Below are 134,231 nucleotides of genomic sequence, written 5' to 3' on the forward strand. Positions count from 1 at the left end.
AGAACCTTGGTGATTTCAAAATCTACATGATGGTGGATTCAAAATACACATTCCAAACCTCTGGCTTCTCTGTTCCATGAGCTCTTCTTCTCCATTAATATTGTGCCCACCCTCCTTCAGCCACCCACTCCCATCATTATACCCTAACCTGTATGGATAACATTAAGTGCAGCCTCTCTACAATATCAATTTCAAGGTTCTCACTCTTTGGGACTTCCCTGGCGGTCCAGTGGTAAAGAATCCGCCTTACAGCGCAGGAGACGTGGGTTCGATCCCTGGCCGGGGAACTAAGATCCCACATGCCACGGGGCAATTAAGCCCGCACGCCACAACTACTGAGCTTGCACGCCTCAACTAGAGAAGAGAAAACCTGCACGGCACAACTAGAGAGAAGCCTGCGCACCACAATGAAGAGCCAGTGCGCCGCAACGAAAGATCCCACATGCCTCAACGAAGATCCTGCATGCCGCAACTAAGACCTGACGCAGCCATAAGTAAATAAATAAACAAACAAACAATAAATCTTTAAAAAAAAAAAGGCTCTCACTCTTTGACCACCACCTCTTCTTCCAACTCACTTTCCTTTTGTATTAGTCAGGGTTCTCCAGAGAAACAGAACCAATAGGATTTATATAGAGGGATTTATGATAAGGAATTGGCCTATGCAATTATGGAGGCTGACAAGTCCCAAGATCTTCACGGTGGTGACTCAGCCATCTGGAGAGCCAGGGGAGCCAATAGTGTAGTTCCAGTACAAACCTGAAGTCCTGAGAACCAGGAGAACTGTTGGTGTAGTTTCAGTTCAAAGGCCAGCAAGCTCAAGACCCAGGAAGAGTAGATATTTCAGTTCACAGCCAAAGGCAGGGAAAGGTGATGTCCCACTTCAAAGGCAGTCAGGCAGGAGGATTTCTTTTTTACCTGTGGGGAGAGTCAGCCTTTTTGTTCTATTCAGGCCTTCAATGGATTAGATGAGGCCCACTCACATCAGAGAGGGTAATCTGCTTTACTCAGTCTACTGATTTAAATGTTAATCTCATCCAAAAACACCCTCAAAGAAACACCTAGAATAATGTGTCACTAAATATCTGGGTACCCCATGGCCCAGCCAATTTGACATATAAAATTAACCATCACAAGTCCACCCCTTGTCAACTTGACACACATACACATCTCCTTAAGTCATACTTAATCTCCAAATGAAGGTAATAACAAGGTCATCCTTCTACCTAACATGATTCAGCTATCCTGCGTACACCAAAAATGCACTAACTCCTTCCCCAAAAGAGGAGGTAAAGTCCTTGGGTGATGTTTAATCTTCTCCTTGATATCCCATAACTTAAATACTATGATGTAAAGTTAACGATACTTAAATACTATGATATAAAGTGAATACATCTTATGTTCCATGATAAGAGAATACAAGCGGGAAGAAAAGGATATTTCACACACACACACACACACACACACGTTCATAACAAAATGTCTTATTCCATTTGGGCTGCTATAACAAAAATACCATAGCCTGGGTGGTTTACAAACAATATTTACTTCTTACAGTTCTGGAGGCTGGAAGGTCCAAGATGAAGGTGCTGGTAGATTTAGTGTCCAGTGAGGACCTGCTTCCTGGTTTATAGATGTTCATCTTCTCACTGTGTCCTCACATGGTGGAAGGGGCAAGGGAGCTCTCTGGAGTTTCATTTATAAGGCCACTGATCCCATCCCTTTCATAAGGGCTCCACCCTCATGACCTAACTACCTCCCAAAGGCCCCACATCCAAAGTCCAACACACTGGGGAGAACGAACTTATGGTTACCAGTGGGGAAGGGTGGGGGGGAGGGATAGATTGGGGGTTTGGGACTGACATGTATACCCTGCTGTATTTAAAATAGATAACCAACAAGGACCTACTATATAGCACAGGAAACTCTACTCAGTACTCTGTAATAACCTAAATGGGAAAAGAATTTGAAAAAGAATAGATACATTTATATGTATAAGTGAATCACTTTGCTGTACACCTGAAACTAACACAACATTGTTAATCAGCTATATTCCAATATAAAATTTAAAAATTATTTTAAAAATAAATAAAATTTCAAAAAAAAGTCCAACACATTGGGGATTATGGTTGCAACATATGAATTTTGAGGGGCACAAAAATTCAGTATAGCACAAAATAAGGAGGAAGTACTCACAATTACAGTCGTCATTTCTGTAACTGGTCATGCGCTTGTAGCTGGTATTCATAACCACCTTCTTCCACAACCCATCCCATATTCCTTTTGCTTTTAGCAAGAACCTCAGCTTGTTGTGGTTCTTTACCTTCATTCTTGAAGGATCTGGGCCATTAGTGGCCCTGCCTGAATTGGGTTGTTATAGTTTTCCATTGTCCTCAATCGCAGGGCATGGTAATACTAAGGGATCACCTGTATTTCAGACATACTCTTTCTTACCTCCATTGTGAAGTAGTTGTCCAATGTCCCCTTGGTAGTGAGGATTCACGCCAGCCAGCACAGTAATTCACTTCTTTGACTGTTGATTCAGAGACACAAAAGGACCAAAGAGGTGGGCAGCAGTCTTAACTTTCATTTCAATGGAATTACTGTTGCATCTCCTTGTGGAAGCATTCCTCCCTTTTGAGCTAAGGCCTCTGGGCCAGCAGAGCACACGGTGTGGGAACAGGAAGCACCCCATGGTCCAGTCAAGTTGACACATAAAATTAACCATCACACCCTTCAACCCCATTAGGACCCAGAATTTATTGATGCCACTACCTTTTTCCTGTTCCAGACCTCTCTCATGTCCTCACTTTCCTCCTTACCCAGCTTAAATTCTATGGTCCATAATTATGTTTGATTGTACCTCTCTTACTTCATTGGATTCACTACAGCCTATCTCCTAATGAAAATATAGATCCAGGCAGTGATCACTAATGATTGCCACATCCCAAAAAGAGACATACTGGATATCACCAGATGTGAAAACTATATTCCATTCTGTGTACCTGTGTCTGACAGTGTGTTTTAGGAAAATTTCTATGGCTACTTCTGGGTGTGTGTGACCCCAGTCTGCATGCCCCTTTGTTTCTCAGCACCTTCGCTTGTGTATGTACCTGTGTGACTGTGTCTGTATAGATTTGGTTTGGCATTGCTGTGTGTTAGCCTGCATGGGCTCTGCTCATACCTGTGCTCACGGGCTGTGTGTCCACATGGCATGTGGGTCTCTATGGGATTTGTGTCTCTTTGTGAGTGACTAATGGTCACTATACTGAGTGTCTCTGGGTGACTGTATCTGCAGGTGTCTGTGTTTGCTGTTGCCATGTGCCAGAGTGTGTATGCCTATGTCTGGGTTTGTGTGCCATGGGTGTGTGAGCAACGCATGGTCACTGTACGTGGGTGTGTCTGGGTCACTCAGGGGGCTGTGTCTGTACCTCTGACTGAAAGAGAGAGATAGCAAGAAGATTGTGATCTAGAATCTTCTCCCCTCCCACTCCTATAGGCCAAGACATGCACTGCAAGAGTCAGGTGATCCACTGGGTGGGAAGCACCTGCCACCTGTGATAAACCATAATGGAAAAGAATATGAAAAAGAATGTATAGGGAGTTCCCTGGTTGCCTAGTGGTTAGGATTCTGGGCTTTCACTGCCATGGCCCGGGTTCAATCCCTGGTCGGGGAAGATCCTGCAAGCTGCGTGGTGCAGCCAAAAAAACCCAAAAAACAGAAAGTATATATATATATCTGAATCATTTTGCTGTACAGCAGAAATTAACATGTAAATCAACTATACTTCAATAAAAATTCTTTTAAAAAAAAGAAAATGGATTCTTAGGTATAACACCAAAATTACAGACAACAAAAGAAAAAATAGATGAATTGGGTTTCATAAACATTAAAAACTTTTGTGGATCAAAGACCATTATCAAGAAAGTGAAAAGACAACCTACGGAATAGGAGAACGTGTTTGCAAATCATATGTCTGATAAGGGTCTAGTATCCAGAATATATTTTTTAAAAGTCTTACAAGTCAACAACAACAACAACAAAATCTGATTTTTAAAATGGGCAAAGGACTTGAATAGACATTTCTCCAAAGAAGATATTCAAATGGCTAGAAAGCACACGAAAAGATGCTCAACATCTTTCATCATTAGGAAAATGCAAATCAAACCCACAATGAGGTACCATTCCCAATATGACTGCTATAATTTTAAAAAAACAAAAAAAAAAAACAAAACAGAAAATAAATGTTGGTGAGGATGTGGAGAAATTGGAACCCCTGTACACTGCTAGTGGAAATGTAAAATGGTTCAGCCACGGTGGAAACAGTTTGGCAGTTCCTCAAAAAGCTAAACAAACAAACAAAAAAGCTAAATATAGAATTACCACCTGATCCAGCAATTCCACTTCTAGGTAGACACACAAAAGAACTGAAAACTCGTACTCAACAAATAGATATGCATACATGTTAATAGCATAATTATTCACAGTACCCAAAATATGGAAACAGCCCATATATTCACCAACAGATGAATGGATAAACAAAATGTGGTATATACATACAAAGGAATATTATTCAGTCATAAAAAGTTATGAAGTACATATTATATATGTTACAACGTGGATGAATCTTGAAAACAGTATGCTATGTGAAAGAAGCCAGACATAAAATGTCACATATTGTATGATTCTACAATGGGTAAATACACAGAGATAGAACACAGATTGGTGGTTGTCAGGGGTTGGGAGGGTAGCAGGGATGGAATGGGGAGCAACTGCTTAATGGGTACAAAGTTTACTTATGAGGGTGATGAAAATGTTTTGGAACTAGATAGAGGTGGTGGCTGCATAATATTGTGAATATACTAGTTGTCACTGAATTGCTTACTTTATAATAGTTAATTTTATGTTATGTGAACTTCACCTCAATTTAAAAAAGAAAGCAAAAAAAGAGGGAAAGAGGAGGAGGAGGAAAGAAGGGGAAGGAGGAAGGAATCTAACTCTCTGGTGGGGCCTGGGGGAGTGGGTTTTCCTTCAGACATTTTTTCCAGCTTTACTGAGATGTAACTGACATACAATATTGTGTAAGTTTAAGTACAATGTGATGGTTTGATACACTTATATATTGTGAAATGCTTATCACAATAAGGTTAGTTAATGCATCCTTTACCTCACATGATGACCATTTTGTTGTTGTTATGGTGAGAACATAAAAACTACTCTCATAGCAACTTTCGAGTATACAGTACAGTATTGTTAACTATAGTCATTTCGCTGTACATTATATCCCCAGAATTTACTCATAAGTGAAATTTTGTACCCTTCGACCTTCAGACATTTTCATCACAGTAATTCATGAACATGGGAATAAGTCCCACAGTCCTGAGGGACTTTTGGTGAAAAACAAGGTTTCTGCATGACCCTGCTCACCCCATATTTCAGGCCCAGAGACAACCATTTATACCTCTTCAACCTCTTTCTGGTTTTAGTTCTTCCAGTGCTTTCTCCCATAACTCTAGAGCAGCACTGTCCAATAAAACATTCTGAATGATGGAAGTGTTCTATTTTTACACTGTCCAATATAGTAGCCACTAGCCATATATGGCTATTGAGGACTTAAATGTGGCAAGTGTGACTGAGGAACTGAATTCTTACTTTAATTTTTTTACTGTGGTAAAATATACAAAATAACATAAAATTTACCATCTTAACCATTTTTAAGTGTACATTTGAGTAGTATTAAGTACATTCGCATTGCTGTGCAACCGTCACTACCATCCGTCTCCTGAACTCTTTTCCTCTTGCAAAACTGAAACTTTGTACCTATTAAACAATCACTCCCCATTACCCTCTCCCCCAGCACCTGGCAACCATCATTCTACTTTCTGTCTCTATGAATTTGACCACTGTAGGTACTTCATATAAGTGGAATCATACAGTATTTGTCCTTTTGTGACTGACTTATTGCACTTAGCATAATTTCCTCAAGATTCATCCATGTTGTAGCATGTGTCAAATACTTTTAATTAATTTTAATTAATTTATTTGCAAATAGACACATGTAGTTAGTGGCTACCATATTAGACAGTGCAGCTCTAGATAATATTCTTCCATCACTTTGTCTCAAACTCGATATAAACTGTTCTAGAGTAGAGAAAAAGGAAATTCCCCAATGGACTTGTTATGGCTCAAGTAACTCTATGTACTAGGAATTCACCTAAAGAATGTTGATAGAATTTTTTTTATTTAATCCAAATCATTTATTTAATCCAAAATTAAAATAAATTGGTGGTAAGGAAATAGATGGTTACATGACACAAGATAAAAAGCCTAATTCTATATTTAAAAAAAAATCAAACCTTGGGAAGTCCCTGGCGGTCCAGTGGTTAGGACCGGGTTCAATCCCTGGCTGGGGAACTAAGATCCCACACGCCACTGGGTGCAACCAAAAAAAAAACAAAAAAAAATCAAACCTTTTGATAGTATTGAAAAATACCATCACCTCGTGTTGTGTGCATGAGCACCATAGGGTCAGGGATGCAGCAGCTGTCAGGTGGGTGGGGAGGAGGACGAGGCCTCAGCTTGAGGGACCCCGCAGCCCCTCTGTGCCTATGTCTGGCAGAGCTGGTGTGAGATGAAGAGGCAACCCTTCCCAGCAGCCCGGATAATCAAGAGTTTGGGCCGGACCTTTGAGCACACACCAAGATAGTGAGGAGTCAGACGAAAAGCACAGACTATGGCGCTGAAACGAATTAATAAGGAACTTAGTGATTTGGCCCACGACCCTCCAGCACAATGTTCTGTAGGTCCAGTTGGGGATGATGCTTCATTGACAAGTCACAATTATGGGACCTAATGACAACCCATATCAATGTGGTGTATTCTTCTTGACAATTCATCTTCCTACAGACTACCCCTTCAAACCAGGTTGCATTTACCATAAGAATTTATCATCCAAATATCAACAGGAATGGCTACATTTGTCTCGATATTCTAAGATCAGGGGTCACCTGCTTTAACTACTTTTAAAGTTGTTGATAGAATTTTATTCCACACCTACCCCCACTCCAGGAAAAGAGAAGCAGAAGTTATATTTATTGTGTTAGGATTGAGGAAGTATGTCTTATGACAAAAGGTACAATAGCCTTTGAAGATGAGCTGTGAGCCCACATCTGCCTTAGCATCCTTGGGGTGGGGAGAAGGGCCTTTTGATGAACAGAAAGCAGGTGGGAGAATTATCATGAGCGCTGAGCTGGGCTAGAACTACTGCTCTGATGCTCTGCCAGATCCATTCATTCATGCATGCATGTACATCACAAATGCTTATGCATTGCTTAACTCTGTACCCGGCCATGTTCTGGCTGCTGGGGACACACAACACAGTAACCAGACAAAGCCCCTGCCTTCATGAATGTCACTTTCTCACAAGACAGAGACAAATAATAAATGAGCAATAAAAATAAGAAACTCAGATGATGATACTGAGTGCAAATCAGAGCAAAGGGAGAGGGAGTGCCAGGTTGTTGAGATAGGGAGGCCTTGTTATTTTATATGACATGGTCAGGGCAGATCTCACTGAGGAGGTGACATTCAAGCGGAGACCTGAAGGAAGTCTGGATTATTAGGCTGACTGCTTCCTATGGTCTAGTTTAACATGTTCTTCTGACGCCTGGAGACCTATAAACTGGTAGTTGGATCTAGAAATTGACCTTCTACACGTTCAGTTTTGGGGCAAGAATCCTTCATAGGTGGTGCTGTGAGGTCTTCCATCAGGAAGCATGTACGTCCGGTTCTCTCTTGTGATGCTGTGGCCCTAGATAGTCATTGCCTGGATCCACTGCTTCATTAGTGGTGTGCAAAGTGATGAGAGTCCATCATTCCTTCTTCAGTATAAGAGTTATTTTTAAAATCCTTGTTACACAGAGATTACTTTCAAACAATTCTGCCTCCCTTTGTCCTAAAGCCCCTCAGTTCAAAAAAAAATTTTTTTTATTGAATGAAAGACTCTTTAAATTCTATAGTGCTTTATAATTTTCAAAAGTTTCACACAGGGACTTCCCTGGTGGCACAGTGGTTAAGAATCCACCTGCCAATACAGGGGACACGGGTTCGATCCCTGGTCCGGGAAGATCCCACATGCCACAGAGCAACAAAGTCCGTGCGCCACAATTACTGAGCCTGCACTCTAGAGCCTGCAAGCCACAACTACTGAAGCCCGCGCACCTAGAGCCCACGCACTGCAACAAAGAGTAGCCCCCGCTCGCCGCAACTAGAGAAAGCCTGCATGCAGCAACAAAGACCCAATGCAGCCAAAAATAAAAATAAATAAATAAATTTGTATAAAAAGAAGTTTCACAGCCATAATTTCATACAATCCCATAATACCCCTTTTTTCCCCTACCCCTATATTATCCCTCCCCCCAAAGCTCCTCAGTTTCAATGCTCATGTTACAAGAGTCCCAGTTTGGTCAAAGTCATCTACCAACTCTCATTTCTGTGGAATTTTAGCTCCTAGATTGCTATGCCTCTCTCCAATATCACCCCTCCCTTGAACCTTACTGATTTCATTTCCATTTAAATGACCCTTCCATTTCCACACAGAGACTTGGCCTCTCTTCCTTGACTTTCTCTCCTCCAGTGATCTTCTCAGTCACTCACTCCCACAGAAATAACCTTGACATCATCACCCAAACTGGAAAATGTACAATATTAAGTTCATGCATCCCACTCTCAGACAACTTCTTCCCATTGCTTCAGCTCATTCCCTATAGTACCCCAACCAATCACGCTAAAAAACAGACGCCAAAACATCTTAAAGACTTTGCACCCATGGATACAGACACCTAGGCATATCAGAGACAAGTCACCATGAAAACATTCCCCCAAATCTTTATGACTTCAAATCCTGACAAAGATCCGTGAAAATCTCAGAAACCTCCCACATGGACTGAACCCCCAAAATTCATAACCCCCTAATCCCCCAGGTGCCTCACACCCTGGGACAAAGACCCACCCAAAAGTACAGGAATTTCAGACCACCTGGGGTACAGACCACCAATAGCACAGACCTCATCCTCCAAAACACACCAGCAAACAACTTAGATACCTCATACATTAGACACATAGTCCCCAAGAGTTCTGAGACCTCCAACCCTGACACAAGCCTGCCTGTTTAAACCTCAGAGGCCCCAATCACCTCTGACACCTCACACATAAGACACAAATCCTCGGAGAGCTCAGAGGTATCTCACACCAGTGATCTTCTCAGTTGGTGATCTATCCCAAACAACTTAGAAACTACACACCCTGAAACACAGATCCACCAAAAGCTCATAGGCCACATATGGTGGCCACAGACCCCAAGCCTACACATCTCATACCATGGACATAGAATCCCAAACAGATTTGAGACCTTACGCCTTGGGACACAGAAACCCTGAAAGAACACAAACATCAGATCCTAAGACAGAAAACTTAAATCAGTTCAAAGATCCTCATTACGTGGCCCATCTCCACAAAAGCATCATAGAGAACTTAACACCCAGAGACACAGCCCTAGAAAGAGTACAGAGACAGCACATCCTGGAAACAGATCCCAAACAGAGGAGAGACATCTCATTCTATGAGAAAATCCCCCAAACACCTGTAGATGCCACACATCCAAGGATACAGACCCACAAACTGCTTGGGCACTATCATCTTGAACAGAAACCCAGACAGCTGAGTGACCTCACATTCTGGACATAGGTACTAAATCAGCACAGCTCAGAGGCCTGAAACATACCTCTGAACAGGAACCAGGAAAGAAAACCTTAAAATCAGAGCCTCCATACTCAGGGACACAGACCCACAGAATATCGAAACCTCACCATCAGGGAGAGTCTCACAAAAGTTTAGAGTCCCTACACCCTGGATAGCAAAAGCACAAAGGGCTCAGAGGCCTCAAACCCAGGTAGAAAATGGACAATCAGCTTGAAGAATTCACAACCTAGAAAACAGGACACCAGGGATTCCCTGGCGGTCCAGTGGTTAAGACTCCGCGCTTCCAGTGCAGGGGGCAAGGGTTCTAACCCTGGTCGGGGAACTAAGATCTCACACGCTGCTCAGCGTGGCCAAGAAAAGAGAAAAAGAAAAAAAAGAAAACAGGACACCAAACAACTTAGAGACCTCGTACCTTAGGACACAGATCCCCAAAAAGCCCAGAGACCTCACACCTGACACAGAAGAGCTCAGAGATTTCACTCTGTGGAACAAAGACGCAAGTAACTCAGATACCACACACCATGGTATTGAGACTCTACATATCAAACTATAGATTAGGGATTTCCCTGGTGGTCCAGTGGCTAAGACTTCGCGCTCCCAATGCAGGGAGTCCGGGTTTGATCCCTGGTCAGGGAACTAGATCCCACATGCCACAACTAAGAGTTCGCATGCCACACTAAGAGTTCGCATGCTGCAACTAAAGATCCCGTATGCCAAGACTGAAGATCCCGCACACGGCAACGAAGATCCTGCGTGCCAAAACTAAGACCCAGCACAGCCAAATAAATAAATAAGTATTAAAAAAATAAAATAAACTACAGATTAAAGATATCATGACGTAGACGAAGGCCCTCAAGCAGCTCACACCCTGGGACACAGAGCCCCTAAACACCTAGTATCACCGTATGATAAAATGCCCCCATCAGCATTTGAGATTTCACAACTTGGAAGACAGACTCCCAAAATTACTTGTACACTTAACATCCTGCAAAGAGACTAAAAAGCTTATTGACCTCACATTTTGGACATAATTGCTAAATCGGCTCAGAAACCTGACACATGGCTAAACACCACCTTGGAACAGCAACGTGGCCTCAAATTCAAGGAGAGAACCTCAAAAATACAGAGATGTTTATAGTCAGGAACGCCAAGCCTCAAAATATCAAACACCTCACAACCATGGAAATGGACCCACAAAGACTTCAGAGAACTCATGCCATGGTCAAAAACAGATCAGCTCAGAGATTGCACAAGCTAGGAAGTGTGAGATGTCACATGTTGAGAAGTAGAACCCCAAAGGGTTCAGAGGCCTCACAGCCTGAGATACAGCCTAGAGACCTCACACTCTCAGACACAGACCCCCAGGCATCCCAAGGAATTCACAGCCTGAGACAAAGAAACACAAATATCTCAGTGACCTCACATCCTGTGGCAATGACTCCCAAACATCTCAGAACCTCAGACTGTGGGTCAGCAACCTCCAAATACTTCAGAGGGCTCATACCCTGGACATATAGACCAAAGTACTCAAAGTCTTCACGTACTGAGAAGCAGAGCCCCAAACAGTTCATGGACCCTGCGCCCTAGGACACAGATCCCCAAAGAACTAAGAGATCTCACACCTGGGACACTGCCCCTTAGCCAGTCTAGAAGCCTTACTCTGTCCCCTGCAGGTAAGGGGACAGTGTAGGTGGTCTGGTGTTGTGGCTGCTGTCTCCCTCCTCCCACCATGGGGCCAGGGAGGGAACTTTCTCCAGATTCTCCCTTATCCTTCCGATGAGAGTTTGGTGGGGTTCCTGAGGTAAAAACCTGCACTTCAGCCCCCAGAAGCTTCACACTCTCTCCCTAGCCTGCACTCAGCCTCCGGCAAACTGTCAAAATTTCTGGTTTAATGTTCCTTTCATCTCATATAGCTTCCAGTGGCTTCTGCCCCAGGTGAGCAAATGCTCTGGTCCTGTGTCTCCCTGCAGGCACTAGTTTCTCTCCAGATTTCAGGATGACCATCTGTCCTGTGATCTCAGTTCTCTGATGAGTTCACACTGTTGTTAATTTGCTCTCTGTCCAACTTATTTCTTGTTGTAAGGATGGGAGCTTCTTTTCTTCAGTTCCTTACATGTCCAAGTTGAAACCAGAAGTCTTTTCATTTATTTATTTATTTATTTTACTTTTGGCTGCGTTAGGTCTTCGTTGCTACACGCAGGCTTTCTCTAGTTGTGGCAAAGGGGGGCTACTCTTCGTTGCAGTGGGTGGGCTTCTCATTGCGGTGGCCTCTCCTGTTGGTGGAGCACGGGTTCCAGGCACACGGGCTTCAGTAGTTGTGGCACACGGGCTTAGTTGCTCTGTGGCATGTGGGATCTTCCCGGACCAGGGCTCGAACCCATGTCCCCTGCATTGGCAGGCAGATTCTTACCCACTGTGCCACCAGGGAAGTCCCTTTTTCATTTATTTTTTATCTTAACAGCTTTCCTCTTTTTCATCTATTTCTCTTAAGCCATTATCTGTTGTGTTTATTTGTTCTTACATTCCTTCTAGTTTAGTCTTTGTTTCTGAAACGAGTTTTTGTTTTGTTTCTAATTCTTTAATTCTATCACTTCATTTCTGAATTTTTCTCTTTTTTTTAATATTTATTTATTTATTTACTTTTGGCTGCGTTGGGTCTTCATTGCTGCACACGGGCTCTCTCTAGTTGCGGCGAGCAGGGGCTACTCTTCATTGCGGTGGCTTCTCTTGTTGCGGAGCATGGGCTCTAGGTGCGCAGGCTTCAGTAGCTGTGGCACGGAGGCTCAGTAGTTGTGGCGCACGGGCTTAGTTGCTCCGCGGCATGTGGGATCTTCCCGGACCAGGGCTCAAGCCCATGTCCCCTGCATTGGCAGGCAGATTCTTAACCACTGCACCACCAGGGAAGTCCGATTGCTGGATTTTTCACGTTCTGATTTATGCTGTTTTTTCATATCTTGTATCACTTGTTAATCTCTTAGCTCATTTGGAAATACCAGTATGGAATTTTCATTGGTTTCATAGGCATGTCTTTCTGGCATTCTCTCATTATCCATAGGGATGTTATTCTGCTCCTTATCCTCTTTTTTCTTATAATAACGTTATATGGGATTTGACCTCCTCTCTTTTATATGAAATCAATTTTCTTGAATGTTTAGAAGGGAAGCATGGTTCAGGATGGCTTTTTTAACTTCATGGCTCTATAGCTCCCTCTTCTATTTTTTGTGAAGAGCTCAAAACTATGGGTACTTGCTCTCTGAGATATTGGGGTTTCTGTTCTCCTCCCTCACTTTTATCTGGACCTTCTTTTTCCTTTAACACTATGTTCCTCCTACTCACATTGGATTCTATTCCCAGTGTTTCCAGTGTGGTTGTTTTGACAGTTCATAGGACTCAGACTGTTCCTCCTTTTCAGAATTATTCTTTATCTTTGTGTATGTATGAAAGTTCTATTAATAAATTTTTTTAAATCCCTATGAGAGAGAGAGAGTTGGGGCGGGGTGTGTGTGGTGAGAGAATGAAAACACTAGAATATTATTAATAAAGAATAATGTTAGGGAATACCCTGGTGGTCCAGTGGTTAGGACTCTGCACTCTCAGTGGCAAGGGCCCAGGTTCAATCCCTGGTCAGGGAATTAAGATCCCACAAGCCTTGTGGCAAAAAAAAAAGAATAATGTTAATGTTGGGGAAGGTGGACATCAGGTAGATGGACAGTGATGGCAGGAAGTTTTCCACTGCACACCATTTTTTTTTTTTTTTGCCACACCGTGTGGCATACAGGATCTTAGTTCCCTGACCAGGGATCAAACCTGTGCCCCTGCATTGGGAGCACAGAGTCTTAACCACTGGACCACCACGGAAGTCCGTCTACTGCACACCTTTTAATCTTCATTTTTGAAGTAAATGCATATCACCTATTCCAAATTTAAGTAATTCTTTAAATTGTGCCTACAAAAAAAAAAAAAGACCTCAACCCATAAGGACAAAAAGAACTATAGAAGAAAATTCTGGAATGTAATTTGGTATGTGGGAGGCATATGGATGAGTGGTAATAGATATACCAGACCAGAGAAAGCAAAATTATATACTAGCAGTTGGGAGGATAAAAATCAGCATAATATTGAAAGTGGAATCACCAAAAGACTCCAAAATTAACAGTATCAGGTACCTCTGGAAGTAGGAGTGCATCAAAAACACGAAAAAGTGCTCGACATTGTTAATCATTAGAGACATGCAAATCAAAACCACAGTGAGATTTCACCTCACACCTGTCAGAATGGCTATCATCAAAAACAGACCACAAATAACAAATGTTGGTTAGGATGTAGAGAAAAGGGAAACCTTGTACACTGTTGTTGGGAATATAAATTGGTGCAGCCATTATGGAAAACAGCATGGAGCTTTCTCAAAAAAACAAAAATAGAACTATCACATGACTCAGCAATTCTACTCCTGGGTATGTAACTGAAAAAAAAGCAAAAACACTAATTAGAAAAGATACATGCACCCCAATGTTCATAGCAGCATTATTTGCAATAGCCAAGATATGGAAGCAATCTAAGTGTCCATCAACAGATGAATGGATAAAGAAGATGTGGTACATATACACGATGGAATACTACTCAGCCATAAAAAAGAATGAAATTCTGCCATTTGCAACAACATGGAGAGACTTGGAGGGTATTATGAAGTGAAATGTCAGACAAAGAAAGACAAATACTGTATGATATCACTTACATGTGGAATCTAAAAAATAAAACAACTAGTGAATATAAGAAAAAAGAAACAGACTCACAGATACAGAGAACAAACTAGTGGTTACCAGTGGATAGAGGGAAGGGGCGGCAAGAGAGGGGTAGGGGATTAAGAGGTAGAAACTACTATGTATAAAATAAATAAGCTACAAGGATATATTGTACAGCACAGGGAATATAGCCAATATTTTACAGTAACTATAAATGGGGTATAACCTTTAAAATTTTTGAATCACTATGTTGTACACCTGAAACTTACATGGTACATCAACTATACTTCAATATAAAAAATAAGAACTTAGACCCAAACATCTCCAGTTCCACTCCATGAATCTGGAAGGATATAAAATACCTGAACAACTATTAATAATTGACATAGGGACTTCCCTGATGGTGCAGTGGTTAAGAATCTGCCTGCCAATGCAGGGGACATGGGTTCAAGCCCTGGTCCAGGAAGATCCCACATGCCACGGAGCAGCTAAGCCCGTGTACCACAACTACTGAGCCTGCGCTCTAGAGCCCGCGAGCCACAACTACTGAGCCCACATGCCACAACTACTGAAGCCCGTGTGCCCTAGAGCCCTCGTGCCACAACTACTGAGCCCACAAACCACAACTACTGAAGCCCGTGAGCCTAGGGCCCATGCTCCACAGCAAGAGAAGCCACCGCTCGCCTCAACTAGAGAAAGCCCACACACAGCAATGAAGACCCAACACAGCCAAAAAATAAATAAAATTAAAAGAAGAAAAACACCCACCTTTAAAAGAAACATTTGACATATACAGGACACCAGAGCCAATGAAAACAGAATAAACTTTTTGAAATGCATATAGAACATTTACCAAAATTAGCCATATCCAGAGCTATAGAGTAAGCTTAATAAATTTCAAAGTATTGAAATAATTCAGAGCACATTCTCTGATCATAGTAGAAATATGTGATATCATAAATAACAATATGATAACTAGAAAATCCAGAACTGCTGGGAAATTAAGTAGTACATCACTAAATAACAGAAGGGTCAATGTAGAAATCAAATTAGAAATTAGAAAACTAGGGGGTACAGCCAAAGCGGTCCTTAAAGAAATTTTTATAATCTTGAGTGCATATGTTGGGAAAAGAAAAGCCTGAAATTCCAAGGCAGTAGCAAAAAAAAAAAAAAACAGGAAGTACAGAAAACAAAATGGACTAATGGAGTGTCTGGCTCATAGTTAACATTCAAAAAAAAAAAAGGAAGTACAGAAAACAAACACAAACAAAGTATAGAAAACAAATGTACAAAAAATATATATTAATAACCAAGAGTTGGTTGTTAGAAAACTTATTTTAAAAATTGATAAGGGCTTCCCTGGTGGTGCAGTGGTTAAGAATCTGCCTACCAGTGCAGGCGACACAGGTTCAAGCCCTGATCTGGGAAGATTCCACATGCCACAGAGCAACTAAGCCCGTGTGCCACAACTACTGAGCCTGTGCTCTAGAGCCCGCAAGCCACAACTACTGAGCCCACGTGCCACAACTACTGAAGCCCAGGTGCCTAGAGCCCATGCTCCGCAACAAGAGAAGCCACTGCAATGAGAAGCCCACGCACCTCAACGAAGAGTAGCCCCTGCTCGCCGCAACTAGAGAAAGCCCACGCAAAGCAACAAAGACCCAACACAGCCAAAAATAAAATAAATTAAAAAATAAAAAAAATTGATAAAGACCTAGAAAAACTAATCAAGAATAAAGAGAGAAGATATTAATAACAAATATCGGGAATAAAAAGGACATCCCTACAGGGGACCGCCCTGGCAGTCCAGTGGTTAAAACTCCATGCTTCCAGTGCAGGGGGCACAGGTTCGATCCCTGGTCAGAGAGCTAAGATCCTGCATGCCGTGCAGTGTGGCCAAAAAAATAATAATAGATAAATAAATTTTTTTTTTAAAAAGGACCTCACTACAGATCTTATAGACATTGCAAGTATTAAAACATGGTTATGAACAATTTTATGCAAATAAATTTCACAATTTAGATTAAAATAGGTAAATTCCTTGAAAAACACAGCTCTCCAAATGAACATGAGAAGGTATAGACAATCAAGTTTTGGTCACAGTAAGCTGAAATAAAATGAGGTAAGATATATCCCCTTATTCTCCATTTTCTGTAAATAACCATGGAGGCTTGATATTTCCTCCTTAAATGTTAGATAGCATCCACTGGTGAAGCCATCTGGGCCTAGAGTTTTTTGTGGGGGAATGTTGTTGAATCCAACTTCTTTAACAGTTATAGAACAATTAAGAGTTTCTATTTCTTCTAATGTCAATCTTAGTCATTTTATTTTCAGGGAACTTGCCCATTTTATGTAAGATATCAAATTGTTCAAGTTGTTTATTGTATTTACTTATTATCCTTCATATATCTGTAGGATATGTAGTGATATCCTACTTTTTATAGCTGGTGTTAGTAATTTGAATTCTCACTTCTTTCTCTTGATCAGTCCTGCTAGAAAATTTTCAATTTTTTTGACCTTTGAAATGATTAGTAAAACTTATTTCATGAAAAAAAATGTGCCTACATACTGTCATACACTGCAGGTAGGAATGCAAAATAATACAGGACCTATGGAGAAAAATTTGGCAGTATTCATTGAAATTACAAATGCACATATACCCCTTGACCCAGCAATTTCATTTCTGGAAATGTACAAAACAATGTATATGTGATTATTCATGACAGCATTTTGATAGTTAGAAACAGAGGACAACTCAAGAATAAGTAAATTATGGTACATACACACAAAGAAATGCTCAGGAACTGTAAAAAGAGAATGAGAAAGTTCTCTATGTATTGATTTGTAAAGATTTCCAGGATATATGGTTAATAAAGCAAGATGCAAAACAGTGTATCTAGTATGCTACCTTTTGTGTAAGAAAGGGGGAATATGTATTCATACTTGTTTGTACATGCATAAAGGTATTCTGGACAGATACTCACTAAACTAATAAAGATGATTACAGAAGAAAACCCCAGCTCTTTGGCCTGGAATACAAATCCTTCAAGGATATGCTTTGAAGCCAGATTGCCTGCCACTTACTTTGGTCAAATTATTCTTTCTTCACCTGCAACACAGGATAATAGTACCTATCCTCATAGGGTTATGAGGATAAAAGGGACTAATGGAGTGTCTGGCGCATAGTTAACATTCAATAAACGTTAGCTCATTTATCATCACAAGTATCTGGCTCTAGCCTACCTTCCCACCCATGTCCTCAACAACTTCCCTACAGCTGTGGCTTTCAAGCCCAACTGTGTATTAGGATCACAGGGATTTTTAAAAAAATACTGAGGCCTGGGCCCCACCCCCACCCCAGACCATACAAATCAGAATCTCTAGGGAAGTGGGTTAGTGGAGCCCAGGCATTGACATTTTTAAACGACACCCCAGATGATTGTGATCATGCCTACCAGATTATGGATTCCCTCAATGCACCTGACACACGTCAGGCTCATTCCTGCCTCCACGCCTTTGCTCACATTATTCCCCGTCCCACTCCCACCCCGACTTGGGAAAACTTCTTCTCCATCCCACATCCCTGCCTGTTGAATTTCTGCTCATATTCCAAGACCTAATTTAGATGCCCTCGCCTCCATAAGGACCTTGCTTTTCTCCGCACACTCCTCCATTTGATGATTTCCTGCTGCCTACAGGATAAAGTTCTCCCCCACCACATATTTATTCCCTGTGCTTGTACCATACCAAACTATTTGCCCTCCTGCAGCCGCACTTATGCCTCAGCCTTTGCAATGCTCTTCCAAACCCCCAGCCTCAACCACACACTTAACCAACTCCTACTCATCCTTCAAGACCCAGCTCATGCAGCACTCCTGTGAAGCCTACTCTGAGCCCCTCTGCTAGTCTCCCTGAGGTAGAGTTAGGTATTCTCTGCCCTCTGTTCCCTCACACTTTGGACTTATTTCTAACACTCAGCACATTGTGTTAATTGTCGTATATTTGTCTGGGTTGCCAGTTAGTCTGAGCTTCTGGAGGGCAAGGATTGTGATTTTTCCATCTCTCTTACTTCCCTATAGCACAGACCCTGAACAAAGGAAGTACTTAGAGAATGTTTGACGAATTCTATTACTCTGTGGGGGTATTCATTCTGAAAATTGCTGGTCTTCCCTTCCTTCAAGTTAAAGCCCTGATAACTGAACAAAATAATCTAAGACTAGTATGAACATCACTGAGGAAACCGGTTTATATCACCTATTTCATTTTAGCCCATTTCTGTCCATAGACTCTAGGGCTAAGATCTCAGTACCTTATTTACATTGTATTATCAAGCCAGGCTTTGAGGTCTAAGATCTCATTAAGATTAACAAGCCAGCCTTTCAGTACCACCCCCTCAACCAATTCACTGCCTGACAAATTGTTTTGCTTAGTCAATTGTCCTCACCTAGGCTATACATTAAAAAATCAGCTGGAGAGCTTTTCAACATCCTGCTGCTCAGGACGCCTGGCAGGCCGGTTACATCTGGGGGAGGGTTCCAAGCATCAGTGTTTCTTGAAGCTCCCCAGGCGATCCCAAAGAGTGGTCAAGGTTGAGAGCCACTGGTAGATTTAAAGCCATACAGCTCTCACCACCGGCTCTGCCCTTTTATTTTTTCCTCCTTCCTACCCTTGTCTCCACGCTCCTCTCCTCTCCCTCTCACTGGCTTGTTCTCCAGTCGTTCATACTTATTGCGTTGATACGACCCGCATGGCAACTGAGTAGTGGAAACCGCACTGAGCTGGGAAAGCCTGCAGCGAGCCTGGACCTCTGCCCCTTTGTGGTCTTGGCCCTTCACTCTGGATCTTTGTTTCCTCTTGAGTCGAATGGGGGATCATAACACTTGTTCTGCCTTCTTAAGAGGCTTGTGTGACGAGCACAGGAAATATTGGACCCTAAAGTTCTTTGGGTGCTAGAGAGCTCTGTGGAGATGTAGGGAATATCTAGAGCTGCACGACCAGCATAGGGGCCACACAGTGTTAATACCACTCATGCGAAACAAGACTATATCAGGAATTCCCTGGTGATCTAGTGGTTAGGACTCTGAGCTTCCACTACAGGGGGCACAGGTTCGATCCCTGTTCAGGGAACTAAAATCCTGCAAGCTGCGCAGTACAGCCAAAAAAAAAAAAGACTATATCATGTTTGCCAAATAATGAGACATGCATGGACATGAAAAATTCCTAATTCAGGACAGTGGTCACTGGGGGAAGAACGGGATGCGCCTGGGGAATTGCTGAGGGGGATTCAACTGTACTGTTAATGCTCTCTTTAAAAAACCAAATCTGGGGAGTTCCCTGGTGGTCCAGTGGTTAGGATTCGGTGCTTTCAGTGCCGTTCAATCCCTAGTCAGGGAACTGAGATCACGCAAGCCGAGGGGCGTGGCCAAAAGGAAAAATAATAAAATTAAATAGATAAAAAATTAAAAGCCAAATCTGAAGTAACTATGACAAAATGTGAAGGTTTGATAAAACTGGGGGTGTTTTCTACCAAATGTAAAATAGCTAGTGGGAAGCAGCCACATAGCACAGGGAGATCAGCTCAGTGCTTTGTGACCACCTAGAGGGGTGGGATAGGGAGGGTGGGAGGGAGATGCAAGAGGGAGGGGATATGGGGATATATGTATACGTATAGCTGATTCACTTTGTTATACAGCAGAAATTAACACACCATTGTAAAGCAATTATACCGCAATAAAGATGTTAAAAAAAAACTGGGGGTGTTTTATACTATTCTTTACTTTTCTGCACATTTGAAAAGAAGATAATAAAATAAATATACAACAGAAAGATATAAACATTTTTAAAGCAAAATAAAATACATTTTCTCAACTAGAGAAAGCCCGTGCACAGCAATGAAGACTGAATGCAGCCAAAATAAATAAATAAACAAATAATTAATAAAAATAAAAAACTATTAAAAAAAAGAAGCCGTTTTATCACACCAGTCAGAATGGCCATCGTTAAAAGGTCTACAAATAACAAATGCTGAAGAGGGTGGAGAAAAGGGAACCCTCTTACACTGTTGGTGGGAATGTAAATTTGTGCAGCCACTATGGAAAATATGGAGGTTCCTTAAAAAACTAAAAAGAGCTCTCACCTTCTGAGATGGCCTACTCTGTCTATGGAGTATGTATTTCCCTGAATAAATCTGCTTTCACTCAAAAAACAAAAAACTAAAAAGAGATGCCATATGATCCAGTAATCCCACTCCTGGGCATATATTCAGAGAAATAGCAGCACTATTTACTATTGCCAAGACATGGAAGCAACGTAAATGTCAATCTACAGATGAATGGACAAAAAAGATGTGGTATATGTATACAATGGAATATTACTCAGCCATAAAAAAGAATGAAATAATGCCATTTGCAGCAACATGGCTGGACCTAGAGATTATCATACTAAGTGAAGTAAATCAAGAAAGAGAAAGACAGGGAATTCCCTGGCAGTCCAGTGGTTAGGACTCGGCACTTTCACTGCCGAGGGCCCAGGTTCAATCCCTGGTCGGGGAATTAAGATCCCTCGAGCCATGCGGCATGCCAAAAAAAGAGAGAGAGAGAGAGAAAGACAAATACCATATGATATCACTTATATGTGGAATCTAAAATATGACACAAATGAACTTATCTATGAAACAGAAACAGACTCACAGATGTAAAGAACAGACTTGTGGTTGCCAAGGGGGAGGAGAGGTGGGGGAAGGAAGAACTAGGAGTTTGGGATTAGCAGATGCAAACTATTATATCTAGGATGGATAAACAACAGGTCCTACTGTATAGCACAGGGAGCTATAGTCAATATTCTGTAATAAACCATAATGGAAAAGAATATGAAAAAATATATATGTATGTATAACTGAATCACTTTGCTGTACACCGGAAACTAACACAACATTGTAAATCAACTATACTTCAATAAAAAAAAGAGAGAGAGAAGCCATTTTAGGCCTAAACCATTTTGTGATCTAAGCCTGGCCACAATGCTTGCCCTTGAACAGGTCTCAGTAATAATGATCTTAAGGGAACAAAAGAACAAACTGTTGTAAGGCAAGAGAAGTAATAATAGCAAAGATAATAAATCACTTGTAAAGACTCCCAGTTCTGTTTCAAGGGTAAAGATTAGCCAGAAGCACTTTCTTGAGCTGTTTTGCAGAATTCAAACCCCCTCGGGTGCTCAACCACCAGATCAAGTGGAACCTAAAGGATGATGATGCTGACCTTTGCTGATGTCATGACTTCAACTATAGCTTGGACTCTGATGACCTTTGCCCCAATTCTATGCTGAAATCTCCTCTGCTCAAGCCCCTCCATGTGTATGCATACACCACCCAATCCCCTTCATGAATATGCATGCACCCTTAGCTTAAAACTTCCCCAATTTTGCTGTTCGGGGAGATACCGCTTTGGAAAAAATCCCCAGCGTTCTCCTTATTTGCTGCAAGTAATAAATCCTTCCTTCTCCTGCTCTTTGACTTGGTTGTATCTTTTGGCTTGACACCCACCAAGAGGCGAACCTAGTTTTTGAGCAACATAATTGCTCTTACACTGACCAACCCTCTTACCTGCTTTTTGTAATTTTTCACTTCCCTCACTCTACTTGAGCCCCTGCTTCCTTCTCCTCCCTCCTCTCTCATTCTCCCTTTAAAACACGCTGCACAAATTGGAACGGAGCTCAGCTCTTTCCCCTACTGTCAGTAGTTACTGAACAAAATCTGTTTTCACTGCTTTAACTAAAGTCCAACTTTGTTGATCTTTGACACTCTCCACCGTCACCCTCCCTCAGAGACTCAGGGACAGAGACCACGTCTGTTTTGTTCACTGCTGAATCCTAAGTGTCTCCAAGAATGACAGGCACAACAAACATTTGCTGAATGAACAAATAAATGTTTGTTAAAATGCATATAGTAAAAAGACCCTGTTGGGCTGCACCCCGCAGACCTATAAGCCCTGTGCTTGCCCAGCTTCAAGACTGAAGAAAGAGCCCAGAGTCTGAGACAGGGACATCAGTGGTTTAATGGATGGGGGGATCTTACATGTCTGAAGCAAGGTCCTGGAGCGACATCCCACCGTGTGCTGCGGATGGCGGGCAGGACATAGCTGCAATCTTTGCTCCGGGGGAAGAGGAGATTGCCAGTTATAGGGGGAATTGACGTCAGGTTGGCTCATCGGTTACCAGGGAAACTAGCAGAGGAGCATGCCCCTCATTGCCCCACTGATAAGAACATTCGTCAGTAGCTGGGGCCTGGGGCAAGTATGTAGGAAGATCAGTCATGTGAGTAGGGGATAGGTGAAGCAGGCACTGGCAGAGCAGGGGATGTACAGAGAGCAAGAGAACAGCCATCTTCAGTGGTCTGACCATACAGACCCCAAGATTGTGAGACAGGAGACCTAGATTTTAGTCTCATCATTTGTCTTGGTTAACTTGTTACCTGAATCAAGTTTCTTCATCAGGACTTCCCTGGTGGCGCAGTGGTTAAGAATCCGCCTGCCAATGCAGGGGACACACGTTTGAGCCCTGGTCCGGGAAGATCCCACGTGCCATGGAGCAACTACGCCCGCAAGCCACAACTACTGAGCCTGCGCTCTAGAGCCCGCGAGCCACAACTACTGAGCCCACATGCCACAACTACTGAAGCCCGCGCAGCCCGTGCTCCGCAACAAGAGAAGCCACCACGAGAAGCCCATGCACTGCAACATAGAGTAGCCTCTGCTCGCTGCAACTAGAAGAAAGCCCGCGCGCAGCAACGAAGACCCAATGCAGCCATAAATAAATTAATTAATTAAAGAAAGAAAGAAAGAATCTGCCTGCCATTGCAGGGGACATGGGTTTGATCCCTGGTCCAGGAAGATCCCACATGCCACGGAGCAACTAAGCCTGTGCACCACAACTACTGAGCCCACATGCCACAGCTACTGAAGCCTGCGTGCCTAGAGCCCGCGCTCCACAAGAGAAGCCACCGCAATGAGAAGCCCGCGCACCACAACAAAGAGTAGCCCCCTCTTGACGCAACTAGAGAAAGCCCACACACAGCAACAAAGACCCAACGCAACCAAAAATATGTAAATAAATAAATGAAAAGGTGTTTCATTAAAAAAAAAAGTTGCTTCATCAACCTGGTCCAACTACTATCTGTGTAATCTGGGGCAGGATATGGAACCTCTCTTTTTCTCCGTTACCAAGCAATTCCTTCTTCACAGGATTGTTGCGAAGACTGAAATGGGGTGAGAGAAACACAATAGTGTGAGAGAAGATGCTCAGGAAACGAGTTCCAAGCTTGACCTTTTACTGGGTCTCTATTATCTGGCCTCTTACCCAGAGCCTATAGCTTGTGCTCTTAGGAGTGCAGACTCTGGAGCCAGACTGCCTTGAGTTTCAAGTCCTGCTTTGCTCCTTACTAGTTATGTGACTTTGGAAAGTGGCTTAACTTCTCAGCACTCTCTTCATCTGTAAACTGGGGATGATTGTAATCCCTACCTCATAGCGTTGTTGTGAGGACTAACAAAGTAAATACACTCACTTTGAGTGTATTTACTTTGTTAGTCCTCACGACAACACACACAGCACCATATATAACATCATATATAAGTGTTAAATAGTGTGACCGGGCCTAGGGATCCTCATTCATAAGAAGCATCAGGCTTCAAGGTCCCTGGAGCCTCGGTGACTTCACACCTGCAGCCGGAGCAGCCGAAGGCTTCCTTCCCTTTCCTTACAGGGGTCTGGGGGTCAGAGGTCAGAGTCATTAACCCAGTCTCCCACTGGGCCATTTGAATCTCCTTCAGTCTTCACTGCCTGATCGGTGGTCTGAAGTCACTCTTCTAGGCGCTGGCTGGTCGTGTCTGGGATCTTCCTCGACCTCAGTGGCCAGTGAGGAAGCAGCGGTTTTCCTAGGCCACAGAGACGACTCCACAGCAATTTTCAACGCTGCCCTGCCCCAGGGACCCCCTTTTCGACTCAAAGTCCCCCAGAGGGTGGTGTGAGCGCCTGGAACTGACCGAAAGACTGGGGGTGGGGTCCGGCGCGGTTACTGTCCAAATTTAGCTTTTCTTCGGGGGGATGACCTGGGGTCCACTGGACCTAAGATTGAGTCCCTTCTAGGGCATGGAGATGTGAGGACGGGATCGAGAGGGCTTTCCTCCGGGTCTAATACACCCACCCCCTTCCGTCTTCTGGTTTTCTGCCTCCCCAGGGGCCCGCAAATTGCAATCCGGGAGAAAGGAGCAACCACTAGTGCCTGTCTACCTCTGAGGGCTCTGCGCCTGCCTAAACCGCCCCGAGCGGCCGCACTTCTCCTCCTCCTCTCTCTGTGACCTGTCGCTGTCACACGCCGCTTTGTCCACATCTCCTAACAGCCACCCCCTATGAGTTGGGCCGCAATCCTCCCCTCAATCGCACCTCCAGCTCCTCAAGGGACTCTCCGACCCCACTGGGAGCTCATGAGGGGGCCGCGCATGCGCGGACAGCACCTCCACGGAGGCCAGCTCGACCCCGCTGGAGGGCGGGGGGGGGTGGCGCATGCGCAGATGCTGTGCACCGCTCCAGAAGGGGAGATGGGCTGAGTGGGTGGTGGCGAAACTATACTTGTCCATCTCCGAGCCCCCTGCCGCCCTCCTTCCTCTCCCTGGGTCCGGTCTTCCCACACTCAGTCAGGACTATAGGACAGCCCCGTATTGGAATCTTAGTGTGAATCCTTCCGTTTAGCTAGCAGCCCCTCTAATAAAGAAAAAGAATGAGTAACAAGCATATTGAATCTGTTCACTTGCTTAGAGTGGGTGCAGCCTGTACATCGCCATCCAGTACTTGGTTCCAGAGCAGGCGACTCTTCTTCCCCACCTGGGAGTGGCAGAAATAAAAGGGGAACTTGTCCCCTGCCAATCCCCTTCGCTGGACTCTTTGGGTTCCCTCCTAACGAGCCCCTTCGCCAGTCTCTTTGGGGGCCTGAGCCACCTTTGGGCTACCTGTGCCGACGGATCAGGGTCTCCCCCATTGTGTCCCATATCCCCGCCAATGGGACAGTCTCACATGGCGCAGGTGGCCTAGGGTGGAGGGCACAAGCACTAAGCACGACAGTTACTACTGACTGACACCTTTTATACCAGACATGATACACTAGGATAAAGCGAGTATTCGTATTCCCACTTGATTGCGGAGGAAACTGAGGCCGGAAGACGAAGAAGACTCGACCCAGATCCCACAGCCTCCAGCCGCCCCTTCAGTGGGTGCATGGTCAAGACTTATCACAGATAGGGCCTCTAAAGTCTCGCACCCGGAATGGGCACCCCTGCCCCCGCGGGCCCCCCACTTCTGGGTGTCGCCCAGTCACACTGGCGGGGGTTTCACTGGCACTGCCGCCCCGCCCGGGCTGACTCATCTCCCTCACACCCTTTATTCTGTTCCGAGTCTTTCCTAACTCGACCCGGGCGGGCGCGGAGGGGATTTGGGGGCCGGCAGAGTTGTTGGAGAAACTAGTCTAAGTCCTTAGCTGGAGAGCTGGGAGGCCCTGAGAGGGCCAGCCCCTGTGAGGGCCAGCCCCTGTGTTCGCCTCTGACCAGGAGTGGGGCGGGGGTGTTCCGCGCCGCCTGGAGGAGGGATGATGAGGAGCCCGGAGGGAGAAGAACGCTTCCACCCGCATTGCCGGAGCCTCCCTCCTCCCGGCTCCCGCCCCCTGCGGGCGGCGGCTGTCACTGCTCGCTCCGGCGCCAGCTGGCTCCTGGTTCTCCTGGTTCTTCATGCGTACTTGCTCGCTTTCCTGCCTTCCCACCGGCTGTCCACATCCCTTTCCCTTCCTTCCCCACTTTCTCCCTTGCTCCCGTCCTCTTTGCCTTCCTCGACCTCCATATTGCCAGAATACTGTTGTCTCCCTCCCACTCCTCCCCTCCAAACAAACAAAAAACAAACCCAACTGGTCATGTGATGGCTTCACTAAGCCTGCAGATGACTCCCAGCTTTTTAGCTCGCCTGCTGGGTGGATATGTAAACCATGAGGTAATTCTTCCAAGTCTGTGAAGGGAAGGTAGCTACAAGTGGAACTGATGCTGTGTACTGATCACAACACATCGATTCCACCAAATGATGCAGGTTTATTGGGATGTCACACATATGCATTCATTCACTCAGCAAACTGCCGTCTGTTCTGCGCCAGGCCCTGTATGGCAAATGAAGGATAAAGAGATAAGAATACATCCCTGATCTCTCAGGAGTGTAAGTATTGTATTGGTTCAGAGGTGGGCATAGAGAGCCGTGGGAGCCTGAAGAGGAATATCTCACCATCCTGGAGGTTATCTGTGGGGTAGGGGTGCCATATTTAGCAACTAAAAATAGAGGATTCCCACTCAGATATGAATTTCAGATAAATAACAAATAATTTTAATTATTAACAAATAATATTAGTATACGTATGTCTCAAATATTGCATGGGAGATACTTATGCTAAAAATTATTTTTTGTTTATGTGAAATTCAAATTTCATTACTGAGCATCTTGTATCTCATCTGGCAGCACTACTGTGGGGGGTATCAAGTCACTCGTCATTGCTGGAAAGTACAGTGTTATACAGGCTGAAGTCAGACAGTCAGAATGCAGCAACTTATGGAGAGCCCTAAAAGTGGGGGAGAACCACTCAAAGGGTTTAAAGCAAGGAGGGGGTAACATAATAAAATTTTAGTTTTAAGAAGAGGTTTCTTCTGGCTTCTTGGAGGATCCTTTTAAGAGTGACAACAGTGGGATCTCACTAGTTATAATAGTACAGGCAAGAGATTTTGGACAGTGATAGTAGGAAGATGGGAGAGAGGAAGTGCCAGATTTAAGATGTATGTAGGAGTTAGATCAACAGGATTTGGCAATTGATTAGATGGAGTGAAGAGGGCATCATTCCCAGCGTCCAGCTTTGGAGTCTGGAAAGATGGTATTGCTACCAACTGAGATAGAACAAATGTTGGAGGCAAGGACTGAGTTTAGTTTAGGACATGTGTTGGAGGTGCCTAAGGGACATCTGGTGTAGGGGGCCAGCAAATAATTGGCTATCTCATTCTGAAATTTGGTGGAAAAGGTAAGCCTGGAGATTAGGAAGTCTTCAGCAGAGAGGCGATATTGAAACCAGGAGATGGATGAGCTCCCCAGAAAAGGAACTCAGGCAGAAGGCCAAGAAGAAGCAGGAGGAACCAGGAAAGTGAGGTGTCATGGAAGCCAAGGGGTGGTTTCTAGGAGAGGGAAGTGATCGACCATGTCAGATGCAGCCAGAAAGTCCTGATTACACAAAGGCTGAACAATGACCATTGATTTGGGCACAGGTAAAGTCATCATGACCTTAGGCTGGCATCAAACAGGCTCATTTAGACATCAGACCCATTTCTTCAAATGATAAACACTCAGCTAGCATGCGTCCTCAGCATGCTCTCAGATAAACATCACAGTCATTCTCACATCCCACACACTCCTTCAGAATTTAAGCCATTCATTTGAATTGTGCCCCAACTCACTCGGAAATTACAGGCACACCTTCAGATGCTCTCCATACTCATCAGCTGGGGGCCTTTATATTTGCCAATGTCACCTCAGAGTCGGAGCTAGTGCAGCTCTGCCTTTGCAGGGATAACTGCAGGCACCCACGAGGGTTAAATGGGTTATCCTGTGGTTTTTATCTCCCAGGAGTGAAGACCACTGTTGTTCTTCGCTCACCTCCTGGTAGAGCTAATACCCCCTGGGTAATGCTGGATGTTGCTGGTTCTGGTGTCCCTGACATGACTCTTTGCTTACCTCTGGCCCTCATGCACCCTAACTGATGAGTGTGTGCAAAAGTTGAGTTTGCGCTGTTTCCTTTTTTTTTTTTTTTTTTTTTGGCGGCGCCATGTGGTGCAGCATGTGGGATCTTAGCTCCCCGACCAGGGATCGAACCCATGCCCCTGCAGTGGAAGCGTGGAGTCTTAACCACTGGACCACCAGGGAAGTCCTGTTCCCTATTTTCTAATTATCTTCAGACAGAGGCGCGAACAATAAGAGAGGGGATGCTCAATGGCACAAATCCCCAAGGAAGTGGGAGGGGTTGGGATCCAGAGCCCAGTGGGAAGGGCAAGCCTCAGACAGGACCTCTCTTCTCTGAGACCCAAGGAAAGAAGAGTGTGGGTAGAGACAAGGTTGGAGGTGAAAAGAGAGGAAGTGTTCACCCAATAGCCTCTGTTTGCTTTAAATGCAGTAGTTCTTAACCCAGGGTCCACAGCCCTTTCAGTGTCTGTAGAGAGAATTCAAGGAGCCCATGGACTTGGAGGTGGGAGTGGGAATTGCATCTTTATTTTCACTATCACCAACAGATATATAGCATGTCCTTCTAGGGCATGTGGGTAACGAACTACAGTAGTATTAGCAGTACCCGTGGCTTTGTAACCAATAGAAATCAGATTTTCATAGCATATCATGGCTGTTGCAGATCTCTCAAAATTACATCACTATTTGAAATCATGGTAGTCACTAGACCTGTTGATAGAGTTTGGTATTTAATGTATTAATAAAGAAGCACTTATATAACTACATTACAGATGTCTTTCTTATTTTGGTAATAGTATTTCTTTTGTAATCTTTATTTATCTCATGCATGCATTATTCTGGGAAGGGGTTCCTTAGACTTCACCAGATTGCCAGAAGTGTTCTTAGCATAAAAAAGGCTAAGAGACACTGCTCTGAAGAGTAACAGTAGCTAACATTTACATAGCTCTTCCTAAAGGCCCTGTACTGTTTTAAGTACCTTTTTCTTTTCCTTATGTAGTTGTTAACTCATTTATTCCTAACAACCCTACGAGGGAGGTGCTTTGATTACACTCATTTTATGGAAGAGGATAATGAGGCACAACAGTAAAGTAGCTTGCCCAAGGTCATCCAGCTAGTAAATGATGAAGCTGAGATTCAAACCCAGACCTCTGGCTTCAGAGCCTTTGTTGAAAAGTCAAGGAGGTGAATTGGTAGAATGCCAAGGGGTAAATGGGTTGAGGGCACTGGTGAGAATGGTAAAGAGACAGGAGGAATGAGAGAGGGTCTACACTGTCCAGAAGAAAAGTAGGAAGAGGCTGCTGGGCTGGAGAAAATAGAAAGGTCCACAGATCAACAGGGTTCAAGGAGATAAAAGAAGTGGTGGAGAGGAGGAGACCTGAGGTGACAGGGAGAACACGGTCCGAGTGAGAGACAGTGGTGTGTAGATGTGGGGGAGTCATTCCAGGGCATGACAAGGTTAATAATGCGGTTTAGACAGAGGTGGTTAAAGTAGAGAGGAGGTGAAAGTCCCTGGAGCTGAGCAGATGAAAGAATCATGAAGTTGGGCCAGCAAATTCTTCCAAGATTGGCTGATCGATTGATTGATTCATTCCTTCATTTGTATTGAGTGTCTAGTACACGCTAGGCAGTGTTCTTGGCATTAGGTAGCCAAGAGGTAAACCAGCAGGACAAGACCCTGCTGCCATGGGGTTTACCTTCCAGCACAGGGAGAACAACACAAATACACACACAGACGAGGCCAGGTTAGACAAGACTCAAAAGCCTCTGAGGCACAATTCCACAATGCCAAAAGTTCTGAAAAGTATAGGTTGTTTTTTCATACTTTGGAGCCCAAACTCGTTAGGTGACAAAACCTGATCTGAAGTAGCATGACGTTATTTGTAGTCTTGAGTCACTCAGTGTGAATTTTCATACTTTTGACTCTAGAAATTAATGTTCAATTATAAGTGATGCTCCAGACCTTTCTAAGTAGTTATGTAATATAGACTATATGCGGTATATAGAGTTATGTAATATAGGGTACATGTCTTCCTTTCTAAAATTGAAAAAATTCTGAATTCCAAAGCATATCTGGCCCCAAGTTTGGAAAAAAGATGATGGGCCTGTAAGTGCTATGCAGAGAATTCAAACATGCAATGTGTTGATTCAAAAACTGGCCCCTGAACAGGGAGGGCAAGGAGAAACTGAAGAAAGAGGCAGACCACTCCGCATTGGTAGGTGGCAGATTTAATGAGCAAGGGAACTTCCAAGGTTTGTTTTGGGTGGCCGAAAGGCGAGTAGATCTCCACACCCACCTGCCAGAATCTTAAAAGTTTATATAGAGGCGTTAAGGGGGTTCAGTAATGTATTCAGTCCAGATGGTCTCAACACCTTACTCTTTCAAGACTGCGTCCTTAAAACAGTTCCACCTGTGGGAATGGTGGATCTATTCCAAGGACAGAGGAGGGGGTAAGGAGTCTCCCAATGCCTGGGTCCAGCTCTGTGGTCAACCAGAGGTCACGTCCTCTTTTTAATATGTCTAAGCATAAGTCCTAAGGAATGCAGATCTCTTTATTAAATAAGTCTTTTTTTTTTTTTTTTTTTTTGCGGTATGCGGGCCTCTCACCGTTGCGGCCCCTCCCGTTGAGGAGCACAGGCTCCGGACGCACAGGCTCAGCGGCCATGGCTCACGGGCCCAGCCGCTCCGCGGCATGTGGGATCCTCCCAGACCAGGGCACGAACCCGCATCCACTGCATCGGCAGGCGGACTCTCAACCACTGCGCCACCAGGGAAGCCCAGGTCACGTCCTCTTGATGACATCTTCCAAGCCAATGGGATAGTAACTAGGTGGTTTACAGCTTGAGAGTTCCGGGAGGGGAGGTGACATTTAAGCTTAGCTCTGAATGACCAAACAACAACAACAACAACAGCAACAAATACAGTCATGCAAAGATCGGGGGAGAGCATTCCAAACAGAGGGAATAGCTAATTCAAAGATAACACAGGGGGGAGGGATAAATTGGGAGATTGGGATTAACATATACACACTACTTACTATATATAAAATAGATAAATAATAAGAACCTACTGTACAGCACAGGGAACTCTACTCAATACTCTGTAATGGCCAATATGAGAAAAGAATCTAAAAAAACAGTGGATATATGTATATGTGTAACTGATTCACTTTGCTGTACACCTGAAACTAACGCAACATTGTAAATCAACTATACTCCAATAAAAATTAAAAAACAAACAAAGAAGAACACAAAGAGGGCACTGTGGTTGGAGCATACTGGGCTCAGTGAAGAGTGCTATAGACTGCTGGGGGGCTTCATGTTGTTAGAAAGATTGTGAATCTGGTATTAAATCCTTTGATGAATATGGTGTAGTGACCATGAGTGTGGCGGTGGTCAACATTTAGGAGGCCCAGAGGGAAGTCTTCCTGGATGGGAAAACACAAAGGGAGATATTTCAGATAGATTAAACATACAACCGAATGAGGCTGAAAATGTAGACTAAGGTTATGGTCTGAAGACCTTGGTTTGGGGAGAAGTATACTTCCATAGAAAGAAATCAGATTAGATAGATTAGGTGGGCTCAGGATTCTAATTGGGATACTGGTTAAAAGATGTTCTAGGATGTTCTGGGTCTTAAATGACAGTCTCTCGTTGAGGTCCAATCTGAAATGTTTCCAATCTCATCTGGGCTTTGGGGTTTAAAATAGGTTAGACAAAAAAGACAGTAGCAAAGGCTGACCTGATGAAAGATGTTTTTGGCTTCTCTGTTTATGCCTCTTTGGGTTTGTGCTTCTCAGCAGCTGTCTCAGAATGTCTGTCTCCTAGCTTCTCTCTTAATGGCTCCCCACATCCATATCTCTGAGAATCTGTCGGTCATCTCTGTTCCTCTCAATCTCTTCCTCGACATGTTTCTCTGTACATGGCTCTCAGAATCTCCATCTTTGGATATCCATGTCTGGGTTCTAGAATCTGGTTCTTTGTCCCTTCCTTCGTGTGTCTGTACTGTAATTATCTCTTTTTCCAATTGAACTTTTTCCAACTTCCCTCTTGTAAGGCATGAACCTTTTATTATTCCTCTGGTTATCCCCAGTGCCCCGCACAGAGCCCGGCATATAGGAGTCTCTCAGATATAAACATATGAATGTTGAATGGAGGCTTTTTCCGAGGAGTAAGGTACACATGCTCAATCTCCTGTCCCCCTCCCCCCAGCGGAGCTGGCCGTCTGCCCAAAGGCCGGAGGTTGTGGTGGTGCGATGCTGCTACTCGTTGTTTTCTCCCCCGGGTGAAATAACTCTCGGCCGGGACCTTGCCTGGGCCTGCTCTCGGGTCTTGGACGCTAGCCGCCGGCACTCGCCGTTTGTCCTTAGCCGCGGACAGCCAGTCTCGCCGGCCCCGCCCCGCGGCTCTGCCTCGGCCAACCAGCGAGCGCCCGGCAGTCCTGCTTGTAGAGAGGCCGGCGCAAGATGGCTGCTGCGTGTCGGAGCGTGAAGGTAACCGGGTCTTCGTCCCTGCTTCTTGCCCCGCTGCACCTGCTGGGACGGCGCGGCCGTAGAACTAGGGGGGAGAGGTCGGTGCTGGCAGAAAGGGTTACTCTTATCGAGGCCTGCTGTTGCGGCGGTTGGCCTCGGGAGGTGAAGGTCAACTCTCTGGGGCACGTGCATGCGGGGTGTCTGGATGGGCTTCTGGGGTATGAGACACCCAGAGGTCCCATCGTTAAAGTGAGGAGGCACATCTGGGTCAAACCGCAGGGGTGACCAGGAGCCTCCCTCGCAGAAGCCTGGAAAATGGGCAGATGCAAGGGTGGGGGTGGTCTGTACAGTATAGTTGTTGACCGTGCCCCTCTTCACAGGGTCTGGTCGCCGTAATAACCGGTGGAGCCTCGGGCCTCGGCTTGGCCACGGCGGAGCGACTGGTGGGGCAGGGGGCCACTGCTGTACTTCTCGACCTGCCCAACTCGGATGGGGAGACCCAGGCCAAGAAGTTAGGGAAGAACTGCGCCTTTGCCCCAGCGGACGTAAGTGGGATTACCTCACCTCTCCCATGGGGTCCCTTTTCATAAGGGTACCGTCTATGTGGGCAGTGGACCCATCTCCTTTTCCCTTTTGGCCTGAGCCATTTTCAAAACGCCTGCGGTAAGGAATTTCTAAAGCTGGGTTTCACAACGGAGGGGTTGGGAATTGGCCATATCAGAATCTCTTCAAGGAAGTATGTATAGTTTGAAAATGCATATTGTGCCCTGTAATTTTATATTTACAAAGTCAAAAAACTTTTCATGAAACAAACTACAGGAAGTAAAGCTTGACGAAATTATCTTAGCAGGTACGGGTACAAAAAAGCTAGTTTATCTTCATATCAATAATTCGCAAAACTTCTCTGATCCACAGCAGTTGAGAATCTCCAGGGGTATGTGAATTTATCAGAAGAGGGTATGGATTTCAAAAATGTTTTGAAACACTGCTCTGTATTACCTAACATTTTCACCTTTGTCCCACTCTTGAGTTTTCTTTCTCCTGGCCTCTCCCTTGCTTACACAATTCTCTTGTCACTCAAAGAGTGAACCTGCCTTGCCCTCCCCTCCTCAAGATTTAGTGGTATGTGTGTGATGGGAGATGAATACCTTCTCCACTTCTCCCTTTGAAGGTGACCTCAGAGAAGGACGTGCAAGCAGCCCTGACTCTAACAAAAGAAAAGTTTGGCCGTGTGGATGTGGCAGTCAACTGTGCAGGCATTGCAGTGGCCAGCAAGACATACAACTTAAAGAAGAGCCAGGCCCATACCTTGGAGGACTTTCAGCGAGTTCTCAATGTAAGGCCTTAGAGGTTCTCCAGGGATAGTAGTAAGAAGTATTTGGCTGTGGGTGTCCCCAAAGCTTTTAGGGGACAAAAGACTGCTTCTGCTTTAGGTTCTACACCATGTTTCTACTGGTCCTCCAGGTGAATCTCATAGGCACCTTCAATGTGATCCGCCTGGTAGCTGGTGAGATGGGCCAGAATGAACCAGACCAGGGAGGCCAACGTGGGGTCATCATCAACACAGCCAGTGTAGCTGCCTTTGAGGGCCAGGTGTGTGAGTAGGGGCAAGGCTTGTGCCTTGGTGACTTGTTGGGGCCCCTTCCCCCTGTGACCTTCACTCCTTCTCCAGGTTGGACAAGCTGCATACTCTGCTTCCAAGGGGGGCATAGTGGGCATGACACTGCCCATTGCTCGGGATCTGGCTCCCATGGGCATCCGGGTGATGACCATTGCTCCAGGTAGACATATCCCCTCCCTGCCACACCTGGGATTGGATGGGATCTGTGGGCAATTGAGAGGGGAAGGTATTTACCATCTAAACAGCAGCAGCCTTCTATCTCTGGGCATAGGGAAGCACCACAAGTAGGGTTAAGGTGAGGAGGGACCAGGTAAATATGAAAGCGAGGGTGGGTCTCTGACTCTGGTTGTCTTGTCTAGGCCTATTTGGCACTCCGCTGTTGACCACCCTCCCAGATAAAGTGCGCAACTTCCTGGCCAGCCAGGTGCCCTTCCCCAGCCGACTGGGTGACTCTGCTGAGTATGCTCATCTGGTACAGGCCATCATCGAGAACCCATTCCTCAATGGAGAGGTCATCCGGCTGGATGGGGCCATCCGCATGCAGCCTTGAAGGGGGAAGGCAGAGAAAACACAGGCTCCTCTGTCCCTCCTCTTCCTGGAGTACTCTACTCCAGCTTGGGAGGAAGCCCAGTAGCCATTTTGTAACCTCTGCCCACCAGTCACCCTTCGTGCCTAATAAAGTCTCTTTCTCACAGGGGAGCGAGCAGCACTGTGTGCTGGGGGAACTGGCATGGGGAAGAAAGGTGAATGGGTGAAGACTCTGACAGGGTTGCATGCTCAGAGCCCAGGGGTGGGGCGGGAAAGGCAGTACCTCACACCTTTTGTGTCCTATTACAACACGTGGCCTTGATTTTAGTGAATAACTTTATTACCTAGGGTCAAAGGTGGGGGTGCTGGCTCAGCTCTCCCACTGGGAAATGGATCATCTTCCTCTCTTGACTCAGCCTCTGTGAGCTTGACTGATGGAGGAGGGAGAGATGACCATCCAGAGCTCAGCGGCTGCTGGTGTTGAATTGCAAGTGATATTGGGCTGTAGGTTGATTGGTGTAGATTATTGAATTCAGATAGAAATCCAGAGGCCTCAGGTGATGAGCCTTCCCTCTCTCCCTGGCCCTTGCCATCCGTCTCCACCCTCCCTTGGCATTCATCCCTGCTGCCACCCCCTAGAACTCACTGGTCTTTTTGCTCCTTAGCCAGCTGCTGGTTGAAGGAGCCTAGTACCCTCCGAAATTCAGCACACAGCTCCCTCTCCTGCTCTTCTAGCTCCATTGCTGCCTGGGCCAAGCACATGGGCTGGCTTTCCCATTTGGTATCCAGTGCTTGTTCGGTCTGGCGCTGTGCCTCCTTTTCATGGTGTTGCACCTCCTGTACTTTCCTGATGGCAGCTCTCTGCTCTAGAATCACGCCCTTCCAGCAATAGGGCAGGACCCTGTGGGGAGCCATAGGGTTTTGGGCGACCTGGGGGTTCTCAGTCAGTACTTCACTTGTGATCTGGTTTTGGTTCTCCATGAGGTTGTCCTCTTGTTGGTGCTGATGCTCACGGCGCTGCTGCTTAGCCATCTTAGCTACCTGGTGGGGCCCCTGAATGTGAGCATTTGGATGCCCAACCTCAGGGAACTCTCAGTCACAGGGGAGGGGGAGACATGGCCCTACTCTCCTCCATCTCAGGGAGAGAAGGAACAGATACTGCATGGCCTTTGAGTGACTTAAGGTGGGGGAAGGGGTGAAATGGGCAGGGAACTCCCCTGCCCTCTGGAAGCCCTTAGACTAAGAGGCTGGGGAAGGGAGGGCAGTGTTCTGTTCTCAGGTCATCTTGAGTCTGGAGGTGGAGAAGGGGACCGTCTGCCCTAAGAGGGCCCTTGGGTGAAGGAGGAAATCCTCAGGTAGATGAGAGGGCTGGTGTTGATTCAAGAAGGTGTGAGGGGAAAGATGTGGCTGAGGTTCCCCAGGACTTTGTTCAGGGGACTGGGGAGAGCCGGGTGCACTGGATGGCTCTGGCCATACATACCTGGGCCTTGTTGGCGTTGGCCATGGCAGACATTATGGCCTTGTGGCAGCAGTCCTCCAGCTTGGCCAGCTGGGTGGCCTGCAAATCCATGGCTAGGCGCAGCTGTTCACTGAGCATATCTACACAGAGAAATATGGTCAGGGCACTGTACTGGCTTGCTGCATTTCTGGTTCACTCATTCAGCCATTTGTTCAGCAAGCTTTGTGGATGTATGTGTATGTATGTTTCGGAAGGGGGTAATGTCCTCATTGGAGGGATGTGTGGAAGGAGGTACTCTTTGGGGCCAGGGATAACCAAAGTGACAGCAACAAGAATTTCTCAGGTCCCTCACTGAAAGATGCCTCCAATGGACCGGAGTCTCAATGCAGCTCTGTTGCTTCTGGGCTGTGTGACCTTGGGGAAATCATTTCATCTCTGAGCCTCAGTCTAAGGGCCATGTGTTGGGTTCTGAGGATACCAATGAATTAGATCCTGTCCTCAGAGAGTTCCTTGTCTAATGGAGGAGATGGATCAAATGTAGATCATCATACCACAATGTGGTAAGGGCAATGACAGAGATGTATGTAGGGCATTAAGAGAGCTTTGGGTGAGAGGAAGGCTTCCAGGAGGAGGTGATCCTTGAAATACATGTTGCATATAGTCAGAAAGGGCAAAGGGCATTCCAGGCTGCAAGCACAGCATGAGCAAATGTATTGAAACTTTGCTTCAATCCAGCCACACCAGTCTCCTTGCTGTTTCTAGAACATGCCAGACGTTCCTGCCTCAGGGATTTGCAATAAACGTTGCTCTTGTCTCATGCTCTTTTGCCTCCCTCAGGTCTTTGCTCAAATGTTACCGCCTCAGTGAGGCCTTCTGTCTCTCCTACCTAAAATTGCCACCTGCCTGCCCCCAACATTTATCCTCCTTCTCTGATTTATTTTTCTCCCTAGCATTTGTCACCATCCAGTATACCCTACATTTTACTTAATTATTTTTGTCTATTGCCTGTCTCTCTCCTCACTAGAAGGTAACCCTTGTGAAAGCAGGGATTTTTGTCTGTTTTATCCACTACCATGCCCTAGCACCTGCATCAGAGCCTGGCACATAGTGGGTGCTCAGTAAATATTTATCAAATGAATGAAGGAAGCCAAGAAACAGCATGGTCTGTATCTTAAATTACAAATAGTCTGCTCTTCCTAGAGCATAAAATGCAAGTGACTAGGGAGCTCTACAGGGGCCAGACTAAGGACTAAAAACTTGACCCTGAAGGTGGTGGGGAACATGGAAGGATTTTAAGTAAGGGGGGTGACACAGATCTGCATTTTAGAAAGCTCCTTTTGGTGGCCAGTATAGAGGACAGTCAGGCTGGTGGGAGACAGTTGATGTAGGGAAGCCATCTTGGAGGCTAAGGCAATAGGCCAGTTGGGAGGGCTCAAACCAGGCCAGTGATGGAAAGGATGGAGGGGAAATATATGGAGGTTACATCAGCAGTACTTGATGGATTGGATGAGGGAGTAAGGGAGAAGAAAGACTTGGATGCTTTCCAGGGTCCTGGCTGGGATGACTCCATGCATCGTGTGGCCACCACTGGAACTAGAGGATACAGAATTTAGAGCAGGTTAGGGAGCACTGATGAATTGTTTAGGAAGCTGAGTTGGAGGTGGTCCGCAGGCACCTGGATATCTGATTCTGCAGGTAAAGAGTCCTCAGCACAGAGGTGGCGACATTTTAGCTGAAACCAGAATGAGGACCGAGGGTGCCTGAGGCAAGTATGCAGGGTAAGGAGTGCGCCAGGGACAGAGTCTCAAGAAGGAAGAAGTAGAAGGAAGAGGAATCCATAAAGGGCAGACAGAGGAGGAATGATCGGAGAGCTACAAGCAGAATGTGCTGTCACAGAAGCCAAGGAAGAGAGAGGTTCAAGAAGGAAGATGTGATCATAGTCAAGTGTAGCAAGAAAGTCCCAGTCAAGGAGAAAAGACTGAACAGAGCCTCTTGTACCTGATAACACAAAGGGCATTGATTTTAGTAAGAGCAGTGTCAGTGAAGTTGTGTGGGGAGTAATGAAATCTCAGGGGTTGAGGTGTGACTGGAAAGTTCAGAAGGAAAGAGCAAGTGGAAGCAGATTTTTCAGAAAGTATGGTTGTAAAGGAAAACAGCTAGCTCACAGCATCTAGAGGAATCACAGAGTGGAGGGAGACTTTTGTTTTTTTCCTAAGAAGGGTTAGACACAAGCATGCTTACAGCCTTCACAGAAGGGGCCAGTGGAAGGGCAAGTGTTGAGAACCCAGCGGGGAGTACCTAAGGGAGCACAGCCTGTGTGGGAGGCAGGGGGAATGGGGTCCAGAGCATAGGTTGAGGGGTTGGCTCTGGAGAGGCACAGGGACACAGATTTCAGAGACTGGAGGGTGGGGGAAGGGAGGATAGGGGTGCCTTGTTTCATTTCACTCTTCGTAGCAACCCAGAGAGGAAAGATAAGCCCCATTTTTCAGATGAGGTCCAGAGGTGAAGTAAAATGCCCAAGGTTACACAGCCAGCAAGTAGTAAGTTGGGATTTGAATCCGGATCTCTCGAGGAATCAGCCCATGTTCCTTCCATGACATTACACAGACTCTCTCCCAGCATTCTGCTGTCCCTGTTGCCTTGCTCTACCTTCTCGTAAACCTGCCTGCTGCCATTGGGCAGCTGGCCCCTGGTTCCACTGCAACTGTTCTGACAAAAATCACCAAATACTCCTAATTTCCAAATCTCATTTACCAAATCTCATTTTCAAGTCTCATTCTTTTCCTATCTGAACTTCTCTGGGGCATTTGACGTTATTGATGACTCCCTCTCTGAAACTTCTCCCTTGGCCTCTGAGTTCCCAGTTTCTCATGGTGACTGACAGCAAGTGTGGCATAGCAGTCAAGAGTGCAGGCTCTGGAGCCAGCCTGCCTGAGTTCACTTCCCGCACTTCCCGCCTCCATCACCCACTAGCTGTATGATTTTGGGCAAGTTATTTAACATCTCTGTTCTTCAGTTTCCTCCACCGAAGATAGGGATACTACTAGTACTTGCCTCATAGGGTTGTCGTGAGGATAAATTGAGTTAATACATGGTAGAAAGCTTGACACAGTGTCTGGTACACAGTAAGTGCTCAGCAAAGGTTAGTTCTTCCTTTTGCTACCTGCTCTGCCTAGAATGACCTTTTCTCATTCCCACTCTCTACCTTGCCGAAATTGTACCCAACTTTCCCAAACTGCTTCCTGACAGCGGGCCTGTGCAAACCCCCTACCCTGCCTCCTTTCCTTTGTGAGAACTGACCACTCCCATATTGATGTTTCCTCCGTGTCCTATATATACTTCTATCACAGTATCGCTCATAGTACCTAACACAGCGTTAAAGTATAGATATGTGCTGGTAAGTGACTTGTGCATGTATCTTTTCCTCTTACTCTACACTGATTTTCTGGAAGGCATGGTTCTGTGGGTTCCTGGAGGGTAGGGTGCCTTTCTTGTTTACTTTGGTCAATTGTTCATTCAACAATGATTTATTGAGCTCCTGACACTGTGGCAGACAATGTACTAGGCAACTGGGATATAGGGGTGGAAATGAGATATGTGGTTCATCTTTAGTGAGCTGACATTTTGGAGAGAAGACAGACATTCCACAAATACTTTCAGATACTTAGTTACCTCTGTGATAAGCGGTATAACAGAACAGGGTGCTATAACAGGGGTGGTTTTAAAGGTGAGCAGTGTGAGTAGATAAGAGATGGTCCTTGCCTGTGAAAGGCTTACTCTAATGGAAAAGGGGGACGTAGCCACAGATGTCATAGTAATATTGATAATAGCTACTGGTTATTGAGCACTGACGCTTGTGCTTTACTTACAGTATCTCATTTCATTCTCATACGAGCTCTTTGTGGTATGGATTCATTTCCTCATTTTAAAGATAAGGAAACTGAAGCACAGAGAGGAAAATTCATTTGCCCAAACCAGCTAGTAAGCAGCAGAGCCATTAGGTTTGTCTTCACTGTGCTGCCTCCAGGTAATGGAGTGCCAGGCTGATTGGGGATCAGTGGCTATACTGTCAGTTGATGAAGGAAGTCAGGGAGGTTGGGGCCTGCTCAGTCTAACCTTTCAGCATCAGCCCCTATGGGTAACTGGACCTCCCCACACAGTTCTGGTCTTCTGGGCGCTGTATCCAGCTCAGGATGACTCCCCACTAGGCCTCAGGTCACAGCCTGGAGGGCCCCGCTGCTTACCTGCACAGTTCTCCTCAACTCTGGCTTGCTGTTGCTCTTGCAGCGGCTTCTCCAGGCTGTGCATGAACTCTTCCTGCTGCATTCTCAGGCATATGGCCCTGTCCAAATCTTCCCCAGAGAAGCACTGCAGGCTGGTTGGGCCCCAGTGGGGATCATTGTCACCAAGATGAGCTGGAAACTCCCTCCAGAGTCGGTCTGAATCCCAAAAGTCAAGTTCATGCCTTTTCTTGAGCTGCTGCTTCTGCTTCCGAAACTTGCATTTTCTTGGCCAGCCGACCTGTCCGTTCTGCCTGTTCCTTCTGTAGTATCTGAGCCACCACATCATATTGCACCTGGTTGGTACCTGGGGGTGGTGGGTAGGGGCATGGAGAAGGCCCCACGGGAGGGACAGAGCCCACTCAGCACAGCCACTGTTCCCAAAGGTCAATCTGGTTTGTCTTACCACACCCCAGGCCTCAGGCCCCACTCCGAAGCAGAACTGCCCTGCCTTATCCCACTCGGCCCTTGCTTTTCTTCTTTGGCTGGTCCCTGGCCTTGGGCTTTTACCATAAGCTGCCACCTTGCTCTGCTTTTTTGCCTTCCTAAGCTTTTTCTCTTCCACCTGGCTGTTCAGGGCTTCAGCATCCACCTGATCCCAAAGAAATGAGTTAAATCAAGGTACGGGCCCAGCAGTGGGCCTCGAATGCTCTAACATAGACTGCTCAGAATTTACGTGCTTCAAAATCCTCCTATAGGATCTCCAGTACCTACTGGATAATGTTCTACCATCTCAGCATGATTTGTAAGTCCCTCAGTGGTCTAGCCTCTTCCTCTGTCTCCAGCCTCATCTCACCCTCTTCCCCTCTCCCACCCTCAGAAGCTCTGCTTACAGTTCCCTGCACATCTTAGGCTGTTTCATACTGATAGCCTTTGCTCCAGCATCTCCCTCCACTTGGAACACTCTTTCCTCCCCTCTTTACCCAAACTCCTATTCATCCCTTAAGACCAGCTCAGACTTCACTTTCCTGACCCCTCCAGCAGGTGCTACTCCTATAGAATCTAGGGCCCACTGCCCACACTATAATGAAGTTTGCCTCTATTGATTATCTCCTACACCAGACTGTGAGCCTGCTAATGCCAGAGACTGGGCCTTAGTCAGCTTTGTATCCCTACTGCCCAACCCAGTGCTTGGCACAGAGCAGGCCCTGAGGAAACGCTTACCAACTAGATCTCGGTCACACCACTCATCCACCCAGCCAGCAATCTATTTTTTCTTAAACTGTCAATATTTTCTCTTTATTTTGATTATAATTCATTTAAAACATTTCAAAATAGTGCAAAAGGGAATACAGTTTAGTGAAGAGTAAGTGTCCCTCCCATCTCTGTCCCTCAGGCTGGTTAACAGTTTCTTTCTTTTAAATATATTTATTTATTTTATTATTTATTTGGCTGCACTGGGTCTTAGTTGCAGCACGCAGGATCTTCGTTGCAGTATATGGGATCTTTTAGTTGTGGCATGCGGGATCTATTTCCTTGACCAGGGATCGAACCCCGGCCCCCTGCATTGGGAGCACAGAGTCTTAGCCACTGGACCACCAGGGAACAGTTAACAGTTTCTTATGTAGCCTTCCAGAAAGAGTTTAGGCATATGCATGCAATACCAAATATTCTTTTTTCTTTTTTAATATATTTATTTATTTATTTATGGCTGACAAAATATTGGCTATTGGGTCTTCGTTGCTGGGCGTGAGCTTTCTCTAGTTATGGCGAGTGGGGGCTACTCTTCATTGCATCTTGTTGTGGAGCATGGGCTCTAGAGCACAGGCTCAGTAGCTGTGGCACATGGGCTTAGTTGCTCCGCGGCATGTGGGATCTTCCCGGATCAGGGCTCAAACCCATGTCCCCTCCATTGGCAGGCAGATTCTTAACCACTGCGCCACCAGGGAAGCCCCCAAATATTCTTTATAGACTTCTTTCGGCTCCATTTGCCTGTCTCTTGAGAACCAGGCCACTTGGCCCAGAGCTGACTGGAGAAGTCAGCTGTCACTGGCTCCTCTAACCCCAGTCTCTTCCCCTGCACCCCCAGTCCCCTTTCCCAGGCTCTTCCCACACGTGGGGGGTGAGTGCCTTTTCACCCTCCTCCTTCCTTTCTAGCCCTACAGTCTGCTTGAATCAGGGAGGGGCTGTGATGGGCACTGCTATGTTCCTCTCCAGGTGTAAGAGTGAGGTGGCCCCTGGTCCAGAGAAAGTCCTTGCTGCCCACTCACCCGCATTTCTCTGGTCCACACATTGAAGAATTGGCTCTGTTGCTCCTTTTCTTGATTTCTTCTAGCCTCTATGGCTGCCACCTCCTTGGGATGTGGTGGTGGGTCTACCTTATACATCTGGAGCAAGAGTGAGGTGAATGGCCAATCAGTGCTAACCATCCTCCTTGACTACACCCCCACCCCCATTCCATTCTCCCCACAGTATCTTACCAGTTATTGATTCCTACTGATTTTACTTCCTGACATATTTCATATCTGTGTTCTCCATCTCTGCTGTCACCACCCTAATTCAGGCCTCACAAGCTGGTGCCAGACAGTATTCCCAGGAGCCTTACTGGCCTCCCTTGCTCTAGTGTTATGCTCTCTACCTCTTTCTCTGCCTTGGCTACCAAAGTGATTTTTCTGAAAGCAAATCTGACCATGGCACGCCTCAGCTTAAAACCCTTAAAGGCAGCTTTAAAGCAAATGGTTCCCCAGTGTTTACAAGATAAAGTCCAACCCCCTTTGCCAGATTTATGAGTCTTCATGATCTGACCCCTGCTCACCTTTCCAAGTCTCAAACTCATTTACAACATCCCTTTTACATTATGTTCTACTTAGTTTTCCCCGTTTCAGTAAATGCCACCACCACTCCCCCTTTATTTTTATTACTTATTCTCCAGTCAAATGAAAGGCTAGAGGGCTTAAATTTGCCTGTGTTCCTTCATGTTTTGGGAGGCCCAGTTCTGGCACGTGAGCCAGCCAAAGCCACAGCCCAAACCACTTCTGCTAACTTAAATCTGATCATGTCTTGCACCTGCTTAAAATCCTCCACTGGCTTCCTACTGCACTTACAATCAGATCCAAACTCCTTACTGTGGGCTTTCAAGATCTGGTTCCTGCACACCTCTCCAGTTCATCTCATGCCTCCCTATCCCTTGCTTACGGTGCTCCAGGCACACTGGCTTCCTATCAAGTCCTCCAACACTACAACTGTTCCCACCTCAGGGCCTTTGTACACCATGTTCCTTTGTTTGGAACACCATTCTTCAACTCCTTGTATAACTAGTTCCAGTCTCTCTCTCTCTCTCTCTTTTAACCATTTTGTAACTAAAATATTTGATGTATACAGGAGAATATATATATAAGCCATATGTAAGTTAGGAAGCATGATAAAAGAGACCCATGAACCAACTCCCCAACTTAAGAAATAGTGAATGATCAATACTATTGAAGGGTCTTATGTCTCTCCTCCCTCATCCTTACCCTAAGAGATAACCACTATCCAAAATGTTACCATTCCCTTACTAATATGCATTAATGTACTGTGTGTGCGTAACTCCCTGAACAATATTTTAAAACATTTTCTTGTCTCAGAATTTTATGGAATATCACACAGTATGCATTCTTCTGCATCTTGCTTTTTTCACCCATGTTCATTCTATCATTTAACAAATATTTATGGAGTACCTACTGTCAGATGATCCTTTAAGCATTTGGGAGACATCAAGGAGCAAAAGTGACAAAAATCTGAGTCCTTGTGAAAGTTACTTTCTAGTGGGGAGTACATTAAATAGTTTGTAAGAAGATAATAAGTGCTTCAGGAAAAAATATAGAGCAGGACAAAGGGAATTGGAAGTGCCAAGGAAGTGGGGGGCGTGTTGCAATTTTAAATATGGACATCAGGGGAGGCATAACTGAGAAGGTAATATTTGAGCAAATACTTGAAGAAGGTGAGAGAGTCTCCTATGCAGATAACTAGGAGAGCACTGCAGGCCGAGGGAACAAGTGCAAAGGCCTTAAGGTGGACAGAAGAGGCACACGTTCAAGGGGACAGCAGGGAGGCAAGGAGGAGTGGGAAATGACATTAGAGAGATTGGGTGGGGGGGTGCAGAGCACGTAGGACTTTATAGACCATTGTAAAGGCTGCGGCTTCTACTCTGAGAGAAATGGGCAGCCATTGGAGGATTTTGAGCAGTGGGAGTGATGTGTCCTGTCTTTGATTTTTAAAGGATCTTTCTGGCTGCTCTGTTAAGAAGAGACTGGAGGGGAGGGGAGGCAAGACTAGAGGCAGGGAGACCAGACAGGAGGCTATTACAGTCGTTCAGGCAAGAGATGATGATGACTCACACCAGGTTGTTAGCAGTGGATGTAGCAAGAAGTGGTCAGATTCTGGATATATTTTGAAGGCAGAGCCAACAGAACTTCCTGATGGGTTGGATGTGCTGTGAGAGAGCAGTGTTAAGAATGACTTGAAGGATTTTGGCTGGGGCAGTCAGAGGAGTTGCTATCAACTGAATAGTCTGTGTGGGGAGAACAGAATGGGATGAGGATCTGGAGATCAGTTTCGAAGTGTTGAGTTTGAGAGGTCGATTAGATACCCACTGATAGCATACATATAGTATGGTAAATTTTGTTATTGTTCAAAAAGATTTGCTGTTGGGAATTCCCTGGTGGTCCAGTGGTTAGGACTCTGTGTTTCCACTGCACGGGACACAGGTTAGATCCCTTGTTCCCTCGTTGGGAATTAAGATCCCAGAAGCCCCATGTGGCCAAAAAAAAAAAAAAAAAAAAATTGCTGTTCCTCCTTACAGAAGGATTCTATATCCTTATCTTATTGTCCTCAAGGTTAGCCACATGATCTGCTTTGCCCTCTGCAATGTGAGAATTGACATGTGCCATTCCCAAGCAGAACTAAGAGCCATTACATTATAGCCACTTTCTCTCTTCACTCTCTGCTGTGGGACCGGCAATGTCCCAGGTGAGTGCTGCCCCTTCAGCCTCAGTCCTGGAGTGATGACAGAGCAGAGATGTAGCCAACCCACAGTGGACAAGAAGCAGGAGTGAGAAATCTTTGTTTTTATGAACTGCTGAGACTTAAAAAAACATTTTTTAAGAGTTTATCTGAGCAAAAAACAAACCGGGCAGTGCCAAACCAGAAGTGGTTAAGAAGAGTTCAGGGAAAGATCTTTAAAGAGAAGAGATGGAAAGCAAGGAAATTATTTGATTGGCTATAGCTGAAGCGCTTGCTTTATTTGAGAAAGCCTAGGTGGCTGTTTGGATTGGTTGTCCTTAGGTTTTTTTTTTTTAAACAGTTTTTAAAAAATAATTTTATTATTCTGCTTCTGTATAGCAAGACCTTACCTAACTGGAATTTAGTTAACCAGCAACCTCACCCACCCATAACATAGCTTGAAACTAAAAATAAACAAAAATAGATCACTTAAGGCTTTCTCAGGGCCTGTGTCAGAAACAATTTGTTCTTATGTAGCACATATTTTTACTAAGCTTTATATAGCCTATGATTGTCTTTTTTTTATTGTCATCACAGTTAACATTTACTGAGTATTTACTGTAAACATGCAATTATAAGCATGTTGTATTAGTAACTCATTTATTAGGTTGCACCATATAAAAATGCTGATATTTGACTATTTTTGACCTACTAGTATTCTTCTTAATATTTCTATGAAGTAGATATTATTTTTTTTCACAACTCACACACACACACGTTTAAACAGTTTTTTAAAGGTTACTTTCCATTTACAGTTATCACAAAATATTGGCTATATTCCCCATGTTGTACAATACATCCTTGTGCCTATCTTACACCCAGTAGTTTGTACCTCCCACTCTCTCACCCCTATATTGCCCCTACCCCTCACTGGTAACCACTAGTTTGTTCTCAATGTCTGTAAGTCTGCTTCTTTTATGTCATATTTACTAGTTTGTTGTATTTATTAGCTTCCACATATAGCTGCTGAGATTTTGAGGTTGTTTGTCACCTCAGCATAATTTAGCCCATCCTGACTGATATAAGGAATTTAAAGCTATGAGGCAGTGAGAGATCTCTAAGGGACTGTAGATAGTTAAGAATGCCTCAGGGGAGACAGGGAGAGGAGGAGCCAGCACTGGAGGCTAAGGAGTGGCCAGTGAGGTGGGAGAAAAAATGGGAATGCCTGAGAAGCCAAGTGAAGAAAGTGCTTTTGGGAGGAGAGAGTGGGCAACCGATGATGGGTTAAGTAAGATGAAGACTGAGAACTGACTAATTTGAAGGGGAGGGTTGCTGATGACCTTGATTAGAACATTTTTGGTGGGGCCTGACTGAACTGGGTTCAAGAGAGACTAGGACTCTAGTCAAACAACCCAGCAGCACAAACAACCCAGTTTATTTATTTTTTAATTGCAAGAGGAAAAGAGAAAGAACTTGTAGATTAAAAGAGACATATATACAGGTGGAAAAGTTTCCCTAGCATATACCTAGGAGCGGAAGTGCTGGATCATAGGGCATAAGCCTATTTAAACTTTACGAGATAATGTTGTTTTCCAAGGAGATTGTACCAATTTATACTTTCACTATAGTGTATAAAAACTCTAGCCACTCCACATCCTCAGCAACACTGGATATTACAGACTTTTTAATTTTTGCCAACTTGTGGGTATAAAATTATAATTATCAGTTTTAATTGGAATTTTCCTTATTGCTAATGAGGTTGCAACATCTTTTCATGTGTGTTTTGTCCATTTTTCTTTCTCTTCTGTGAAGTGCCCATTCATATCTTTTGCTCATTAAAAAAAATCAGTTTGTCCTTCTCCTATTAATTTTAGGAGTTCCTTTTGTATTCTACACACTAATCATTTCTTAGTTTACCTGTGGCAAATATCTCCAATTTGTGGCTTGTCTTTTCACTTTATTATTATTTTATAATAATTTTATGGTAACAGTTGATACACACAAAAGAATATGGTTAACACATGTAAGTTATGAAGTATAACAACAAAATGAACACCTGTGAACCCTCCACAGAACCCAGAAAATAGAACAGTATCAATACTTTAGAAGCTTTCTGTGTGCACTTACCATCTTTTCACTTTATGTTGTAATTTGGAGGAATTTGAATGTAGTCAAATTTACCAATCTTTTCCTTTAAGCTCAAAAGTTTTTATTATTTAAGAAATCCCCTGAGGTCATAAAGATATTCTCCTATATATTCTTCTAAAATTTCTAAAGTTTTGCTTTTCTCATTTAAGTTTTTAATCTATTTGGGAATTGCATTTTGTATATGGTGTGAGAAGTAGGGATCCAATTTGATTTTTTTCCCCCCGAGCTCCATTTCATCTTAAATGGAACAGTAGTTCCTGTAAATTATATGAGATTGCTGTCCTTTGGTCATTTTATCCCCTCAGCCTGATCATGACTGTTTCTCCCAACTAAACTTCATTTACTAGATTGCATCAACCAAGCTTTCTCACTTTCCTGGACTTGTCCTAAGACTTTAAGACTCTTCCCAGCCTCCAGACATCATTTAAAAAATAGTTACAGGAATGGCTGTGGCAGCCACCAGACCCTTTTCATGTCTAAGTCTAAGCACCAATGCCAGCCTACTCATTCCATCTGTCACCACAATATAAGGTCACACTGAAGGGGAAGATTCCATAGACAGCCTCTTGGACTGCTAAGGCCATGGCTTAGTAAAAAGCAGGTATAAAGTGATGGGGGATGAGGGGATGGAGGAGAGGGATAGAAACATGGGAAACAGAGGGGAAGGGACAGAAAGGGCAGAGTCAGGGGCAGAGGCAGAAGAGAGGAAGGAGGGCAACAGGGCGGTTGATAGGGGTGGAGGGCAGAGAGAGAAGAGGAAGGGAGGAAGCAAGGGACGGCAGAGGGGGATGGAGAGGAGGGAATGAGATGGGGGTGAGGCATGGAGAGAGAGAGATGAAGTGGGGAGAAGGGAAGAAGGATAGAGGTGGAGAGCATTGGCTTAGGGACCCTGACTCCCAGGGGTTCACACAAAATATCTTTCTCAGCAAGGAGTCCCAATTTTGAAGCTCCAGGTTGGGTCTAGCATCAGGTCCAAGACTATAGCAGCTATAGCGGCAGTCTCTGAACTCTGCTTGGAGAAACAGGAGGGAGGCGGGGGATAGGGACAGTACCTCTGGCCATAGTTTTCCCCAGCCCGTATCCCAGTCGCTCCAGAGTATCCTCATCTCCATCCACGCCCCATCCCCCTTCACACCCCATCCCACCTATAACCCCACCCCACTCCACTTCCAACCCTACTCCACTCTCAGCAAGATCTGAACTCTAACACGGAATCCTCCCGCTGGCCCCTCCTTCTTGTACAGCCCTCCGCTCCCTGGGGTCCTTCCAATTCCCGACCCCGTTCTTGTTTGAGCCTTCCCGCCGGCCAGGCAAAAGCCGCAGCCGAGCTCCCACCTTCCTCTTGCCCTGGAGGGCATAATCCTGCTGTGACTCCTGGCTTGTCTCCGCAAGGATCTGCTCCTTCAGGTTTCCCTCATCCCAACAGCTGCAGATTCCTCCCGGCCCCGCCTGCCTCCTCCAAGACTATGTTGGGTGTAGCGGCGGTTTGCGTTGCCGTGCGACGAGAAAGTGGGGAGGAGCCCAAACGCCTGTCGTAACCTCGCGCCCTGGCAACGGATCTAGAAAACCTCGACGTCAGCCCGAAGGCCCCGCCCGCGCCGGAAGCCGAAAATCCCGTTAGGCCTGGACTTATTATCGCGAGGTTTGCCGTCCGCCCGGCCTGCACTGCGGTGTTTCCCGCGCGGGCTATCCCAGTTCGCGGGCGTACGGCGCGGCCTTTCTAACAGCCGCCGGCGCCGCCACGGTCATGGGTTTCCTGAAGCTGATTGAGATCGAGAACTTTAAGTCGTACAAGGGTCGGCAGATTATCGGACCATTTCAGAGGTTCACCGCCATCATTGGACCCAATGGCTCTGGTGAGATAAACCCGGCTGCGGCCCTGCTTAACGTCCCAGCCTGGACCCCCCTATCCGGCTGCACAGTAGTACAAACCAGCCTGTGCAGCCTGAAATGTCGCGAACCCTAACAGGTTCCTTGCCCTCCTGAGGGGTTCGACCTGGACCCGCTTTTCCCGCTCGGGTGCTCTGACGCGAACCTCTTCCCCAGGTGTCAGTTGCCCGCTCTTTGTGCGACCCCCTTCCCGGCCCGAGTGGTACGGGCCGAAGTGTACGTTACCCCGCCCACTGCCCCCTGCAGCCAAAAGTGGCGCGTCCGGAGCCGGCTGCCAGTCGCTGGCCACGCAGTTCCTCCCCGGAGCAGCTGCATCCGGCCTCCACGCATTGTTTGAACCCCCCGGCAGATGTAGGACCGCTCGTGGCCCTCCCGTAGCTTCCGGGCCAAATGGTGTACTCCTGCTTCATCCCAGTGCCCCCTCCCGCCTCGCGTTGGTACACTCCAATTCCTTTTTTTTTTCTTTCTTTTAAAAACTCTTCTCTGGAGGCGGCACTTTTGAATTTCGGACTCCGTGCTCGCGTCTCCGGAGTGCTTGGGGTCTCGACTCCCCGGCCTCAACTGAGATGTCGGGATGCCTCGAATTCGAGGCATGCCTTTCTTACCACTGAAACCGTCAAAAGTCAGAACTCATTCGCTCGTCAAATTTATTGAATGCTTACTGCTTTATAAGGAGTTATTCAGTCAAGGTGCTGTGGAAACAGCGGAGAACAGAATAAGCCATGCTTTCGGAGAACTTACATTCCAGAGGGGAAAGACGATAATAAAGGAGGAAATAAGTTATTTTTCGGCTGTGATAAGTGCTGTGCAGGATTGATGTGATACAGTGATGTGATAGAGTGACTTGGATGGCTTTTTAGGAAGAGTGGTCATTAGTTAACAATACTGTATTGTATATTTTGTATGTTTTAAAGTAGATCTTAAAGTCACAAGAAAAAAATTAACTGTGAGGTGATGGATGCTAACTAAACTTATTGTGGCAACCATTTTGCAATATATACAAATACAGAATCATGTTGTACACCTGAAAGTAATACAGTGTTGTATGTCAGTTATATCTTGTTAAAACTGGGAGAAAAAATAAAAAGAAAGAAAAAGGAAGGAAAGGAGGAAAGAAAGGGTAGTCAGATAAGGCCTCTATTTCATATCTAAATTCCCCATCTCTAAATTATACACCATGGAGTCCTCCCATCTACGGACATTAGAGGTCTGTTTGGAATCCTGCTGTGTTCCTTCACCTCAGAGGTGTTCCAGCTAAATCACTTTCTAGCCTGAGGGGCTGCTCTTGCTGAAGTAGCTGTAACTGATGACCTTCCCTGGAGTCTTGCCTAGATATGGCTCTCTTTTAAGCAGGGTTTCTCAACAGCAGCACTATTGACATTTCCAGTGAGATAATGCTTTGCTGTGGGGTCTGTGCTTGTAGGATGTTTAGTAGCATCCTTGGCTTTTACCCACTAGGATGTTTAGTGGCATTGTAAGGTGTAGGATGTTTAGTGGCATCCTTGGCTTTTACCCACTAGGTGACAGTAGCAACCCCACCCCCACCCCCTCCAGGTGTGACAATCAAAAATGTATACAGGGCTTCCCTGGTGGCGCAGTGGTTGAGAGTCCGCCTGCTGGTGCAGGGGACACGGGTTCGTGCCCCGGTCCGGGAAGATCCCACATGCTGCGGAGCGGCTAGGCCCATGAGCCATGGCCGCTGAGCCTGCGCGTCCCTAGCCTGTGCTCCGCAACGGGAGAGGCCACAACAGTGAGAGGCCTGCGTACCGCAAAAAAAAAAAAAAAAAATGTCTACAGATATTACCAGATGTCCCCAGGGGGGAGGGGCAAAATCACTCCACCCTCTCCCACCTCATTTGAGAACTACTGGCCTAGACGGCTAATGCTTGGGGTTCCACTGCAGTTTCTTAGGATTTTGGTGTGGTGGCCCCTGTGGAAAGAGCTGAGATGCACCTCTTGGCATTCAGTCTCCTCAACATGGGTAAATTTGTATACCCAGGTATTCCGAAAAGGCCCTTGGTCTGACTGGCCCTCCCGTACCCTGTGTTTTTTTTTTTGACAGGCAAGAAGTAGATTTATAGGATGCTTGTGAGGGATACAAGTGGGAAGGTGAGGGAGCTCTGCTCCAAGGATTAAGTTGAGCTACATTTTTATAATCAAAGGATATTTTTATAATCAAATGTTAACGTTTATTCTGTTTTGTATCTTCATCACTGGTCTATGGAGTGCCCCAAAGAAGACATTCCTTGAAACATTATATCGTCGTTCAGGTCATAATGCTTGTTATAAAAATGTTTACAATATTGAATGATTGCGAGTAGGGAGGCCTTTGGTTGTGAGATGTTCTTGCCATCCTTGGAGAGCATGGGAGAAGCCCAAAAGTTGGAAATGGGTGCCTAAAAGGCTGACTCCTGGTCAGCATGATGTGCTAGTCCTGCTGTGATGAGGGAGACTAAGCTAAGAGTCCAGACCTGGTTAGGATAGGATTGCCATTTATTGAGCATTCACTGTGTGGCAAGTACTTTATTTATTAGGACACTTTACATTTAAATTCTCACAGTGACCCTAGGAGGGAGATACCATTATCTTTGTTTTATAGATGAGAAGACCCAGGCACAAAGAGTTGTGATCACTTGCACACTTGATTCTCAGAGCCAGGATCAGAACCTGTGCCTGTCATACCTGTGCTCCTGCCACTCCCACAGAGAACTATGTGCCAACCATTGTTTTAGATACTTTTACCCATGAGTCTTGGTTTTTCAGATTTTCCAGGTGAGGGAAAGGAAGGTCAGCTAAGAAGTGGTGAAACTAAGATTAGAACCTGGTCTGTTGGACTAGAACCCAAGCTCTTTTTTTTTTTTTAATTTTATTTATTTATTTATTTATTTTTGGCTGTGTTGGGTCTTCGTTTCTGTGCGTGGGCTTTCTCTAGTTGTGGCGAGCGGGGGCCACTCTTAATCACGGTGCGCGGGCCTCTCTTGTTGTGGAGCACAAGCTCCAGACGCACAGGCTCAGTAGTTGTGGCTCACGGGCCTAGTTGCTCCGCGGCATGTGGGATCTTCCCAGACCAGGGCTCGAACCCGTGTCCCCTGCATTGGCAGGCAGATTCTCAACCACTGCGCCACCAGGGAAGCCCCTAGAACCCAAGCTCTTAATCACTGTCTTGTACTGCCTCTGTGGAAGGACCTGGGCTGCCATTTTTATAGTTGGGTAGAAGGGTTTTAGAAATCAGGTCCTCAGTTCAAGGTCAGATAGCATGTTGGGGGGAATCTTGAGATAGAATTTATAGAGATTAAACTATTCCCTACCCCCAACCCCAGTCTAAATTTTTTTTAATATATTTTTTTCTGAGTCTAAAATAGAGAAGGTAAAAACTGTGACTCCACTACTGAAAAGATAATCATGTTTAACGTTAAAAACCTTATTTATTTGAATAGTGAATATATGCACATGGTATAAAATTCAGAAAATTCCAAAGGAATTTGGAATTTGATCCAGGGCTTTGGTCAGGCCTAGCCTTTACAGGGGTAAAGCAGTATTTTGTCCTCCTGTTAGTCTGTGCACTGAGTGATTAGGGAACATTTATGTTCTTGTCAATGTCTCCTTTATTCCTTTTCCTCTCCCCTTCTTCCTGACTTCCCCTCCTCTACTTTGTCCTGTCCTCCCTTAGGTAAGTCAAATCTCATGGATGCCATCAGCTTTGTGTTGGGTGAGAAAACCAGCAACCTGCGGGTAAAGACCCTGAGGGACCTGATCCATGGAGCTCCTGTGGGCAAGCCAGCTGCCAACCGGGCCTTTGTCAGCATGGTCTACTCTGAGGAGGGTGCTGAGGACCGCACCTTTGCCCGTGTCATTGTTGGTAGGTGAGGCTGGCCAGAGGTTCTCCTTGGGTCCACGGGCATCGGGGGGTGGCTAGACTAGTTTGTTGGGGTAGGAGGGAGGCCTAACCCTCGGCTGACTCATGCATTGTCTTGTAGGGGGTTCCTCTGAGTACAAGATCAACAACAAAGTGGTCCAGCTACATGAGTACAGTGAGGAATTAGAGAAGTTGGGCATTCTTATCAAAGCTCGTAACTTCCTCGTCTTCCAGGTGGGCATTTTTAACAATTATTGGCTACCTGCTTTTTGTTCTATCCCCACTGGACCTGCTCCATCTCTGGCTTCATCATCTCTCCCCTGAACTAATGTAACAGCTTCCTCACTGTGCTTCCCGACTCCAGTCTTGCCCCTTCCTGTTCATCCCCTAGGCCAGGATCATCTTATGGGAGCACAAATATGTTTCTTTCCCTCCTCTCCTTAAAACATTTCAGTGATTTCTCATTGCCTTCTGATGGCAGTTCTCAAATTGTAGTCTCCAGATCGGCATCAACTGGGGACATGTTAGAAATGCACATTCTCAGGCCCTACCCCAGACCTATAGGGGCAGAGACTATGGGGTGGGGCCCAGCAATTTGTGTTTTCCCAGGCTCTCCAGGTTATTATGATGCACACTAAAGTTTGAGAACCATTGCCTTAGCATGAAATCCAACTCCTGTCATTCATGAAACACCACCCTTTGGTTCTTGCTTACCTCACTAGCCTCATATGCCATTACTCTTCCCTTCTAGCCCTGCCCTCCAGCCTAATTAAGGCTTTTACAGTTCCCCAAATTCACCTGCTTTCTTTAGCCTGCAGGCCTTTGCAATATTAATTTTCCTCTACGTGAAATAACCTCATCTCTCTTACTTTCTTTTTTTTATAAATTTATTTATTTATTTTTGGCTGTGTTGGGTCTTCGTTTCTGTGCGAGGGCTTTCTCTAGTTGCAGCGAGCGGGGGCCGCTCTTCATCGCGGTGCGCGGGCCTCTCACCATTGCGGCCTCTCACCATTGCGGCCTCTCGTTGCGGAGCACAGGCTCCAGACGCGCAGGCTCAGTACTTGTGGCTCATGGGCCTAGCTGCTCCGCGGCATGTGGGATCCTCCCAGACCAGTGCCTGAACCCGTGTCCTCTGCATTGGCAGGCGGACTCTCAACCACTGCGCCACCAGGGAAGCCCCCTCTCTTACTTTCTTGGTTAGTTTCTTCCTCATCTTCCAAACTCATCTTAGATGTCACCTTTGGGAAACCTTCCTACATAGGTACCCCTACCAGTCTCCTACACTCAAGCTTCATTTAGTTCTTTTTCTGTGCTACTGCTGTCACTGCACGTAACACACGGTGTTGTCTCTGCTTCTATCTCTTCTGTTCCCCATGTACCTCAAAAGGCAGGGAATGTGTCCTCAAAGCTCAATGGTGAAATGTGGCACCCAGTGTGGGGAAGGGATCAGTGAACTTTTTCTGAATGATTGAGTCGGAGTGGGTAGCGGGAACTGGGCTGGCTAGGGTCTAAGTGGGGAGAGTGTTTTGACCTTTACTAGGGCGCTGTGGAATCTATTGCCATGAAGAACCCCAAAGAGAGGACAGCTCTTTTTGAAGAGATCAGTCGCTCTGGGGAGCTGGCCCAGGAATATGACAAGCGAAAAAAGGAAATGGTGAAAGCTGAAGAGGACACGCAGTTTAATTACCATCGCAAAAAAAACATCGCAGCTGAACGCAAGGAGGCCAAACAAGAAAAAGAAGAGGTAGGTGGCCAGGTTGCCTCTGGGCTCTGAGAGGCCAGATTGAAGCCAGTGCCTTACTGATACACCCCTGCCTCCACACCCCTATTTGCACAGGCTGACCGCTACCAGCGCCTGAAGGATGAGGTGGTGCGAGCTCAGGTACAGTTGCAACTTTTCAAACTTTATCATAATGAAGTGGAAATCGAGAAACTCAACAAAGAACTGGCCTCTAAGAACAAGGAGATCGAGAAGGACAAGAAGCGGATGGACAAGGTAGAGGATGAGCTGAAGGAGAAGAAGAAGGAGCTGGGCAAAATGATGCGGGAACAGCAGCAGATTGAGAAGGAGATCAAGTAAGTGGCAGGCCTGGGCATGTGACATGTGGAAAGCCAAGAGGCTGTGCTGTTTCCTTGGGCTCCTCTGAGCCCAGAGCCCAGTGCCTGTACTAGTTTCTCTATCTTCCCCTTGACTTGCTTTGGCTAGAATCAGACACATTTGTTGACTTGCATTTTAGACAAATAGAGTATTTAAGTACTCAGACTCCGGGTAGATAGGTACTCAGAAGATGAGAACTTGAAAGGGGTGGTGGCTTTGCCAAGTGAGAGGAAGTGATGGGAAGCCACTCGTGGCTGGTAGTCTCTTCCTAGAAGAGGAAAACTGGAGCTTGAAGTTTAAAGAACAGAAATTTGAAAAGGTTAAGTCAGATTACGTGAACACAGGTTACTCTTGGGAGTTGTTACTGAGGGCCCTGGCCTGGCTAGGGTTGAGGCAGGGGTGGTAGCTTTACCTTATAGAGTGGCTGGAATGCATTTCTAGGGAATAGCCCCTGTTTTGAGGATCTGTGGGGCATCAGGCCCTTGTTCTTTTAGGCACTTCCCTGAGGCTTGGAGTTTAGGCCCCCTTTGGATTAAAAAGCCTTGGAACCCTCCCTTCTCCCACAGTGCTAACTGGTTTCCCCCTCCCCTCTGGCAAAAGGGAGAAGGACTCAGAGCTGAACCAGAAGCGGCCTCAGTACATCAAAGCCAAGGAGAATACCTCCCACAAAATCAAGAAGCTGGAAGCAGCCAAGAAGTCCCTACAGAATGCTCAGAAGCATTACAAGAAGCGTAAAGGTGACATGGATGAGCTGGAAAAGGAGATGCTGTCAGTGGAGAAAGCCCGGCAGGAGTTTGAGGAACGGATGGAAGAGGAGAGTCAGAGTCAGGGCAGAGATTTGACCCTGGAGGAGAATCAGGTAAGCTCTTGGGCGGGGGTTGGGGGGGCGGGAGTAGAGAGATCGCTGGGCTGACATGGACTGACTTGGTCATCCCTGTCCTCTTTCCCTGTCCCTGACACAGGTGAAGAAATACCACCGGTTGAAAGAAGAAGCCAGCAAGAGAGCAGCTACCCTGGCGCAGGAGCTTGAGAAGTTCAATCGAGACCAGAAGGCCGACCAGGACCGGCTGGATCTGGAAGAGCGGAAGAAAGTAGAGACAGAGGTGGGCATGCTGTACAAGATTAGGAATGATGGTCCAGAGAAAAGGAAGTAATGATAGCTTAACAGTAATGACAATAGCTAACATCTAGCAAACACTGTGTGCTAGACACTGTTTTTTACATGTATGCAGTCATTTAATTCCTCATTTTCCAAATGAGGAAAGTACAGCACAGAGGTGAAGTAATTTGCCTAAGGTTATTAAGTGGCAGAACTGGGACGTGAACCTGGGCAGTCTAGCCCACACTTTTTTGGTTTGAGCCTGTCTTGATTGGTGAGGAAGTTAGCCCAGGCTGGGTAGAACACCTATGAGAGGGTTTCATAGGGCCCAGGGTGACCCCATCAGTTAGCAGAGCCACATTGAACACCATCTGTGTGTCTGCTTTTTTTTTTTTTTAAGATTTAATTTGATTTATTTTTGGCTGCGATGCATCTTCGTTGCTGCCGTGCGGGCTTTCTCATTTTGTGGCGAATGGGAGCTACTCTTTGTTGCGGTATGCCAGCTTCTCCTTGCGATGGCTTCTCTTGTTGCGGAGCACGAGCACTAGGGTGCTCGGGCTTCAGTAGTTGTGGCTCATGGGCTTAGTTGCTCTGCGGCATGTGGGATCTTCCCGGACCAGGGATCGAACCCATGTTCCCTGTTTGGCAGACGGATTCCTATCCACTGCACCACCAGGGAAGTCCCTGTGTGTCTGCTTTTTAATGGACCTCCTGCACTAGTGACCCATTGTCCGTGACTGTTGGGCTCTTGGATGAGCAGGCACATGGGGAGGGGGATGAGCCAGGGCCCCATGGTCTTGGAGTTAACTTACTCAGCCTATGGTGATGTAGTGTATTTGTCTTTCTCCCAGGCCAAGATCAAACAAAAGCTGAGGGAGATTGAAGAGAATCAGAAGCGGATTGAGAAACTGGAGGAATACATCACAACTAGCAAGTATGTGGCCTTGTAACCTTCCCTCTTACTTCCAGGCCTGTTCTTGTGAACCCTTCCTGTCCTACCTCTCTCCAGGCAGGACCCACAGAGTCCCTCTCGGCCAGGAATATTTTCTGGCCAGCCAGGGTAACCCTTGTGTTTCCTTACTTTGTAGGCAGTCCCTCGAGGAGCAGAAGAAGCTAGAGGGGGAGCTGACAGAGGAGGTGGAGATGGCCAAGCGGCGAATTGATGAGATCAATAAGGAGCTGAACCAGGTGATGGAGCAGCTGGGGGATGCACGCATTGACCGCCAGGAGAGCAGCCGCCAACAGCGTAAGGCAGAAATTATGGAAAGCATCAAGCGCCTGTACCCTGGCTCTGTGGTAAGAGTGGAGAGGGAACTCATTTCCTGAGCACTTACTTTCACACTCACTGTCAGATAATTTTCACAGCAGCCCTGTGAGGACAGGATTGCTAATCCCATTTTTACAGCTAGGGAAACTGAGGGTCAGAGAGGTTAAATGACTTGCTCAAAACAGTATAGCTTATAAGTATAAGAACTGCAATTCAGAGACTTCCCTGGTGGGGCAGTGGTTAAGAATCCGCCTGCCAGTGCAGGGGACACAGGTTCGATCTCTGGTCCAGGAAGATCCCACATGCCTCAGAGCAACTAAGCCCGTGCGCCACAACTACTGAGCCTGCGCTCTAGAGCCCGAGCGCCACAACTCCTGAAGCCCGCGTGCTTTGAGCCCGTCCGCAACAAAAGAAGCCACCGCAGTGAGAAGCCTATGCGCCGCAACGAAGAGTAGTCCTCGCTCACCACAGCTAGAGAAACCCTGCGTGCAGCAATGAAGACCCAACACAGCCAAACTAAATAAAATTTAAAAAAAGAAAAAAAAACTGCAGTTCAGACCCAACTTGTTCTGATTCTTAACCTCGTGTTCTTTGCATCACACCAGTTGTATCTTCCTGAAAGTTTTGTCTTGCTTGTGTCCACTCCTTTGTGGGAGGTGGGGAAACTGGAGAGGGCTTTGGGAAGGGAAGGGGCCACAGGGCAGGAATTAGCTCCCAGGAAGTAGCTCTGTGCAGGCTTCAGTATGAGCTTCTTTGGCATGTAACAACCAGCTCATTCACTAGGCTTTATCAGATCTCTTGGCCTCTTAAACCAAATCCTGAGTCCCCAGATTCCCTAAATATTATTCCTCTATTGCTGTAATTCCATCCCTGGGTTCAACTTAATTGAGTTCCACAACTATTTCCTGATCTTTCCTATAGACACTGCTGGGGAGTTGATAAGGAGGAGTTAGGCTCAGTCACTGCCCTTAAAGATCTTACCCTTTATCTGATAGTTCTTAGGGAACCATGGTTGATTTGGGAGACATGGGGGAAGTGAACTGAACAAAGAGATTTACTTTGCTGGGTGTTTGTGAGAGTTTGATATAATGCATATAGGGTCTCTGGCATAATGCCTGGGGTGGCAGTGGTCTGCGAAATGGTAAAAGTGAGGTTTAGAAAGATGATTTTTGGATTCAGACATGACTGCCTGAAGTTGTTGTTGCTTTAAAGCCAGAGTAGGTTTTTCTTCCGTAGTGTGGGGGCTGTGTTCCTGATAGAAATTCTGACCTGCTCCCACCCCCTTCCAAGCTGGGAATTGGGGTTCCCAAGCCAGCTCCCAAAAGCCTCATGCTTCACTTTTCTCTTCTGACTTTCCCTAGTACGGCCGCCTCATTGACCTCTGCCAACCCACACAAAAGAAGTATCAGATTGCAGTAACCAAGGTTTTGGGTAAGAACATGGATGCCATTATCGTGGACTCAGAGAAGACAGGCCGGGACTGTATTCAGTATATCAAGGAGCAGCGTGGGGAGCCTGAGACCTTCTTGCCTCTTGATTACCTGGAGGTGAAGCTGGTGGTCATGGGGTCAGGGCAGTGTGAGAGGGCTGCTCCTCCTAGCCCTCCGTGTTCTGCCACTTAACTGAGCTTCTTCTCACAGGTGAAACCTACAGATGAGAAACTCCGGGAGCTGAAGGGGGCCAAGCTGGTGATTGACGTTATTCGCTATGAGCCACCTCACATCAAAAAGGCCCTGCAGTACGCTTGTGGCAATGCCCTTGTCTGTGACAATGTGGAGGATGCCCGCCGCATTGCCTTTGGAGGCCACCAGCGCCACAAGGTATGGATTCCCTTGCCCATATTGGAGCTGGACAGGCTTAGTATTGGCAATTCCTCTGTTTAGCTTCTCCCCTCTCCTCTCTTCTCCCTGCTGTGTGTAGACAGTGGCACTGGATGGGACCCTGTTCCAGAAGTCAGGGGTGATCTCTGGCGGGGCTAGTGATCTGAAGGCCAAGGCCCGGCGCTGGGATGAGAAAGCAGTAGACAAGTTGAAAGAGAAGAAAGAGCGGTTGACAGAAGAGCTGAAGGTAAGCCATAGGCAGGGCTGTCCCTAGGAATGGGGGTCCGAAGCCCAGGCCAGCCGGCCACCTTCTTACCACCTAGCCCCTCTCGTCCACTTTAGGAGCAGATGAAGGCAAAGCGGAAAGAGGCAGAACTACGTCAGGTGCAGTCTCAGGCCCACGGACTGCAGATGCGGCTCAAGTACTCACAGAGTGACCTAGAACAGACCAAGACACGACATCTGGCCCTGAATCTGCAGGTGGGGCCTGGCCTTCAGCCCTGTTTGCCAAAGGCCATCCTCACATTCCTGGCCTAGGTTTTTCTGGGGGTGGGGAACTTGTCCCACTTCCTTTGGGGAACTGCTTTGGGGAACCAGCCATAGCATAGAGTCAGACAAGCAGGGGTTCAGATCTTGGCTCTGTATGACATTAGGCAAGTTACTAAACCTCTGTGTTGTATCTGTTCAAATCTTTTGCTCATTTTTGTATTGGTTTGTAAGTTTTTTGAAAAATATATTCCAGAAACAATATCTTTGTCAAGCATATGTATTGCAAATACTCAAAAAACAAAACAAAACAGGAAAAAAAACAAAATAAACCTCTCAGTGTCAATTTTTTCATCTTAATCTGTAAAGTGGGAGGTAAAATTATAGGGTCCTTACAAAGATTGAATGAGTTAATATATGTGAAGTATTTAGAGTGATTCCTCATAGCCAGTGAATGTTCAGTAAATGTTAGGTGCTATTAACATAACTAATTCATTCAACAAATATTTGAGTTTCTTCTGAAAGTTTTCAAAGTGAGCTACAGATATTTCAGTCCCTGTGAGTGGGGGTACTTTTATAGATATATTAATGTGTTTGATTATGGGTGCTTCCCCAGCTAACCCTGGAGGTGTTATGTAATATGTAGTATATGTATCATTTTTCTAAAATCAAAAAGTCTGAATTCCAAAACATATCTGGCCCCAGGGGTTATTGATGAGGGAGTGTGGGCCTGTAAGTAATGATGTTTACTGTGTGCCCAGCCTTTTGGATTGAAGCTGGCTGACTAGAGACCAGGGAGGAAGCCATGTGATGGTCCAAGTGAGAGATGATGCAGCCTTAACAGCAGTGCTAAGTCAGGTTCTCTCAGCATGTGGCGAGTTAGCCCTTTTTGTCCATGGGGCCAGTATACTCAGGGTGGCTCTTTTTCTCCAAGGATCCTGGTCTCTTTTGTCCTCTCAACCCTGTTTCCTTCAGGAAAAGTCCAAGCTGGAGAGTGAGCTAGCCAACTTTGGGCCTCGAATCAATGATATCAAGAGGATCATCCAGAGTCGAGAGAGGGAAATGAAAGACTTGAAGGAGAAGATGAACCAGGTTGGTAGAGGATGAGCCATGCCAGCATGTGCATCAGGGCAGGACTGAGGCTGGAAGCAGCACTCTGACCCAGAGGTCCTTTTCTCTCCCTTGCTTCTCCCCTCAGGTAGAGGATGAGGTATTTGAAGAGTTTTGTCGGGAGATTGGTGTGCGCAACATCCGGGAGTTTGAGGAAGAGAAGGTGAAGCGGCAGAATGAAATCGCCAAGAAGCGGTAGGTGGAAGTGTGGTTAGAAGGGGAGACTGGGGTGCCCTTGAGCCCCTAGCCTGACATCTGGGAAGTCAAATGCCATCGTAAGGCAGGGAGCAGCTTTTACAGCGATGGGCATTTATGGTAGGTCAGCCTTAACAGGGACATCATGGAAGCATGTGGCACAGTATAGGGATTAAGAGTACCAGCTTTAAACGTGGTTTACCTGGGTTAAAATCCCAGCTCCATGGTTCATTTATCTTGGGCAGTGACTTGACCTCTCTAAGCCCTAGTTTCCTTATGCGTCAAGTGGGATAATTGTGATACCTATCACATAGAATTGTTGGGGTGGATCAGAGGTTGGGCTTAATCCTTATAAAGTATTTAGCATGATACTTTGCACCTACTAAGAGCAATAGGTATTAGCTTTTTTTTTTTCTGGTTGCGCCATGTGGCTTGCAGGATCTCAGTTTCCCAACCAGGGATTGAACTTGGGCCATGGCAGTGAAAGCACTGAATCCTAACCACTAGACCACCAGGGAACTCCCAATAGATATTAGCTTTTATTATTGTCATTGTCCTGATGGGTGATGTGGGAGAGGAGGACCAAAGTTCTAGGTTGGAAGAATAGTAAGAACAAAGCAAGTTTCTCCTTTCTTTCCCACTTTAGTTTATTCATTTGTTCAACAAACCTTGTTTGAATACCTACTTGTGCCCAGTTGTCCTGTGCTAGGTATTGGAGAGGGTGGGGAGATGAGGGTAAGATAGATGAACATGACACAGTCTCTCTGAAGGAGGTCACCCCCTGGACCCAGGGCTTCAGTCAGCAGTTCGTCTAGCCCATCACCCATACAGTAACTGTTCATTGCTCTCCTACCCCCAAGTCAGGCTCAAGGGATATAGAATTGAATCAGAGACTGTTCCTGTCCTCAGGGAGTTTTGGAGTAATGAGGGAGACAAACAAGTAGATCAGCAGTTTCAGAATGATGCTGTACTTGAGGTAGATAGAAAATACAGAGGAAAATGTTCAAGGAGCTGCAAATCAACAAAAGGAAAAATAAAAACCTAGAGACCCAGTAGAATAATGGAGAGAGGATGTATTAGCATTTCATGGAAAGAGAAGCTCGAATGGCTAATAACTGTGAATTGATGTTCCATCTCATTCCTAATTAGAGAAAATGCGAATTAAAACAATCTAGCAGTATTTGGTGAAAATAAGTCTACACGAGCCCAATGACTTAGCAAAGCCACTCCTGAGTCTATATCCCAGAGAGGGTCTTAGCCACAGGGTGACAAAGAGACACATTCAAAGTTGTTCATCTTGGCATAATTTGTAATAGTGGGACATAGGTGGCAATGTAGACGGCCATCACTGCAGAGAAGTATAAGTTAAATGTGATGACTATACAGACTATGGAATACTGTGTAGCAGTTCAGACAAGAACTAGATTTACAGGCAGTAATAGGATAAATTTATAACACTGTACATTTGTATAAATTTAAAAACAAAACATTTTACAAGGATATGCATTTTTAAGGTTATATACGTACGTATGTATGTGTGTGTATGTATGTGTGTGTATGTATGTCTGTATGTCACTTTGGTGTACATGCTCACTGTAGGGAAGATAATAGGAGTAGAAATCAGATTGAACCAAAGGAGAAAAGGGAAAGGTCTTGTACAGACAGCGATCGTAAGTGTTTTATGGACTATGGGGTATGATTACACCAAAAAGGGAGGAACCCAACAAATTGTAATAGAAACTAAGAACCTGCTCACAATCGTGAAGAAAGGTTTTATAGACCAAGGAGTGATGAACTGGAGACCTGTAGAGTGAGTAGGATTTAGCCAACCAGGCAGTAGACAGAAGAAAGGAGTTCCAAGCAGTGAGAACAGCATGCGCAGAGGTGTGAGAGAGCATACTATGTTCTGCAAACTAAGTATTGAATGTCTGGAGCAGAAAAATGGGGTCAGGAGGAAGGCGGAGGTGTTGGAGAGGTCAGCAGGGGCCAGATCACAGAAGGCTTTGTGAGTCACGCTTAGGAGATTGAACTTAAAATTGCATAGCTCAAAATTATAGAGTTAATTACATTCCATTTGGATTATAGTGACTAATAGGTTTAAGCTGCTAGCATGACATCTGGCAGCATCTGTCACACCATATTGGGGGGTGGAGGGACAGTTGGAAGTTAGACCGGCCTGTCCTGCTAGTATCTGCATATGCTGGTTACATACTCTTGAGTTTCTATAGAGATGGGGAGGAGGGAACTAGCAGAAATCTATTTTCTCCATTTTTTTTTTTTTTTTTTTTTTTACTACCCAAGCTCTGCCCTTTAGAGATTCTGGAATGTTGGGGCAGGGGTGTATGCGGGGGTTTGGGGGTAGTTGGAAAGAGTGAAAGCCCATGAACTGAATATGAACTGAATACAGCCAGTATACCTGGAGATGGTGATGATAACTAAAATTTGTTGAGTGCTTACTGTGTACCAGGCATGGTTCTAAAGACTTTATACATATTAACTCCCAATAACTCTGAGGTAAGTACTATTATTATTTCCATTTTTCAGGTGAGGAAACAGGCATGGAGAGTATGACTAACTTGTCTGAGATTCATTACTAGTAAATGGCAGAGTTGAGATGCCAGTCCCCTTATCCCACCACATTATATTGCAAGGATGCCAGGAGAAGAAACCCAGATTTTGGTGTTTACACCTGGGATCTAATCTCACTTTGCCAGCTCTGTGGCCTTGGGCAAGGTCTTTTACCTCTTGGCCCAAGTTTCCTCATTTGTAAAATTAGGATAATAATGCCTTCTTGTGGAGCTGTTCATTAGAGGATTAGAGGTAATGTATGTAAATTACATAGAAGCTTAATAAATAGGAATTATCATAGCTGGTGGGTTCAGGTGGACCTTTTTGTGCCTCCTTCTAGGAACTCAGAATGAAGGCTCCAGTGTTTAAAGGAGGATTCATGGAGTTTGGCCCAATCTCCTCTGCCTTGTGCCATATCTACAAAGCGAGGCCAAGGAACTTAGTTCTGTAACTTCAGGGGACAGTTTTATGTGGATGAGCTGAGTGGTGACTAAAATTCAGCAGTAACTGTGTCCCTGTGCCCTAGGCCTAGTTCTCCTTTCTCCCCACAGTTTGGAGTTCGAGAATCAGAAGACTCGCTTGGGCATCCAATTGGATTTTGAAAAGAACCAACTGAAGGAGGACCAGGATAAAGTACACATGTGGGAGCAGACAGTGAAAAAAGATGAAAATGAGATAGAAAAGCTCAAAAAGGTAAGGAAGGAGACCATGAAAAACTAAACTAAAAGCTAAGAGGAAAAATTGGAAGAGATAATATCCATACTTTATAAAGCCCTCTTCTAAATAAGAAAAACACCAAGACCTAAATAGGGAGAAAAAATGAGTAAGTGGCACAAACAGTTCAAGAAGAGATTCAAATAACCCATAAACACGTATATATAATTTAGCCTTAGTAGAAATCAAAGGAATGCAAATTAAAACAATTATGTGTAATTTGTTTCCTATCACATCACCCAAGATTTTTTTTTTTTTAAAAAAGGATACTGGCCATGATGCACAAAACCAGCATTCTTAGGCCATATGGCACCATGCATTGAGAGTCTTCAGAACACATTTCTCCTCAGTAATACATGAGGAAATCCAAAATGCTGGCACATAGGTTGATGTTTTTGTTTTTTGTTTTGTTATTTATTTATTTATTTATTTGGTTGTGCCGGGTCTTAGTTGCAGCAGGCGGGCTCCTTAGTTCTGGCATGCGAACTTAGTTGCGGCATGCGTGTAGTATCTAGTTCCCTGACCAGGGATTGAACCCAGGCCCCCTGCATTGGGAGTGTGGAGTCTTATCCACTGCACCACCAGGGAGGTCCCCCAGGTTGTTTATTTTTTAATTTTTAAAAAATTATTATTATTATTTTTTTAATATTTTGGCTGCTTTGGGTCTTCATTGCTGCACATGGGCTTTCTCTAGTTGTGGCAAGCAGGGGCTGCTCTTCGTTGCGGTGCGTGGGCTTCTCATTGCGGTGGCTTCTCTTGGTGTGAAGCACAGGCTCTAGGCGAGCAGGCTTCAGTAGTTGTGGCACACGGGCTCAGTAGTTGTGGCTCCTGGGCTCTAGAGCACAGGCTCAGTAGTTGTGGCACATGGGCTTAGTTGCTCTGCGGCATGTGGGATCTTCCCGGACCAGGGCTTGAACCCGTGTGCCTTGCGTTGGCAGGCGGACTCTTAACCACTGTGCCACCAGGGAAGCCCTGTATATTATTTCTTATGAGCCATTTGAGAGGAAGTTGCAGATATGTCCCCTTCTGTGACTTTCAGATCAAAATGAAAACATTCTCCTTTAAAAAAAAATCAGAACATAATAGGTAAGATGACAGTCCCCTTTGACTGACCACTCTCAATCCCAGTCCCCTTACTCTTCCTGGGGCTAATCTCACGTAGGGTGTATTCTTCCAGACCTTATAGGCATTTACTTAAATACTTTTTTTTTTTTTACTTTTTTTTTTTTTGCGGTATGCGGGCCTCTCACTGTTGTGGCCTCTCCCGTTGCGGAGCACAGGCTCCGGACGCGCAGGCTCAGCGGCCATGGCTCACGGGCTCAGCCGCTCCGTGGCATGTGGGATCTTCCCGGAGCGGGGCACGAACCTGTGTCCCCTGCATCGGCAGGCAGACTCTCAACCATTGCACCACCAGGGAAGCCCTACTTAAATACTTTTGCATTCATATATATGTACTCATGGAAAGTACACAGTATTGTTTTTGTGGGTGTTTTAAAAACATTGATGTTATTGCTCATGACAGTAGTCTTGGTGTGGAAAAGATGCTTAAATAACATTAAGTCAGAATATAGACTTTTAATTACAATCTAGTCTCAACTATGTAGACCTGTCCATAAGTAATGCTGAGGGGAAATAGGCTAAATGTTAATTGGTTCTCTCTGGCTGGTGGGATTACAAGTAATTTCTTATTTTCCTCCTACTTCATACTTTTCCTATACTTTGAAGTTTTCTACAGCAGGCAACTTGTATATTGGGGTAAGGGGAGGTCAACAAAATAATTTGGAAGAAGGTAAAAGAACTCAGAGGGGTGATGGGGTTTGTAAAAGCAGAGCTCATTGAAGACAGATTCCAGCAAACTGTCTGGTGGAAAGGGTGGGGACAATGGGAGAAGATCCCAAGGTGAGCTGGGGAAAGCCTTCACTTCTTGTCCTGTTCACCGTGCTGGGACCAGGAGGAGCAAAGACACATGAAGATCATAGATGAGACCATGGCCCAGCTACAAGACCTGAAGAATCAGCACCTGGCCAAGAAGTCAGAGGTGAATGACAAGAACCATGAGATGGAGGAGATTCGTAAGAAACTGGGGGGCGCCAACAAGTGAGTGGGTTCAGGCCTGGGCCTGGGGGAAGTACGTAGTACGGGCAGCTTGCTGGATTTGGGTCTCACCTATCTCCTTGGATCTTCTTAGGGAAATGACCCATTTACAGAAGGAGGTGACAGCCATTGAGACCAAGCTTGAACAGAAACGCAGTGACCGCCACAACCTGCTACAGGCCTGCAAGATGCAGGACATCAAGTTGCCACTGTCTAAGGGCACCATGGACGATATTAGTCAGGAAGAGGTGAGTATTAAGGCTGGTGGTGGGTGTGGGCTGTGAATAACATAACCAGGAATGGGGGATGAAGGTGGCTAGGGAGGGCAGGTGAGAGAGAGAAAAGGATGGTGGTTGCAGGTGGTGAGAGACAAAAGGAGGGATGCAGGGGAGATGAGGCAGGGTGAGGCTGTGAAGGCAGGTGAGGTGAAAGGTAATAGCCTTGGTGTGAGAGGGAAGTTGTTGGGGGTAGGGCTGCATGTCAGTAGGTGGTGAGGGAGGTAAGCCAGGAGAAGAGGAAGTCATTCATTAACCTTAGGGACTTGAGCTAAGATAGTTCCAGCAGGTGATGGATACTGGTAGGAGTGGGAATTGAGGGACATTAGCCAAGAGCAAAGGAAGGTGGAATTGAGGGACCTGAGGGATGGTAACTTAGCTGCAGTGAGGGAGGTTGGCCAAGAGAGAGTTGGGTAAGGGACATCAGCAATACAGAGGTGATGAAGCTTAGTTATGGGAAAGGGAGGGACACCAGCCAATAGAAGAGCCAAGGCATTTTATCCACTGGAAGTGAAGCTTGGTAGCAAGGGGGTGGGAATGTTAACTGAGAGGAGGTTTGCAGATATCTTGTCTTTGACCTGAACATGTATTTCAGTCCCACATGTCTTTCTCCCTCCTTTCTTCCCAAATAGCATTTCCATTTAATTCAGCAAAATATTTTGAACACTGGCAGTGTGCCAGGCATCATGGTAGCATGTGATATAATTACTCCTAATCCTAAGCACAGCCCTGCCAGGCAGGCATCGTCCTGTGTTACAGATGAGGGTTTGTGTGTTTAAATGAGGATTCAAGCAACAGCATGGCTTGCCCAGGGTCACACGGTTAGTCAGCGGTAGAGCCCAATTTTGAACTCAGATCTTTCTGCTGTCAGAGCTGCTTTTCCTTTTGCCACAAGTACTTTCTAGCAAGGTGCTTCTCAAAGACATCGAAGGCTGCAAAGGAGCCCCTCAGCCCCCTCTAGAGGAGCAAGTGCTCTTATGGCCATTCGGGTCCATTTGACTCTCCCTCTCGCCATTGCAGGGTAGCTCCCAGGGGGAGGATTCAGTGAGTGGCTCCCAACGAACTTCCAATATCTATGCACGAGAGGCCCTCATCGAGATTGACTACGGCGACCTGTGTGAGGATCTGAAGGTGAGGCTCAGCCTCGGGGAGTGGGTACATCCTCCCAGCTGTCCAGAGAGAGGGTCAGCTCATCTGGGGGCCCTGTGGAGACAGACCATGTCTGGAAAGAGGGGCGAGCTGGCAAGGCGGGGCGGGGTGGAGTTGTGATCCATGGCTTCCCCCAATATGCACACACAGACACAGGCACATCTTCCGCCTCCACCCCCAGCTGCCCCCATCCCTGCCTGTTGCCAGTCTTCCCCTTCCACCTGTGTACACATCTCAGCCCAGATACACGGAGAACAGGCTCCTGTACAGTGAACAGATAGACCTCGGGGGTTCCTCAGGGCTCTGTCCCAGGCATCCTTTCCTTCTCATTTGGCGTGCTCTCATCCTGGGTGTCTCCTCTACTCCCCTGGCTTCAGCTGCCATCTCTGTGCTAGGGCCCACAGGTACCTCAAACCCCAGCCTTCCTCCCCAAATCGGCCTCTTCTCTTCAGTGCCAGCCCCAGGTTCAAACCAGAAATCTGAGCCTTGTCCTTAACTCTCTCTCTCACTTTGCATATTCAGTGAATTACCAAGCCCTGTCAATTCTACCTTCCAGATATCTACTGAATTCTACTTTTCTCTGTTTCCACTGTCTCTGTAGTTCAGGCTGCTTTCACCACTCACATGGACTACTGTAGGAGCCTTCTAAATAGTTTCTGATGCTTTCCAGTCTTTCCTTATAGCCAGGCAGGGGGACTTGATTTTTTTTTTTTTAACCTTTTTATTATGGAAAATTTCAAACAGATACAGAAGTAGAGAGAATGATACAATGAACCCCAGGTACCCATCATCCAGCTTCAATAATTAGCAACATATGGTCAATCCTGTTTTTTATACCCTTCCCCCTCCTGATTGGCACATTTTAAATCAAATTCTAGATATTCCATTCATAATTACCTCAGTATATATCTCTAGGACTCCTTTTTAAAAAATGTAACCATGATATTATACCAAAAAATTAGCACTAACTCTGTAATGTCACCTGATATTCAATAAATGTTTAGATTTCCATGAATGTCCCATAAATATCTTTTTTAAAAATATTTTTTCTGGGCTTCCCTGGTGGTGCAGTGGTTGAGAGTCCGCCTGCCGACGCAGGGGACACGGGTTCGTGCCCCAGTCCGGGAAGATCCCACATGCCGCGGAGCGGCTGGGCCCGTGAGCCATGGCCGCTGAGCCTGCGCGTCCGGAGGCTGTGCTCCGCAACGGGAGAGGCCACAACAGTGAGAGGCCCGCATACCGCAAAAAAAAAAAAAAAAAAAAAATTCTGTGTTTAAATCAGGATTCAAGTGAGGTCCATGTGTTAAAGTTGGTCTCTTATGGTCTATAACATTTTTTTATCCCTTTTTATTTTTTTCTTGCTATTTATGGAAGAAACTGGGTCATTGGTCTTGTACAATTTTCTATACTCTGAATTTGGCTGATTGTGTCCCATGATGTTTTTTAACATGTTCTTCCATCCTTGTGTTTCCTATAAACTGGTAGTTAAATCTGTGGTTTGATTGGATTCAGATTCATTTTTTATTTTTGGCAAGAATATATCTTAAGTGGTACCATGTACTCATGAACTTCCTTTTGCATCGCATCAGTAGACACTGAATGTCAGTTCTCTCTGTCTTTGTAATGGTGAGATTGATGAATGCTCAACACTACCTATGAAATATTCTTGCCAAAAACTCAAACAAGGATCTGATTAAGCTTTTATGTCCACCAATTATATGAAACACTGGTGCCAGAGGAACATGTTAAGTAAAAGCACAGGGATGCAGTTAACTAAATCTAGACTGTGGGAAACTCTAAAGGACAAAAGACCTGGTCTCTTCCATAAATAAATGGGAAGAAAGAAATGAACAGAAAGGGAGAACTTTTATAGGCTTATGAGACAAATCAACCAATTACAATGTGTGGCCTTCCCTTGAATCCATTGCAAAGAAAAGAGAGGCAGGGGAATTTATAGATTAAATGAGATTTAAGAGACGTATCAGCCAATTGTAATGTGGGCACCTTATTTGGAACCTGCTTTGAAAAAAACCTGTAAAAAAATTTTTATGTTAACACAATTGGGATGATTTGAACACTGACCAGATAGTTTATGATGTTCAGGAATTGCTGTTAATATCTTTAGGTGATAATGGTATTGTGGTTTTATTTTTAAAATGTCCTTACCTTTTACAACAGTGGTTCTCAATGGGTGGGGTAGATTTTGCCTCCCCAGGGGACATTTGGTAATGTCTGGAGATACTCTTGTCACAGCTAGTTGTCGCAACTGGGGCAGAGGTTGCTACCAGTATCCAGTGGGTAGACAACAGGGATGCTGCTAAACATCCTACAGTGCACAAAGGACAGCCCCCACAACAACAAATTATTTGGCTCAAAATATCATTAGTGCTGAGATGCAGAGACCCTGTTTTAGAGGTACATACTGAAGTATTTATGGATGAAACATTTGAGATTTGGTTTAAAATAGTTGAATATAGAAAGAAATTGGGTATAGATGGCAGAGTATTGGCCATGAGTTGATAATTACTGAAGCTGGGTACGTGGGGTTCATTGTATTATTCTCTGCATTTCTGTGAATGTTTAAAAATTTACGTAATGTAAAGTTAAAAAAGGAAAAACAATCATGATCACCATGTTCAGGTGTTGTTAGCCCCATCAATCTTATAAAGTTCCCTATCAGCCTTTCACAGCTGGTTTTAGCAGCTATTAATGAACGATCATTGCCTACATCTATTAAGGGCTGCAAAATGGTAATTTTCTGATTCTTTCATTCCTCCTACATTTATTAATTTGATTTCTAAAAAAGAACTTTCTCACATCAACTGTTTAGTTCCCTTGAAATTCAGTTAGTACAGAAAAGGTAGAATAAATACTTAATTCTTTGCCTTTATTTACTAGCTTTCAGAATGAGTTGGTTATCTTTGTAACCTTTAAAGTTAGTGACCAGTGAGGTTTCTAATTTATATTTATTATAAACTTAAGTGTTTAAATGTCTTTTGGTATGTTTCAGTCTATTTGGAGTCATTTTTCTTTTTGATATTCAAATTGTCCCATTCTTGGCCAGAGGGAGCCACTTCAAGTTGAGTTTTGCTATTGTTCTTATTAGATTTTTTATTATGGAAAATTTCATAGGCAGAAGTAAAATAGTACAGTGCTGTCTCATGTGGCCATCACCAGTTTTAGCAGTTAGCAACTCATGGCCAAACTTGTTTCATATGCACCCCCCCACACTCCATCCTCCCCTTCCCACCCCCAGGTTATTTAAAAAATTCTGGCCACCATGTCATTTCATTTGTAAATATTTCAGAATGTATCTCTATAAGAGAAAATTCTTAAAAATATTTAGAATCATTATCATACAAAAAACCCAATTACTTAACATTGGAGTTATATATTATTATATAATTCCTTAATAATAATATTATGATTAGTATTCACATTTCCCTGATTGTTATACACACACACTCACAGTTTGCTTGCTTGAACTGGGAGTCAAGTAAGATGAAAGAGAGATAGATGATTGATATAGTGATTGGTTGATGATGTCTCCTAAGTCTCATTTAATCCAAAAGTTCCCCCTCTGTCTGTTTTTATTTTTCTCTGCAATATTTACTGTTGTTGAAGAAATTCGCTCATTTCTCCTGAAGGATTTTCTACATTCTGTACTTTGTTGATTGTATCCTGTGGTTTTTAAAATGTTCCCCCAGAACAAAGCAAAAAAAAATAAGTTCTGCTGTCCCCCATAGTTCCTGTAAGTGGGTAGTTAGATGTAGATTAGTGCTGTTCAATAGAGATACAGTATCGCCCACATGTGTAACTTTTAAAACATGAAATTTAGTTTAATACTATATTTTGTTTAACCGAGTATATCCAAAAGAATGATCATTTCAATGTGTAAACAGTATAAAAATTATTGATGAGAAATTTAACCATCTCTGTACTAAGTCTTCAAAATTCATTATCTATTTTAAGCTTCCAGCACATCTCAATTTGGATGCTAAATTTTACTCAGAAATACTTGATCTGTATTTAGATATCCTAAAATTTACAATTGAAAAAGGAGAACCACATACCCAAGTTGTTCCAAATATACTTAGAAGTTTTGTAGTAACTGAATTGAGTATCAGTTTTTAAATTTAAATTAGCTAGCATTCAGTAAAATTAAAACTTTAGTTCCTCAGTCACACCAGCTGCATTTTTCATGCTCAGTAGTAACATGTGGCTTGTGACCACTGTATTGGACAGCTCAGATCTAGAGGTTTGATTAGATTCAAGTTTTGGGGTTTATTTTGGTCAAGACTACTTCATATGACGTCATTACTTCCATCAGGAGGTTTATAATGTCTGGTCATTGGCTCTTTTTGTGTGGCTTGCAGCCATGATGATTATTGCCTAGATCCATTACATAATTTGTCAGGGGTTGCAAAATGGTCATCTTATTCTATCATTTCTTTATTAGCTGAAATACTGTAAAGAGATTTCCTCCGTCAATTATTTGGTTACCCTGAGGTAGTTTGTATAGGAAAGGCAGGATATATATGGCTTGATTCTTTCCCTTTATTTACCAGTTTATAAAATAATGAGTTGGTTCTTTGGCATTCTCAAGATTTGTCCACTGAGTTGTTTTCATGTTATTATGAACTTAAGGATTTAAACACATTTGATGTGTTGCACTCTTGTGGTTATTATCCTTCTCATTGCATAAAGGTGTTGTATCTTCGGCCAGTGGGAACTCGTTCAAGTTGGCTTCTGAATAATTTTGACACAACTCTTGTAGTCTTTTTTTTTTTTTTTTGGCTGTGCCGCGTGGCATGTGAGATCTTAGTTCCCTGACCAGGGATTGAACCCGCCCCCCCGTATTGGAAGGCAGATTCTTAACCACTGGACCACCAGGGAAGTCCCCTCTTGTAGTCTTTGATATCTTCCTTGCTTTCTCGTATGTCCAGGCTCATCCTTTACGTTTCCCACCCCAGATCTGGAATTAGCCATTTCTCTGAGAAGCTCTGACTTCTTTTAGTAGGGAATGCTATTATTTAGCAACTACCATCTGGACACTGGAATGTTCATGACTGCTTGGTTGCTCGGTGCTTCTAGAACTTTTCAGTAGACTGGGCTACAAAATGCATTTTTTATTTGAGGGAAAAATGTATCATGAGTTCATATTGATACTTCCAATTGAAATTGTAATTTTCACAGTTTAACATTGATTTTATGTTTGAGTTTCCAATTATTCTTGCTAAAAATCTGGTTTCTAGCAAGTATTCAATGGTATATTTACTTTAGCCTATCATATATGTAGAAACTCATAATAAGATATTATTAGTAACAATTCAATTATTGAATGCTATTTAAGATTTCCTTGATGCTAATGGCTCATTAAGCTAATGGCTCATTGAGCATGGATAGTCGTGTTCCTATGTTTTAAAGTGATTTGAAAGAATCTTCTGAGTGTTTAACCAGCTAATATATAGTCAGACTTCTTTTGTTTAGTTTTCAATTTTTAAAGGATTTTGCTTTTTACTATTCTCCTTTATTTTTTCCAAGTTTAATTTTGAAACTTTTCAAACCTACAAGAAAAACTGAAAGAATAGTACAGTTGAACACCCATATGCCTTTCACCTTAGATTGACCAATGGACATTTTCCCAGTTTGCTTTCTCTCTTATCTCTCGACTCTCTCCCTCCCTCTGTACTGCACACTTTTTTTGTTTTTGCTGAACCTTTTGAAGGAAGTTGTAGACTTCAGCTCTAAATTCTTCAGCATGCTGGAGCAAGGGATTCTCCTCCATAACCACAGTTCAATTTTATACCTAAGAAAATTAATAATTTTATGTCTAATATTCCACCCATATTCAAATTTTCCTAGTTGTTACAAAGTGTCTTTTGTAGTAGTTTGTTTTTTTTAAGCTGTGACCCAATCAAATTCATGCATTGCTTTTGGTTGTTCTGTCTCTTTAGTTTCTTTTATTTAGTTAGTTTCTTTTAATGTGGAACAGTCCCCTCACTTTTTTTCATAACATCGGTCTTTTGAACAGTCTACATGTTGTCTCGAAGAACAGGATATGTTATGGGTACATTATGGATATGTCAGTTTCCTTTCATTACTCTGTTTAATTTGTTCCACCTAACCTTGTGTTTCCTATGAATTGGAAGTTTGAACTATTTTAGAGGCTTGATAGATTTGGGTTAAGTAATTTTTTGGCAAAAATATTTCACTGTGTGCTCCCCCTCCCCGCCAGCTGTGCAGCGTGGCTTGCCAAATCTTAGTTCCCCGAGCAGAGGTTGAACCCAGGCCATGGTAGTGAAAGCACCAAGTCCTAATCACTGGACCGCCAGGGAACTCCCCACTATGTACTTTATATTGCATCATGCCAGGAGGCACATAGTGTTAGGGTATCCCACTATTCATGATGGTAGGTTTGATCCTCAGTTAAGGTATCAATTGCCAGATCTCAGTGCTAAGCATACACTTTTACCTTTGTAAGTAATAAGGAATCTTTAGGGTGATTCTTTGGCATCTTGTCAGTATCTTGTTCCCCAACAGTTTTTTTACCCAGTGGCTTTCACATTTTGATTCAGTTTAATTTTGTTTTATAATTATGTAAATTCTTCATTTGATTCTGAAACCATAAGTATAATACAAGGTATGTGAAGAGAAGTTTAGCTTCCTTTCCTGTCCAACTTCACCCCCCTTCCTGTATGTGTGACCATTTTAGTTTTTGGATTATCTTTTTGTTGTTGTTGTATTTTTAAAATACAAATATATTTGTATGTAAATTATTCACATTTCCTCTCTGAGATAAAAGATAGCATTCTATTGTGTACCTTTATACTGTATCCACGAATCACTCCATACATATATATAGAGAGAGATGTTCAGAAAGGCTTTTCTAAAATATATATATATATATATATTCATGTCCTTCCTGTGCTTGAAATCATTCAGTGGTACCTCACCTCCCTTGGGATAAAGTCCAAATTTCTTAAAAGGCCTGTTATCATTGGGCTTCTTCATGTGCCTCCAGCTTTGTCTCTTTGCCTAGCGGACAGGCACGTGTGTGCTTACACACACACACACACACACACACACAGACACACACACACACACACACACACACACAGTTGCTACTGTTGCCATGTTGAATTGCCCTTTGCATATTTGTTTGGCCTTTTTGTTTTTCTGCTGTGCTGTGTGGCTTGTGGGGTCTTAGTTCCTTGATCGAGGATTGAACCTGGGCCCGGGCAGTGAAAGCGCTGAGTCATAACCACTGGACCGCCAGGGAATTCCCCTGTTTGGCTTTTGAAGTTCATTAAAGTTGATTACTTTTTTGAATTTCTTTGATTTCCTTGAATGAACCATGAATAAACCCTGGTCTCGCATGTGATACTCCTGTCTGCATAGAAGACTGTTCCTTCTCTCTGTCCTCACCATTCATCCTATGGGCCTGAGCTTAAAAATATTCCTGGAAGCCTTCCCTAGCCCCAGTGTCTGAGTTAGGTGCCCTTCTTGTGTGCTGACCCGTCACCATCTGTTTATCATTGTTTGGGTATTCACCATACAATGTTCTGATTGTTTGCTTATATGCATTCCTCTGTTAGTCCATGAGCTCTATGAACACAGGAGCCATGACTCACAGGATATGAGTGGCCAGTGCCTGGCATTGGAAGGCATTCAGTAAATATTTATTGACTAAAAGTGGCAGAAAGGCACAAGCCCAGACATGCATCACAATATCCATAAGACCTAAAACCAAGTTCAAATGGAATTTGCTCAGGTGTGGTGATCTGAGCAGAAAACGTGAGTTGCCTTATTCGTTGTAGAGCTGTAAGTGGAGTCCAGACCAGCCTGTGTGGGAGCCTCTAGGTCACCCTGGGATGGCGCTGGCTCATGGCCTGGGCTGAGAGCCAGAGAGGGGCACCACCAGCTGCTCCTCCTGAGAGATGGAGAGGTTGACAGGGCCTGGGGGAAGGGCTAGAGATGATAAAAGCGACGTCAGCCTGTAATTTCTAGGGACGGTGGGAATGGTTACTGTTGGCAGGACCTGATGAGAGGAGCAGGGTTAGGGAAAAAGAACCTGCCTTCTGCGTGGGAGTAGGTCCCCAGGCCCCCGCCTGGATCAGGTATCTCTGTAGGGGCCTGGCCCTTCTTGATGTTGCTGGGCCTGGGATTTGCAGGATGCCCAGGCCGAGGAGGAGATCAAGCAGGAGATGAACACACTGCAGCAGAAGCTGAATGAGCAGCAGAGTGTGCTCCAGCGTATTGCTGCCCCCAACATGAAGGCCATGGAAAAGCTGGAAAGTGTCCGAGACAAGTTCCAGGAAACCTCAGACGGTAAGGGTTTCCTCTTCTTCTTGGTTCTAAGATGAAGGCAGGAGGCTAGAGGTATGGCAAGGGCCTGTTATACATCACAACAGCTCCTGTTTTTACGTGCTTTCTTGCTCGAAACTCCCAAGAGCCCTAAACAGTAGGGATTATCACACCTGTTTTATAGAGTAGAAAACTGCTGAGGTTTAGAGAGAATGAGTGACCTGCCTGAGGTCACACAGCTCGTTGCTGGTAGAGCCCAGGGAAGAATCCATGTTATGTGGCTGCGAGCCCATGTTTCTTCCTTTGCACTATGTGGCTGGCCCACTGGATACAGGTGATCGTGGAACTGTCTTCCTGGGCCCCTCCGCAGGCATTCCTCTTCATGTGGGATGTCCCTGCTCTGTGGATTGTCAGTTGTAGGTCATTTTTGCCAGGGCATGGTCCTCAGCCTTGGCAGAGCCTGGGTACTGAGGGGTCACCTGTCTTTCCCTTGTGGCAGAGTTTGAGGCAGCCCGAAAGCGAGCCAAGAAGGCCAAACAGGCATTTGAACAGATCAAGAAGGAACGCTTTGACCGCTTCAATTCCTGTTTTGAATCAGTGGCCACCAACATTGATGAGATCTACAAGGCCCTGTCCCGTAACAGCAGTGCCCAGGTAGGCTGGAGCCCCTTACCCAACTAGCCCCTACCCATCCTCATTTGCCCTTCCCTCTAGGCTTCCTGTCCTCATCCCCATCTAGACCCAGACTCTTGACCCATCTCCTTTCCCCCTAGGCATTCCTGGGCCCTGAGAACCCTGAGGAGCCCTACTTGGATGGCATCAACTACAACTGTGTAGCTCCTGGCAAACGCTTCCGGCCCATGGACAACTTGTCAGGGGGGGAAAAAACAGTAGCAGCTCTGGCACTGCTCTTTGCCATCCACAGGTATGGCTGTGCCCCTCCAGGGCAGTTGGTGGAGACTGTACTGAGGCCACTGGAGGCTCTGGGGTCCAAGGATATGCAAAGTTATGCCGAGGTGAAGATGATCTGGTGGACTCTGGATTGAATCCCTGTTTCCCTACCGACCACAGCATATCTGGCCTTGGTTTCCTGGACCTGTCTTCCCAATCCAACCTCATCCACTCAGCATGCCTTCCCCTGCATGTATTCAGTCCCACCTCCAGGCTTTTGCTTACATGGTTGCTGGCTCATAAGCCCTTTTCATGCAAATCTAGCTTGGCCATCACCTTCCACCCCTTCACATCTCATTCTCTTCCTCCTGTTCCTCTAGGAAGCCTGCTTCAACCACTGTGGCATACCCTGACCTCCCCCTCCTGAATGCCAACAGTACTTGAATCTGACTCCCCCCCACAACTTAGTGCTTGATTGTACAGCATCATTCAGTGAGCATTTCTTGAGGGCTGCTCTGTACCAGACCTTGTTGGGGGATTAGGGACACAGATGAGTCAGACATGGTTTTTGTCTTCAAGGAGCTCATGGTCTACTGGAAGCCAGATGTGTAAACAAACAGTGAGCTAAATGTTGTAACCGGGTGAGCGTGTGAGCGGTGGATGCACAGAGGAGAGCCACCAACCCAATCTGGGAAAGCCTTTCAAGGGCAGCCAACACTTGAGCAGGAAATGCAAAGGATAAGTAGAAGTTAGCCAGAGAGACCAGTAGGCATTCCAAGGCAGAGGGTACAGCATGTGCAGAGGCAGGGAGACATGGTGTGAGTGGGTGGGGTAGACCTCCAGGTAGCTTGGTCAGTATGGCCAGAGCCTAGGACAGCTTTATCTCCCCAGCCAACCTGGAGGCTCCAGAGAGGATCATGTCTTCTGTTCTGTGGGATCCTGGAGCGCAGGGCTGGATGCAAAGGAGGACTCAGTTGGTATATTGGGCTTTAGGGGCTCAGGCAACATTCAGACCTGGGTTTTTTTATCTCTGAAGAAATGGAAGGGGGTGCTGGCCTGTATGATGGGCTCTGGGGCTGTCATGCCCCGCCCCTGCCCCCATCAGTGTCAGCTCACCTACTGGTTCCCTCCCAGCTACAAGCCAGCCCCCTTCTTCGTCCTGGATGAGATAGATGCTGCCCTGGATAACACCAACATTGGCAAGGTGGGTGCAAGGAAAGTGGGGCCCGGGAGGGAGGCCCCCAGGTCGGGGCTGGGTTTCAGGGAACAACTCCTGAGTGCGCCCTAGCCATTCCTGCAGCCTCTTCTCTGTGCCTGGGAGGCTGGGCCCAGGGTCATCCGCACTGTGCTAGTCAGTGGCCTCCTTTCAGCCTCTCTTCCCCCAACCCTCCGCCCCGTACCCCACCCCATCTGCCTCTGGTTCTGACTGGATAAGACAGGGAGTGTTAGGGCTTCAGCCCTGCTAAGTGCTCCATGGCCCCTCCCACAGGTAGCAAATTACATCAAGGAGCAGTCGACTTGCAACTTCCAGGCCATCGTCATTTCTCTCAAGGAGGAGTTCTACACCAAGGCTGAGAGCCTCATTGGAGTCTACCCCGAGGTAGGGCGGTCCTGGCTCAGGAGCCAGCCCCACTCCCTGCCTGACTTCCCAGGGCAGGAAGGGAAGGCTGCAGTGGAGGGGCACAGGGGTGGGGGAGCATAGGGACTCAGGTCCTGAATGGCCATCTGGGCTTGTTGGAGCCCTGCCCTGGAGGCTTAGCCAGCTCAGCTGGGCAGGGCCATTGCATTTGGGGACAGGTGGAAAGGCGAGGCAGAGGCAGCCAGACAGCAGAGAAAAGGAGGAGAGTGCAGAGATAGGCAGGAAAGGCACATGGGACTGAGCACATCCTCTCATACCCAGAGAACCATTGCCTGGGCTTTGGGCAGGTATGTAGGGAGGAGGGTTTGAGGCCCCACAATCCTGGGGCACTTGACCCCTCTTAATTCTCTCCTTACAATTTTATTTTTCTTTTTCTCCCTCCTCCTTCAGCAAGGGGACTGTGTGATCAGCAAAGTCCTGACCTTCGACCTCACCAAGTACCCAGATGCCAACCCCAACCCCAATGAGCAGTAGCAGTAGTTCTGCCCTCCTGCCCGGTCTGGATCCCTAAGTTACGCCTCTCCCAATCTCTGGATATTTGGCTCCCAACCTTTCCCTACCTCCTGTCCCTGTTTGGTATAGTTATGGGATTTAGGCACTGCTGTCAAGCATGAAGAGGAACAGAGGTGATGTTAGTTCTGGAGCAAAAATTCCTGAGCTTCAGGGAGCATCCAGACCTCTGGAACGAGGTGCTGAGCTGAACTGAGCTGAACAGGGCCATCTGTCCATCCCCCCTTCTGCCACCCTGGACCTTACCCCGTCACCCATAATCATGGATTCCTTGGGCCCCCTGCATTTTGCTTGTGTGTGGTATGTACATGTGTGTATATGTGTCCACATGTGCGCATGTGGGTGTGTTTGCAAAATAATAAAGATATTGGAGACCCATTTTAGAAGGAGCCTAGGCTGAATTTGATTCCAAGAGAGCTTAGTATGACAGCACCCCGGCGCTGGGCATAGTTATTCCAGACCTCAGGATTCAGGCTGTTACGTGAAACCACCCTCATTCACTCATTAATGCTTTCATTCATTTCCTGTGTTCATCAAATACATACTGAACACCCTCTTTGTCAGACTCTATGCTAGGAATACAGAACTGAATCAGACATGATCTCTACCCTCCTACTAAGGAGATGCTAGTGGGTTCATGAGTTCCTGTGGTTAGCTGAATCATGTATAGGTGCTTTGAATTTGAGAAGAGGATGATCAGCTCCAGGCTTCCTGGAGGTCACATTTGAGCTGGACCTTGACAAGTTGGTAGGATTTGGTTGGGTGCTAGGAGCAGAGCCTAGGCTCTAGGGACAGTTCTAGTCCCATTTTTTTATCACTTACTAGCTTGACACTGGGCAAGTCATTTGACCTTTCTGTGCCTGTTTCCTCAACTGTAAAATGGGGCTAACAGTATTTACCTACCTCGTAGGATTTAATGATGTCAAACTCCTCACTGGAGGCCTTATCCCTGCTTGGAGCCCACTAGGTGCCAACCCCTCAGAATCCAAGCCTTCTCATGCCTAACCCCTGAGGGCTTCTGATCCCAGTTGTTAGGGACAGAAGGAGCCTCCAAATCTGGGAAGTGTTGAATGCCCTGGTTATTGGGAAAGTTCCAGGGCATTGATGGGGTTTACCTGGTAAGTGGAGGACCTAAGGAACCCTATCGCTTCAATCATGTATGATAACTGGGTGCCTAAGCCCCAACCTGGGTTGTGAGGAAGTAGGGGAGAGGTAGCCTGGGCCGCATCCTGGCTGTGTGTAATGTTCCTTCTGGGAACTAACCGCATTAGTTGCAGGCACTGTGCAGAGGCAGTGCAGTCTGCTGCCATGAGGTCGGTCTTTGCTTGTTCATGTATACTGTCAGACCATCACCTTGTCCGATCTGTATATTACATTTTTTCTTTTTAAAAGTTAAATCAGTTCTAATTATCCAAGTAATGCATGAATCCATTTTCTTTTTAAGAAATTAGATTGTTGCAAATAAAGCTAACTTCATTCGACTACCATTCCCCCTCCCCCTCTCAATTCCTATAATGTCTGTTGTACATCCATCTTGACTTTGTTTTAAGACTTTTACGTATGAATTCATTGAAAATACTGTGTTTAATGCAGATGGTATATTGAATCATTCTGCAGTTTTCTTTCTTAGCAATGTTTTTGAGATATATGCATGTTGCTAAATGTAGATGCAGTTCACCCTTAGTAATTGTTATGTAAATTGCCATGATGTGACTCTGCCACATTTTATTTACCTATTTCTCGTGTGATAGACAGTAAGACTTCTGTTTTTGCTGTTATAAGGATACTACGCAGGAGCATCGTGTGTGCGTGTGTGAAAATTTACCTAGGGTTGATTCCTACAAGTTGAATTACAGAATCGTAGGTTATTTATATTTTTGTTTTTAATAGATACTTCCAAATTGCCTTTCTGTACTGTTTACTCAGTATTTTTCTTGAGGTTGTCTTGGGTCTAGTATCGTTATCTACTTCATTTCATCCTGAGTAGTGATAACCGTGAAACCATGGGTGAGATGTGCTAATAAGTATGTATTTTCTAATACATATTAAAAGGGATAGCTATCAAAACAAAATAAATTTGTCTGTGTTCAACCAAAGAAGTCACATACCACTAGTGGTATGTGTGCTGTAATTTGGGAAATGCTGGCATATGTGGAACAGCACAACTGGGGAGTCACCCTGGTTCAAATACTAGCTGTAGAAACTTGAACCTGTTAGTTCACCTCCTTGAGCCTCAGTTTCCTAATGTAGGAAAGCAGATAATATACACCTACCTTGCAGCGGTGTAAGGAAGATGAAATGAAATATATCTGAAGCAATTTGGCTGGCATGTAGATTATCACAGGACTTTAAAGGTAGCGATTGCTGGGCTTCCCTGGTGGCGCAGTGGTTGAGAGTCTGCCTGCCAATGCAGGGGACACGGGTTCGAGCCCTGGTCTGGGAAGATCCCACATACCGCAGAGCAACTGCGCCCGTGAGCCACAACTACTGAGCCTGCGCATCTGGAGCCTGTGCTCCGCAACGAGAGGCCGCGATAGTGAGAGGCCCGCACACCGCGATGAAGAGTGGACACTGCTCGCTGCAACTAGAGAAAGCCCTCACACAGAAACGAGGACCCGACACAGCCAAAAATTAATTAATTTTTAAAAAAGTGATTGCTATTCTTCCCACTTTGCAGATGAGGAGACTGAGGCCCAGCAAGGTTAAATCACCCAGCTACCAGATAACAGTGAGGGTTTGAACCCACACCCTCCAATTCAGTCTTGAGCTTTCTCCCCTCTAAGGGTGGTTATCAACCTTACCTGCGAAGCTTTTTCCTTTTCCTTTTTTTTTGGTTGCACGATGCAGCTAGCAGGATCTCAGTTCTCTGACCAGAGATTGAACCCGGGCCATGGTAGTGAAAGCCTGGAATCCTAACCACTAGGCCACCAGGGAACTCCCTCTTTTTCCTTTTTAAAAATCAAAGCAATATATACACCAGTTAGAAAATAAAATAGTACAGAAGGGCTTATAATGAAAAGCAGCAGTTCCCTGCTGCACCCCCATGTCCAAAGGATGTGGAGCTCCTTGCTCTGGTCCCACCCCTGGAAATCTAATTCAGTAGGTGTGGATGATAATCTGAGTAACTAATCCCTATCTCACGAGGTAGAAAGCATTACATGAGATGCCTTAGGATAAGACCCTGGCACATAGGAACAGAAGTGCTCCAAAAGATTTAAATCCTGAGGATCAGAGAGGTGAGATGACTTGTCTGAGATTCCAGTGGTTCGCTGGCAGAGCCTAGACTTCCACTGGGATCTCCTCTGTGCTTGCCCAGTGCTTTCCCTTGTGCCACACCACCTCCTATCATCACAAGGCAACACGTGCTCAGTGCAGGCTGTGCCCAGAGAAGAGCAGACACCATGGTGTGTTTCCAAGAGCCAGCTGGATCTAAGTAGAATCCCTAGGGCTAGTTGGAGGACACTTGGTTGACTCCCTTATGTTCTGGACCCGGTAGCCTTAGTCTCGGGACACAAACATGAGTCAAATCTTTCTCCTGTCTTTGAGGAACTCACTGTCTAGTTGGGGAGGCAATTCATAAAGCAGTGTGATCAGTGCTCTGACAGGAGCATGGATAAAGGAGGGGCATCTAGCTTAGGTAGAGGTTCAGGGAAGACGTCCTCTAGTCTAGGAAGTGACACCTGAGCTGACTCTTGGGGGACTGGCAGGAATTAGCCAGTTGAGGAGGAAGTGGAAGGAGTTTCCAGTTAGAACAGTATGCACAAAGACCTGAAGGCAAGAAACATCCTAGCAATTCAGAAATACGGAAGCATAAGGTTTCCTGGGCTGGGGAAAAGCAGCAGGAAATGAAGCTAGAGAGGTAGTCAGGAACCAGATTTGAAGAGGGTCGTAAGAGCCTGGCTACAGAGCAGATTTACCTCGTAGGACAGTGTGGTTCTCAAACTGGCTGTGCATCTTGGGGCATCCTGGGCCCCAACTTCTAAAAATTCAATTTCCATAATTGGAGTGGGGGCCTTAGGATCTGGAGTGCTTATAGAGGTCTGCACACAACTCCAGGGTGCAGCCAGGTTTGGGGATTGTGGGTTGGAAACAGCAGGGGAGCCGTGGAATAGTTTTAAGCAGAGGAGACTCCAGATAAGATGTGATTTTAACAAACCCCTTTCTGGCCAGCCAGTGTGGAAATAGATTAGGTTAGATGCTCAAGCTGTATGCTCCCATGCCTGTAGTTTCCTTGTTCAATTCTCACACTGTTTTATATTTGCTTGTTTTGTCTCTCTGAATAAGCTGTAAGCACCACAAGGGTCAGCCTGGGGTTATCCTGCTACTGGTATATCCCCAGCAAAAAGCACAGTGCGTGACCCCAAACAGGCACCTAATAAATAGTTTTTGAATGAATGAATGCATTTGTGAGGGAGAGAGGGGAGACATTAGTTAGGGAACAGTTGAAAATACTAGGCCCACTCAAGGGCAAGGGCAGTGGGAATGGATTGGAGATGAGCTGTTAAAGGAAGATGATGAAGCAGACTTGGTGACTGATTATTGGATGTGGAGGGTGACTGAGAGGATAGAATGAATACTCGTTAATAGCCAAGATTCCTACCCTATCTCAGTCATTCTTCTTCCTTACCCATCTGACTCAGAATCTCCTTCCAGCCTCCTCAGCAACTGGAATTCCTCAAGTTAGGTAAACATTCTTTGTGTGCTGTGTGGTCTCCCCCCGCCCCCCCCCCCCCCCCCCCCCGCCATTGATTCATTCATCAAGTTCAATAAATCTTGGCTAAGCACCTCCTGTGCTTTTCCAAGCCAGGACTCTGACTCCCTCTTTCCTACCTCAGATGTTTTTGTGGGCTTCCCCAGATAAGACTTATATCCCTTATACAGTAACCTAAAGGGAGATACCCAGATGTCAGACCTGTAAGTGAATTTAGGATTTTGTCTAACCCCTTCCTGAGGCTCTCAGAGGGGAGGGAACTTGCCCAAGGCCCCTCTACTAGGAAGTGTTGGAGCCAGAACTGGAACCTAAGTTCCCTTTCCACATTGCCCCTAGAGCCTTGATTTCTCCCATTGCAGATCAGGACAGGGAGAGGAGGCCATGGAGAAGGTGGGACTTAGGTTGGCCTTGAAGGTCGATGTACTGGACAGCCCAAGAAGCAGCTTGCCAATTACACTGCCCCCTTCTGGAAGCCCTCAGCAGACCTGCCATGCCCACAGTCCCTTCTAAGGGGTTTCTTAAGCATGAGTTGCCATGTTCTGTACCATGTGACCTCACAGTCCTGGCCACAGATGGTTAAGTTGGGGTAGTATCTTACTCAAGGACAGCCAGTCTCTAAGCTGGCCAGTGGCCTACTAGGTGGACTGATGTAAGAACTCTGCCTCCTAGTGATGGGCTGTATCGGATGGCAAATATATGAAACAATCAGATGCTTTTTCAGGGAGGTTGAATGTGAGGCATTCAGAAGAAGTGAACAGTTAATTAGAATTTATCAAGGCAGGAGTGGTGGTGGATGAAGGGTGTCAGAAACTGAACAGTGAAAGCAAGGAGAAAGCTGCAGAAATAATGAGACATCATTAGAATGTGGGGCCACAGGTAGCAGAAGCCATGAAGCAGCAAGACAATGGGTCAAAAGGGCACAAGCCATGAAGCAATAGGAGCCACGATGTAGCAGTAGCCATGAGGAACAGAAATTATGAGACAAAACCCTGAATCTGTGAGATTAACGAAGCAGCATACGGCTTGAACAGACAAGATCCATGAGGCAGCAGAAGCGATGAGACTGCAAGAGCCACAAGGTAGCTGCAACCACATGGCAGCAAGGCATCAGGAATCAAAGAGGCAGCAGGATAGACAAGGCAAGCAGAAATTACAGCACATAGAAGCCCTGGATTAATTGGAACTGAAGCCCCAGAAGCCAGGAAGCTGTAGGAGCCAGGAGGCCCAGAAGCTTTGAGGCCCTGAAGGCCGTGGGCTAGGGAGGAGGGGAGCAGAGAAAAGGTAGTCAGTAGCAGTAGGAGGAGTATAAATACTGCCAGAAAGAAGTTGAGTCACCATTTTGGGAAGCACTAGAGAAGGGAGCAACAGATGCCTGCAGCTGAGGGGGTGACAAGATAAGCCAGGCTCTAGAGCTGCTTTGGATCATGAACCATTTTCAAGTTTCTGTTCTGTGAGGCTGCCTGTGTAGCTGTTTTTGTCTTCCTTATTTCCCTGTGAATGCTTCAATAAATCTCCATCACTAACCTGAGTGTGTCTGTTCCTTGTAATCTAAAAGAGGTTAACTCTGTGGCATGCACTTTAGATGGGTGAAAAGCAGGGCAGAAGGTCTTCCAGGTGGGTTTGAACTGAGACACAGAGGTGGGAATTTATTCATTCTTCTCTCATACCCTCACTGGCACAGGCACTTTTCAATCATTTACTCATTGGCTTCTTTTTCTCATTCATTCATCTGGTCATCATTCATTTATTCACTTATTCATGTATAACTCATTCATTCACTTATTAACTTATTCATTCATGCATTAATATAAGCATTTGCTCATTTCTTTCCAGTATTCACTCGGTCATAACTTTTTCATCCATTTGTTCAGCAAGCATACATTGAGTTCCTGCTGCATGTCAGGCCCTGTGCTTGGTTCTGGAGATGAGATATACTCCCTGAACTCCAGGAAGTCACAGTTTACCTGGAGACTCAGATAAGTAAGCAGATAAGTGCACCAACTGTGACAAATGATCTAACAGAAGTCTAGATGAGGCAGAGTAGAGAATATAAGACCATCGGATTGTTCTTCCTTAGGGTGGGGTGGGATGGAGGGAGTAATCAGGAAAGCCTTTATAGAGAAGGGGGTACTTGAACTGAGTCTTGAAGGAAGAGCTGCTGTTTACCATGGAGAAATGGGGGAAAGAATATTCCAAGCAGAAGAGCTGCCTAAGCAAAATTACATAAAGAGTGTGAAAGCACATGGATTTTGGGGGGAGCAGTGGAAGAAATGGTGGAAGCCAGGGAGTCAAGCTTAGCTTTGATTCTATGGGCAATGGGAAGCCATAGAAAGGTTTGAAGCAGGGAAGTGACAGAGTCAGATTGGTATTTTAGGAAGATCACTCTGATAGCTGCTTTGAAGGATGGTGGGGGCATGAAACATTGACCTGAATAACATACTTGAAGAAACAACATGTAAGTGTCATAACTAGAGGCATGAATGAAGACTCGGGAGTCACCGAGGAGGAAGGAAGTTCTGCCAGGGGACTAAGGAAGACTTTTTGGAGGAGGTAGAATTTGAGCTGAGCCTTGAAGAATAAGGAAGACTCCAACTACTGGAGATAAGGAGTAATTTTTTTTCCAAGCAAGGAGATGAGCATAAGTATGGCAAGCTTGGGCTAACGAATATTCAAGTTTGACTGCAGTAGAGCTACATTTAAGGGAGAGGCAGGAAGGGAGACTGCAAGGTTTCTCAAATATTTGTAAATTCTGCTGCCATTAGGTCTGCAGGGACAAGGGAATTTGCGGGGAGGGAGTAAGTGGTGGGGAGGAGTGTCCTTTTTCTGCTTTTAAAAATTAATTTTAAATACACTTTCATTTTAAAATAGAAGTAATGCATGCACGTTGTTCAGAAAACAAATCAATAAACTCAAATTAGTACAAAAGGAAATGAAAAGAGTCTACTGACCCACACATCCCCACCACCGTTCTACCACCTTTAGTTATTAGCAACCACTTTTAGTTATTTCTTCTGATTTTTATCTCCATATCTAAATACTATGCCATGTGATTTGTCTTTTATCAGTTTCAGGCATTACCCATTGATGTCCTGCTATGACAGATGAGGATTTAGATAATTTACACCAAGTTCAACTCTTGTCCTTCCTGCTTCTAATATAATTTAGTTTCTCTATTAGATACTTTTCTGAATTTAAGCAACATTGTGATTCCTTGTTCCATGAGACAATTTTTCTTGACCAGAATTTTGTTAGCTGAGAATATCTTTTCGCTTTCTTCCCCACAGTTCAACCTCTCAACTTCTGTCATCTGGTCTTTTATGTGTCAAAGTTGGTAACATTGAATTCTGTTCTGTAAACATGATTAAGGCTTTTTCTGTGTGTTTTGTCTACAGTTTAATAGTTTGATTCTAAAAGTTTAAAAGCAATAAGCAGTTATTATATTAATATGACTAATTGTTCATTGCAGAGCCAATTATGTACTTTTTAAAAATAAATTTATATTTTTTTATTTTTGGTTGCATTGGGTCTTCGTTGCTGTGCGCGGGCTTTCTCTAGTTGTGGCGAGCGGGGGCTACTCTTTGTTGTGGTGCGTGGGCTTCTCATTGCGGTGGCTTCTCTTGTTGAGGAGCATGGGCTTTAGGTGCACAGGCTTCAGTAGTTGTGGCTTGCAGGCTCTAGAGCGCAGGCTCAGTAGTTGTGGTGCGTGGGCTTAGTTGCTCCGCGGCATGTGGGATCTTCCCGAACCAGGGCTCAAACCTGTGTCCCCTGCAATGGCAGGTGGATTCTTAACCACTGCACCACCAGGGAAGTCCCAATTATGTACTTTTATAATTTTTTCCTTGTAGCAGTTTTTCATTTTTCCTGAAGTTTCTAATTCTTTGCTTCTCTTTCACTATTTTACTTTTTCATATATTCCATTTTTTTCTTTCCCAAAATCTCTATCACATTAAGTACATCAAGTCCACCCCCCCACCAAAAAAGAAAAAGACCTTCTTCTTGGAGCCCTCCATCTCCTTTCTCAAATCTGTACTAGTTGCTCTCTAGGCCTGATGCATGGCTGTCATTTTGAGACTTTCCTTCACAGCTTTCCTTGGTTATATCTACTGTTTACTGGTTCCCAGGGTTTTTGTTTTGTTTATTTTTTCCATTGTTTTGATAGTATACATCCTCAAGTAACTTTCTCAAAAAAGGTTGTGTCGGGGGTAGACTTCCTGGGTCTTTGCATATCTGAAAATATCCATATTCCATTCTTATACTCGGCAGAAGTTTGTTTTGGGTTTTTTTGTTTGTTTGTTTTTTGGGTTTTTTTGGCCATGCAGCATGCAGGATCATAATTCCCTGACCAGGGATCAAACCCATGCCCCCTGCAGTGGAAGCATAGAGTCTTAACCACTGGACCACCAGGGATGTCCCCTAAAGTTTGAGGTTCAACATCATTTTCCCATAGAACTTTGAAGGCGTTGCTCCACTTTCCTCTAACATCCAATTTTGAGGATAAGAAGCCTAATATTAGTCTGAGTCTAATTGCTTTTACATAGTTCTACCCATCTCTATTTCTTCTCTCCTGGGATCTCAGTGACATGAATGTTATATTTTTTCTTATACTGTCACAGGTCCCTGAGTCTGTTCACTTTTTTCCCAGTCTATTTTCTCTCTGTTTTCTAGATTGGGTAATTTCTATTGTTCTATATTCAAGTTAACTGATTCTTTCCTCTGTCCCCTACATTTTGCTGTTAGCCCATCCATTGAGGTTTTTGTTTGGGTTATTGTATTTTTCAGTTCTAAAATTTCCATTTGATTCTTCTTTATATCTTCTATTTTTTTGTTGACAGTTTCTGTTTTTCCACTTGTTTTAAGCATATTCCTAATTGTACATTGAGGCATTTTTATGATGTCTCCTTAAAAACCCTTGTCAGATGATTTTTAACATCTCTGTCATCTTGGTGTTGGAGTCTACTGAGTGTCTTTTCTCATTCAAGTTGAGATTTTCTTGGTTCTTGATAACATAAGTGATTTTCTATTGAAGCCTGGGCACTTTGGGTATGGTGTTAAATACAGGGATTTTTAAAAAAAAATAAATTGATTTATTTATTTAGTTTTGGCTGCATTGGGTCTTCATTGCTGCACTCAGGCTTTCTCTAGTTGTGGCGATCGGGGGCTACTCTTCGTTGCGGTGCACAGGCTTCTCATTGCAGTGGCTTCTCTTGTTGAGGAGCACGGACTCTAGGCACACGGGCTTCAGTAGTTGTGGCGCGCGGGCTCAGTAGTTGTGGCTCGCGGGCTCTAGAGCACAGGCTTAGTAGTTAGTGGCGCATGGGCTTAGTTGCTCCATGGCATGTGGAATCTTCCTGGACCAGGGATCGAACCCATGTCCCCTGCATTGGCAGGCAGATTCTTAACCATTGTGCCACCAGGGAAGTCCAATACGAGGATTATTTAATTGTTTTAGCTTGTCTCCTTAGACACTGTTCCAGCAGTGAAAGAGGGGACACTGCCTTGTTACTACCAGATGGGCATAGAAGTCCAGGATCCTCACTCAATCTCTGTTCACACCCCAGAAGGAGGGTTTCCTCATGATTCTTGGGTGAGGGTGGTAGTTCTGGCTCCCCACACAGCCTTCTCTGACAGCACCCCAGTGAGAAGGGGGAAGAGTTATTCTTTATAGCCAGCAAAGGTAGAAGTCTAGGCTCCCCACTTGGCCTTTGCTGGTGGGGCCACAGTTTTTTCTTTTGTGTTTGGCTGGAGTAGAGTGGTTATTATCTAACTGCCATCTTCTCCAGCACCAAGTCTTGGCTATGTGAGGCAAAAAGCAAACCAAGGGAACTCACTACCATGTTGCTCCTCTGCTACTGAGGTCCCCAGGAGGTTTGCCTTCTCTCCACCTCTCAGTCTTCTTATGTTTATATGTAATATCCCAGAATTTTAGCTGTGCTTGGGGAGAAGAATAGGGAAAAGTACTTTTACTCCAGCCACTCCCCCACACACCTTTAAATAGTTATTTTTTTAAAACTGTATTCTTGGTGTCCTAAAATTTCTTAATTATGTGTTTAAGTTTGGGGATTTGTCATTCATTGTGATGGTCATTGGTTAGGTCCCTTCATTTTGAAGTTCTTTAACTCCGGGAATTCTCTTATATTATTTCTTTGATACATTCCTCTTTTCTGTTTTTGTTTTTGTTATTGTTGTTGTTCTCTCCTGGAACTCCTTGAAGTTGGATGTTAGACCTTCTGAACTGATCTTTTGTATTTTTATCTGTTCTCTCAACTGCTGCCACACTTCCCCGCTCCCTCCCTCTCCCTTCCATTCCTAGTTCTCTCTCTCTCCCTTTTGTTTACTTTCTGGAAGAAGATTTAACTTTATTTTCCAACTCTTCTATTAACATTCCTTTTCATTTTGCCAATCACATTTTAAAATTTCCAAATATCCATTCATGTTATCTTTTCCTTTCTTATAGCATCCTGTTCTTGTTTAATGGATGCACTATTATCTTGAATCTTTCTGAGAATAATAGAGGTATTTTTATATTTCATTGTGTTCTTTGAAATATTTATTTCCTTTGGGATTTGTTTTCCCTCATTTGTGTATTTTGATCTCTTTCAATTTGTAGTCTTTTCTCAAATACCCAGTGATCTATAGTTGTTTACTCATATTTAAGAATGTAGCAATAAAATTTGATTGGAAGCTCTGTATATGGGGTACAGAGCTAGGTGACTGGTGGCTTACCTTTAGGATGACTGGAGAATAGCTGACTACTATGCTGTGCCAAAATGCAAAGATCTTTTCTCCCAGGTTGTTCAGTTTCCTTAAATAAGAAACCTCTGGTTTTGCCTAATGGGTAGACACCTGGCTGCTGTGAATTGTACACAGGGTGGTGGGTTAACAGTTTGATATACAGCCTTCCAGTTAATCTCCCTGTTTTCAGCCCCACATCTCACTCCCACTCTATACCATACCTGGCATTGTTAAGACCCAAGACACTCCAGGCTTCTACAGAGAAAGATCAACTCCTTCCTCGGTGACATCACCTCCATGCATACTCCAGGCTGTGGCTTCCTCCACCATGCTTCATCAGTCACCATTTCTCCATTTACTTCCTATCTTCCAGACATTTGTTGGAATCTCTCTTTTGCTGATGGATCTGCTCCTGATGGACATTCTCTTCATCATTGTGTTTTTATACTTTTTTAAAATTCCTTTACTATCATTTTAGCAAGGTTTCAGGTGGGAGTGGAGATAAACATGTGGTAAGTCTACTATCTTGTCCTGGAAATCTACTAGTCTACTTATAACTGCTTATTTTTTACTTTTCTGATAATAATCTTCATATCTCTAAATAATATACAATTTTTTCTATTTATCAACTTATCACTTTCAGACATTATCTGTTGACTTCCTGCTTATTAATACCACCCAACTGCCCTCCTCCAATGCCCCAATATAAACATATCACTAGTTATATATCCTCTATTTCTTACCTTTGTACCTTTAAGTAATAGACTTATATTCCCTCTTTCAATCTATTAACATTTATACTTTTACTTCTATATTAACAAGATTAATAATATTTACATTCTGTTCTATAACCAAAATTAAGTCATCCATACTTTGCTGACAGGTCATTCTAAAAGCTTAAAGTCAATAAAATGTTTATGTTATTATGATTATGTAAATGTTGTTCCTAATGCTCCAATCAGTGTACTTGGATTACATTTCTTTTCTTATACAATTTTTTTTCCTGGAGTTTCTAATTGCTTTTCTGTTTTCCTTGCATTGTCTGACTTTATCTCCTTCTTAAGTTGTTCCAAATTCTTAAAGAAAGTATAAAATCGTTTGAATCCCCTTTTTTCCCAGATACCTCCCTCCTGGAGCCCTCCGTCTTCTGCTCCAATTTGGACTTATTGCTCTATAGGCCTGCAGCACAACTGTCATCCTGGGACGTCCCTTCATTACTCTTCTGGGTTGGACCCAATCTTTCCTGGACCCCATATCTTCCTCTTTCTTAGTTTACTCCTTTGTAGTGGACTTTGTAGTTGTTCTCCAATATCCATTCCTCTCCTCCCCCATTGTACAACAACTATGCAGTTTGAGTGAGACTGACCCCATTGCCAGCTCTAGGTATAGAACTTTATGGATAATCTCTCTCTCCCCTTTGCCACAGTGATGATTGGTTCAGAGATGATCCAGTCACAATGAAGCTTTTGTTCAGTTTTTGAGGGAAGACGTAGCCTGTCTTCCCTTGGACATGAACAAAGAAGCATGTAGCCTGGTTGCTGCTATTAACCATCTTGTGAACATGTGGAAGGCCTACCTGAGGATGGAGCTGACAAATGGAGAAGGCACAGCCAAGAGAATTACAGGGAAATGGAACCATATTCCTGATCATACCAGGCCTGAAGTCTTCCCTGCCTATGGGCTTGTCGGTTAAGCGAGCCAATAAATTGCTTGTGTTATTTAAACCAGTTTGAGTTGGGTTTTATATCACCTGCACCAGAAACCATTATAACTTATACTTGCTGGTCTCACCCTTCAGAGAAGGAATGAGTGCATTTTTTGGTTACATGAGGCACTATATTGTGAAAGCGTTTTTTTAGAGTAAGTCTGGGAAGAAGGGTATATGTGGATGTTGGCCAACCAAAGGAGTGAACTCTGTTGACTGCCTAGTATCTAAATCTCCATCCTGATTGGGGGGATTCCCCATCGTGTGAGTCTCGGTGGAAGGCAGGCCCCCACTTCCTCTATGGAAACTGAAGGTGGTCAGATTTCCTTTCCCTGCCCACCAGGCAGCAAGGGCTGGATACTCTGTTCATGGCTTTGAATCCAGAGTAAGCAACACAAAGGAGACAGAAATATACAAGATTAACAGGTAGATGACAGATTAGGAGAATATATCTGCAATGAGCAAAACTGACAAAAGATTAATAACTAGAAAAAGAAGATAGTAAACTCAATAGGAAAACAGGCAAAGGATATGAAGAGTAACAGAATGAGAAACTTGAATTTACCCAAGAGGAAACTTGAATATATTAAAAGATTTTCAACTCTCTTAATAATTAAAGAAATGAAAATTAAAATAACATTGAGAAATCAATAAAAGGATGGCAACATGTAGAAAGTCAGATATTATCAAGTGCTGATGAGGATGTGAGGAAAAGGAAAAGTGTGGGTGGGAGTGTAAACTGGTACAGGTATTCCAGAGACTAAGTTGGCAGTACCTCCTGAAATTCAGTAGGTGTATACCCTACGACCCAGCAATTGCACTCCTGGGTATATACTCCAGAGAATTCTTACACAGGTCATTAAGGAAATATAGTTGAGGTGGTTTGTTGCAGCACTGTTTGTGATAGTGAAGAATTGGAAGCAACCCAGGTGACCATCACGTGTGACTGGATAAGCAAACTGATATATTCATAAGATGGAATATATAAAACAGTAAAAAGAAAATAGCTAAATTTACATATAGTCACATAGATAGGTCTCCAAAACCTAGTGTTGAATGGAAAAGGTGAAAAAGAGAATGAGACTTACAGCATAATACCATCTGTGTAAATGTAAAACAATACTGTATAATATGATGGCTGTACATATATCTAAGGAGATCTGTGGAAGATGGATTGGAAGTGTATATACATGACAAACACTGGAGTTGTTCACTGAAGTGGGCAGGAGAGTGGGAGTTGGGGTGGGGTGGGGACTGACAGGGAAAAATAATACTACAATGAAATCAAGCAAAAAAGGGGCCTTGAATGGACTGATGAAAATAATGTGCCATGGACTGAAGAGCATGATTAACACAATGCTGAAGGTGACCACAAATAAATGAGAACAGACAGAAAGATGATTAGAGTTCATCTTCAATGGCATGTGATGCTGGGGTCACGTCCAGGGGTCACAGCAGTGGGGCTAGCAGTGACAGTAGCAGCATTCAAACCCAGCTGTCCCCCCAGCATGGCCTTAGTTGTGGCTTCTCCTGCCCGATTCTCCAGACTTCTGTGAGCTACAATAATGACCTCGCAATAAATCCCTTTTCTGCTCTAGTTAACTAGAGTCAGCTTCTCTTACTTGCATCCAACAATCCTGACTGATACGTCACATATTTTGTTGGAGAACATCCTCAAGTAACTTCCTAAGAAGGCAAATTTTGGGGTCTTTGCATGTCTGAAAATGTAGCATTATTTTACCTTTATATTTGAATGATAGTTTGTCTTTAGAATTCTACGTTAAAAATATTTTTCCTCTGAATGTTGCACATATTGCTTTTAGCATGTAGTGTTGCTGATTAGAAGCTGGGTTCTAATTTTTTGTTGGCGACCTGTTTTCCCTACCTCTGGAAGCTTACATTTTTTTCCCTTCATACTTAAGTGTTTTGAAATATCACAATGATGAGCCCAAAAGTGTGTTTTTTCCTCATCTGTTTTACTGGGCACCTGGTGGTTGGGCCTTTTCAATCTGAAGACTCAGGTCCGCCTCCTCTAAGAAATCACTGTTTTATTTCTTTGCAAATTTTCTCCTCTATTTTCTCTGTTCCCTTTCTAGACCTCTTGTTAGTTGGATTTTGACCTCCTGGGTGATTGTCTTTTTATTTTCTCTCATATTTTCCATATCTTTGCCTTTTTGTTCTGCATTCTGGGACATTTTCTTGACTTTATCTTCTATTGAAGATTTTTATTTTTGGCAGTCATTTAAAATTTCTAAGCACTCTTTCTTATTCTCCAAAGATGCCTTTTTCATAGCATCGCTTTGTTTTGTTTTGTTTTTTAATGGATGCAATATCTTCTCTGTATGTGTGCTTAATAGAATTTTACAGGAGTCTTGGGGATAACAGATGATAATTACCAGGCCACAAAGGAAAACTGTAAATGGATACCAGATATTACCTCTCCACAAGAATGTCACCCACGCTCCTCTGAAAGGGACCGCTTATTGGCTGTCCCTCTCCTTAGCCCCCTAGCCTGATATCATGTGTGGGAAAGATTATTATCCACCAACTGGATGGTTTTTGGCCATATGCTCCCTACCTGGAGGCCAGATCTCCAGCTCTCACCTTGACATCAGAGAGAGGAGGTCACTGTTCTGTTCCCCACTCCCAGGCCAACTGTATTTCCTGCACCAGCACGACACTGCCCATATCCATTTTCTTTCTGGGATATTCTCACACCTACTTCCCACAGTGGTGACCTGGTCCCTGTGTCCTACACAAGGCAATCACAGTAGTCAGCAGCACATTTCATAGGGTGGATTGTCTTTAATGTTAAATAGCAATATATGTTGTGGAAACAATAATCCAGACTAGTTCCTTTTTATGGTCCGTCCTCCAATAGGAGCCAACAGCAATCCAAGCCTGCACATTTTTTGATGGTCCAAACTGCGTATCTCCTGTGAGCAAAAGCCTGGGCAAAAATATGCATGCACTTCTCTCAGGAACAAAAAATAATTTTCAGGGACAGTTCGGTCCAAGCCCATGAATAGGACAAAAAGAAAAAATAAAAAAGAGAAACGAACTCAGTACAAGCATAATACTGTTGTAGTACACCCAAATTATGTCACTGCTCAGGACGTTTAACATTTGTATCACAGTAGGTAACATTTGCTGAGTGCTTACTCTGAACCAGGCACTTGGATTACCTTCATTCCCTAAAGAAGAAAAGTGAGGCTCCCAGGTGTCAATTGCCCAGGGTCACAAAGCCAATAAAACGGCAGACAGGAAATTGCACCAGGACTGTCTAACCACAGTCAACCCATGTGACTGCCACACAGGGCTGTACTGGTTTCCAGCAGCCACATTCAGGTTAATAGTGATGGCACAATTTTCTGTAAGATCAGTGTGTGGATACCCGAGATTCCTTAGCCCAATAAAGACCCAATTCTGGTTAGTTTGCTTCTAAGGTGAATGGATGTCCTTTTCTCTGGAAACAGAAAACTGCCACCAGTTTTTATTTTTTAAATGTTTTTCTTTCATAGAAACCATAGCACATTATTTCTAAGTTTTTACTTTTCATCAAAGTAAGACTTGCGCATAGTTGAAAAATAAAAGTGTTCTAAAGAGCTCATAATAAACCCCAGCAATATCCTGTCCCACTCCTTCCCACTGCAAGTCCTGCTCCCTAGAGGCAAGAACTTTATTTTGCCAGTCTTTGGCTTTTTCTTCTGTCACTTACTACTCCAAAACCCCCTTCTCCCTTGCCATCTCCCACTCAGAGGCTGAAGAGTCAGATACTTTCTTAGCCCCCCTTGAAGCTAGAGATGGCTATGTGTTCCAGTTATGGCCCTCAGATGTTTGCTGGGGCCTTCTGAAAGGCTTTTGTTTTCCTGAGACACACATATCTGACAATGTCCCCTTCCTTCTTCTTTCTGCCTTGAATATAGCTGTGCTGCCTGGAGCTGTGACAGAAATCTTGTGATCATGAGGGGATGAACATGAGGATGTAGACTCCACACATTAAGGAAGAAAAAGTTAGAAAGAGCCTGGATCCTTAATGGCATCACTGAGCAGCTGAACACATGCCACACTTTTGTAAATATAAGTTAACTTCCTGAAAAATAAATAAATAAATAAATGAATAAATAATGCTATATGTGTTGAAGCCACTGGCAGTTGGGTTTTTTGTTACTTGTAGCTGAAAGGATTTTTCACTGAAGGACCACCATGTTTCTCTATTATGTGCTTATGCTACTATTTCTTAACTTAGCAATTTGAGACATTATCTCTTGACAGCTTGTTATGGTAGAAGAAGATTTTATCCCCCTCCACACACACATTCCTATTTTCCCTCCCTTCACTTTTCCAATATGTTTATATCCCAATTCCTAGCGAATCAGTAGCTGCAACCGAGCCAAGAATTGTACTATTATTACCTGGATTTGGGGGGGGGGGGGCTTCGGCCTTGTTTGAGGTGTGTTACTGAATTTAATAATTGCTTGGGTTGTTTTTTCTTTTTTTTCCACTCGGAATGTGCCCAGCCTTAGCTTTTACCGTTTGTTTCATCAGTTAGTTCATAAACCTATCAGCATATTTCCCCACAAGTGTTCAAACCTCTCAGCCCATTGATTTAAGACGAAATCAATAAAAAGTTGATTGGTTGGGAGCCTGTGGAAGGAGTAGGGGTTTGTCAAGTCTGCTATTAAATTTCCCCTTAAGGTGACTGGGTGGGGACCACCTGCTGGAGGATCTCTATGTCCAGAAAGTGGAGGCTTTTCTCTGGGTCTGTTTGATTTCTTTGGGGGAACTCTCTGTTTTCTGCTTGAGTATAGATGTTTGGCTCTTGTGGTTTCTACCCACGAGCACAGGGAAGGTTAGAGGGAGGGTGGGGGAGTCAACTGTTCCAACACGTACTTTCAATTCTCCCCCTGCTGGGGGCTCCACACTTCACTCCCACTGTCAGGATACCTTTTCTGCACCACAGCCGCCTCGCCAGAATTTTGCAGGATAGACCAGTGCTCTTCTCATGGATCCCCTCCCATGTGTGGACTGTGCCTCACCTTTCCCTGATGGGCTTTCTCAGTACCACCCCTCCAGCCCCTTTCTGCTTGCCAGAAACTTGCTAAAATCTCTCCCTGATTGATGGAAACTTCTCCAGTTTTCTTTGGAGATGTGGGTTTATACACATGATTCCTTTACTCTTATTTTATGACGTCTCAGGAGTTAGAGGAGACAGACGTGTTCCACCTTCTTGAATGGAAGTTAGAATCTGAATTTTTAACTGCCCCAGATTGTCTGAATATGCCCCAAGTGTGTAGACCAACATTTGTGAACCACAATGAAAAGAGCCCAGGTTTGGGAATCTGGTGGATTTGAGGTTGAATTCTGACTCGCTGACCTCCTTACTCAAGTCACGTCCGTGAGCCTCAATTTTCTCCTCTACAAAATGGGAATAATAATGTTTATCTGATAGAATTCTGGGAAGATTTTCTTAGCTACGGTATGTAAAGCATCCAACACAGGGCTTGGCAGACAGTAGGTGCTCAAAAATGGGAGTGACTACTTTTTAATGGGAGCAAGTGGGAAATGTAATTGGAGGGATTTGAATCAGGTTCCAGGAGGGCCTCAGACACCAGAACTTAATCTTGTGACACCGAGGAGCCCTGGCAGGCTTGTGAGCAGGTGAGTGATTTGATCCCAAAGAATTTGTCAGATTGTTCCCTCAGTCTGATGTGGGGAGAGAGGAAGAACCCATTGGCGCAGCAGCTCTTGGGTTAAAATCTTTGTCTGCCTCTGAGTTATTTGTAACCCGTTGTCATAGCAACAAGTTTGGCAAGCGAGCTGGTGCTGCAAGCTCCTGACAGTAGGGAGAAGACGGAAGGTTTGGAAGGAGGGGGTCGTCTGTGACCAGCGCCTCGCTTTCCTCTGATTTGTCTGAAGCTTTCAGCTGGAGAAGAGGGTGAGCATCCTCCAGGGAGAATCACTGGATGTTGGAGACTCTCTTGCCCAATCTCCTGATATTCCAGGTGTGAAAGTAGGCCCAGAGAGGTCCAGCAGCTGGCTCAAGGCCACACAGTAAGTCAGGGACGGAGACAGGACTAGACTTTTTTAAAAAGGGCTCAGGGTCATAGAACTGAAGCATAACAAACCTGGAGAGGACCTCTGAAAACATTTCATCCACCTCTCCACCAACACACATATGCTTTTATCGTCGTTGTTGTTCATATGGAAAACCTGGGACCCAAAGTGGGTTAGAACTGACCCAGGCTCACACGGCAACTCGGGTGACGACTTGAGATCTGAACCCAGAGGCTTTGGTCTAGGTATTTCCTGAGGAAGTAGCAGTCTGGGGTTCACTGTTCAGAGAAGTCCCTCGCTCCTGACTGTCAAGATACGGCCTCCCAGGGTAAGAGTGATTTGACTGCCTTGGCCTTTGATGCTCTCAAATCCAACACACATGTGTTCAGGTCACAATATCCCCTCCCCACACACCTCCTTCTTCTGTAAGTAGGTGCTTCCCACTGCCAATGGCAATGCTGTCGCACAAATGGCAGCCCAGACTCACCTCACCGTGGATCAAACACACCTGCCCCACATCTCCCCCTCCAAATCACCCACAGGGCTCGGCACCTCCTGGACATTCTTTTATGTGATTCACTCCTCACAATAATCATTCTCTGTCTCTCAATTTAGCAGGTGGGAACCTAAAGGACCAGAGGAAGATAAAGCGACTGGCTCAAGGACACACGGTGAGTCTTAACCTGAACCCTTCCTCCTCCAGAAAGGTGTTTCTGCCCCTGCTATCCCACGCTGAATTCTCAGCCCTCAGAGTTCCTCCCACCATGATCTCAATCACTCCCTGGCACATGTGCTATATATTTCCTCTGCTTTACGTGCAGCCCAAACTCCCCTTCTCTCCTCAAAGACAATCCCTCACCAAGTCCTGCTGATTCTCCTTTCTGTCTCCCAAATACTCCACCCTCTTTCCTCATCCTCTGCCACTGCCCTGCTCCAGCCTCAACACCTCTCACATGAATGACCCCAAGTCTACTCCCCGGCTCCCTGCTTCCAGACTGGCCGCCTTTAACCTACTATTCTGGGCACTAGCAGTGAGACCACATTGGTTTAGAAGTCAACACGTCACTTCCTTCTGTGACACCCCATCCCCCCACAAGGATAAAATTCTAGCTCCTTGTTGGGCAGTTAAGGCCACCCACAGTTCTGGCCCCTGCCAAGCCTCTCGAGCCTCATCTCTTGCCACCCTGGCCTCACACACTGTGCTCTGGCCACTGAACTGACTACACGTGGGTCCTTCAATGTACCAGGCTCTCCCTTCGGTGTCTGTGCAATGTCTCCCGCATGGAAGGCCCTTCACAATGACTCCCCAAACCTAATGAACTCACCTCAAGTTTCACTTCATCCAAGGAGCCTTCCTTGATTCCCAAGCAGGACTGGATCCTGTTCTCTGGGCTCCCACAGCCCCCAGAGCTCCACTCTGCCCTGCCCTTTGTGGAATTGATGTCTGGGGTTCTCTCTCCTACATATGGGAAGCTCCGAGAGGGCAGCTGACTCTGTCTCCAGCAAAGCCCAGCACCTGTCTGGTCGTAGAGGAAGGGTTAGGGAATATTCATCTCATGCATTCAGGTGCGTGAATGGTTGAATGACGAACGAAATTTGGGTTCAGCTCCGTGGTTGTGCACTCCTGCCCAAAAGTTTTGGGCTTGCGTGAAGTCCCTCTTTTCTGGCAGGTTCCTCTCGGCTCCGGGGCGTGGTTGCTCCGGGAGGGGGCGTGGCTTGGTTCACCAGCTGACGCAGGGTGAGGCAAACCAGCCAAGTGAGCAGGGAGGTGAGGTGTGGTGGGAGAGACGGGGTGCAGTGCGGATAGAAGGTGAGGGCACCCACCGAGGCAGGAGCTCTTATTTCCCCTCCCCCTTATAGGTAAATAAAGTGAGGTACAGGGAGACTTAGATGACTTGCCAAAGCCACACAGCTAAGTACAGCAATGGTGAGACTCCAACTCTGATCAACTCCAAGTCACTTCCACATTGTCCCCAACATCCCCTTTAGACAACAGATTTGCGGTAGTTAATGGTGGAGTCATGCCTCGAACCGGCGTCTTAGAGAAGCAATTGTCAAGGCAGGAGAGAGAGAAGAAATCATATCCTGAACACCTACTTGTGACCTTGTGTTGTGGTGACACCAAGACGTATCGAGGCGGGGTGGCGGGGGTTTGGAGCGTGAACGTTTATTGAGCTTCTATTACTTGCTGGGTCTTGCTATACATAACCTCTTAACAGTCACAGCAGCTCCTTTATGTGGAAACTTAATATCCCGGTTCATCTCTGAAGAACTTGAGGCTCCTAGACAGGAAGTGACTTACAGAAGTTTAGACACCTAATCAGCAGCAAGGGCAGGACTTGCATAGGAATGTCAGGCTTCACAGTGAAAGGGGATGAGGAAAGTTCAGAAGCGAAGTGGATCATGGCTTCAGCAAGGGGTTGGGACAAGAGTGGCTGGGTTGAGAGAGGCCTGGCCGATAGGAGGGACCGGTGGGGGCTGTGCTTTGAAAGAAAGGGTGGAGTGTGGCCTTGGAGGGTCCGGAGCTAGAATGCCGGACCCACACTGGGCACTTTCCATTAAAAAATATATTTTTTATATGCTTCTATTAAAAAATATATATATATGTATACATTCTCTCTCTTTCTCTCTCACCCTCTGCTCAGAAGTCCCCAAACAACAAAATAAACGCCCCTCCCTCCAACAGTAATACATGCTCATTGATGAAAATTTGGGGAAAAAAGCCACATCCTACTGCCCAAAGAAAACCAGTGTTAGCATCTTGGTGCATTTAGGGTGTATTCTAGGCCTAAAAACCATATTAGAGATCAGGCTGTATAGTCAATTATATATTGACTTTTTTTTTTTTTTTTTTTTTGCAGTACGCGGGCCTCTCACTGTTGTGGCCTCTCCCGTTGCGGAGCACAGGCTCCGGACGCGCAGGCTCAGCGGCCATGGCTCACGGGCCCAGCCGCTCCGTGGCATGTGGGATCTTCCCGGACCGGGGCACGAACCTGTGTCCCCTGCATCGGCAGGTGGACTCTCAAGCACTGCGCCACCAGGGGAGCCCTATATTGCCATTTTTACGTAAGCATTTCCCCATTAAAAGTCTTTATAAACATCATTCAAATGGCCGCACGATATTCCATTGAGTGGGTATACTTATGGAACTCCTTTCTGCATGGGTTTTGGCATTCCTTTTATTACTTTTCTTTCCTCCTTTAGAACTGTTTGGCCAGGTTTTAGGTTTGATTTTCTCTGTGTCTTATTTTGAGAGATAGCATAAGAGAGATCGTTGTCTTGTTTTGTTTTGTTAACATCTTTATTGGAGTATAATTGCTTTACAATGGTGTGTTAATTTCTGCTTTATAACAAAGTGAATCAGCTATACCTGTACATATATCCCCACATCCCCTCCCTCTTGAGTCTCCCACCGTCTCTAGCCCACCCCTCTAGGTGGTCACAAAGGACTGAGCTGAGAGAGATCGTTGTTTGAATGCAGTTAGGAAAAGCAAGGTAGGCTTGTTGGAAACAGTATTCGAGGGGAACTTAGGATTATGTTAAACACGCACAGGATAAAACCTTCAAATGACACATGAAGGTACACGGTGAAAAATAAGTCTCTTTCTCACCCCACCCTCAGTTCCCCAGTTCTCTACTGGGGATCTCCACTGTTAGCACTTCCCTGTGTGTTCTTTGTGTGCATAGCTGTTTCTATTTTTTAACAGCTTTATTGAGATATCATTTCCACACTAGACAATTCATCCATTTAGAGTGTATAATTCAATGACTTTTAGTATATCCAGAGTTGTGTAACCATCACCACAATCAATTTTAGAATATTTTCCTTACTCCCCCCAAAAAACCTGTACCCATTTGCTGTCACCCCCAAAGCCCCCATCTCCCCTTCCCTAGGAAACCACTGTCTGTCTCTGTAGATTTTCCTATTCTGAACATTTCCTATAGATGGGATCATACAGTATGTGACCTTCGGCAACTAACGTCTTTCACATAGCATAATGTTTTCCAGGTTCATCCGTGTTGTAATATGTATCAATACTTCATTCCTTTTTTTATATATAGACTTTATTTTTTTGAACAGTTTTAGGTTTACACAAAAACTGGATGGAGAGTGCAGAGAGTTTCCATATACCCCCCTCACCCAACCCAGTCTCCCCTATTATTAACATCTTGCATTAGTGTGGTACATTTGTTACGATTGATGAACCAATGATGATACATTGTTATTTTTTCTTTTTTCCAGCTGTATTGAGATATAATTGACTGATACATTTTTATTAACTAAGGTCCGTAGTTTACATTAAGGCTCACCCTTTTTGTTGCACATTCTATGGGTTTTGACAAATATATAATGACATGTATCTACCACTACAGTGTCATACGGAGTAGTTTCCCTAAAAATCCCCTGTTCCACACATTCACCCCTTCCTTCCTCTCCCTGAAGCCCTGGAAACCACTGATCTCTTTACTGTCTCCATCCTTTTGCCTTTTCCAGAGTGTCATATAGTTGGAACCATACTATGGGTAATCTTTTCACATTGGCTTTTTTCCCTTAGTAATATGTGTTTAAGGTTCCTCTGTGTCTATTCATGGCTTGATAGCCCACTTCTTTTGATCGCAGAATAATATTTCATTGTCTGGATGTACCACAATTTATTTATTCACTCACATACTAAAGGACATTTTGCTTGCTTCCAAGTTTTGGCAAATATGAATGAAGTTGCTATAAACATTCGTGTGCAGGTTTTTGTGTGGACATGTTTTCAACTCATTTGGGTAAATACCAAGAAGCATGATTGCTGGCTTGTACAGCAAAAGTATGTTTAGTTTTGTAAGAAACTGCCCAACTGTCTTGCAAAGTGGCTGTACTATATTGCATTCCCACCTGCAACGAATGAGAGTTCCTGTCGCTCCACCTCCTCACCAGCATTTGGTGGCGTCAGTGTTCTGGATTCTGGCCATTCTCATAGGTCTCTTGTGGTATCTTATTGTTGTTTTAATTTGCGTTTCCCTAATGGCATAGATGTTGAACCTCTTCTCATGTGCTTATTTGCCATCTGTATATCTTCTTTGGTGAGGTGTCCGTTGGGATCTTGTGCCCATTTATAAATTGGATTCTTTTGGGGGGGGCGTTAAGAGTTCTTTGTATATTCAGATTACCAGCCTTTCATCAGATGTGTCGTTTGCAAATATTTTCACCTATTCTCTGGCTTTTCTTTTCATTCTTTTTAAGTGTCTTCCACTGATAACAAAGCCCAGTTTATCGAATTTTTTCTTCCATGGGTTGTGCTTTTGGTGTTGTTTTTAGTCATTGCCAAACTCAAGGTTACATAGATTTTCCCTCTATGTTCTCTTCTAGGAATTTTATAGTTTTGCATCTTACACATAGGCCTATGATCCATTTTGAGTTAATTTTTGTGAGGGGTGTAAGGTCTTTGTCTAGATTAATGTTTTTGCATGTGGATGTCCAGTTGTTTCAGCACCATTTGTTGAAAAGACTATCCTTTCTCCATTGAATTGCCTTTACTCCTTGTCAAAGACTAGTTGACTATGTTTGTGTGGATCTATTTCTGAGGTCTCTATTCTGTTCCATTTATCTATTTGTCTATTATTTCAGCAATACCACATTTGTCTCAATTACTGGAGCTTTATAGTAAGTCTCAAAGTCAGGTAGTGTCAGCCCTCAGACTTTCTTTTTCTCCTTCAATATTGTGTTGGTTATTCTGGGTCTCTTGCACTTACAGATAAACTTCAGAATTAGTTTGTCGATATCCACAAAATAAGTTGGTGGGATTTTGCTTGGTATTGCATTGGATCTATAGATCCAGTCAGGAAGAACGGACATCTTGGCAATATTGTCTTCCTATCCATGTACATGGAATATGTCTCCATTTATCTTCTTTGATTTCTTTTATCAGAGTTTTATAGTTTTCCTTATATAGATCTTGTACATATTTTGTTAAATTTATACCTAAGTGTTTAGTTTTTTGGTGCTAATATAACTGGTATTGGGTTTTTTATTTAAAATTCCAATTGGTCATTGCTGGTATATAGGAAAGCAATTGATTTTTGTATATTAACCTTGTATCTTACAAGCTTGCTGTAATTGTTTATTAGTTCCAGCCATCTTTTTGTTGATTCTTTGTGATTTTCTACACAGACAATTATGTCATCTGTGAACAAAGACAGTTTTATTTCTTCCTTCCCAATCTGTATACCTTTTAATTCCTTTTCTTGCCTATTGCATTAGCAAGGACTTCCAGTGTGAGGTTGAAAAGGAATAATGAGAGCAGACATTCTTGCCTTTTTCCTGATCTTAGTGGGAAAAAATCTAGTTTCTCACCACTAGGTATGATACTAGCTCTAGGTTTTTTGTAAATGTCTTTTAACTGTGTTTTTTAAATTAGGATTTTCTTCTCTTAAATTTTTATTTAGATAATTTCAGACTTACAGAAGAGTTCCAAGAATAGTACAAAAAACTGCTGTATACTCTTAATCCAGATTCTTCAAATGGGGACTTCCTTGGTGACTCAGTGGTTAAGAATCTGCTTGCCCCAATGCATGGGGCAGGGGTTCGAACCCTGGTCTGGGAAGATCCCTCGTGCCACAGAGCAACTAAGCCCGTGCACAACTACTGAGCCTGCGTTCTAGAGCCCGCGAGCCACAACTGCTGAGCCCACGTGCCACAGCTACTGAAGCCCTCATGCCTAGAGCCCATGCTCCGCAACAAGAGAAGCCACTGCAATGAGAAGCCCACGCACCTCAACGAAGAGCAGCCCCCGTTTGCCACAACTACAAAAAGCCCGCGCACAGCAACAAGGACCCAACACAGCCAAAAATAAATAAATTTATTTTAAAAAAAAAAACAGATCCCTCAAATCTTAACATTTTACTACACTTATCTTACTCTACTTCTCGCTCTGTCTCATATATATATATATTTTTTTCCTGTGAACTAATTCATAGTCAGTTGCAGTCGTGATGCCCCTTTACTCCTAAATACTTCAATGTGTTTTTCCTAAAACAAGAAATTATCTTACATGAACACAGAGCAATCATCAAAATCAGGAAATTCACACTGATACAATACTATTATAATTATACTCTACAGAACTTATTTGGAGCTCACCAGTTTCCTCAACAGTGTCCTTTATAGCAAAAGAAAACTGAACCATGTGCATTCAGTTATCACATCTCTTTAGTTCCCTTCCGTAGGGAAGAGTTCTTCAGTCTTTGTGTCTTCTGACACTGACATTTTTGAAGAGTGCAGGCTAGATATTTTTAGACTATCCCTCAATTTGTTTTTTTCTGATGTTCCCTCATGATTAGATTTTACTTTGGTAGGAATATCACAGAAGGGATGCTGTGTCCTTTTCAGTGCATCATATCGGAGGCACATGATGACTATTTGTGTTGTTCCACTGTAAAGCTACTATTTTCCCCTTTGTCATTGGTGAATATTTTGTGGAGAGATACATTGAGATTATATATATGTATATATATATATATATATATATCCTCATCTCCTCAAATTTTCACCCACCAGTTTTAGCATTCACTGATGATTCTTGTGGTTGCCAAATGGTGACTGTCCAATGCCATCATTCTTTGGACTTGTATTAGTTGGCTCTCCAGTGTAAGGGAGAGCTTCCCTTCTCCTACATTTATTTATTTATATCCTCATAGACCTATGGTTGTCTATCATATTCAGTGGGTTATAATGCATTAAGATCATTCTTTATTTCGATGTTCAAAATATCCCATATTTAGCCAGCAGGAAGATGACTCCTTGTCCTTTTGGCAGGTCTCCATCTTTCCTTGAGCACTTCCTTGTTTTCTGGCACCACAAGGTGCTCCAGGCTCATCTTGCTCTTTCTCTGCCCCAGCCCAAGAATCAACCATTTTTCCCTAGAAGACCTGGTCCTTTCCTTTTCAGTTGAGAATGGCATTTAGGAACCAAGATTTGGGCATTAGGTGTTATACCTATATTTTAAGAGTTTGGTTTTTTATTTAGGGGGAAAGAAAGCTGAAGCCACACCACTGACAACCAAATACTCCCTGTTGGAAGTGTTGGTAGATGGGCAATGACTGCCTGTAAAAGTTGTTGAGTGTTAGTCAAAGAGCATGCACTTGTGCATTCTGTCTCTGTCTCTGTGTCTCTGTGTCTCTGTGTCTCTGTGTCTCTCTCTCTCTCTCTCTCTCTCTCTCTCTCTCACACCCTTATGGAAATATTAGATCAGAAAAAATATTTTTTTAAAAGTTGTTGGGTATTGATGTCTTTTGAAAGCAAGTTTTACCTTGAGATGTGGTACTACAGAGATTCATGGGAAGGAGCAGAACTGAAGGTGAGTGGCAATGAGGCTGGCCTGGAAGAGTTGAAAAAATAATAGCAGATAATAGCTTCCATTTAGTGAGAACTTACTGTGTGCCAGGCAGTGGGCTGAGAACTTTACAACATTACCTCTGATCCCCACAGTAATTCTGGAAGGTGCAGCAAGGTTGACTGACTGACTAATAATAACTGAGCCACAATAAGAACCCAGAGAGGGAGGAAGATGATAGGAGAAGCCTTTGAAGAGGAAAAACAGCATACCTTTGTGTTTTGGGAGAAGACACTCTGGTGTAACAGGCTAGGAATTTGAAGACTGGGGCGCTAGTCTCAGCTCCGCCACCCGTTGACTGTGAGATCTGAGGTGGCCATGTGGCCTCTTTGAACCTGGCTACCTCATAAGGTTGTTATGAGAATCAAATTAAATAATGGCTCCAAAAGCAGACGTGTAAACTGTGAAGTGCTACAGAAATGGAAATGGTTATTATCGAGCTGGCCTAATGCACCTGGAGTCTCCTCTTCCACCAGAGATCGCAATTCTCTTGGAAATGCAATTGATCTAGATTATAGGAGAACCCTGAAGACCTGTGTCCCTCTTTATCCCCATGTACCAGGGGGCTTCTGGGACATTCCTTTCACAAGTTTTGTTAGCTAATGCTACCAAACCTACCATACCTTACATTTCTTAGTAACTGTGGCAGGTAGCCTCTGAGATGACCTCCCAATGATCCTTGACTCTTTGTATTCACACCCTGTGTAAAAATCTCCTCCCTTTAGGTCAGTGTGAGCTGACCTGACTTACTTCTGAGCAATCAAATGTGGCAACGGAGATAGGATGTCACTTAGGGATTGCTTACATAGGAATGTGACTTCCATCTTGCTAGCAGACCCTCTCCCTTGCTGGCTTTGATGAAGCAAGTTGTCATACTGGGGAGGCTCATCTGCCTAGGAAGTGAAGGCCAACATCCAGCCAGGAACTGAGTCTCTCAGTCCGACAGTCCTTGAGGAACTGAAAGTCTGCCAACAAACAGATGATCTTGGAGGTGGATCCTTTCTCCATCAAGCCTTCAGATGAGAGAGACCCCAGCCCTGGCCAACTTGATTGCAGTCTTGTGAGAGACCCTGAAACAGAGGATCCAACAGAGGGCCTGGACCCAGCTAAGCCCACAGAAACTACAAGATGAATAAAGGCTGCTGTGATTCCTTGTTACTCAACAATAGATAACTAATACAGTAACCATCTTTTATAGATGCTCCTTTAATCATATATTCTCTCCTGTATACAACTCTGTGCTTTCCCTCCCTTGAACCAAACTTGAACTGCCTCTCTTCCTCTAAAACCTTTCTACCGTACCCTCTGGGAATCTCATCATATGGCTAACAAGCTCCGCTGGAGGATATAAAATATTTGAACAGAGGGACATACCTAGTACCTGGATGGACAGACCATGTGAATTTTCCCCAAATTAATTTATAAATTTAATTCAATCCAAACAATTTTAATTGACATTAAAGTTCTGAAGTGTATCTCTTTAGACAAATAAACGTTTAGAAATAACTAGGGAAATTCTGAAAAAAAATTGAGTACCAACCAGTCTTATGAATTATTGAAAAACATTAAAAGGGCACAGGAATTAAAATTCAGTGGTATTGGTTCAAAACTGACAGCTAGATTAATGGAATACAATAGTAAGTTAAGAAAAAAATAGTCTATGGAGAATTTAGTATGTTGAAAGATGATATTTTAAATCATCCGTGAAAAGCTGGATTATGCAATAAGTGGTCTTGGGATAATTGGCTTGTGATTTGGCAAAAACAGAGTTGGATCTCTATCTCATTCCTTACACTAAAATAAATTCCAGATGTATCAAAAATATAAATGTTCAAAAACTACCCATACTTTATTCATAATCACAAAAAAACCCTGGACCAAAGCCCATCTACAGGTGAATAGATAAACAAAATGCGGTACAGCCCAAGAATAGAGTATTACTCAGTACTAAAAAGGAATGAACTAAAAAGATCCTTGACATGGACAGATGATCCTGGATTATTTAGATGGGATCAGTGTAATCACAATGGAGGAAGGAGAGTCAGTCAGAGAAGGACATGTGACAACAGATGCAGAGATGAGAGAGAAGGAGGGAGATTTGAAGATGTTATAGTACTGGGTTTGAAGATGAAGGGGCCATGAGCCAAGGAATGCAGGTGGCCTTAAAAACTAGAAAAGTCAAGGAAATGATTTTCCCCTAGTCTCTAGAAGGATTGCAGTCTTTGATTTTAGCCTTGAAAGACTCATTTCAGACTTCTGACCTTCAGAACTGTAAGATAATAAATTTGTGTTATTTTAAGCCACTCTGTTTGTAGTAATTTGTTACAGCAGCAATAGGAAGTCTAATGCATATAGTTAAAAAAATAAAAACTGTATAAATAAGTGTACACTGGTATGCATTGCTTGCACCCTGTCCCCATTCACCTTTTCCCCCTTGAACCCTATAGGTAACCATTTCTGTTAACTTCTTGCTCATTCATTCAATCAATGTTTCTTTATGCCAGTATGAGCAAATATGAATATTTATTCCTATTTCCTCCTTTCTGACACAAATGGTAATATACTATATGTACTTTTCTGCCTCTCACTTTTTTTCCAGATAACAATGTAAGGATAGATAAATTTAACCATAGAAAAATGTAAACTTTAGTGAATGACATTATAAGTAAAGTTGAAGGATAAACTTGGAAAAATATTTGCATGTAACCCACAGTAAAAAGGAAAAGCTGATTGTCCACTGAAAGGGAATTGCAGAATTATGTTGCACTCATATAATGGAGTCATTCAAACACTTGTAAAGGCAGGGAAGAAATTAGAATTGGGTGGTGGTCAAAAAGAACTTTTGCTTCACCTTAAAGCTTTAAAAAATTTAAAAGGATAACCTACTCCTATATTATCAATACCTGTATAATTAAAAATTTTTTTAAATTAAAACGGGGGGAAGAACAAGAAAAGTTTAGATCTGTATGCCTTGGAACAAGGTCAAATATACAGAGTTAAGTGAAGAAGGCCCTTGCAAATAGTAACTATAGTATGATCCTAGTTTTGATATAACATTACTCTTAGCATAGAAAAATATATAGAGAAAGGCTATATAACAAACTATTAATAACAGTCATCTTGGGGGTGTGAAATTGTGAGGGACTTTTTACTTTTTACATTAAATGTTTATGTAATGTTCAAATTTTTAAAACATGTATGTATCACTTTTATAATCAGGAAAAATGAAGATATATATTTTTACTTTTTTTTTTTTTTTTTTTTTTCTGCGATACGCGGGCCCCTCACTGTTGCGGCCTTTCCCGTTGCGGAGCACAGGCTCCAGACACGCAGACTCAGCGGCCATGGCTCACGGGCCCAGCCGCTCCGCGGCATGTGGGATCCTCCCGGACCGGGGCACGAACCCATGTCCCCTGCATCGGCAGGCGGACTCAACCGCTGCGCCACCAGGGAAGCCCAAAGATATATATTTTTAAATGCTCTAACCACCTATATCCTTTACTAGGCATGGGTATTGATTGCAAACAGTATTAGTAATAACTTTGGTTAACTGTAGCAGAATATGAAACTACTGGAAGATGTGGCAGAGTCATTTACTGTTTGCTGAATATCCACAAGCTCCCCCATATTTCCAGTCCTTTTAGAATTGGATGGGGCCATGTGACTAGTTCTGGCCAATGGGCTGTGCATTTTAGAACTGGTGCTCAGTCCTCCTGCTCCCTCTTCTTCTGCTATGGCAACCAGGGGGCCTCAGGTGCTAGATGAGGCAGCCACAAGATGTCAGCCTGTATCCCTGAGTTACCTCTTGGAAAGGAGCTGTCTTGAAAAACCACTAGACTTGCAATAGATTTTGCATGAGCAAGAAATAAACTCATATGTATTAAGTCATTGAGTTTTGGGGTTTATTTATTATCAAAGCATAAGCTACCTATCATGAATAACGGAAAAGGGCATCAAGTAATCCACAGGTTCCATGAGAGGCCTGGAGAACCAGGCAGGGTCAGGAACCAAGAGTGGCATGATATGACACAGCAAAGATTTTGCTGCAGGAATTGTTTGATAGGATGACGCTGTTGCCCCCGTTGCCAACTAACACTTTTCACTACAGCTGGACCTTGCTATCCCTTGATACTATTGCTATACTATCAGATTTTTAACTCTCCAGCAGCTGGTTGAAAATATCATTAATTGACCCAGCATAACTTTGTATGGCTCCTTCAACACTGAAAGGTCCAGGCAGGATCATGTAATTTGCCACGCTGAGGTCATGTGCCCATTCACTAGCCACCAGGGGATGGGGAGAAGAAATATGTGCCGCCTTCCCTGGTTTCAGTAGTGCATGGTAGGGCCCTGCCTCCAAACCTATCTTGGGTTTCCTCCCAAATAGGAAGAGTGTTCGATGTTGAGCAGCCAAAATACAAATGTTCACTCCAGTCTTCAGATCCTTCACTGACCAACTTTTACCTCCTGACTTAACTGAAACTTACCTCTCTCCCCTGAAAAGTGGAAATTTACCCAAACTGCCATTCTCTAGCCAATAATGCCCTCAATTACATGCCTTGTTGTTTTTCCAGCACATCCTCAACCCCAGATCAATACAACTTTCCACCTTCTCTGTGTCAATCCTAGGCTCACACAATTGCTCAGATGGGAGCCACTTAAAAGTCATGGTCCCCAACTTCTACTGGGCCCTGGAAATCTTGTTTCCCTGATCTGCTCTCCAAGCCTCCACAGCAGATTTGCTAAATCCTCATTTCCTCAGCCCTCCTACATGTTCCGCTCCCTTCCCTCCTCACTTCACCTCCTACTGCACTTAAAATACAAACCCCCAAACAGCAATGTTCTCAACTTCTTGCCACAAACTACCTGCAAACTCGTAAGCATCCCCAACTGACCTATCCTTGCTCTTTCCCCCCGTCACAGTGGAAGAGGTGCCCTTTTTCATGGTGACTAATCCTTCCATTGGTGCTCCATGCCCCATTCCCCACTCAGGAAAACCTTGATATATCAGTTTCCCCTCTCCCTCCTGTATCTTCAGTATCTCTCTCTCTGTTGACTCAGGCTTTAAACATGTTCAAGTCTCTTGTATCATAAAAAAGCCATTGACCTATTTATAATAACATCAAAAAGAATAAAAGACAGAGGAATAAATTTAACCAAGGAGATGCAAGACTTGCATGCTGAAAACTACAAAACATTACAGAAGGAAATTAAAGAGACTTAAATAAGTGGAAAGATATCCCATGTTCATGGATTGAAAGATTTAACATTGTTAAGATGGCAATACTACCCAGAGCCATCTACAGATTGAATGCAATTTCTATCAGAATCCCATTGACATTTTTTTCAGAAAAGGAAAAGTTGAACCTGATATTTATATGGAATTGCAAGGGACCTCACATAGCCAAAACAGTCTTGAAAGAGGAAAGCAAAGTTGGAGGACTCACACTTTCCAGTTTCAAAACTTACTACAAAGATACAGTAATCAAAACAGTGTGGTGCTGGCATAAGGATAGACATATAGATCAATTAAATAGAACTTGGAGTCCAAAATAAACCCAAACATCTATAGTCAATTGATTTTCAACATGGATGCCAACACCATTCAGTGGGGGAAAAAACAGCCTCACCACAATGGTTCTGGGTAGCTGGTTAGCCACGTGCAAAATAAATGAAGTTGAACCCTTTACCTTACACCATATACAAAAATTAACTCAAATCAGATAAAATACCTAAATGCAAGCACAAAGACAATAAAACTTTTAGATGAAAACATGTGTATATCTTTGTGACCTTGGATTTGGCCGTGGATTCTTATATATGACTTCAAAAGCACAAGCAACAAAAGAAAAAAAGATAAATTGGACTTTATATAAAAAACTCTTTTGTGCATCAAGGAACACCATCAAGAAAGTGAAAAGAGGGCTTCCATGGTAGGACAGTGGTTAAGTATCTGCCTGCCAATGCAGGGGACACGGGTTCGAGCCCTGGTCCAGGAGGATCCCACGTGCTGCAGAGCCTGTGCGCCACAACTGCTGAGCCTGCATTCTAGAGCCCACGAGCCAAAGCTACTGAGCTCACGTGCCACAACTACTGAAGCCCATACGCCTAGAGCCTGTGCCCCGCAACAAGAGAAGCCACTGCAATGAGAAGCCCACACACCCCAATGAAGAGTAGCCCCCTCTCACCACAACTAGAGAAAGCCCGTGCACAGCAACAAAGACCCAATGCAGCCAAAAATAAATGATAATAAATTAAATAAATATTTTTTAAAATCTTTTTTTAAAAAAGTGAAAAGATAACCTACAGAATAGGAGAAAATATTTGCAAATCATACATCTGATAAGGGACTTGTATCTAGAATATATAAAGAATTTCTACAACTCAACAACAAAAAGATAAACAACACAATTGAAAAACGGGCAAAGGACGTGAGTAGAAATTTCTCCAAAGAAGATATACAAATGACCATGAAGCTCATGGGAAAAAATTCACAATATCAATCATCAGGGAAATGCAAATCAAAACCACAATGAGATACCACTTCACACCCACTAGGATGGCTCTAATAAAATAAAGGAAAATAAGTGCTGGCAAGGATTTAGAGAAATTGGAACTTTTGTACATTGCTGATGGTAATGTAAAATGGTGTAGCCACTGTGGAAATCAGTTTGGCACTTTTTCTAAAAGATAAACATAGAATTTCCACATGACCCAGCAGTTCCACTCTTAGGTATATACCCAGAAAAATTGAAAAAATGTATTCAAACAAATATTTGTACATGAATGTTCATAACAGTACTATTCACAATAGCTGAAAGGTGGAAACAACCCAGATGTTCATCAACTGATGAATGGATAAACAAAGTGGTGGTATACCCATATGATGGAATACTATTTAGCCATAAAAAGGAATGAAGTACTGATACATGCTACAATGTGGATGAACCTTGAAAAATTATGCTAAGTGAAAGAAGCCAAACACAATAGACCACATATTGTATGATTCCACTTACATGAAATGTCCAGAAAAGGTAAATTCTTATAGAAAGTGGATTGTTTGTTTCCAGGGGCTGGGCAGAAAGAGGGAATGGGGAGTGACTGGCTAATGGGTACAGGGTTTCCATTTGGGGGTGATGAAAATATTGTGTAACTAGATAAAAGTGGTAGTTGCACAACACTATCTATGTATTTTCACTGAACCGTACACTTTAAAATGCTTACTTTTCTGTTTGGTGCATTTTACCTTTATTCATTTATTTTATTATTATTTTTAAAATAAATTTATTTATTTATTTGGCTATGTTTGGTCTTAGTTGCTGTGCTCGGGCTCTCTCTAGTTGTGGTGAGTGGGGTCTACTCTTCGTTGCGGTGCATGGGCCTCTCATTGTGGTGGCCTCCCCTGTTGCAGAGCACAGGCTCTAGGTGCACAGGCTTCAGTAGTTGTGACTCGTGGGCTGTAGAGTGCAGGCTCAGTAGTTGTGGTGCATGGGCCTAGTTGCTCCGCTGCATGTGGAATCTTCCTGGACCAGGGCTCAAACATCTGTCCCCTGTATTGGCAGGCAGATTCCCAACCACTGTACCACCAGGGAAGTCCTTTACCTCTATTTTAAAAATACTTGCCTCCATTTCTTAAAAAGTTAAACATAAATTTACCATGTGACCCAGAAACTCTACTCCTAGGTATCTACCTAAGAGAAATGAAAACATATATCTGCATTAAAAATTGTACTTGGACAAAAAAAAAATTGTACTTGGATATTCATAGCATTATTTATAATAACCAAAAGGTGTAAACAACCCAAATGTTTACCAGCTGGTGAATGCATGAATAAAATGTGATATATCCATACCATTTGGCAATAAAAAGCAATAGAGTATTGATACATGCTACTCCAGGTATGAATTTTAAAAACATTTTGCTTAATGAAAGAAGTCAGACACACCCCAAACCGCACATATTATGAGTCAATTTATATGAAATTTCCAAAAGTTGCAAATCTATAGAGACAGAAAGTAGATTAGTGGTTGCCTGGGGCTGGGGGTGGGGATGGGGAGTGACTATAAATGAGCACAAGGGATCTTTCTGGAGAGATAGAAATGTTCGAAAAGTGGACTGTGGTGATAGTAGTACAATTCTGTAAATATGCTAAAATTAATTGAATTGTATAATTAAAGCAGGTGAATTTTATGCTATGTAACTATACCCCAATAAAGCTGTTTTTTTTTTAAGAACAACACAGGAACATTCTATCCAACAGAATTGGAATACACATTCTTCTCAAGTGCACATAGAAGATTTTCCAGGATAGGTCATATGTTAGGCCACAGAAAAGTCTTAATAAATTTAAGATGACTGAAATCATATCAAGCATCTTTTCCAACCACAATAATATGAAACTAGAAATCAATTACAAGAAGAAAACTGGAAAATTCACAAATATATGGAGATTAAACAACATGCTACTGAACAACCGATGACTCAAAGAAGGAATTAAAAGAGAAATAAATATCTTGAGACAAATAAAATGCAAATACAGCACATTATAATTTAAGGGATGCAGAAGTTCTAAGAAGGAAGTTCATAATGATAAACATTTACATTAGGAAAGAAGATCTTAAATTTAAAAAATATAACTTTACACCTCAAGGAACTAGAAAAAGAAGAACAAACTAAGTCCGAAGTTAGTAGAAGGAAGGAAATAAAGATCAGAGTGGAAATAAATGAAATAGAAACAAAAAAGAAAATAGAAAAGATCAATGAAACTAAGAGCCATTTTTTTAAAAGATAAACAAAATAGACAAAACTTTAGCTAGACTTACCAAGAAAAAGAGAGAGAAGACCCAAATAAATAAAATTAGAAATGAAAGAGGAGTTATTACTGCTAATACCACAGACACACATAGGACCATAATAGACTACTATGAACAATTACATTCCAACAAATTGGGCAACCTAGAAGAAACGGATAAATTCCTAGAAACATACAACTTACCAAGACTGAATCATGAAGAAATAGAAAAAATTACCAATAAGGGGATTTAATCAGTAATCAAAAACCTTCCAACAAAGAAAAGCCCCAGGCCAGATGGCTTCACTGGTGAATTCTACCAAACATTTAAAGAAGAATAAATGCCAATCCTTCTCAAACTCTTCCAAAAAATAGGAGGAAACACTTCCAATCTCATTTTATGAGGCCAGCATTACCCTGATACCAAAACCAGATAAAGGCACTAGAAAAAAAGAAAATTATAGGTCAATATCCTGAATTCAACACCACACTAAAAGGATAATACAACATGATTGAGTGGGATTTATTCCAGGGATGCAAGGATGGTTAAACATCTAGAAACCAATCAGTGTGATATACCACATTAACAAAATGAAGGATATAAATCATGTGATCATCCTAATAGATGCAGAAAAAGCATTGGACAAAATTCAACATCCATTCATAAATAAAAACTTTCAACAAACTAAGTGTAGCGAGAATGTACTCAACATAATAAAGGTCATATATGGCAAGCTCACAGATAACATTATACTCAATGGTGAAAAGCTGAAAACTTTTCCTCTAGCATCAGGAACAAGACAAGGATGCCCACTTTCACCACTTTTATTCAACATAGTACTAGAAGTTGTAGCCAGAGAAATTAGGCAGGAAAAAGAAATAAAAGGCATCTGTATTGGAAAGGAAGAAGTAAAACTGCCTCTATTTGCAGATGACATATCATGTATAGAAAACCCTGAAGACTCCACAAAAACAAACAAACAAACAAACAAACTGTTAGAACTAATCAACAAATTCAGTAAAGTTTCAGGATACAAAATCAATATACAAAAGTCGTCTGCATTTCTATACACCAACAATGAAGTATCAGAAAGAGAAATTAAGAAAACAATTCCATTTACAATTGCATCAAAAAGAATAAAATACCTAGGAATAAATTTAACCAAGGAAATGAAAGATCTGTACCTTGAAAACTATAAGACATTGATGAAAGAAATAGAAGACACATAAAAAATGGAAAGATCCTCCATGCTCATAGATTAGAAGAATTAATATTATTAAAAAGGTCATACTACCCAAAGCAATGTACAGATTCAATGCAGTCCTCATCAAAATTCCAATAAATCTTTTTTTCACAGAAACAAAACAAACAATCCTAAAATTTGTTGGAACTACAAAAGACCCTAAATAGCCAAAGCAATCTTGAGAAAGAAGGACAAAGCTGGAAGCATCACACTTCCTAATTGTAAACTATATTACAAAGCTATAGTAATCAAAACAGCATGCTATTAGACCCTAAAAGTTCAGTCATTATGTTGTACACCTTTAACTTATACAGTGCTGTATGTCAATTATATCTCAATTAAACTGGAAGAAAAACAGTATGTTATTGGCATGAAAACAGACACATTGATCAATTGAAGAGAACAGAGAACACAGAAATAAACCCATGCATATATTGGTCAAGTAATTTGTGACAAAGGAGCCAAGAATACACAATGGGGAAAGAGTAATCTCTTCAGTATATGGTGCTGACAAAACAGGATAGACACATGCAAAAGAATGAAACTGGACCCCTGTCTTACAACATACACAAGAATCAACTAAAAACGGATTAACAACTTGAATATTAGACCTGAAACCATAAAACTCCTAGAAGAAAACATAGGGGGTAAGCTCCTTGATGTTGGTCTTGGCAATGAGTTTTTTGGATTTGATACTAAAAGCAAAGGCAACAAAAGCAAAAATAAGCAAGTGGAACTAAAAACTTCTGCACAGCAAAGGAAACCATCAACAGAGTGAAAAGGCAACCTACAGAATGGGAGAAAATATTTGCAAATCATATATCTGATGAGGGTTAATATTTAAAATACATAAAGAACTCATGCAACTCTGTAGCAAAAATCCCAAACAAAATGGGCAGAGGAACTGAATAGACATTTTCTCAAAGAAGACATACAAATGGTCAACAGGTACATGAAAGGTGCTCAGCATCACTAATCATCAGGAAAAGCACATCAAAACCACAGTGAGATATAACTTCACACCTGTTAGAATGGCTATCATCAAAAAGACAAGTGATAACAAATGTCAGCGAAGATATGGAGAAAAGGGGACCCTTTTGCACTGTTGGTGGGACTGTAAATTGGGCAGCCACCATGGAAAACAGTGTGTAGCTTCCTCAAAAAATTAAAACTAGAACTACTCTATGATCCAGCAATTCCACATCTGGGTATATATCCAAAGGAAATGAGAACAGGATCTCAAAGAGATATCTGCACTCCCATGTTCACTGCAGCATTTTTCATAATGGCCAGGATATGGAGACAACCTAAGGGTCCATCAAGGAATGAAAAAAATGTGATACACACACACACACACACACACACACTGGAATATTATTCAGCCATGAGAAAGAAGGAAATCCTGCCATTTGTGACAACATGGATGGAACTTGAGGGCATTATGTTAAGTGAAATAAGCCATACAGGGAAAGACAAATATTGCATGGTATCACTTACATGTGGAATCTTAAAAAAAAAAAGTTAAACTCATAGAAACAGACAGTAGAAAAGTGGTTGCCAAAGGCTGGGGGGTGGGGGGGTGAATGAGGAGAGGTTGGTAAAAGGGTAGAAACTTTCAGCTATATGATGAAGGTCTGAGGATCTAATGTCTAACATGATGACTAGAGTTGATAACACTGTATTGTATAATTGAAATTGGCTAAGAGAGTAGAACTTAAATGTTCTCACCACACACACACACAAAGATAACAACAACACTGCCTCAGCACACCTCATCATTCTCTAGCTTCTGCAGTGTATCTCTATCACTGTCATGGGCGAACAGCTTGAGAACATTATTTGCACTCCTGTCCATACTTCCTGTTCACTGTTTTCATTTTTATCTTTTTTTCCTCTAATCACCTCTTAACCCATTGCATTTTGTCTTCCACTCCTTCCTTCTTAGCCCGTTGTAATTTTCCATCCACCCCCACCACTCCATGTTCTCTACAAGACTCCCAGTGATCTTGTTGCTAAATTAGTGGTTGGTTTTCAGACTTTGTTTTGTGTACTATTTGGCATGTTAACCATTCCTTCCATTTTGGAAGATGATTTGCCCTTGGTTTCTGTGACACCACACTCTCCTGGTTCTACTCTTTACTCTGTGTCAGTGAATTGCTCCATCATCCATCCAGCCACCTCAGTCATAAATCCAGACTTCCTCTCTGACTCACTCTGTTAACTACCACATGAAATCCACTCACTAATCATGCTGATTTTTACCTCCTAAATATTCTATTGTTCAGAATTCTATCAAGAGTTCGTGGACCCTGGAAGGTTTCAAAGGATCCACGCACATGCTGAATTGCAGGCAAAATTTGGTATGATTGTGTGTATTAGCATTTTTCTAGGGAGAGTGTACAAGCCGTAGCTTTCATTATATTCTTACACAGGCCTGTGACTCAACAAAAAAGTTAAACACCATTGCTCTAAATCCATCCATTTATTTTCATCCCCCCCACCCCGCCCACTCTGACCACATGCAGTCACTACAAAGACCTACTTCTCCATATAACAGTCTCTCTGCTCTCTTAGGGCCACAAATAAGAAGGGGCTATTGCGGAGGACATGGACTGAGGCTAGCAGGGCTGGGTGCATTCTGCCTCAGGGGCCTCCTGTGTGCCATAAAGGCCTGCTCCTCTCTCCCCTTTCTGCCAACAGACCATTTATTTTTTCTCTTTTCCTTTCCCTCCCATCTCTTCTTCAATTTCTCCTTTTCTCTTTTCCTCATTCTCCTTTTCTTCCTCTTTCTCTTCCCCACCTTCTCCCTCTTGCTTCATTAACACATTAATTATAGGGTAATCGGACTTTGACCACAGAGCTTGAAGCCTCTTAGAATAAAGACTAGATGCAGGACTTCCCTGGTGGTGCAGTGGTTAAGAATCTGCCTGCCAATGCAGGAGACATGGGTTCGAGCCCTGGTCTGGGAAGATCCCACATGCCACGGAGCAACTAAGCCCGTGCGCCACAACTACTGAACCTGCACTCTAGAGCCCGTGAGCCACAACTACTGAAGCCTCCGTGCCTAGAACCCGTGCTCTGCAACAAGAGAAGCCACCGCAATGAAAAGCCCGCCACCACAACAAAGAGTAGCCCCCCCTCACTGCAACTAGAGAAAGCCCACACGTAGCAACAAGACCCAACACAGCCAAAAATAAATAAATAAATAAATAAATAAAAAGACTAGTTGCAGCATTCACCTTGCTCATTGGCTCTTACTTGCAGAGTCCCCAGCATACCCTCCAAAGAAGAGGAAAGGGGAGTGGGGGGGGGGGAGCTGAGATTGGAGGTATGGAGTCAATAACTAGGGAGACCCCAGCCCCAAGTATAACTGTAGTGGGTTAGGAGAAATACGTGGGTCAGGTCAAGGAATCATCGACCTTACAGCTTTTTATTAAAACAAAGTTTGGAAGAAATATTTAAAGATATCTAACCCAATCTTCCTCCCATCGTGTCCTTCTTGATTCCTTTCTTTTCTTCACCCCATCCCTCCATCAACAAGTTTTTTAGCTCTACCTTAAAATTTATTCCATTCCACTGTCTTGTGTACTGTAGCTTCTGGCACTGTAGTTATCTTGAAATTGGGTAGTGTCAATTCTCCAACTTTGTTCTTCTTCAGTATTGTTTTGGTTGCACTAGGTCTTTTGCTTTTCCATATGAACCTTAGAATCACTTTGTCTATATCTATGAAATAGTTTAGCAGGGTTTTGACCAAAATTATGTTGAATCTATAGATCAAGTTGGGAAGAACTGATATTTTAAAAATATTGATACTTCCTATCCATGAACATGGAATATCTCTCCATTTATTTAGATCTTCTTTGATTCCTTTCATTAGTGTTTTGTAGTTTTCCACATTCAGATACTATACATATTTTATTATATTTATACCTATTTCATTGTTTTGCAGCTACTGTTAAGTAGTACCATTTTCTTAAAATTTCAAATTCTAATTTTTACTACTGACATATAGGAAAGAAATTAATGTTTGTGCATTGACCTTGTATTCTGTACCCTTGCTATCTATATACACCCTCATTAGCTCCAGAAGCGTTTTTTTTTGTTTGTTTTTTTGGTAGATTGTTTGGGATTTTCCACAAGCCTCAAAATTTTCATAAATTGTATTTTTCATTTTCATTTAACTCAAAATATTTAAAAATTTCTCTTGAGACTTCTTCTTTGACTTATATGTTATTTAGAAATATATTGTTTAATTTCTAAACATTTGGGGATTTCCTGGAAATTTTCCTGTTACTGATTTCTAGTTTAATTCCATTGTGGTCTGAGAGCATACTTTGTATGATTTCTATTCTTTTAAATTTGTTAAAATGTGTTTTATGGCCCAGAATATGGACTATCTTGGTGAGCACTCATTGCAAGCTTGAGAAGAATGTACATTCTGCTGTTGTTGGAAAGAGTAGTCTATAAGTGCCAGTGAGATCAAGTTGATTGATAGTGCTGTAGAACTACCATACGACCCAGCAATCCCACTACTGGGCATATACCCTGAGAAAACCATAATTTAAAAAGAGTCATGTACCAAAATGTTCATTGTAGCTCTATTTACAATAGCCCGGAGATGGAAACAACCTAAGTGCCCATCATCGGATGAATGGATAAAGAAGATGTGGCACATATATACAATGGAATATTACTCAGCCATAAAAAGAAACGAAATTGAGCTATTTGTAATGAGGTGGATAGACCTAGAGTCTGTCATACAGAGTGAAGTAAGTCAGAAAGAGAAAGACAAATACCGTATGCTAACACTTATATATGGAATTTAAGAAAAAAAAATGTCATGAAGAACCTAGGGGTAAGACAGGAATAAAGACACAGACCTACTGGAGAACGGACTTGAGGATATGGGGAGGGGGAAGGGTGAGCTGTGACAAAGCAAGAGAGAGGCATGGACATATATACACTACCAAACGTAAGGTAGATAGCTAGTGGGAAGCAGCCGCATAGCACAGGGATATCAGCTCAGTGCTTTGTGACCGCCTGGAGGGGTGGGATAGGGAGGTTGGGAGGGAGGAAGATGCAAGAGGGAAGAGATATGGGAACATATGTATATGTATAACTGATTCACTTTGTTATAAAGCAGAAACCAACACACCATTGTAAAGCAATTACACCCCAATAAAGATGTTAAAAAAAAAAAAAACAGATCCAAAATCTTTCCACTTATCTTTCTCCATAATCACTATCCTGGCCCAAGCTATCATGGTCTCTTGCTTAGACCTCCTAACTGGTCTCATCGTTAGCCTCCTAACTGTTCTACCTGTTTCCAGTTTTGCCCCCACTATAATCCATTCTCCACACATCAGACAGAATGATCATAGACATGTCAATCCCAGCTCAAAACCATCTAATGGCTTGTCACAGTACTTGAAATAAACACCTTCCCATGGCTGACATGGTCCTACACAGGCTTGCTCCAGAATTTCTCTCCTGTCTCATTTAGTACCAGTCTCTCCTTTTGCTCTCTTTAGTCAGACTTCTTCCTGAAATCCCTTGAATACACCAAGCTCATTCCCACTCTAGGGCTTTTGCCCTTGTGTTTCACCCTGCCTGGGATGCCATGCCTCTGGATCTTCCTGAAATGATTGCCTTCTTGTCATTCAATCTCACTTCAACTGTCACCTCCTCGGAGAGACCTTCCCTGACTACTCTATTTAATCTTGTAGTCTGTAAGTGACAATGTGATCAAGTTGATTGATAGTGCTGTTCAGGTAAAAATATATCCCAAATCTGCCCAGAGACCTTTCCTGACTATTCTATTTAATCTTGTTCCCCAACCCTACCCAGTCACACTACCTTTGCACATTATTTTCATTTGTTTTCAAAGCACTTTTACTTTCTGAAATGATCCTGTTCCTGTATTTGTTGGTTGTTTGTATCTGTCATCCTTTCTCTAAAATGTGACCACCAGGAGAGCAGGGACCCTCTTCATCACCGAACTGTCAGCATCTAGAACAGAGTCTGGCACCTAAATATTTATTGAATGGCTGCACTTCTGTTTGAACATTTCCAGTGACTTGGAGCTGACTACTTTGATCCATAAAGCAGCCGATGGCTCTTTGGATGGTTTTCTGTGTTAGAAATTTCATCTTTCTCTTGAGCTAAGCACTGCATTCTTGACCATATAAACAGATTAGAAGAGAAAAAAAAACATATGATCATTACGAAAGATGCTGAGAAGGCTTTGATAAAATTTAACACCAGTTAGTGACAAAAAAAGTTCTAAGCATATTAGGTATAAGAAGGAACTTTCTTAAACCGAAAAAAAGTATCCTCCAAAATCCTACAGCAAACATATATAATGGTTAAACACTGAAACTTTTCCCTTTGAGATAAGTAAGAAGACAGGGATGCCCATTGTCAACCCTTTTGTTCAGCATTGAATTGGAGATCCTGCACAGTAAGGGAAGGAAGTGAAATAACAGGAATAGGGATTTGGAAGGAAGAAACAAAACTCTCATTTAAATCTACTTTCTCATAGCTTTCACCCGCTGGTTCTCTTTCGGTTTCCTGGAGGCCCACAGACCAAAGTTGTCCCTTCTTCTTCATGACAGCCCAGGTCTTCTTCCATCTCTGGGTCTCAGTCACCTCACCCAGAAAATGAAGGGTTGGACAATGTTATCCAAAAAGGTCCTTGTGGTTCCATCTTTCCATAATTCTTTGAGCCCATATCATCTCTCCTGCAGGCTAAGCATCTCTGTTTTCCTCAATAGTTCCTAATAGTGATGATTTCCAGAGCTCTCCTTTCCTATCAGCACATCCATTTTTTAAAAATATATGGTTCCCAGAACTGGGGCAGAAGGTGAAGAAAGGGTAGGACATGAAAAGATTGGAGTAGAGGGAGTTGGTTAGACTGCAGACAGAATGTAGAAATGAAATGGTAGAGAGAGGCAGCAGAAGGAACGGGTTGGCAGGAGGCAGGGGACAGCATCTGTGGAAAAAGTTGCCTGGTGAGGGAGAGCTCCTTGACTTCTTTCCCTGGGATGAGAAGAGGGTCCCCTGCATGGTTTGGGAGAACAGTGATGGGAACTGAGTTTGTAGTTGGCCACAAGCATTTGGTGGCTCTATCAGTCCTTCCTTCCAGCTCTTCTACGCTGGGCTCCAAGACCCTCTCTCCCCATAGCTGGGCGGAGGGAGGGGATTGACACAAGCCAGCTCAGGGTGGGAAGGGAGACTGCACAGAGCCAGGTCCCTGTCCAGGAGGCAGGAGCAGCCGCCACAGTGGGAGGGAGCAGCAAGCCAACAGCTGAGTGAGACAAGGCCTGGGTTATTTTTTTTCCAGTTTGTTGGCATGTGGGTGGATTTTTCTCCTTTTTTCTTCTCTCCTGCTCTCTGCCGTTTCCACAGAGATGTGGGAGTTTGCAAATTTGTCTCAGTGGAGGGGAGAGGCAAGAGACGATTTGGGGGTCCTTGTCAGGGACCAGGGGAGCAGAGAAGGACACTGCAATTCTGGTAACAAGAAAACTAGGGTCCATTCCCTGATAGTATCACTAGGGCGAGGAAGGCTCTCACTCTCTTCTTTCCTTTTGAGGCTGCAGGGGCGCCTTCTCACCTCTGTTCAACTCTTAGCTCTCAAATTCATCCCACCTGGTGATTGCAAAAGGTTTTCTCTGCTTCTTTCCTTGCTCTGCAATGCCAAATGCCCTTTCCTCAGGGCCCTGGACAAACTATGGGCACCCGTGAGACTCTTCTACCCAGAGGCTGCTCTCCTCTCCAGTATGGCCGGGGGCTGGGGGTGGGGAGCTGAGGAGCTTTTCTTTTTTCTAGTTATACATTTAAAGGATTAAAAAAAAAAAACAGTACTTATAGCACATGCTAAGTGCCAAATGAGTGTTTCAGGCTTTCAGAGGGGGAAGCTTTCTGAAAGAATTAAGGGGTGAGTAATTTACAGAAGTCTTCCTGGAGGATGTGGGACAGAGACAAACTGATAAAGTAGGTGAGGACATGCCAGGCAGAGGCCAAGAGCACGGAGTTGTGGGTCTGGACACCTAGATGCTGATCCCAGTTCTGCCATTTTGTAATGTGATGTTGAAAAAGGAAGTTACTTCCTTTCTCTTGGGCCGTCTTTCCTCATCTGGAAAATAAGCAGAATCTCTAAAGCTCTACAGATTTGTGGAGCCTGAATCCTGGCCTTGGGCGGGGAGGGACGGCGGTTATGAGCCATCTAATGAGATCATGTGTATCCAGAGTGTGTTGAACACCATCAAGGGATTAGATGACCAACTGTACCATTTTGCCTGGGACTCAGAGGTTCCCTGGGAAGCAGAACTTCAGCGCTGAAACGATCCTGGGCAAACTGGTATAGTTGGTCACCTCAGCAAGGCCCACATCCCCTACTTGTTATTATCACTATCATTATTGTTATCATTACCATTATTATTACCACTAGAGGGCAACACACTCTTATGCCTGGGAGTAGGTCTAACCACCCCCCACCAAAGAAAAGGTACGGAAGTGTCCCCTCATTCCAGGACCAACCAATCCTCTCAGGCTTTCTCTTGTAGAGAACACTGAGGAACAGAAAGATCTGTGGACCTTGAATTCCAGGAGCTTCCTTTTGGCCTTGCCAGCCCCACGTGGTCTGACTTTGCCAACTGTGTCCAAACCCCAACCAGCAGCCAGTTGCCTAGTCTGTCTCACTGTGGCAGAACTACCCTGCTTCTCAGGGTACTGGTGACATAGGAGATGCTGGCACATAGTGTTGGCTTGTCTGAACACAACAGGAACATTCACAAGGCTTTGCTGCTTGCATGCTTTTTAAAAAAATACATCTTTATTGGAGTATAATTGCTTTACATTGTGTTAGTTTCTGCTGTACAACAAAGTGAATCAGCTATACGTATATCACCATATCCCCTCCCTCTTGAGCCTCCCTCCCACCCTCCCTATCCCACCCCTCTAGGTGGTCACAAAGCACTGAGCTGATCTCCCTGTGCTATGCTTGCATGCTTTGACTACCTGGCAGTATATGCATTCCACCAGGCCAGCTCCATTGATACAGGAGCTGGCTTTCTCCTTCCTAAAGAATTGATTTGTGGGACTTCCCTGGTGGTCCAGTGGTTAAGACTCTGTGCTCCCAATGCAGGGGGCCCAGGTTTGATCTCTGGTCAAGGAACTAGATCCTGCATGCTGCAACTAAAAATCCGCATGCTGCAACTAAGACCCGGTGCAGCCAAATAATAAATATTTAAAAAATAAATAAATAAAGAATTGATTACTGTATTACCTTATAGCTGTCATCACATCAAATTGTAGTTGTAATTTATCTATCTATATACTCCATTAGATTGTTGATTCATGCATTCAACAAACATGGATTGCTTACTGCTTACCTACCATGTCCCAGGCTTTTTGCCAGACTCGTGGTACAGTGGGGGGCAAAACAGACGGAATATCTGCCCTTGTAGAGCTAATAGTCTAGTGAGGGAGGTAGGAGGGAAGCAAACAAAGAACCACACAAATCAATGTGTAATTACACACTTGCTAAGTTCAAGGAAGGAGGACTCACCAAAAGCATATATCAGAGGGATCTGCCTCATCTGGGAGTGAGAGAAGGCGCTGCTGATGAACTGACATTTGAACTGAGATCTGAAGAATGAATAAGCGGTAAGTAGGCAAAGGCAGCAGAAAAGAGCTTTCTATGCCAAAAGAACAGCAGGTGTGCAGGGCCTGAGAGGGGAAGAGCCCAGCTCCCAGGAGGAGCCGTTTGCTTCTTCAGGGCACAACCTGCCTCTTGTTCATCTTTTGCTATAGCTCCAGGCCTGGCATACAGAGATGCCAAATAAATGCCCGGGGACTTGAATTGGATGAAATTTGGTCATGGAAATCATCATAGGTTGGAGGTCTAAAGACCTAACTTCTGGTTCCATCCCTTCTGGGTAATTCGATTTTCCAACTGCTTACTGTGCACACATCATGTGCAAGGACCTGGGGCCAGGCTGGGCTGGGGGATTGAAAGGTAAACAAAGTGGTCTCTGCCCTTCAGCAGCACAGGGTCAGGTGAAGTGGCTGACAGGCAGACAGGCTCCTTCCACTCTCTGGCCCTCTTTCTCTTTGGTTCTAAAATGAAAGATTGGGGTTCCAAAATTCCTAAGGCCCCTTCTATCTCTAACAGTCTTGACCCGCTCTTCCTTGAATACCAGCTGGTTAGATGGCAGTGGGAACAGTGGAGCGATGCTTCCATTTCTCCTGCCTTATAGGCGTCACATAGAATAGGACTGGGGAAATATAGACTTGAGTTCTGTTTATGGACCATTCTCCCTTTTACAAGGGTCTCAGGAGCAGTTAGGGTTTGCTGCTTTTGGGGAGAATGTTTCAGAATTCCATGAACCTTTGTTTCTTTCTTTCCTCTCTCCTCTCCCCACCTGCCCCCTCCCCCCAGTCTTCTTTTCTACATCTAGAACTGTGTTCATATATCAGGGCTGCAAAGGGCCTTTAACATCAGCTTATCTAACCCCTCTATCCAGTGTTTACATTCCCTAGGCAATAGACCCTCCAAGTGAATCCGTCTGGCCACTATTTGAAGACCTCCTTTTGATGGTGAACTCACCCTCTTCACTAGGCTTCGCCTATGAGATGTTTCTTCCCTCTGGGAGTCTCCCTGTAATTTTCACCCATTGCTTCTGGCTATGCCCTTTGGAGCTAAGCAGAATAATTCCACTACATTGCCCCCACTGACAGCCTATTGGATATTTGAAGCCAGGAATCATGTCTTCATAAGCGTGCTCTCCTCTAGGCCTAATATCCTCTGTTCCTTCAAATGTTCTTCACTGGTTCAAATCCCCTGAGCATCTGTAATATAGTTTAGTTTATGTAAGATTTATATCCCACCTACTTTAAAGAGGATATTAGGCAACTCATCAGTTACAACATGAAAGAAAGACAATTAGGGATAAAAATGTGGAAGAAAACAGACCAGAGACCATGTAAAGGAAGCACAAATAGATGTTGCCAGGTACCTAAAATGAACTGGATTATAATTGGACTCTGAATTTGGCTCGAAGTTTTATGGCAGCTAGGACAAAATTGGAAATGCATTGGGTTACGTGGTTTTATGTTCTGACAGACTTGAGCTTACAAATCATCTTCAGAGAGAAAATTTTCCTTAAACGAAACCCAGACTGGCCTATTAGGATTGCTTTCTGTGAGACTGTTCAAAGGCTCACTGGTACTTTACATACATCTTGCCCCTTCCCCCACTAGGGGGAAAGGGGCTGGAAGGATAATTAATTAATTAGCAAAATGCTGTCTCAGTTTTAAGCACCGCTATCTCTTTAGGGATCCCCACAGGGATGAGCCTTCTTTTTTTGTTCCTTTTTCCTTCTATGTGCCTTACAGATGGTCACTTTCTTACCATTCTTCTCTTTACAGTCTTTGATCTTAAGACTCTTTGGAATACCAGACCTCAGGAAATAGCCCAAGTAAGGAGTTATAGCCTAGTGGTCACACAGCAATTACGTGCAAATCATTTCTCTCTGGTCCTCAGTGTTCTCATCTGAAAAATGAGTTCATCTCTAAGCACTCTAAGCTTCAGGTCGGATATTCTGGACTGTAAAGTCTTTGAGGGAAAAGACTGATGATTTTTTAAAAAAATTTTATTTTCCCATCTTGTGTCTGGCAGCTAACAGTATAGGAGAAGATCTGCTTGTGGTAGAGCTGTGAGAATCCAATAGGAAAAACCAATTTGAACAGATGCCGCCTTCAAATCTGAGGAAAATATTTCATGGCTCTCATCATCATGATGAGTTCTTGTTGACTGGATACTGGCAGCAGTGAGATGTGGTTTTCAGGGTTCTTTCCTGCTTTAGCTCTGCATTCCTTGGCAAAGCTGGCCCTGGGGTAAGGGGAATTGCAACAATCACACGAGGGACCGAGGCTTCTGGGAAACGACTCTGGGAGGCAGCAGGCAGGAAAAAAAGGTAGTGCCACAGTCTCTGGTGAACGACAACAATGAACCAATAAAAACCCACTTTGTAGTGTGTAATATTCGGTACACTTAATGTCCACGTCCAGGAACCCCTCCCCTCCTAGCATGTTCCTCTCCTGCTCAAAAACCTTCCATGACTTTTCATTGCCTATAACAGAAGGTCCAGATGCTCTAGTTTGGCTTTGGAGTCTTCTCCAAGCGGAATCAAGCCATGTCTTCCCATCTCCTTCTATCTCTTACAATTGCACGCACGCACGCGTGCACTTCTCCTTCTCTCTTCAAACTACGTGTGGTTCCCTAAACACACAGTTTTCCCGATTCTGTTTCTTTCCTGCCATGGCATGTGGCTCCCTTCAACAGGTGTTTCTCAGCTCTACCACTTCCACTTGTTGAAATCCTCAGCTCAGCTCAAATACCTTCACATCCATAAAGACCTCCCAGCACCCTACTCCTGGTGCCTCCACTTTTGTTCTTTGCACATTCCATTTTGTTAGTCCTGTTGGTGATTTAGGATTGTAATCTGACTAGGCTGGGAGCTCCCTTAGGGCACAGGCCATGTGTAATTCGCCCAGAGCTCTCCATCATCCTTTGCTGCTTTGTTTTTCTCCAGAGCATCTAGCACCATCTGGGTTCATTTCCTAGGACTGCCGTAACAAAGTACCACAAACTGGGTGGCTTGAAACAGCAGACATTTATTCTCTCACAGTTTTGGGGGCTAGAAGTCCGAAATTGGGCCATGCTCTCTATGAAGGCTAGAGGGAAGAATCCTTCCTTGCCTCTTCCTAGCTTCTGGTGGTTGCCAGCAATCTTTTGTGTTTCTTAGCTTGGAGACTCCAAACTCTGCCTCCATTTCACGTTGTATTCTCCCTCTCTCTCTCTCCCTGTGTGTGTGTGTGTGTGTGTGTGTGTGTGTGTGTGTGTGTCTATGTGCAAATTTCCCTCTTCTTTTAAGGACACCAGTCATTAGATTGGGACCCATGCCAATAGAATATGACTTCACCTTAACTTGAGTACATCTGCAAAGACCCTAATTTCCAAAATAGATCACATTCACAGGGTGGACATCAAGTCTGGGGGGATACTATTCAACCCAGTACTCCATCCAACATGTTCTACCTATTCTATTTCTTTATTGTCTCTCTCCCCCAGTAGAATGTCAGCTCTATGAGGTTAGGAACTGTTGTCTGTTTTGTTTGTTGGTATATCCTCAGTGTCTAGAATACTACTTGACACATAGTAAACACTCAATAAATATTTTGTGACTGAAACTTTATACCCATCTGCCTCCTACCTCGCAGAGAATCTGAATGAGAGAAGCAGGGACAGGGATGGGAATGCAGGTTTGCCTAGAACATAATAAATGCTCTGTAAATGTTTGCTGGATGAATAGAAGTATTTGATGGATATATTAATTTAACACTTATGGAGCACCTATTTTGTACAGAGTATAAGGAAAGATACAGAGAAATGAGGAGGAAACATCTGAGCATCCTGGCTATGCCTCTGTGTGACCCTGGGCAAGTCATTCAACCTCTGGGTTTCACTTTCCTCATCCGTAAGGTGGAGGTAATAACATTATCTACCTCATAGGATTGTCATGCAAATTGAGTTCGTGCATGTAAAGTACTTAGCACAGTGCCTGACACATGGTAAGCACCATAGATGTGTTATTATTACTGTAGTTGCTGTTACATGCTAGACTCTGTGCAAAGTGTTTTTAAAAAGCAGCTTTATCGAGATACAATTCACATACCATAAAATTCTCCCTTTTAAAATGTACAATTCAGTGGTTTTTAATTAACAGAGTTGTGCAACCATCACCACCATCTAATTTTAGAAAATTTTCATTCTCCCTCCCCAAAACCCCATAGCAGTCACTCTTCTTTCCCCAACCCATGCCCTCGCCCCTGACAACCACTACGCTACTTTTTGTCTCTATGGATTTGCCTATTCTGGAATTTTATATAAATGGAATCATGCAATATGTGGACTTTTGTGTCTCCTTTAGCATAATTTAGCATAATGTTTTCAAGGTTCATCCATGTTTTAGCATGTATCAGTACTTCACTCCTTTCTTAAGAATTGAGGTATAGTCGATTTACAATATTATATAAGTTTCAGGTGTACAATACAGTGATTCACAATTTTTTTTTTTTTTTTTTGCGGTACGCGGGCCTCTCACTGTTGTGGCCTCTCCCGTTGCGGAGCACAGGCTCCAGACACACAGGCTCAGCGGCCATGGCTCACGGACCCAGCCGCTCCGCGGCATGTGGGATCTTCCCAGACCTGGGCACAAACCCGTGTCCCCTGCATCGGCAGGCGGACTCTCAACCACTGTGCCACCAGGGAAGCCCGATTCACAATTTTTAAAGGTTATATTCCATTTATAGTTACTATAAAAATTGGCTATATTCCCTGTGCTGTACAATATATCCTGTAGCTTATTTATTTTATAGATAGTAGTTTGTACCTCTTAATCCTCTACCCCTCTCTTGCCCCTCCCTGCTTCCCTCTCCTCACTGGTAACCACTAATTTGTTCTCTATAACCGTAAGTCTGTTTCTGTTTTGTTGTATTCATTGCTTTGTTTTATTTTTTAGATTCCACATATAAATGATATCATCAGTATTTGTCTTTCACTGTCTGACTTATTTCACTAAGCATGATACCCTCCAAGTCCATCCATATTGTTGCAAATGGCAAAATTTCACTCTTTTTTATGGCTGAGTAGTATTCCATCTTGTACATATACCACATCTTCTTTATCCATTCATCTGTTGAAGGACACTTAGGTTGCTTCCATATCTTAGCTATTGTAAGTAATACTGCTTCAAACATTGGGGTGCATATATCTTTTCGAAGTAATGCTTTCCTTTTCTTTGGATATATACCCAGGAGTTGAATTGCTGGATCATATGACAGTTCTATTTTTAGTTTTTTGAGGAACCTTCATAATGTTTTCCACAGTGGCTGCACAAATTTACATTCCCACCAACATTATACTAGGGTTCCCTTTTCTTCACATCCTCATCAACACTTGTTATTTATGGTCTTTTTGATGATAGCCATTATGACAGGTGTGAGGTGACATCTCATTGTGGTTTTGATTTGCATTTCTCTGATGATTAGGGGCGTTGAGCATCTTTTCATGTGCCTGTTGGCCATCTGTACATCTTCTTTGGGAAAATGTCTATTCAGGTCTTCTGCCCATTTAAAAAATTATTTTGCTTTTTTGACATTGAGTTGGATGGGCTGTTTATATGTTTTGGAACTTCATTCCTTTTTATGGCTGAACAATATTCCACTGTGTAGATATACCACATTTTGTTTACCCATTCATCAACAGATGAACATTTAATTGTTTCCACTTTTTGGCTATTATGAATAATGCTGCTATGAACATTCATGTATAAGTTTTCGTGTAAACACTTTTCATTTCCCTGGGGTATATTCCTAGGAGTGGATTCCTGGGTCATATGGTAACCCTATGTTTAACATTTTGAGAAACTTCCAAACTGTTTTCCAAAGCAACTGAACCATTTTACATTCCCACCAGCAATTGCTCCACAGGTTCACCAATACTTCTCCTTGTCTGTCCTTTTTGTTCTAGCTATCATAGTGGGTGTGAAGTGGCATCTGTATGTGTGTGTTTTAAGAAACTGATGTTTATTTTTCAACAACTTTATTTCCATTTTCTGTTTAAGAGCCTATGGAAGAACAGCTTCAAACTACCCAGTGGTCATTCCTACCCATTCAGTGGCCTGAGCATTGGGAGCAGTCTTCAATGGTGGGCTGAGTGCTCCAATCTTCAGCAGAGAATGGCTGGATAGTCACAGAGGGCACCAACATACTATCAGACCAGCCTGTGACCTCAGGTTGAGTAGCAGTAAACTCAGGAGCTGGAGCAGTCCATTCACTCTGAAATTCTTCCACGGTCACACCTTTCCAGCAGTGGCCTGTTTATCCTTTTCGATATCTTTAGGGTCTCTGTAGAAGGAGAGATCAGGCATGACCTCCAGTGGATGCTCATGGGAGATGGTGTCACATATGCATGGTACTTCCCAGGCCAGCATCCACATCAGACCCACTGAGTGGGCTCCTTTGTTGTTGCATGGGGTAGCAGCGTCCACGTGGCACAGAGGAGAATCTGTGTCACATAGAGCAATGGTGGGCAGGTTAACATAAGACACCTCTGTGAGAGGCTGGTGGTCAGCGGTGGGATCGGTGACCACTGGAAGTTGTGGCTCACGGAAGGCTGCCTGGATCTTGTTAACGAAGATTCCAGGAGCGAAGCGGCCAGCAATAGGAGTGGCCCTGGTGGCAGCAGCGAACTTCAGCACAGCTTGCTGGCCAGTATTCCTGGAAGATATGACACTGACATCAGCTGGGTTTTCAGTGGCACGAGTCACAAGCAGAAGCTTCTCTTTAGATTTGTGATGTAGATACCATCACTGCCTTTTGTAGACATACTGTTCCATTTGAAGTCAAGGTTGGTGCCACCTAAGTGGGTTCCTGCTGCAAGGAATTTAAGGACATCCTCCTTCATCTCAGGATATCAAGGGCTCTGGACATTGTGAAAGATTCCCTTTAAGTTACGATGGAAAGCTCATTGTGGTTTTGATCTGCATTCCCCTGATGGCTAATGATGTTGAGCATCTTTTCATGTGGTTAATGGTCATTTGTATATCTTTGGAGAAATATCTATTCAAGTCCTTCGGCCATTAAAAAATGGGTTGTTTTTTTGATGTTGAGCTTTTAGAGTTCTTTACATATTCAGATATATCATTTGCAAATATTTTCTTCCATTTTCTGTGTTATCTTTTCTGTGACAAATGTTTTTGCATGCTGTTTCCCAAGACCACTCCTGTGAGGTAGGTGTTATTGATAGGGAAATGGAAGTTCAGAGAGAAGATGAAATTTAAATCT

The 134,231-nt window shown here is 43.9% G+C and overlaps 4 protein-coding genes and 1 non-coding gene across 7 annotated transcripts; 3 read left to right on the top strand and 2 right to left on the bottom strand.

Moving 5' to 3' along the window:
- Positions 1 to 20,980: 20,980 nt before the first annotated feature.
- Positions 20,981 to 21,053, top strand: TRNAE-UUC (transfer RNA glutamic acid (anticodon UUC)). The gene has a single exon. It is a non-coding gene; the product is annotated as a tRNA-Glu (tRNA).
- An 11,602-nt stretch (positions 21,054 to 32,655) lies between these two features.
- On the top strand, positions 32,656 to 35,089 carry HSD17B10 (hydroxysteroid 17-beta dehydrogenase 10). Its single transcript, XM_030851020.3, has 6 exons — positions 32,656 to 32,792; positions 33,152 to 33,316; positions 33,943 to 34,107; positions 34,236 to 34,364; positions 34,444 to 34,552; positions 34,752 to 35,089. Exons 1-6 carry the CDS (start codon positions 32,766 to 32,768, stop codon positions 34,940 to 34,942), a joined length of 786 nt encoding a protein of 261 aa, XP_030706880.1. The 5' UTR covers positions 32,656 to 32,765; the 3' UTR covers positions 34,943 to 35,089.
- A 292-nt stretch (positions 35,090 to 35,381) lies between these two features.
- LOC132594569 (RIB43A-like with coiled-coils protein 1) lies at positions 35,382 to 36,329 on the bottom strand. Its single transcript, XM_060292949.2, has one exon. The coding sequence runs from the start codon at positions 35,950 to 35,952 to the stop codon at positions 35,563 to 35,565; it is 390 nt and encodes a 129-aa protein (XP_060148932.1). The 5' UTR covers positions 35,953 to 36,329; the 3' UTR covers positions 35,382 to 35,562.
- A 4,192-nt stretch (positions 36,330 to 40,521) lies between these two features.
- On the bottom strand, positions 40,522 to 43,031 carry LOC115849575 (RIB43A-like with coiled-coils protein 1). The gene is given in 4 exon segments (XM_030851021.2): positions 40,522 to 40,877; positions 40,879 to 40,966; positions 41,170 to 41,251; positions 42,870 to 43,031. Coding segments are annotated over 4 exon segments (639 nt in total). The 5' UTR covers positions 43,029 to 43,031; the 3' UTR covers positions 40,522 to 40,567.
- A 6,354-nt stretch (positions 43,032 to 49,385) lies between these two features.
- SMC1A (structural maintenance of chromosomes 1A) lies at positions 49,386 to 96,935 on the top strand. Of its 3 annotated transcripts, none has more exons than XM_060292947.2 (25): positions 49,386 to 49,586; positions 53,291 to 53,479; positions 53,598 to 53,710; positions 55,017 to 55,220; positions 55,314 to 55,552; positions 56,175 to 56,433; positions 56,537 to 56,677; positions 57,525 to 57,607; positions 57,762 to 57,969; positions 59,302 to 59,487; positions 59,581 to 59,760; positions 59,861 to 60,007; positions 60,103 to 60,240; positions 61,222 to 61,338; positions 61,445 to 61,551; positions 64,671 to 64,812; positions 66,785 to 66,930; positions 67,022 to 67,175; positions 68,223 to 68,333; positions 76,526 to 76,682; positions 77,158 to 77,312; positions 77,432 to 77,583; positions 78,684 to 78,753; positions 79,039 to 79,149; positions 96,773 to 96,935. In XM_060292947.2, exons 1-25 carry the CDS (start codon positions 49,478 to 49,480, stop codon positions 96,791 to 96,793), a joined length of 3,639 nt encoding a protein of 1,212 aa, XP_060148930.1. In that variant the 5' UTR covers positions 49,386 to 49,477; the 3' UTR covers positions 96,794 to 96,935. The 3 variants fall into 3 exon arrangements, with proteins under 3 accessions (XP_060148930.1, XP_030706877.1, XP_060148931.1); XM_030851017.2 differs by lacking the exon at positions 96,773 to 96,935 and adding an exon at positions 79,579 to 84,425; XM_060292948.2 differs by lacking the exons at positions 78,684 to 78,753; positions 79,039 to 79,149.
- Positions 96,936 to 134,231: the final 37,296 nt, after the last annotated feature.

This window comes from Globicephala melas, chromosome X (assembly GCF_963455315.2).
Source record: "Globicephala melas chromosome X, mGloMel1.2, whole genome shotgun sequence".
In the NCBI taxonomy this organism is placed as follows: Eukaryota; Metazoa; Chordata; class Mammalia; order Artiodactyla; family Delphinidae; genus Globicephala; species Globicephala melas.

What these genes read in the sequence shown, in the direction of transcription:
- HSD17B10 (XM_030851020.3), top strand. Translation starts at nt 32,766, where the DNA reads ATGGCTGCTGCGTGTCGGAGCGTGAAG. An exon ending in TAGCTGCCTTTGAGGGCCAG is followed by an intron (nt 34,365 to 34,443) that starts GTGTGTGAGTAG and finishes CTCCTTCTCCAG; the next exon opens with GTTGGACAAGCTGCATACTC. An exon ending in GGTGATGACCATTGCTCCAG is followed by an intron (nt 34,553 to 34,751) that starts GTAGACATATCC and finishes TGTCTTGTCTAG; the next exon opens with GCCTATTTGGCACTCCGCTG.
- LOC132594569 (XM_060292949.2), bottom strand. Translation starts at nt 35,952, where the DNA reads ATGGCTAAGCAGCAGCGCCGTGAGCATCAGCACCAACAAGAGGACAAC.
- SMC1A (XM_030851017.2), top strand. Translation starts at nt 49,478, where the DNA reads ATGGGTTTCCTGAAGCTGATTGAGATCGAGAACTTTAAGTCGTACAAG. An exon ending in CATTGGACCCAATGGCTCTG is followed by an intron (nt 49,587 to 53,290) that starts GTGAGATAAACC and finishes GTCCTCCCTTAG; the next exon opens with GTAAGTCAAATCTCATGGAT. An exon ending in GTAACTTCCTCGTCTTCCAG is followed by an intron (nt 53,711 to 55,016) that starts GTGGGCATTTTT and finishes GACCTTTACTAG; the next exon opens with GGCGCTGTGGAATCTATTGC.